This window comes from Haliotis asinina, chromosome 14 (assembly GCF_037392515.1).
Source record: "Haliotis asinina isolate JCU_RB_2024 chromosome 14, JCU_Hal_asi_v2, whole genome shotgun sequence".
Taxonomy (NCBI): Eukaryota; Metazoa; Mollusca; class Gastropoda; order Lepetellida; family Haliotidae; genus Haliotis; species Haliotis asinina.
In genome coordinates this window covers 47,667,704-47,811,882 of record NC_090293.1, presented here as the reverse complement: position 1 = coordinate 47,811,882, position 144,179 = coordinate 47,667,704, and the positions used below count along the sequence as shown (strand labels likewise).

Below are 144,179 nucleotides of genomic sequence, written 5' to 3'. Positions count from 1 at the left end.
CATAGAGACTGGCAACAGGTGAGGTTTTAAAAGATCCAAGACAAAGTCTTAGACCTTGGTGATGGACAGACTCTAATAGTTTAAGGTTGCTTTTACAGGCTCCACCATATACAATGGAGCCATAATCAAGTTTAGATCGTACCAATGATCTGTATAAGTGACGGAGGGTAACATGATCCCCTCCCCACTTGGAATTTGAAACAACCTTTAACAAATCTAGTGCCTTCAGACATTTAGCTTTAAGGGATTTAATGTGTGGCAAGAAGGTTAAATGAGAATCGAAAATTAAACCCAAGAACTTGGCCTCCTTTACAACTTGGATGGGAGTGCCATTTAAAGATAGTTCAGGGTCTTTATGCGGTTTATATTTTCTACAAAAGTGTATACAATTAGTTTTGGACTTAGAAAATTTAAAACCGTTTTCAAGACACCATTTATTTATTTTATTTAAACACAACTGTAATTGCCGTTCAATAGTAGGCATATTTTTACCACGACAGGAAATATTAAAATCATCCACAAAAAGTGATCCATCAATTGAATCATTTAAAACCTTGGATAAACTGTTGCTTTTAATACTAAATAAAGTGACGGACAAAATACTGCCTTGAGGGACACCCTGATTCTGATTGTAATGATCAGACAGGGTTGAACCCACTCGTACTTGAAATTGACTGTGTTTTAAAAACTCTGATATAAATAGAGGCAAACGGCCTCTGAACCCCATATCATGTAAATCCTTCAAAATGCCATGCTTCCAGGTCGTATCATAAGCTTTCTCGAGATCAAAGAAAATCGATACAACGTGTTGTTTAATTACTATAGCATTTTTAACGAAGGATTCTAAACGTACCAAATGATCAATGGTACTACGATTTTTCCTGAAACCACACTGAATACTAGTATTTGTGATCAGGTTATTGGTTTCAAGATACCAAGTTAATGTATTATTTACCATACGTTCCATGGTTTTACAAACACAGCTGGTTAGAGATATCGGTCTGTAATTCGACGGATCTGTATGATCCCTGCCAGATTTTGGTATTGGGACTACAATGGCATTACGCCATGAAGGGGGAAATTCCCCCGACGTCCATATTTGATCACATATATCTAAAAGTGAAGTGCCATTATTCATGGTTCAGGTAAGTGTTTCAGTAGCTGCTGATGTATATTATCATCACCAGTTGCAGTGTCATGAGCTTGCTCAAGTGCAATATGTAGCTCATGTAATGAAAACACTTCATTGTAGTCTTCACCATTATTTGAAGCGAAATTAAGTTTTGTCTTTCCTGTTGTTTCTGGTATCTCTGAAACTCAGGAACATAATTTGTCGATGATGAATTTTTGGCAAGTGTTTCTCCAAGTTTATTTGCAATTTTAGGTGTGTCAGTAATTAAATTGTCATCATCTTTAAGATGGTGAACAGCAACTTTTGAACCTTTGCCTTTAATTCTTTGAACCATGTTCCATACCTTAGACATTGGCGTACGTGAGTTAATTTTGGAGACATAGTTCCTCCAAGATTGCCGTTTATTTTGTTTGAAAGTACGACGCGCCTTCGCATTGAGTATCTTAAATTTGTTTAAATTATGGACAGTTGGGTGACGCCGGAAATAATTTTCTGCCTTTTTCCTCGCTTTCCTGGCTTGTCTACAATCTGTATTAAACCATGGTTTCCGTACATGTGGAGTTGTAGAGGACTTTGGTATACATTCATCAGCAATTTTATTTAAAACATCAGAAAATAATTGAATAGGATCGGTTATATGACTGAAACATTCAGGTCTTAATTTAGGTGCACATAAAGTTTGAAACAAAGACCAGTCTGCCTTGGCAAAATTCCATCTGGTATATGATGGAGAGTCAGATGGAGTATTTTCTGATAACATAGTAGGAAAGTGGTCACTTCCGCAGAGGTCATTGTGGACTGACCAATCAAATTCATTAAGTAGCGTAGCGTAGAGTCTGCGAGAGACATATCTAGACAAGAGTAGGTGCCAGTTGCAGGATGCAGATAAGTGCTTGAATCATCATTGTATATACACAAGTCATTATTGGCTATAAAATCTTCCAGTAGTTTACCTTTAGTGTTAGTGTTTGTACCACCCCAAATTGGGTTATGGCCATTGAGATCACCCATTATGATGCAAGGTTTAGGAAGTTGGTCATAGAGACCTTGTAGATCAGACTGCTGGAGTGCTGAAGAAGGCGGAATATACAGAGAGCAAAGTGTGTAAAGTGTAAAGGTAACATGAAGAGTTGGTCTCACTGCAACAGCTTGGAGATTTGTTGAGTGCTACAGGACTATGGATAACATCCTGCTTTACAAGAATTGAAGACCCTGGCCCTGTCACCCGGAGGTGACAAATAATTATATGAAACGAACTGACGTAAATCAAAAGGATCTGTCTGCTTCAAATAGGTTTCCTGCAGACAGAAGGCCGATGTGCAAAATCCTGGATTAGTAGCCGTAACTCATTGAAATTGGTCCTTAACCCTCTACAATTCCACTGTACTATAGTTTTGGAATGGACTATCTTTTAGGAGCATTGATTGGGGATCTGCCCCGCACTTTTTAGGTGGGCGACAAGCTATGTGCCCTTTGATGGGTGTATTCGGACACTTCCATGTCCTCAAGCAAACCATATTTATTATAAAGTTGAACACGATTTTCTGATCCTTTGGAGACCCTGCCACTCTGAAGTTTTTTAGAAAGATCTGGCCTTGGTTTGGGTTTACTTTTAACAACCTGTTTGACATTTGCAGCAGTTGACTGAGATGGTGTTATCTCCTGTGGTGTAGATGTGTCATGATTACTCAAAGACTCAGATTGGATTTGGGCTGAAACTGATGTTTGGGTGGATTGTTCCGGTGAAAACCTCCCGGGAGTATTACATTTCACCCATGTCAAGTCTGTTTGACAGGTTATTGATGTAGTTTTGACTTTGGATTGTTTTAGGGTTGAATCTGATAGTGGTCTAGTTACTGATGCATACGTTTCAGTTAGTTCTGGAGATTGTACAAGTTTTTTAGCTTCTGCAAAACTGATGTTTCTAGTAAATTTAATTTTGTTAATCTCCATCTGCTTTTTCCACATCGGGCACTCCTTGGAGGACGACGAGTGTGCTCCAAAGCAGTTGGCACACTTTCTAAAACTGCTCTCACAATCTTCCGTCACATGCGTCTTCTCACTGCAGTGAGCGCCCGTGACAGACAACGTACAGGTGTTCACACCGTGGCCAAACTTCTGACATTTGAAACACCTGAGAGGGTTGGGAATGTATGTTTCAATCCTGATATTGCAGTAGCCAGCCTTTATGGATTGAGGAGCAGTTGGAGAAGAAAACGAAAAGAGATACGTATTTGTTTGATGGATTTCTGAGTTTTTACGGGTGGTAAATCGTTTGACAAACATGACGCCTTGGTCTTTCATTTCGGAGGCTATATCCAGTTCAGTCATGTCAGAGAACAATCGATCCCGATCTCTTACAATACCTTTACTTGTGTTTAGAGTTCGGTGTGCAGAAACGGACACAGGTGTACCAACAAATGATTCAATGGAAAGGAGGTTGGATGCTTGCTGTCGTTTGCTACATTCAATTAACAAAGCACCAGAACGCAAGCGTCTAATGTTTTTCACGTCTCCTGCAATGCCTTGAATGCCTTTAGAAACCGCAAAAGGATTTAATTTCAACGGTGTTTTATCAATAGTTTCAATCACTAGAAACCGTGGCCAGTAATCAATAGATTGTGAAGGTCGCTGTTCATCATCGTTGTCAAGTGGACGTTTAGTTTAGGTTTTTTTTAGGGAGTTTCGTAAGCCATGGTGAATAAGTCATTTTTCATCATCCGAGCTCCCCACCCACCACGGAGTATCACAAGGACAATGCTAAAAACAAGCGGATCTCCAGCTTGAAGCACCAAGGATACCCGGATGATATACTCCAGCAGAAAACTTAAAGAATTATTCCACCAGATTGGCCCATGAGCCACCGCCTTCTGGGTATAAGCATTAGACTCTAGGCAAAGTTCATGACATCAGTTTTCAAATCTAAAAATGTTTTGTTAGTGAAAAGCCAAGACCAAAATTGAAACAATACAAAATCAAATTTGTGCAATTACATGAATAATCCCCGCACAGGGCTTGGCATGACCAGCCGATTGGTCGAACAGGGCCCATTCGTCCACTCGTCTAGGCGAAGTCAAGGCCAAAGTGGTGTATTGAGCAACAGGAACACGATTGCGGGTCCCTATTGCCCGCAACCACCAGGATCCCCTTCTCCGCCGACACAGGGCCGCAGCCCACGGCAAACGGGTTGGTGGACCAAATATCCCCCCGGGTCCACTACGGGGGTGTCGGCGAGCTCTTAGCATTACCCAGCACCCAACACGAGGAGGTGGCTCGCCACGGGTGCCGTGTTTGCAAGACCATGGAACGCATGATAAATAATTGACTTGTTTGGTACTTGGAAACAAATAATCTCATAACAGATATACAATGTGGTTTCCGTAAAAATAGAGGTACTGTCGATCACTTAGTGCGTTTGGAATCATTTGTTATAAACGCACTGATTAATCAACAACATGTTGTGTCTATCTTTTTTGATCTAGAAAAAGCATATGACACAACCTGGAAATATGGCATTTTAAGAGATTTACATGATTTCGGTTTGCGAGGTCGTTTGCTGCAATTCATAGCCAACTTTTTAAATAACAGACAATTTCAAGTCCACGTAGTTTCTACCCTGTCTGATCATTACAATCAGGATCAGGGTGTTCCACAAGGCAGTATTTTGCCAGTCACTCTTTTTAGTATAAAGATAAATAGTTTATCAAAAGTTTTAAACGATTCAATTGATGGATCGTTATTTGTGGATGATTTTAATATTTCTTGTCGTTGGAAAAATATGCATACTATTGAACGGCAACTGCAGCTGTGTTTGAACAAAATAGATAAATGGTGTCTTGAAAATGGCTTCAAATTTTCTAAATCACAAACCAATTTATACACTTCTGCCGTAAATATAAACCTCATAAAGACCCAGAACTATTTCTAAGTAGCACCCCTATCAAAGTTGTCAAGGAGGCTAAGTTCTTGGGCCTTATTTTTTATTCACATTTGACCGTTTTGCCCCATATAAAATCTCTAAAAGCCAAATGCCTAAAGGCACTCGATTTATTAAAGGTTGTTTCTAATTCAATGTGGGAGGGGATCAAAATACCCTCCTTCACTTATTTAGATCACTCTTCCGCTCAAACCTTGACTATGGCTCCATCGTATATGGTGGACCCTGCAAAAGCAACATGAAACTATTGGATTCTGTCCATCACCAAGGTCTAAGACTTTGTCTTGGTTCTTTTAGAACTTCACATGTTGTAGTCTCTATGTTGAGGCTGATGAACCATCTCTTGAGCAGCGCCGTATTAAGTTAGCTTTACAGTGCATTACTAAATTATACTCTAATGAAACGAACCCTGCCTATGGAGGTGTCTCATACAAGTAACTATCGCAAATAAGATAAACGTCAAACGTCAATGGGTCAGAGCGCATGATCAACGGAAGACATTTTTCAAAACTAATATAAGAAACGGTTATTCAAAACAATTGATCCAAGGTTGAAAGATGATCTAAACGGCTACCTGAACTTCATTAGTGGTCGGTTTTTCGTAGTTAGTTCGGTGAACATGGTGTTTCTGTTAAAAGGATGCAATAGAATAGCAAATTGTGGAACCAAGCCTTACTTGTACCCAGTACTTGATTCACGTGGCACTGATTTGAATTAATAATAGCTATTAATCGTTCGGACAGAACCTGTGTCTTATGAACTAAAGAAATGCTTTAGCCTTGGGAGCAAATACCTTAAAAAAACCCAACATAAATCAATACATTGACGTTTAAAACTAATGTGAACGGTGTCCCTCTTGGGAGTCAACTACCAGCATCTTGCTCTCCGTTTTGTTTCATCGCCACACTATGCGCAGTGTCGTTATGGTGCACAGTGTCGTACTGGACCAGCCAGGATCGGTGCCAGACAAAATGTACCTCTCAGGATGCTAGAGAATGGGTGTGTCGCCGAGGTGGCATGTGCTATCATCATAGTTAAACTCCACACTGATGCATTCAAAACCAATCTCTGTCTTGCATGCTGCAATGCACGGTCTGCACTTTTGACGTTGCCAGGATGTTGTCGCTGCAGGTGGTTAATCCAGATTCGAGGTAAATAGTGCTCTCAGTGCCTGATGTGGTGCAACCTTTAAACCACAAACTTGTTGCCATGGAAACGCAAAATACATCTCATTCAGAAACGACAGTACACCATATATTCATCTATGTGTCAAGTGGTAACTCAACAAAGAACAAAATGTCTCCCGGTCCCTACAGCGGAGACGTAAATATCCAGAGGTTGATATTTGCAAGAAATGAAACATCTCAGTCGATCCCTAGCTTGTCAGCGGCGTCATTTTGAATCGAATGACGTGTCGGGTTTCCCTAAATAGAAACATACATGAGCGCTCTGGGTGCTACAAAAGTGGAATTGGTTTTGTTACCATGGAACCGCCAAAACTGTCTGCCAATTTCGGTGAAGAAACAATAAACGGTTTTAAAGTTCTGTTCCGGAAAAGAGCACAACTACCAATTTCAGTGTGTCAAACTGCTGCTATTGAAGTGCCAATAATATTGTATTCAAAATTTCTACCAAAACTACCAAAACATCCCCAGTACATCACCAGATGCATCTGTGTGCCAAGTTTGATGAAGAAATATTGAACGGTTTTCAAATTTTGCCACGGAAATGAGAAATGTGCACGGACACACCAATTTTTATAAGCAATCAACGCCTTTAACTTTGAGCATTAAAGACATTACAAAAAGCCAAGATTCTACTACCTTGTTGAGCTACAGGTTCACTCTTTTTTTAACCAAAACCGTTTAGGTGAGGTTATAGATTTACTTCCAAAATAATTACGTGAATAGTGATTCGTGAGACATCGACATCTGATGCCTTTTCTGTTTAGATTCATCCGACTAATTATTTGTTTCTAAACTCGACGGGATATTATCCTGGGGTTTGTTTAAAAAATACATTCTGGTTTCAACAAAAACGTTACGTTTGCCGTGCGTTGAAATGCCTCTCTCATCATAACTAACGCTCAAACAACCAATTGCCGTGGGAAAATGAGCTTTCAAGCAGTTAAGCCTTACCATCAACCTGGCGCAGATGTAGGTATAGGTATGTTGTTCTAATGCAGTTAGAATTGCAACCCAGCAACACACATTTGCTTTACGAGAAAATAGTTCACAGAATACACCGGTTGTACTGTCTACGTAAGCAGTTATATAATTACGTTGGTCGAGTTTTAATGACTATATTTTGTCTGGTTTGAGTGATTTGTCTTCTTTACAGACAACCTTAACTACCAATGCACATAGGACTGAAGAAACCATTACACAGCTCGGGTGACTAGACTACAGTAAGATGTCCCCTATGCATAATTAACGTTTTCACTTAATCATCTGGATAGGTAAACAGATACGTCGCTCTGTGCACACGAACTTCTTGAATGAACATCAAACAATTGGTATGCGCATAAATATTAATGTAGACGCACATAGGAACGCGGATGTCGGCGTTCCTCCAATCAACACCAACAAACACCTGATTTCTTGGACGTATGGCATGGTGAACCGCAGTCACTTTGTCGAATGCCTTAATTCTAATACGGCATGGACTGATTCTTGTATTATCAATGTGCTGCTACCTGTTACACAGCTCTCTTCCGAGCAGTTGTTTAATGACGCAAAGTTGCATCAAAATTTAAGGTGTCTTAGACCTATTGCTCGTCGTTAGAAACTCCCTTTCAAAATGGTAAAACCAAGTACTTTAGAATTGGACAGTCACCAGTCATGATGACGTTGGATCCACAAACGCCGTTTTCGCATTCTGAGTCACTCCCGTGACGTCACGCAGTTCATCCCTATCTTCAAGAACAGTGTGTAATATTTCAGCCAAAACTATGTGCAAGAATATTATAAAGAGTAGATTTCATGCCAGTATGAAATCCAACGGATATACCTGTATATAGGTTATCACGAGAGTGTATTTTGGGATGGTTAATATCCTGCACTGGGAATAAACATTGTATTTAGCGAGCCTATTTACAATGTCATTCTTACTTTAAAATTTCAAAAAATGTGATTTCATTTGCCACAGATCATGAAACTAAACTTCCTGAGATGAGCCCGCATATATATGACTTTACAAATATGTGACGTCGTAGTACGTGATGTCACAAGCTCGATGACGCTGATCACTCATTTGACTGCATTACGTCATGTAGTTCCCACTACGTTTTTATGTTAAAGCAGAATCGGTTGTCAAGAAATTTCAGCTTATGTTTCAAAAATAACCCCAAACTCGAGTGGAACTTCAGAATCCTTCGAGCAACACTTTGAACAGCAGATACAATTTAATTGTTTGTTCACCTGGATTCCTGTGCCGTTCTCTCGCTAACACTGACATTCGGACGGGGAGCTGATGTTGGTTCCCCGTCCAACATCTTCGAGAATCCAATGGATTTCTATCTTCGCTTTGTAATCTACTCCATCTATCATGACCAGGCATGACTTTTCTGAGATCCAAGCACTGGCAGTGCCGCCGTCTCTCGGCGCCGTGTTTGTTTACACTGTGAAAGTAGTCCCTAAAATTTGCATATGACCTCCCTAATTTGCATAGCATATCCGTAATCGGAAATGAACTTATGAGGCATATTTTATTGTAAAATTCGATTAAGTGCCATTTAGTCAACATATCTGTGACAAAAATGATATTTTAACTTTGATAGTGTTTCAGCGAAAGCCATTAGACGAACAGACCCGATTAACATTTACCAAAGGAGAGAATTCCATCCTATCGAGGTAAGCAATAAAATTCACTCCCAAGGAGATAAAGATAGCTCATGACATCACTTCCTGTAGATGACGCAGTTCACAAGAAGTGCGAAGTGTCAAATATGAAAGGTAAATATTATAGCAGGTATTTCATGGATGGGGGTCAGAGTTCAAATGTTAATACTTCTGCTGGACAAAAGGTACGGGGATTCGATACATCCTGCCGGTCTTAAACAGGTAAACAAGCCTCTGACGTTAGGCTGTCTATGTACATACACAATCACATCTGAGAAGCGTGCCCAGCGCGTAAAACAAACCGGAAGTACCGGTTTGAATACAATGAATGCCGCGATACAACGATGTACGAGTTTAAACGGGAATGAGTCCGATTAAATCTGCGAGTTGAAAGCAACAGACACCCAATCTGAGTGTTAGAAAATCAACTGTTCAGTTTTGGAGTGACAGTAAAATAGAAAATGAATGATTCCGGAAATAACGATAGTTTGTTATAGTCCCCATTAACGACAAGAATGGCGATTATGTGAGTGAGAGATTGAGCACGGTTTTACACCGTTTTTAGCAATATTCAAGCAACAACACGTCGGGGGACACCACAAATGGGCTTCACACACGGTGCCCATTTAGGGAATTGCACCGGGTCTTCAGTGTGACAAGGGAACACCTTAACCACTAGACTAACCAACCACTCTTTAAAATGGCCAGGTAAATGTACCAAATACGACTTTCCCAACATATATGTCTACACTAATTGTTTGATCGCCATTCTATCAGTTAGTGTGTCAATAATGCAGCGACGCCATAACAATTTCTTTTTCATTCTTCTTAAAGAGACATTTCTTCTGGTTTCGTCTCTAGATGATTAAGTGACAACTCATTATTTTTCTAGTTTCTCGAAGCTGCAATGATTCCCTTTGTACAATGTGGGCTGGTAGTTGTGGGGACTCAAACCAAACGTCTTACACAGACAGCAGGGAGCCACACAACCTGGTGTATTCGGTGAACTATTTCCTCGTACAACAAACTTGTGTTGCTGGGTAGCGACTTTTACCGCGTCTCAAGCGACCTAAGTGTGTATGTAAAACTGAAACAATTGGTAAAGAAAGCCCATTTGACTTATATTTCCTCAGGGACGCTCAGTGGTTGAGACGTTAATATGAATGAGCGTGGCATTCATCACTCACTGAAACGCTTTTCCATTTCCTGGAAACCATTACATAGAAAAAGCGTATTATACAGCTTTGAAACAAATGAATAAATGAATGCAGTTTAAGTGCAGTGCAGACGTTCGAAGTCTCTTTAGTCAATATTCCCGTTTTTCATCAGGAGCAATATTAAACATAGCTAAACATCAGGCTTGGTCAAACAGGCGTGAACACATCAGTCGAAAAGATTGCTTGAAGTTACTCGGTGTTCAAGAACGTGGAATGATATAATATGTGTTCAGTAGTAGAATACGTTATTACAGTCATGTCTTTAATGCTCAATTCCATGGGTCTTGATTGTTTATGCATTGAATGCAATGATTATCGTCTCTTTGATTTCGACGGGAAGGCCGTTACAGATTTCCAACTCGCTACGTTCCTTCATGTGGAGATGCCTGGGTTATGCACCCAAAGGTGTGTACAAGACCACAGGTGTAGGTCTTATCGGTACAACACCAAGACTGAGACGTGTTCTACCTACGGCCGTAGCTTCTTCCTGTCGAGGACGCTGAATGCCGTGACTGAAGAGCAAGGATCAAGATTATATGCGTTCTGTGGACGTAAGTATAGTAAAGAAAACTATACATAAACTATAAAATCTGTTACGATCATGTATTATTACAATATTCATAGACACCCGAGGCAGCTATATGCCAGCAACGTCATAAATGTTCATTTGGAAATCAGTATTTCTGCAGCCTGCTTCCGGGTTCTTCATGGCACTATCCTCGATAGTCTGGCGGAGTATACTTCACCAGAATACCTAGTATTGCTTTTACTGCACGAAACTGAAAGGTTATTTAAACAGCTTAGAGGCACGAATATCGACAGGAAAGTTACATGGGCAAAATGTAAACAATCGTGGAAATCGTCATTTTGGTGGTATGTTTAACCAAGTTGTCTGGGGCACACATGTATCGAAAGTTCGAATTCCGGGTCGCCTTGCTCATGTCAGCCTAATAAAACAACATTTTTTACAACACGTTTCCTTCTCAGAAAAATTCAACACCTTACTTAGTAATTGGTCTCAAACTAAACGATTGTTTTCTCAACACCATTCATACGTCGCTATGTATCTCTACGAGCAAGAGAAGGCGTGTGACAAATAAAATATAGAAATATATAAAAGATTTTTACAGTAATAGATTTGTTTGTTTAAAACATTTTTGAAAGTGAAAATTTAGATCACTTGATAATATACTTGGAATTAATTTATTATTAGGTTGAATTGCTATTTCAGATTTTTTTAACAATTGGTATTTTATTGTTCATTTAGACTTGACATCAAGGCATACCTTTCCAGTTGCAGGATAAATTGGGATACCCAAACATTTCATTGCAGGTAACAAAGTTCATAACGAGCTTTTTCTTTGATATTGTCTGCTGTGGGTTTTTTCTTCGGTTTTGTCCGCTGTGGTTTTTTACCACGTTTAAGCAAAACCCTCTGATTTTCCGTGTAATGCGTGAATTTACAAATAGTAAGTCATGCAGCCAAACCCTATTTCAGACTGGTCCAGTGGTGTTGAACTACATTTTCTGAATCATAATCTCGCGGAATGCAACGTATACTGGTTGGGAACATGTCCGTTTTTGAGTGGAAAAATACAACAACAAAATTTGGCTTATAGGCATTGTCTTTTATGTATACAGGCATGAGAATTTTCCTCGACCTCGCGGACTTCTGTGTTTTTGGTTTCATTTTGACCATTTCTGAGATCGATGTAAATTTGCACACAAAAAAAATAAGAGAGGGGGGGATGAGGTATTCTCTCCTCACAGAGGTTACTTGACATATCTTCGTACGAACCTCTGTTCTAATACGACCATATTTGCTGGTTCTCATAAATCCCATAGCGGCAAATAATCGCAACTCGAATTGTCTCCCTTATTTCTATCCAATCAGAACGCGTGACACAACGACTTACATCCAGCTTGACTAACCTAAGCAAGTTGGCGACTTGTGTAGATGTGACACACAAGTTTAATGTCTAGCTTGTCTGTTGTCAACGCGGACGACCGAGAGGCCATGGAATCGCCATTTCACGGATGTGCTCTGTCTAGCAGAGACATTTGCGCCTAGTGTTGGGGAAGAGGTTCTAGTTTTCCCGATGCATACGGAAATTACCGAGGCCTTACGAATGATTACTTTTGAAAGAACGTCGCTGACTGCACAACTAAATCAGATGGCAACCAATCACGAATCTTGCACACTCGCACCATGAAAGAGCCGTATTAGAACAGAGGTTTGTAGGAAGATATTATATGACAAGTAACCTCTGTGGGAACGTTGCGTTTTCATTATGCTCTTTATATATCTCTCTATCTTGAATTATTCACAAGACCCATCTTCAAACTGTGTATGACCAACTACCGAAACTATGTATTATCATCGGAGACTTTAATGGGCACAGCCAACACCAGAGGCAGGCTACTGGAGGAGTTTTTTTTCAGATAATGATTTATGTATTTGTAATGATGGTTCCAGCACATATTTACACCCTTGTACAGAAACCTATTCTTCTCTCGACAAGTCGGTCACCAATTCAGAACTGCTAAATGAATTTGAATGGTCAATCCACGATCCCCTCTGTGGAAGTGACCATTTCCCTACTATACTAATCCCTGTAACTCCATCTGACGTTCCTCCATCACCAAGATTCGAATGAAATACTGTGTGCTGCAAAACCTGAATTATTTATTGACGTTCCAGATGCTATTAAATGGGGTTTTTTTTGGTTTTGGTTTTATTTATTTTTTTTTTATTTTTATTTATTTATTTATTTTTTTTGATGAACTGAATTCCATAAATGATGAATGTATACCAAAGTCCTCTGCAGTTCCACATATCCGGAAACCATGATTCAGCTATGAATGCAAACAAGCTAGCAAGGCAGGTTTAAAAGCAGAACATTATTTCCGTCGCCATCCTATGGTGCATAATTTAAGTAAAATAAAAAATGTAAATGCTAAAGCGTTACGTACCTTTAAAAGTAAAGAAAATTAAAAGTAAAGTGTTCATCATCTCAAATATGGAGAATAAATACTTACTGATAAATCAGATATTGCTAATAAACTGGGTGAAACCCTCGCTAAACACTCTTCCTCTTCTACTTGTGTGCCTAAATTCCAACAACATCAAAAACAAGACGAAAAGAAAACTATTAATTTCAATTCTGAGAAAGGGGAAGACTGTAATGAACTATTTTCTATTCATGAGCTCCACACCGCTGTGGACCTGACCCATGATATTGCTACAGGGGCTGATAACATACATTATCAGTTCGTAAAGCACTTACCAGAATCCTGTCTAGAAACTCTTTGAAGTATTTTTGGTGTGATGGTGTGACGCTATGGTAGCACCAATACCTAACCTGGATGTGATCATACGGATCCGTGAAATTATCGACCAATTTCACTTACTACTAAGTCTTGTGTTTGCAAGAGCATGGAACGCATGATAAATAATCTACTTGTTTGGTAGAAACAACCTTACACCAGATATACACTGTGGTTTCCGTAAAAACAGAGTACTGTGGATCACTTAGTGCGTTTGGAATCATTTGTTATAAACGCACTAATTAATAAACAACATGCTGTGTCTATCTTTTTGGTCTTGAAAAGGGATATGATAAAACATGGAAATAAAGCATTTAAAGAGATTTACATGACTTCGGTTTGCGAGGACGTTTGCCTCAATTTATAGCCAAAACAGAAGTACTGTGGATCACTTAATGCATTTGGAATCATTTGTTGAAAACGCTCTAATTAATAAACAACATGCTAAGTCTGCGTTTTGGTCTTGAAAGGTCATAAGATACTCCTTGGAAATTGGCACCCGTGGCGAGCCACCTCCTCGTGGTGGGTGCTGGGTAACGCGAAGAGCTTGCCGACACCCCCGTTGTGGACCCGGGGGGATATTTGGTCCACCAACCCGTTTGCCGTGGGTTGCGGCCCTGTGTCGGCGGAGGAGGGGATCCTGGTGGTTGAGGGCAATAGGGACCTGCAATCGTGTTCCTGTTGCTCAATACACCACTTTGGCCCTGACTTCGCCTAGACGGGTGGTCGAATGGGCCCGGTTCGACCAATCGGCTGGTCATGCCTAGCCCTGTGCGGGGATTATTCATGTAATTGCACAAATTTGATTTTGTGTTTGTTTCAATTTCGGTCTTGGCTTTTCACTAACAAATCATTTTAGATTTGAAAACTGATGTTATGAACTTTGCCTAGAGTCTAATGCTTATACCCAGAAGGCGGTGGCTCATGGGCCAATCTGGTGGAATAATTCTTTAATTTTTCTGCTGGAGTATATCATCGGGGTATCCTTGGTGCTTCAAGCTGGAGATCCGCTTGTTTTTAGCATTGTCCTTGTGATACTCCGTGGTGGGTGGGGAGCTCGGATGATGAAAAATGACTTATTCACCATGGCTTACGAAACTCCCTCAAAAAAAACTAAACGTCCACTTGACAATGATGATGAACAGCGACCTTCACAATCTATTGATTACTGGCCACGGTTTCTAGTGATTGAAACTATTGATAAAACGCCATTGAAATTAAATCCTTTTGCGGTTTCTAAAGGCATTCAAGGCATTGCAGCAGACGTGAAAAACATTAGACGCTTGCGTTCTGGTGCTTTGTTAATTGAATGTAGCAAACGACAGCAAGCATCCAACCTCCTTTCCATTGAATCATTTGTTGGTACACCTGTGTCCGTTTCTGCACACCGAACTCTAAACACAAGTAAAGGTATTGTAAGAGATCGGGATCGATTGTTCTCTGACATGACTGAACTGGATATAGCCACCGAAATGAAAGACCAAGGCGTCATGTTTGTCAAACGATTTACCACCCGTAAAAACTCAGAAATCCATCAAACAAATACGTATCTCTTTTCGTTTTCTTCTCCAACTGCTCCTCAATCCATAAAGGCTGGCTACTGCAATATCAGGGTTGAAACATACATTCCCAACCCTCTCAGGTGTTTCAAATGTCAGAAGTTTGGCCACGGTGTGAACACCTGTACGTTGTCTGTCACGTGCGCTCACTGCAGTGAGAAGACGCATGTGACGGAAGATTGTGAGAGCAGTTTTAGAAAGTGTGCCAACTGCTTTGGAGCACACTCGTCGTCCTCCACGGAGTGCCCGATGTGGAAAAAGCAGATGGAGATTAACAAAATTAAATTTACTAGAAACATCAGTCTTGCAGAAGCTAAAAAACTTGTACAATCTCCAGAACTAACTGAAACGTATGCATCAGTAACTAGACCACTATCAGATTCAACCCTAAAACAATCCAAAGTCAAAAGTACATCAATAACCTGTCAAACAGACTTGACATGGGTGAAAACTAATACTCCGGAGAGGTTTTCACCGGAACAATCCACCCAAACATCAGTTTCAGCCCAAATCCTACCTGAGTCTTTGAGTAATTATGACACATCTACACCACAGGAGATAGCACCATCTCAGTCCAGTGCAAATGTCAAACAGGTTGTTAAAAGTAAACCCAAACCAAGGCCAGATCTTTCTAAAACACTTCAGAGTGGCAGAGTCTCCAAAGGATCAGAAAATCGTGTTCAACTTTATAATAAATATGGTTCGCTTGAGGACATGGAAGTGTCCGAACACACCCATCAAAGGGCACATAGCTTGTCGCCCACCAAAAAAGTGCGGGGCAGATCCCCAATCAATGCCCCTAAAAGATAGTCCATTCCAAAACTATAGTACAGTGGAATTGTAGAGGGTTAAGGACCAATTTCAAAGAGTTACAGCTACTAATCCAGGATTTTGCACCATCGGCCTTCTGTCTGCAGGAAACCTATTTGAAGCAGACAGATACTTTTGATTTACGTCAGTTCGTTTCATATAATTATTTGTCACCTTCGGGTGACAGGGCCACAGGAGGGTCTTCAATCCTTGTAAAGCAGGATGTTAAAAAGAAAAGTCCTGCAGCACTCACAACAAATCTCCAAGCTGTTGCAGTGAGACTAACTCTTCATGTTACCTTTACACTATGCTCTTCAGCACTCCAGCAGTCTGATCTACAAGGTCTCTATGACCAACTTCCTAAACCTTGCATCATAATGGGTGATCTCAATGGCCATAACCCAATTTGGGGTGGTACAAACACAAACACTAAAGGTAAACTACTGGAAGATTTTATAGCCAATAATGACTTGTGTATATACAATGATGATTCAAGCACTTATCTGCATCCTGCAACTGGCACCTACTCTTGTCTAGATTTGTCTCTCGCAGACTCTACTCTACTTAATGAATTTGATTGGTCAGTCCGCAATGACCTCTGTGGAAGTGACCATTTTCCAACTATATTATCAGAAAATACTCCATCTGACTCTCCATCATATACCAGATGGAATTTTGCCAAGGCAGACTGGTCGTTATTTCAAACTTTATGTGCATCTAAATTAAGACCCGAATGTTTCAGTCATATAACCGATCCTATTCAATTATTTTCTGATGTTTTAAATAAAATTGCTGATGAATGTATACCAAAGTCCTCTACAACTCCACATGTACGGAAACCATGGTTTAATACAGATTGTAGGCAAGCCAGGAAAGCGAGGAAAAAGGCAGAAAATTATTTCCGTCGTCACCCAACTGTCCATAATTTAAACACATTTTAGATACTCAATGCGAAGGCGCGTCGTACTTTCAAACAAAATAAACGGCAATCTTGGAGGAACTATGTCTCCAAAATTAACTCACGTACGCCAATGTCTAAGGTATGGAACATGGTTCAAAGAATTAAAGGCAAAGGTTCAAAAGTTGCTGTTCACCATCTTAAAGATGGTGACAATTTAATTACTGACACACCTAAAATTGCAAATAAACTTGGAGAAACACTTGCCAAAAATTCATCATCGACAAATTATGTTCCTGAGTTTCAGAGATACCAGAAACAACAGGAAAAGACAAAACTTAATTTCGCTTCAAATACTGGTGAAGACTACAATGAAGTGTTTTCTTTACATGAGCTACATATTGCACTTGAGCAAGCTCATGACACTGCAACTGGTGATGATAATATACATTATCAGCTACTGAAACACTTACCTGAACCATGTCTGATGGCACTTTTAGATATATTTGATCAAATATGGACGTCGGGGGAATTCCCCCCTTCATGGCGTAATGCCATTGTAGTCCCAATACCAAAACCTGGCAGGGATCATACAGATCCGTCGAATTACAGACCGATATCTCTAACCAGCTGTGTTTGTAAAACCATGGAACGTATGGTAAATAATAGATTAACTTGGTATCTTGAAACCAATAACCTGATCACAAATATTCAGTGTGGTTTCAGGAAAAATCGTAGTACCATTGATCATTTGGTACGTTTAGAATCCTTCGTTAAAAATGCTATAGTAAATAAACAACACGCTGTATCGATTTTCTTTGATCTCGAGAAAGCTTATGATATGACCTGGAAGCATGGCATTTTGAAGGATTTACATGATTTTGGGTTCAGAGGCCGTTTGCCTCTTTTTATATCAGAGTTTTTAAAAGACAGGCAATTTCAAGTACCAGTGGGGTCAACCCTGTCTGATCATTACAATCAGGATCAGGGTGTCCCTCAAGGCAGTATTTTGTCCGTCGCTTTATTTAGTATTAAAATCAACAGTTTATCCAAGGTTTTAAATGATTCAATTGATGGATCACTTTTTGTGGATGATTTTAACATTTCTAGTCGTGGTAAAAATGTGCGTACTATTGAACGGCAACTACAACTTTGTTTAAATAAAATAAATAAATGGTGCCTTGAAAACGGCTTTAAATTTTCTAAATCCAAAACTATTTGCATACATTTTTGTAGGAAATATAAGCCGCATAGGGACCCTGAACTATCTTTAAATGGTTCTCCCATCAAGGTTGTAAAGGAGGCCAAGTTCCTGGGTTTAATTTTCGATTCTCATTTAACCTTCTTGCCACACATTAAATCCCTTAAAGCTAAATGTCTGAAGGCACTCGATTTGTTAAAGGTTGTTTCAAATTCCAAGTGGGGAGGGGATCAAGTTACCCTCCTTCACTTATACAGATCATTGGTACGATCTAAACTTGTGCTCCATTGTATATGGTGGAGCCTGTAAAAGCAACCTTAAACTATTAGATTCTGTCCACCACCAAGGTCTAAGACTTTGTCTTGGATCTTTTAGAACCTCACCTGTTGCCAGTCTCTATGTTGAGGCTGATGAACCATCTCTTACACAACGCCGTCTAAAACTGTCTTTACAATACATTACTAAATTATATTCTAATAAATCTAACCCTGCCTATAAATGTGTGTTCAATACGCTTTATGGGAATTTGTACGACAAGAGGTCTTCTCTTGTTCCACCTCTAGGACACAGAATTAAACCCTTTCTTTCTTCGGCCGGCATTGAGCTGGAAAACATAGCTCCCTCCCGTCTTCTTGCTTCTCCTCCTTGGCAGTTGGTTAGGCCACAAGTTGACCTAACATTAACTTCATTTGAAAAAATCAGAAACTAATGAATTACAATACAAACAAGAATATAATCAATTAAAAACTAAATATAGCAATTATAAATCCTTATATACAGATGGTACCAAGAACGGTGGTGCAGTAGCTTGCGCCACTGTCATTGGATCCAGAACAATATCTTCTAGAATTCCAGATAACAGCTCTATTTTTACTGCAGAAGCTAACGCCATATTAACTGCTCTTAAATATATTCAAAGACATCTTAAACATAAATAGTACATAATCTATTCAGACTCTCTTTATTGCCTTCAGGCTATTAAAAACTTAGCATGTAAACATCCACTTTTAATAGAAATTATTGAACTTTATAACTGTCTTGCGACTGGCCAATACGACATCGTCTTCTGTTGGTTACCCAGCCACGTTGGAATCTCTGGTAATACATTGGCTGACCTTGCTGCTAAGGCAGCGCTAAACAAATCTGTGACACCACTTCATATTCCCTATACTGATTATAAAGCTACCATTAGATCTTACATCCGTGATCTGATGCAGAAGAAGTGGGAAACCCAGGTAGGTATCAATAAATTACATGCAATAAAACCATTTGTTGGTTACACCTACTTGGGTTGTCAATCCAGATTTGAAGAGGTCATTATACGACGATGTCGTATTTGCCACACTAGGTATACACATGAATATCTTTTGAAAGGTGAGGATCCTCCGTTCTGCATCCCTTGTGATGAAATCATCTCGGTCAAGCATATCTTGCTTGACTGTTGAATATTCCATCACAAGGGACAATTATTTTAAATCAAGAACTATGAAGGACCTTTTTAGTAACGTACGTTCTCATTTAATTATTGCATTTTTAAAAGAATTGAATTTATTGACTGACATGTAAATAAATAAGTATTTTATGATTGGAAGTTGAATTAGCAGCTAAGATTGTTAGTGGCTGTATCCTCGAAGGGGGTTGAAGTACCGTAAAATTATTGTCCTCCTGAGAGGGTACGTAAGTCCCAAAACGGTTTAAGTCAGATTTAATCTTCCACTTCTTTAATCGTAGAATATGTGTCATTTTAATTTGTGGCTAATCTTGCATACAGTCGCCAACAGCTGAGGGGATGGTGTAAATCCAGCCAGGGACCATGCAGGTAGCAGAGGTACTGTAAGTCCCCATGGTCCCTGGTATGGTGATCTACCCTCTGTTGTTGGCGATCTATAGCCTGTTTTTATGTTGTACTGTCCAAATAGTGATACTATCATTTTTTAAAGTTTCTACGCTAGTTTTAATACTAACTGTGATAGTCTATTGGTTTTACTGTCCTTCGTAGACAGGGTCTTCATAATATCGATATATATTCTTTTTTGTCATGTATGTTCTCGTCACGATATGGCTGCAATATTGCCTATGTGACGTCAAATATTAACTCACTCACTCACTCACTCCTTGGAAATTGGGTATTTAAAGAGATTTCCATTACTTCGGTTTGCGAGGCCGTTTGCCGCAATTTATAGCTAGCTTTTTAAATGATAATTTCAAGTGCGCGTGTGTTCTACCCTGTCTGATCATAACAAGGCTAATTAGTATGAAGATCAACAGTTTATCAAAAGTTTTAATCGATTCAATAAATGGATCGTTATTTGTGGCTGATTTTAGTATTTCCAGTAGTGGTAAAAATGTGCGTACTCTTGAATGACAGCTGCAGTTGTGTTTAAACAGAAGAATATAAGAATACAATCAGTTAAACAGTAATTATAATTCTTACAAAGCCTTATTTACAGATGGGTCCAAGGACGGTGGCGCAGTGGCTTGTATCATTACCGCTGGATCCAGGTCAATATCATCTAGAATACCAAATAACAGCTCTATTTGGCTGCAGAAGTGAACGCCAAAAAACGGCTGTTAGATATATTCCAACACATCCTATACGTAAACATATGTAATCTATTCAGATTCTTTTTCGTGCCTTCTCATATATAAATTGAGCTATAATCGATGAAACGTTAAATATTAACCCACTCACTCAGTTGGTCAACTATTACCATATAAGGGCACTTGTGAAAATGAGTATTAATACACTACTCATGGATGTAGAGCGAACTGGAGTTAAAATGGCGCACTTATTACTTATAAAACAGAATACAAATGAAAAAAACGAGGTGTCGGTTTCTCAAATACATAATCCTCGACCAGGGTTAACTGACTGCTATATTATTAACATGTCTGACCTCATACGTTACGATGCACCTTACCAACACAGTTTGGAGATACTTCCGGTTTGAAAACCTTCTTTTTATTATTCTAATTAAATATGAGATTTGCATAAGGCATCTAGGGCATTCAAAGATGCTTAGCTAAAATATCAAATGGGCCGACAGTTTGATATCTTGCGATAAAGTGCAGTTTCTTTGCACTACGTCACACTGTAATGACGTCACTACGCCATTCTCGTCTGCTCCCTCGTAATCAAACGTATCCTTAGTAACCAACGTCAGCTGTCATCGATTCGTAAAATCTCCTTCAGAAAACAAATCCGTCGATCCCCGTTTCGTGCAGTTGCGTCACTCGCCTGACATCACATTATGTTTAAAATTTTTATTCGAGCCATACAGCGATCAAAACAACTTACCTAAATGACCCTATCGGATGTCGTATCTTTCTGATGTCTTCATGACATGCTTGAATATTCCTTTCCAGGAGGTGCGTCGTTCGGGATGAAGTGCGTGACGTCATCAAATTGCCCCTTCGGAAACTCTGCATGCGTGGACGGTGTCTGTGGATGCGTGACGGGAACCAGTTATGACGTCACGACTGGTGACTGCTTGATTCGTGAGTATTTGGTATTAGCTGGGTCACTTAGGTGTTGTGCTGAAATAGAGCACTACGAGGTCGAAGGCACCATAAACTCTGAAACAACGTTGTGTCCCTGAGCAATTTCTCGGACGAACAGGCTGTGGAAAGAGTCTCTGTGCCACGTTACGATATGCCTATGGCTGTGTGGATGTGTCTAGGTCCTGGAAAAACAATTGTTAGGCGTCACTAGGAGTGTTTGTTTTTCACCTCGCCTGATCCATTTGATCCATTTGTCTGTTAAGACCAACAGTGAGGGCCAATTATTATCTGCTTTGAGATTCAAGGTATTGACCTCGCTGATGCTGTCACTGACAAAATCATTATACACCTTCAACACCACTTTTTTGAAAGCAAAAGATCGTCTGCAACTTCGTGTCCCTAAGCAACTCATTGGAGGAGCGGGTCTGTTTGCCATGTCAAGATATGCCGATGGCACTGTTATGTGTTTAATCCTGAGCAAACATTTGGTTGGCAGTCTTTGGGAGTGGTCGGTGTTCCTGCGCCTGGTCACTTCACATACTCATTCACTTCGACAGCTTAGTGACAGTCAGTATCTGGAATTCCTGCTTTGAGACTACATGCATATGTATCATTAATCTTCGTCAATGCTGTCAATGACAGGTCGCGCAATGTAATTCTTAAAGGTCAACACCAAGGAATAACTGATCTTCATTCCACAGGGCTTTAAAAAGGGAACATGTGATGAAGGAAACGTGACTGAAGTAAGTGATGACACCAGGTGTTCGCAAAAAGGGTACTTCTTCGAACATCGTGAATCAATCAACTTCTTGAGATATATTTTCTCTGAAAGCCTTTTGTCCACATTGGTGGTATCTGAAATCTACCCACTCAAATATGTTTGTCTACAAGTGTACATGTGTTGCACTTTAACACCAGTGAATTGAATCCACTGTTCTCAAATTCCAGAACAGCAATAGAGCTTTAGTCGCTGAAGATCTCAACTTAAACCACACAAATATGGCCATTGGAACGTGTACATGTGTCGAAGTAAGTAAAATTTAATTTGCGAGCAAGTCAAATTATCCTGCTATGATTTACCAATCCTGTTGCTATAAGGCTGAGATAACACTGGTGTCAGGATCAATTTGAGCTCACCCGCGCACTGACACGCTTACACTTGAAAGTCCTTGATTAGTTTAGTTTATAAATAATACAAGGCGGGAATATAACTGTCGTCATGCAATCACGAACTTGATTAAATATTACTACATGCGATTTTGAATGTCTGTGGTAGACGCCACTGGTGGGGTAGGATACGATCACTTTTTCGCGAACACCTGGTCTCATCTCTATATCATAGTGATTCATTAACGCAAGCTCCTTCATCTTATCGCATGGTGATGGTCCATGATCACTGGAATGTTTTCAGACTCGCTTTGTTTAAGAACAACATCGTACACATGTAATACTTCTGAAACCAAAATATGATTATGAAATAGTCACGATTTTTCAACTGAGTGTGCCTTTCAGAAGAGATTTCTTAGGCTAAATAAAAATAATGACATGTTTCTAGGGCATTGGCGCGTAACGTGTATTTGTGCGCGTAACAATTGTTCATGGCCATTTTTAAAAATAGTTTTGACTTTGCCGCGTCCCGATCATCCATTTGTCCACTATAAGAGTGAGTGTCTGTAAGAACGAGTGTGGCTGAATCTACAACTCATTAACACGTCTAAACTTTCCAAACTGTATTTCTGAGAGAAAAGAGTACATATGTGTTCCTCCCTCGCAGCCTTAAAATGCATCTGGAAACGGTTTTGTCGCCTCTGTTAATGTTTGTATGGTTGTTTTTTAGGTTGCGCCACTTACGGCAGTGAAATCAGTACTTACCCCGAATCAGGAATAACTGATTGCAACACCAACACCCTGACAACGTCAACAATGCAGGCGTGCATTGCCGCATGCAAGGCAGAGACTGGTTTTGTCTGTATCACTGCGGAGTTTTATCACAACGGTGGAACATGTTACCTCTGTGATACACCCGCTCTGGAGCTTCCCGTCGGACATGTTTTGTTTGGTACCGATCCTGGTTGGTCCCTGGCAGTACGACACTGTGCAGACTAACGGTACCGAGCATACTGTGTTAATAAATCAGAATGGACAGCAAGATACTTTACAGCGACTCATGGAGACGAGACTATTCCCGTGGATGTAGATAATAAATAATAGTATTGGTTTCCATGTCATGGGGCAAGGGTTTTGTGACTTGATATTACAAGGGTCACGTTGTAACAATTAGTAACAACGTAACTACTATTATTTCAGTCAATACAAAAGCAATTATCAGGGACTGGTTAAGAACGGTCTGTAGCGCTTGCTGTTTTGTTGCAGTTCTTATGACTGGGGTAACATAACACCATACAAAATAAACTAAGGAGAACTGTACAGGCGTGCATTTTATGCACCCGTTTCCATTGCCCTCCAATATTACATGTGTTTTCCATAATATTTGCTTTCAAACCAATGCATCATAGGCATTAACAACATGGTCGCCAACTGTTGACCACATGCTGACCCATTGGCGCTGGTTTAATGTTTGACTGTATATATTTACCTTGGTAACAAAACACACCCATTTATGGGTGCTTGGTCCTGATTCTTTTATGACAAGGGATGCAAAATGGGAATCTTCACCTTATAAGAAATATCCATGAGCACAACATACATGGCCGTCTCATGACCGAAGTCCAAGCAGGAAGCATAGCTACTGTAAGTCCCCGTGATCCCTTGAGCTACTGTTGATCTATAGCAGGTTGTATGTTGTACTGTCCAAATAGTGCTATTAGTTTTAACTTTCAATGCTAGTTTTGATTCTAATTACGATGTACTAAGAGTCGACAGTTTTCGGTTTGTTTTTTTCTTTTTTTGTATGGCACACATATATTCTTTTCTATGTCAAGAATGTTCTCGTCACAACATGGCTGCAATATTGCCGATGTGATGTTAAATATTAAGTGACTCACTATTCAAATCTGGACTGACTACCAAAGCAATATTGGGTTTTATTGTATATAATGTATGAATACCAACTTGAGTGTCCTACGTCTTCTGCATTAGAGCACGGATGTAGGTTCTAATTACGTCTTTGCGTCTATTTTTACTTGAATAAATTCTGGTTTACATGTAACTGATTAGTTTTTAAAACAAAATCTAGTTATTGTTAGGTCAACGTGAGATCTAACCAAACTGCCAAGGAGGAGAGGAAAGGAAAGAAGAGGAGATATATTTTCCTGTTCAATGCCGGCATCAGAATTGAATTCTTAGCCCAAGAGGCGGAATAAGAAAAGATTTCTTGTTGTTTAAATCCTGATAGAGGAGCTAGAAAACACTGCTATATCAGGAAGATTTGTTACAGAATAATACTTTGTAAAGATAACTTTTGTACGGCGTTGTTGTAAAGATGACTCATAGGCCTCGACGTCATGATCACAACTGTAAATTGGATAGATTCTGAGAGACCCAAGGCAAAGTCTTAGACCTTGGTGGTGGACCGAATCAAGAATTTGAACGTAGCATTTTCAGGCTCCGACATATACCATAGAATCACGTTTTAAACAGATCAGTGATGTGTACAGCTGGATGTGTGTCTTCTGGTTGCCTCCAATCTTCGAGTTGGAAACCACTCTCACTGTTTCTATCGCCAAACGGTCAAATGTTGATAACGACCATACCCAGGAAATTGGCATCTTTTACAATTTTAAACTTTAACTTCCTGGTTCTTGTGGAGTTCATACAATTTGTTTTTGATTTTGAAAATATAAAACCTTTTTCTACTCCATTTATTGATGTTATTTATATTTGCCTTTCTATGGTATGAATATTTGTGCCATGACAAGAAACATTAAAAGCATCAACAAATAATGATCCATCAATTGAATCGTTTTAAACCTTTGATAAACTTTTTCTCTTCATAATGAACAATTGATGTGGCAGACAAAATACTCCATTGTGGAGCACCCTGTTCCTGGCTGTAGTGAGGAGACCGGCTCGATCCGATGCCAGCTTGAAACTGCCTGTCAGTTGAATATAACTTGAAGCTAACAGCCTTTCAATCAAAAATCTCTTAAAATATCAAGTTTCCATATGGTGTCATTTGCTTGTTTTCTAAATCGGAAAGGATTGGTAGCTATATATAATACTGTTGTTGAATAATGGCATTGTTACAAAGGAGTCTAAACGCACTTAATGATTGATGGTACTTCTGTTTATACGGACACCACATTGAATATCTGTTATAAGGTTATTATTTTCCAAGTACAACACACGCTGATCATTTGGGATGCGTTCCACGTTCTTGAAAACGGAGCTACTTAGTGAGATGGGTCGACGATTCGAAGGATCTATTTGATTACGTCCAGGTTTAGGAAGGAAATTCTCCAGACATCAAAATGTTTAAGACGATCTCTAAACATGATTCCGGCAAGTGCTGCAGGAGCATATTATCAGCCCTCGTTGTCGTATTGTGAGTTTGATCAACAGCCAAATGAAACGCATGAATAGAAAATAATTCATCATAATCTTTCCCATTATCTGATTTAATATCAATAGTTTTCTTTTTGTTAGTATTTTATATTTTGGAATTGAGGTACATAATTCGACGAGGAGGAATGTTGGTCAAAGTTTTTCCAAGTTCGTTTGCTGTATCAGATTTTCTAGTTAATTAGTCATTTCCGTCTTTGAGACGCTTGATGCTAGATTGACAGCCCTTACCGTTTGTTTTCTGTATCATGTTCCATACCTTTGACATGGTTTTTCATGAATATATATTTGACACATAATTTGATTTTTATTGACCGATTTATTTATTTTTTTAAAAGAGTAATTTTAGTAATGATATTATATGATAAAGAGGTTATTAACCTCATGTATTTCCATATCATAATAATCTCTATGTAGCGATGAAACATAATTAAGGATATCTGACAGTGCCTACAAGCATTGCATCCCTTTTGTGGAAGGGTACATGTCACCACTTGCTCCTTTCCGTAAAGGTCACTCGTCTCCATCTTAATGATTGTTTTGTACAAAAAAAACCCCAAACAATTATGTTCACACTATCAAGATCAATCGTTGACTGATCGTTGTGATCCAGTCAAATGTTATCAGATCTTGAGATCAGCCGTGGCAATCGTGTTGATCATGGAGAACATTTGAATGGTTCAAACATATTCTACGATCAACACTATTGTCAGTCGTGGTCGTCGCATCAGATCGTAGTACACCGTAAGAAAGCGCAACATATCGCATCTAATTGTTGTCGGGGTCAATCGTAACACCACGCACTATTGAGATCTCCCGGGGTCCGTTACGATCTGTGACGCTCTGTCGGGTCCCATTACTCAACACCTGACACAAGTGACTCACAAACAGATACGAACAAATACGAGTAGATACGGGTCTTGATGCTTTTTCATGGACACTCACGATCTGTTATGAGTTCTTGCGCCCATATACGTACCAGAAATTGACACGAAATGTATGGCGGTCTTGTACAGCCTTGTTATTTTATCAGTAACGTTGTGCCTGATACAAATACATTTAATAAGCTAGAAACATATGAGGTGTAACCAGTGATCCAGATTAACTGTGAATCATTGTACAAACTTTTCTAAGAAGGGCAGTCTGTTACGTATCGGTTAACGACATGCTACCTAAACATCGACACAAAATACAGAAATACGTTTATATTCAACATTAAAATCAAGATTACTTTGCAAATAGCATTTTCTTTGTAATGGGGAATTCAGGGCAACCATAGCTAGTTGTTTCTAGTGAAACCAATATAGCAGTTAGCCTGCGACCGATTAAATGAAATTTAATCAACACATCTGTGACAAAATTAATATTTTAACTTCCATTGTGTTTCAGCGAAAGCCGTGAGACGAACAGAGCCGATTATCATTTACTAAAGGAGAGAACTCCATCGTATTGCGGTAAACAATAGAATGCATTCCCCAGGAGATAAATATAGTTCATTCCCTCCGCTATATTTTTAGCAACAAGGACATGCAGACGACGTAGTTCAGATGAAGTTGGAAGCGTCAAACATGAAACGTAAATATTATAGCAGGTGTTACCAGTGTGTATTTTCTGTATATTTTGTTAACTGAGTAATAATTATTATTGGGTCGCAGCTTTTAGTGTTTTGAATAATAATTATAGATGGTCGGCATTTTAAAGATTTTGGTACCAGGCTGTCCGGAAGTTATCTGTTAGATTTCTATTTGCTGACTTCCGGGACACTGTTCCAGCGCATTCTACAGTTTTGGCGATGGTCGTATGTGCCCGAATGTTCGGGAAAAGACTGAATATATGTGTATATAGAGGCTAGACTGAGACGCATTACTGGAGTAATATCTATCTGTATCTGTCAACTTTTGTCAGACCACTCGCCGTGTCACATTCTGCATGACTGCTTCTCTCTCGCACTATGACTTTGGTGAGTTTGCTATATTATATTTTGTCTTTGTTCTGTTTTGCTGGTTCACAGGGAGTTTCTTACATTGTTTGTCACGGCAAATTCTTAACCGTAGCACAGGTATTTCATGGATGGGGGGTCTGACAGATTCCAGAGTTCAATGTTAATAATTCTGTCGGACCGAACTTACGGGGATTCGATACATCCTGCCGGTTTTAAAAAAGTAAACGAGCCACTGACGTTTGGCTGTCTATGTACATACAAAATCACATCTGAGAAGCGTGTCTGGCGCGTAAAACCGGAAATGACTATTTGCCGCGATATTATGAATGCCGCGATACAACGATATCCGAGTTTAAACGGGAATGAGTCCGATCAAGCCTCTGAGTTGAAAGCAACACACACCCAAGCAGCTGAGTGTGACAAAATCAACAATTACGTTTTAGAGTGACAGTAAAATGAAAAATAAATGATTCCGGAAATAACGATAGATTGTTATATTCCCCATTAACCACAACAATGGCGATTATGTGAGTGAGTGATTGAGCACGGTTTTACGGCGTTTTTAGCAATATTCAAGCAACAACACGTCGGGGGACACCACAAATGGGCTTCACACACTGTGCCCATTTGGGGAATTGAACCGGGTCTTCAGCGTGACGAGCGAACACTTTAACCACTAGACTAACCCATTACTCTATGAAATGGTAAAGTAAATCTACCACATACGTCTTTCCCAACAGATACATCTACACTAATTGTTTGATCGGCATTCTATCAGTTGGTGTGTCAATAACGCAGCGACGTCATAACAATTTCTTTTTTATGCTTCATAAAGAGACATTTCTTCTGGTTTCGTCTCTAAATGATGAAGTGACACTCACTGCTATTCTATTTTCTTGAAGCTGCAGTGATTCCCTTTGTACAATGTGGGCTGGTAGTTGTGGCGAGACAAACACTCAAACTAAACAAGTTACTAAACCTCCATCAACGACAAAACTTTATAGCTTACACAGACAACAGGTAGCCACACAACGAATAGTATTCTGTTTTCTCCTACATAAGTTTGTGTTGTTAAGAAGCAATTTTAACCGCGTCCCAAGTGACCTAAGCCTGTATGTAAAACTGAAACAACTGGAAAAGAAAGCCCATTTGACTTAAATATCCTCAGGGACTCACGCACAAAAACCCTTACTGACAATATCGTCATAGACGAGTTTATTGCAGGTAATACTATCGATGGTGAAGTTATTCACGCTCACTTACAAAAAACTTTAAAGGATTTTGCTGTGCCGTTAAAAAGAGCCTCCATGGATACGATTGCGAACTCTCATGGATATAAGCTGTTGGATTACACAGAATTATATACTGAACTACAAAAGAAACGTCGCACTTTTCAAAGTCATTTTACTCACACCTGATGTGGAATTTGATAGGTTGACTCACAGTTTATGCTATTGTAACATTACAAATATGACATTGACCATTCATAACACATCATTTTAAAGAAATGAGATTTCTGAGTAGGATTCAAACTCATACCCTTTCCGTGAACATGGTAATGCTCTCGAACGCAACTTTCTGAAAAGCATGATGCACGTGCAAATCCATGGTCTAGTGGGTATAAAAAGGACCCCAAACCATCATCCTGTCATTCGATTCCTGATCACTGTCACCATGCCACGTTTGACTCGAAATCAGAGGGAACAAGCCATCGGACGTCTTCACGCTGGTCAACGTCCACGGGTCATTGCCAACGACTTCAACTGTAGTGTTCGGACAGTCGAGAGACTGCTGGAGCGGTACAATGCAATCAACAGCACTAACGATCGTCAGCGCAGTGGCCATCTCAGGGTAACAACAGCACGTCAAGATCGTCATCTTCATCGGGAGCACTTGCAGGATCGCTTCCGCACAGCGACAGAATCGGCTCGAGCGACTGTTTGAACCCACAACAGACCCATTTCTGCAGCAACAGTTCGTCGTCGGCTGAGAACTTTCAACCTGGCCTGTCGACGTGGCAGATGGCAGAGCTAGAGTTTGGAGAAGGAGGGGTGAACGGTACATTGATGCATGTCTTATGGAGAGGGACTCGTGGGGAGGACCAAGCATCATGGTTTGGGGTGGCATTGGACTGAACCACAAACTTGGACCCCAGGTCTTGCAGAATATTGGTCCAGGTCGAGGAAATGGAGTGACTGCTGTCCGTTACATGGATCAAGTGTTAAGACCGCACGTTGTGCCACATTTCGCCCGTCATCCAAACCACGTGTTTCAAGAGGATAATGCACGTGCTCACACAGCCAGGATAACGAGGGACTTCTTCCAACAGCACAACATCAGCACATTGCCCTGACCTGCTCTAAGTCCAGATCTAAACCCAATTGAGCACCTATGGGATGAAATTCAGAGAAGGATGAATGACCTTCGACCAAGGCCGACAACTGCTGAAGAACCCACGGCAGGTTTTCTCAGAGTGTGGAATGCTATCCCCATGGCCTTCATCAACCACTTGATACACTCCATGTATAGGCGTTGCATGGCAGTTATCAACGCAAATGGTGGCCACACACGCTACTGACTTCAACCCTGAATGTCAAGGACATGACCTCAGCATGTGGCACCATGTGTTGTCAGACTTGTTTCTGGAGTACTTGTTAATCAACAGGACAAAACAGTTCCTTCAATTTCAACCTTAAATAGGAAATATGTTTCCACATAAATAAAACAGTTTGCAATACATACATGTACGACGTTTCTTTTGTAGTTCAGTGTACATAGTCAATGGGCGAATGGGATCTGACCGATAAAGGGGGAAATTCACTAGTAAAAGTTCAACTGTGGTTGACTATTGTTCAGCAACATCAGAACTGTTTACTATATTCGTTGGTTTCACATTAATCTAAGACTGGCTGTGCGCATGCGCAGTGCGTGTAAAAATATCTAATAGCTAACTTCCGCTTTGATCGTACGTTTACCGATAGGGTAAACACACTCTATGGAAAACGAAAAATCAAAACAAATGCATAGCTTTATGTCTATTGCAACTCATTTTTATACTTGTATGCACCAAAGACCGGGAGTAGTGAAATAAATAGTTTAATATATGTCAATAAGTTCTTGTATAAACACATCTCACCACCACCGTTCTTCAGGCACATCCCCTTTTCACAACTAACAAAACACACATTTCTGATGCACTTGCAACCAAAGTAGGACATCAATAGCTGAAAAGCATGTGGAAATTGATATATTTAGTCAGCTATGAACAGTTGTCATCCGTAAATAATTATCATTTAATTATTTTGTTTTGAGTGTATTTACACTATCGGTAAGCATACGACCAAACCGAAAGTTAGCCAGTAGATATTTTTACACGCTCTGCGCATACGCACAGCGAGTCTGATATTAATGTTAAACCAACGATTTAGATACGTTCTCTATAGCTGAATGTGATCAAAAATTCTCTGCTATTCACTGTGCCTTGGAGTTTACTTTTTGTCTGAAAAGCAATGAGAACGAAGCACGGAAACCAGAGAGTGATAGTGGTATGAACTATGTACATTTTCCCACTAGAATTAACAGATGGAAGAACGACAAATGCACTGAATTTTCCAATCACATTGATTCTAAATGTATAGAATTACTATGCCTTGAAATTGACAACGCACAAGCCGACAACATACAAGAATACATTACTCACGTCACCAATTCAATATGCGAAAAATTAATTAACTGCCACAAAAGCAACGTTTGGATGTAAAAAGATGAAACAGGAAACAATCGAAACAGTGGTTCCATCAAAACTGTAAAACGGCAAGAAAACAGTATCATAAAACTAAGCGCACCTTTGGCAAAAATAGATCAGATATAAACCACAAAATGTTTATTAAGGCCCTTTAAATACTATAAGAGAACCCCAAAACAGGCACATCAAGCCTACAAAAGCCAATGTGTGTGAAAATTACGATCGACACAAAAATCCAATCCAAAAACGTTTTGGAATATTTTAAAATCTTTCTAAAAAAGCGTGATAATAATGTCACTGGTGTGTTGGTGAAGCTTTTTAACCATTATAAAAGAATCAATAAAATCAGTAAACATCGACATGAGTGAACTGAGTGAATGTGATATGTTAGATAATCCATTTAGCGAAATCGAAATAACTTGCGCAGTGAAGGCGCTCAACAGCAACAATGCTTGTGATATTGACGGTGTACACAATGAATATATAAAAGCAACGCTTGATGTTCTCATGCCTGTATATGTCAGACTGTTCAATTGTGTGTTTTAACAATGCAGTTGTACCCGAATCATGGTCAGTCGGTTACATCAGACCAATCTATAAGAATAAATGGTGTCCATCCAATCCTAATATTTACAGAGGTATAACAACTGTTAGCTGCTTGGGCAAAGTTCTTACTTCCAGACTATCGGAGAGATTACAAAACTTTTAAGATTCCATTGAACTCATTCCTAAGTACAGCACAACATTCCGATTCTGTGGACCTGATGTTACAACCTTACCATACAACATTCATCATTTCAGTGTGTTGTGTCACCAATAACTGAACAAAAGCTTATGCTTGATATTTGGATGAGATAATTACAACCTCTACCCTTAATCTATTGACAAAATAGATTAAAGCTATCGTTCCACAAAGTGCGTTCTTGTGTAATTGGTTCGAAATTTATGATATTTGATTGAGACCCTAACTGTCGTAAGTAAATGAATATCAACTATATTTCATTGGTATTGCTCATCATTTAATATAGCCTCTTCCTACGTAAGAATGACAATGCTATCGTCGAAAAAGCAGTTACAGTGGAGACTACGAAGTGGGTTATCTGTCTAGTTACACCAAGAACCAAACCATTGTGCACGTGCTTAAATTTTGCCTAGCATCAATGAATAGAAATCATGTCCATATCGACACCTTTTATAACTTCAGACAATAGAAGATTGTCTGCACAGACCCTTTTTTGTGTGTTTACTTCACGATCAATTTCAGTTTCACGTGTTAATCATGCATGCGGCCGGTGTTATCGTTTTTGCTGCATCTCTTATCAATGATCGGAATACTGAACAATTGAACACGAGAGCTTTACTCATTCGATAAGCACATACACAACTAATTAATCCTTTATTATGGTGACTTGTGAGGTCGCCGCGCTGTTGTCTGCTTTCACATATATGTATAACTATTCGAACTCACAGCCAGCATGCATACGCCAAACCACGTGGTTTAGATCTCGTGGCCTCTTATTGTTGTTCTTATTGTTGTGATCACGCAACTGCTGTTAGAGTTCATCTTGACCGACTTGCTATGATACATACATTATAATATATGCTTATATATGTTCTAAATTTACCTAGTTATTTGTCTAGCTACACTAAGAATCACACCATTGTGGACCTGTTTAAACTTTGTTTAACATCAATTAATAGAAAGTACGTTCACCTCAACACGCTTCTTTTATTAGCGTTTTGATGAACTATGGTGTTAACGTTATGCTGGTCATAGCCATTGTACTACAAAGTGCGCCACTGTGTAATTGATTCCCAATGTGATGATGCTATATTGACATTCCTTTTGTCGTGGGTAAAATAATATCAACCGAGATTCATTGCTGTTACTTTGTCATGTAACACTGCATCATCCTCGGCAAGCGGATTGCATTCACAAATTTTAGTTGTCAAAATGACAGTAGTAGCAAATAACGAAGTGAACCATTTGTCTTGTCGCACCGACTCACATTATGTGTGTTCCTAAACTTTGTTTAGCATCAGACAATAGAAGACCCCTTTTTGTGTTTACGTCACGTGCAAATTATGCAACCTGCCGGTGTTATTGTCTTTGCTGCATCTCTTATTAATGATCAGAATATTGAACAACTGAACATGAGGGTCCTACTCACTCGATATATATATATATACAGGAAGTCATTACTCATGGTAGGTGCCCTGTGAAGTCTTCGCACTGTTATCTGTTTTTCACACTCATTGTATATCCATAAATATTTGAACTCACAGCCGGCAGGTATCCCCAAACCATGCGTCCTAGATCTCGTGCCCTCAGCGCACGAGTGATGTAATGCAATGTCGTGAACATGCAATTGCCGTGAGAGTTCATCTTGACTGACTTGCTTTGATATCTCAACATTATAATATATGCTTATGTATGTTTTTCATATGCCTTATTATTATTGTTGCATCTAGATATGTATATATGTGTTTGTGTGTATACATATGTGTGTATGTGCATGAATTTGTATGCATATATATATGTATACATGTGTGTAAGTGTATGTATGGTTATGTGTATGTGTATATGTATGCATGAGTGTGTGTGTATGTATATATGCATGTATGTGATATTGTTATTTACTTGATTATTATTATTCAATTTATGGTTAATATTAAAGCTAAATATACACATTTGTTTCTGCTGTACGTCAGTATATATCTCCCCTATTGATTGTAGACACAACTACTATTTATCAGTAACATAAAGACCTACCACAGATAATTTTATTACCCACTACTGCTTTTTATGGCATCAGTACGTTAATAGCACTTTCTCTCTCTTCTGTACAAATTACTTCACGAGTAGCCCAGTTTAATTATTCATACTGTTTCCACCTTGCTTTTTCCCCCATATCATCGAAATGATGCTGTGGACTTCTTCATTCCTCTTATTTACGTGTCTTTTTTCTTTTTTCAAATTATGGAATATCACTTTCTTCGACTTTACGGAATGCTTTCGTGCTTCCTCAATTGATTTTGATATCTATTTGCAAACTGATATTCTGAAAGAAATGACATTTAATGTTCATTTGAAACAGGTACATAATTGTTTTGGTATACATCTATCCACAGCCTGCAATGTAGTATCTGAATGTAGAGATGCTGGCTGATATCTGTCAGTACAGACAGGCAGCGGGGACATTTGTAGTCGGGCTTCATTCATATGCAACTTGTAAGCTAAATGTTTTTATTTTTCTATTCCGACATCTTTGCGTTTTCAGCAAATGTGTTAGTATTATCGCATCTCTTCTAATACTCTGTTGTGGAGACGTACACCCTAACCCTGGCCCAGTATTGACAACTTTTAAAATAGTCCACTAACATGTTTGCAGTCTCAAAGTCAAACTGGATGTAATTAAGGTTGAATTTGATTCTTTTGATGTTATTTGTATAACTGAAACGTGGTTGCATAAAGACATTCCGAACGACGATATTCACATACCGAGATATCAACCTCCGTTCCGTAAAAATCGAGGGAGTCGCGGGGGTGGTGGGGCTATCTATGTTAAGGGCAATTTGTATGCGGAGCATATGCACCAACTGGACGTTGTTGGACTTGAAGCTATATGGGTTTGCATTAAATGTAAACATCGCAACTACCTCATAAGTACCTTCTACAGGGCTGACCGAAGCAATGCGTACTGGAAACTAATTGATCAGTCAATTGGAAATGCTGTTGATGTTAGCTTATTTACCGTTATTACTGACGACTTTAACGAAGATACTTTAAATGAAAGTAAACGTAAAATTCAGTCTTTGGAATCCCTATACAGATTAACTCAAATTATTGATAAACCGACTTGAATCACCCCGCATTCCAATACTTTAACTGATCTCATATCTATATCCTGTTACCAGTTGGGCTCGATTCAGACAAAGTAGACATAGAGTAATCTCAGCTGTGATCCACTGCAGACAAGTGTTGGTGGAAGTTAGTTAATAATTACGTGAAAAGAAATAATAACAATTCTAATTTTCCCCGCTGATGTAACAAGATATAACTAATTCTTTAAATGATTACTTCACTCGTCAATCGCTAGTAGAAAATCCGGAGTGAGTAACCCCCGCTATCAGTATGAAGACAATCAATAGTTTATCTGAAATTAATCTCACTAATAATGAAGTATATGACATCTTAATGAATGTTATCATTACGAAAACAACCGGCCTTGGCGGAATTGGAAATGAAATTCCGAAAGTAATCGCGGTCAGTACTGCACCCCTTTTAACGAGGCTTTTTAATCTGTCACTTCCAAAACACGTATTCCCGGCAGTCTGGAAAGAAGCAAGCGTCATACCGATCCATAAAAAGGGAAGCGTTAACGATTGTACAAATTACAGACCAGTAGCCTTAACTAGTTGTGTATCAAAAGTATTTGGGCGATGTATATTTAAACATGTTTTCAATTATCTTAGAGACAATAACATTTTATCTAGTTTACAGCCAGGTGTTATCGCAAGGGACTCTTGCGTGAATCAGCTGACATATTTCTTTAATTTCATCGCCGAGGCAATGGACGAAGGCAAAGAAATACGCGCAGTATTTTGCGATATCAGTAAAGATTTTGACAGAGTGTGGCACAGGGGTCTGGTACATAAGTTAAAGTCTTGTGGAATTGATGGTTCACTATTTCAGTGGTTTGAAAGTTATCTGGAACATCGATCCCAGCGTGTAGTCATAAATGGCTATAGGTCAAATAGTAAACCAGTAAAAGCTGGCGTCCCACAGGGTCCTGTTCTGGGACCTTTTTTGTTTATGGTCTACTTAAATGACATTGTTGAATGCATTGACAGTAATATACGATTATTTGCTGATGATACTTCTATTTATGTAATAATTGATGATCCTCACGTAGCAGCGCTTCATTTGAATAATGTTCTACTTAAAATAGCAAACTGGGCAAAAACCTGGAAAGTCGATTTCAACGCTTCAAAACCTAAAAGTCTTATTCAGTAGGAAATCAAAATCAAATCAGCATCCAAGCTTATTCTTTAACGACGTTCAAGTAGAGGAAACTTTGAGCCGTAAATATTTAGGTATAACTTTTTTAAAACGATTGTACATGGGATATTCATATAAACAATGTTGTTAAGAGAGTCAGCAGTATGATAAACTGTTTAAGAAGCTTTAAATATCGACTAACGAGAAACACACTGAATCGTATGTACAGATCGTTTGTACTTCCGATCTTTGATTACTGTAGCCATATTTATGACAGTTGTACTAATACACAGGCAACAACTTTGGAAAATCTGCACTTAGACGCGTTACGTACGATATGTGGAGCTGTTCGCGGCACCAGTCACGATAAAATCTACGCCGAAACATCATCTGTTTCACTCTGCGAAAGAAGAATAGCTAAACTAGTCATTTTTTTCAAAAAGTATCACAGCAGGTTACCCCTGACCTCGTCCCTCCCTTTGTCTCTCAAGGCAGTACCTATCTGTTACGCAATGCATCACACTTGCAAGCTATTGCTTGCCTACTGCTCTGTATCATAATTCATTTTTACCGGACGCTGTGAGTTTATGTAACGCTTTACCGCAAAATATTAAATCTCTAACAGATGTCAATGAATTCAAATCTGCCTTTAGTCCCAGAGCTAAAGTTAACCATTTCGATCCAAACATAGGTACAAGAGTTTGCCAAATCCTCCACTGTCGCTTAAGGTTAGGATGTAGCGATCTCAATGCCGATAAACACAACAGACATATATCAGAGAGAGCAGATTGTCACTGTGGTCACCCTACTGAAGATGCACGTGCACGTCATTATTTCTTTGTATGTCCCAGATTTGATACTATAAGAGTAAATAAATTTTATTATATTAATGGCGTTTCATTAGAAACAGTCTTATACGGAACGTCCTCTTTGAATCCACAAACTCAATCAAATGTATTGCAATCAGTCCATCTATTTTCAATTGAAACTAGGCGATTTAGCTGAGCAAACCATATACTATAACAAGCCTTAGTGTCATGAATCCCGACTGCGAGCGACATAACTGTATAAAACCATCATGGTGTTAATTTTCTGACTGCATGCTGTAACATCAATTTTCATTAGATATCATTTTTCTCTTACGATACTATTCCACATATATATGTACATTGGAGCGGCCTTCATATAAGTTATATTGAGCTTGTTCACCAATCCAGTTCATGAAAATTCTGTCCTTGGCTTTTTTTCATGAAATAAATATATTTAAACCACATGTGTCCACCTGTATCGACATTCAATTTGATATTTTAAATATGGTAAAAAACATACTTCAAAATGTTGGATTATCATACATATGGCAGTCCCAAAGTTTTACCTCCGCGGCCTGGCTGAAACATTCTGCTAAGTTTCCTCCAAAACTCATCAAAAGGTAAATATAAGGACTCCTTAGATAAGAATACGCTCCACCTAGAACCTTATTTAACCAGCCTCCCATTGCAACAACGTGTTTGGCTAACAAAATTGAGAACGCGTAATCACAGATTACCGATTGAAACCGGCAGATGGTGTACTTTTAACACAGAAAATAAACTATGTACCATCTGAAACCACAACGCTATATGTGACGAATTTCATATAATCCTATCATCCAGAGCTCTAAATGATGATAAAAAACGTATTCTCCCTAGCTATTTTTGCAATAATCCCCATATTGATAAATATATTTCCCTTATGAAATCTGACTATAATACTTTAGTTAAAGAATTGTCATATTTAACTAAAATTTGTATTATCCCTGTTTTAGTTGCACATCTGTATTATATTCATAGGCATAGTAGCCATAATTGCACATTGTATCCATCTAAAAACGTATGTTCTCTATATCATTTTGTATGATTTATGAGAATATAAAATCCTGAATCCTGAATCCTGAATCTTGAATCCGGGACGCTAAGTGGTAGAGACGTTAATAATGATGAGTATGGCATTCATCTCTCACTATTTTTAAAAAGCCCCAGGCGAGATTGGAAACAATGAATAAATGAGTTGTTTAAAGGCAGTATTTGCGTTCGATATCTCTCTGGTCAATATTCCCGTTTTTCATCAGAAGCAATACTAAACATCAGACTTGGTCATACAGGCGTGAACCCATCAGTCGAAAAGATTGCTTGAAGTTACTCGGTGTTCAAGAACTTAGAATGATGTAATATGTGTTCAGTAGTAGAATACGTTATTACAGCCATGTATATACTGCTCAATTCCATAGGTCTTGATTGTTTATGCCTTGAATGCAATGACTATCGTCTCTTGGATTTCGAAGGGAAAGCCGCTACAGATTTCCAACTCGCTACGTTCCTTCATGTGGAGATGCCTGGGTTATGCACCCAAAGTTGTGTACAGGACCACAGATGTAGGTCCTACCGGTACAACACCAAGACGAGGGCTTGCTCTACCTACGGCTGTAGTTTCTCCATTCCTTCGAAGACGCTGAATGCCGTGACTGAAGAGGATGGATCAAGATTATATGCGTTCTGTGGACGTAAGTATAGTAAAGAAATCGATGTGTTACGTTCATGTATTATTATAGTGTTTATATTCCAGTAACGTCATCAATGTTCCTTTGGAAATCATTACCTTTGCAGCCTGTTGTTTTATTTTTCAACTAGGCTTGACATCAAGGCATGACTTTCCAGTTGCAGTATGAATTGAGATTGTTACCTGTAATGAAATGTTTACTGAATTGTTACCTGAAATGAAATGTATTGGGTAACGGTAAGAGCCAACCACCTGTTGTGGACCCGGGGGCATATTTGGTCCACCAACCCGTCTGCCGTGGGTTGCGGTACTGGGTCGGAGGAGGAATGGATCCTGGTGGTTGAGGGATTGGAACCGTGTTGCTATTGCCCAACACACCACTTTGGCCCAGACGTCACCTAGACAGGTGTTTGAACTGGCCCGGTTCAACCACTCGGCTGGCAATGCCAAGCCCTGTGTATGAATTATAAACATATTTATCATTGCACAAATATGATTAGGAATTGTTTTACTTTCGGTCTTAGCTTTAATGTCTAAAATCCTTTATTGACTTTGAAATATGATCTTCTGAACTTTGCCTTGAATCTTATGCCCAGTAGGTTGAGTCTTATGGGATTAATTATTCAAAATTCTCAAAATTCAATCAGAAAACATTGCCTGTTCATGCCGTATGTTCTCAGTCGTCAACCAGGCCTCAAAGCAGTAAAACAGAAAGTAAAAAGACGGTTTATGTGAAAAAGCTAAGCGGAAGAGCACCAAAAATTTCAGACAATACTATTCAAGTTTTCAACACATGTATCACTCGAAAACGTTTGCTCTAGGGCACACAGCTTGTCGCCCATCAAAACACTGCAGGGCAGATCACCAATTAGTCCCCCCAAAAGACAGCCTGTGAGGTTACCAGATATTATTATATAGTAGAATCGCGTGGGACTAAGGACTAATTTCAATGAATGGCAGCTTTTAGTCCAGGATTTATCACCGTAAGCGTTCTGTCTGCAGGAGACCTATTTAAAACAGACAGATGTTTTCGTAGTGCGTTCTAATCTGCTGGCAGTACGAATTACTTTACGCGTTGCATTTGCATTATGCTCTTTATATATCTGCCTATCTTCAATGTTTCACAAGACCCATCTTCAAGGTCTGTATGACCAGCTACCGAAACCATGTATTTATCATCGGAGATTTAAACGGGCACAGTCAACTCTGGGATGGTGCGACTACATACACCAGAGGCGGGCTACTGGAGTTTTGTTTACTTAATGTTTTATGTATTCGTAGTTATGGTTCCAGCACATATTTACACCTTGTACAGGAACCCATTCTTCTCTCGACTTGTCAGTCACAAATTCAGAACTACTAAATGAATTTGAAAGGTCGGTCTACGATGACCTCTGTGGAAGTGACCATTTTCCTACTGTACTAATCCCTGTAACTCCATCTGATGTTCCTCCATCACAAAGGTAGAATTTTAAAAAGGCTAAATGGACTGTATAAAACACTTTGTGCTGCAAAACGTAAATCTAAATTATTTATTGACGTTCCTGATGCTATTATTTTTTTTTCTGATGAACTGAATTCCATAGCTGATGAGTATATACCATAGCTGATGAGAGTATACCAAAGTCCTCTGCAGTTCCACACATCCGGAAACCATGGTTCAACGATGAATGCAAACTATTTCCGCCGCCATCCTATGGTGCATAATTTGTAAATAAATTCAACATTATAAATGTTAATACGCGGCGTACCTTTAAATAGAATAAACGCATCCAAAATATATTCTCGGACACCCATGTCTAAGGTGTGGAACATGGTCCAGAAAAGTAAAGCTACTAAATCTATTGTCCATCATCTCAAATACGGGTATCAAATAATTACCGATAAATCAAATATTGCGAATAAACCCTCGCTAAACACTCTTTCTCTTTTACTTATGTGCCTAAATTCCAACAATATCAAAAACAGCAAGAAAAGAAAACTATTAAGGAGAGACGCATATGTGCGGCAAATGAATTAGCTTTTCACAGCGAGATCCGTGTATGGGCGGTAAATAAAAAACATCTCTTATTTAGCGAGAGCCGCACATGTTCTCGTCAGCAGAAAGTACCTCTCATTCAGTGAGAGATCACATGTGCGTTTTACGTTTTAAATTTGTACTGTACCAATTATTTCAAACAATTTAGTAGTACTGATCAAAGATTAGCTTTTCCTACGAGAGAGGTTACTTTTTGTGTTAATCAGAAGAAGGATTAAAGTGTTTTGATAACAATTGCTAGCAATGTCATGGCCTTATACAGGTGAATGAACACATGTCTGCGAGAAAGGGAATTATGAGATGTTGTTACAGGAGGTAAGTGTTTGTTGCTCGTCATTCGAAGTGATTACTAAAATACTATTTTTGCACATTGGTTACAAGACCTTCTTCTAAATGCAAATACTACCTAATAAATATAAAACAAGATGCGAAATAACAAGAACATACAAAGCATTCATTATTGATTTTTCATAATTCTAAGCTCCATTATATATGGTGAGGCCTGCAAAGGCAACCCAAAACGTTTAGATTCTGTTCACCATCAAGGTCTCAGACTTGGCCTTGGCTCCTTTCGAACATCACCCGTCGATAGCCTCTATGTCGAGGCTGATGAACCATCTCTTAATCAACGCCGCATAAAATTAACCTTACAGTATGTAACAAAATTGTGTTCCAACAAATCAAACCCTGCATATAACTGTGTCTATAATCCTTTGAATGGGAATTTGTATAATAAGAAGTCTTCTCTTGTTCCGCCTCTTGGCATAAGAGTGAAACCTTTCATTTCTGCTGCTGGCATTTAGCTAGAAAATATAGCTCCTTCCCGTTTACTTTCTTCTCCTCCTTGGCAATTGGTGAGGCCACAAGTTGACCTTACACTGACAACATTTAAAAATCAGAGACTAAATGAATTACAATTTAAACAAGAATTTAATCAATTAAAGTGTAAATACAATACATGTAAATCCTTATTAATAGATGGATTCAAGGATGATGGTGTAGTGGCTCGTGCCACAGTCATTGGGTCAGCACACGCCATATTAACAGCTCTTAAATATATTGAAAGACACACTACACATAAAGAGTATGTAATCTATTCAGACTCTCTTTCTTGCCTTCAGACTATTAAAAATATTTCTTGTAAACATCTACTTTTAATCGAAATTATTGAACTGTATAATAATCTTGCTACTGGCCGATACGACATCGTCTTCTGTTGGTTACCAAGCCACGTAGGCATTTCTGGTAACGCAATGGCCGATCTTGGTGCCAAGGCAGCACTCAACAAATCCGTGACACCACTTCTTATTCCATACACTGATTATAAAGCTAACATTAGATCTTATATCCGTGATCTGATGCAGAAGAAATGGGACACCCAGGTAGGCATCCATAAATTACATGAAATAAAACCATATATTGGTTATTCCTACTCCTGTCGTCAGTCCAGATTTGAAGAGGTCATTATAAGACGATGTCGTATTGGTCACACCAGATATACTCATAAATACCTTTTGAAAGGTAAGGATCCTCCATTTTGTATCCCTTGTGATGAAAGAATCACGGGCAAGCATGTCTTGCTTGATTGCGTTGAATATTCCATCACAAGGGATACCTAATTTAAATCACGTAGTATGAAGGATCTTTTTACTAATATCAGTTCTCATTTAATCATTGCATTTTTAAAAGAATTAGATTTATTAAATGAATTGTAAATAGATAAATATTGTATCATTGGAAGTTTAAATTTGTAGCTGTGCTTGTTAGTGGCTGTATCCTCAAAGGGGGTTGAAGTACCGTAAAACTATTGTCCTCCTGAGAGGGTACGTAAGTCCACAAACATTCTAAGTAAATTCATACTTTCCATGTTTTTAATCGTAGAATAGTGTCCATTTACTGAAAGGCTAGATTTCCCGAACTGCTGACGGCAGAGGGGATGATGTAAATCCAGCTAGGGTCAGTGCAGGTAGCAAAGGTACTGTATGTCCCCATGGTCCCTAGTATGGTGATCTGCCTTCAGTTGTTAGCAATCTATAGCCCATTTGTATCTTGTATCGTCCTCTATAGATACATTGTTTTAGGTATAGTTACTAATTTTATATTCTACTCTGTGATATTCTAGTTGTTTTACTGTCCTTCGTTGACATGTTTTATAATAGACATATATTTCATTTCAGTATTAAATGTTCTCTTGCCGATGTGACGTTAAATATTAACTCACTCACTCATAATTCTAAAGCTGATAAAGTTACATAATCGAACATGAAGTGATAATTCTTGAATCGACTCACATTATAAAATACCCATAAAGCATAAAAATTATGATCAAGCTGTTGAAAGTTTCATGTTGATTTGATATGTAATCTTTCAGTGCCATTTACATGAGTATTGTGTTTGTGTTTGATGTCTTTAATTATCTGATCCAGTGTAATTATCAAGTCTCCATTGATCCATCGTCAATAAAAGCAGGATAATACATCAGTTAGGGAAGTGATACTCATGCGTATAATCATTCAATCAGACAACAGTAATGAGATATTTGAACAGCCTCTGGCGAATACATGTCCAGTTTCGCCCTTGAAAGTTTTGTCCCGTGACAAGTGTAAAACAAGCTGATGCGCTGTTATATTATCGGACAACCTGTTTTATGGAGTCACGACCATTATCAATCTTCTGAACCTCGTTTGCATTCAAAATAATTACAGGGATGCCCATCTTCATAAGTATTCGGAGGGATTCAACTGCAAGTGTATACATTATATACATTATTCGGTATCGTGTCACTTTTTGAAATCTATAATACATGTATTTACATTAGGATATTCATTCGTTACAAAGTGCAAATTATATTTAAATGTTCAGCAAGCCATTATGTTTGATGTACTACTAGTGTGCTCTAAATACTATTATCAACTCAATGGTTGGATTGGGTTATGGGTAATAATAATCGTATTGTAGCGAGCGTTAAGGAAAATTAAACTCGCCAAAGTGCTTGTTGATCCTTTTATGTATATTTCGTGCATCCTCACGATTATGTATGTTCAGGATACACAAATTTTTCATGACAGCTAGAGTTGGGAAAGCCAAATTCCAGTAATTGGTCAACGATTTAGGGAATAATCAATCTGTATCCAAGCTGTCTATTGACCAATCGTGCCCCTTTAGAAATTTAGCCCACGCCCCATCACCTGTCGTTTCCTCCGTGTCAGGCATCTCTCTCAACATTCATAGTGCGTAATTGGTTGGATTTGTGCATCAAACAATTTAAAGAATATTTTCGGGGTTAAAATTCCAAAGTTCTGGGAGACTGACATAGCATTAATAAGAGCCTTCTTAGCGCGAGATTTTAGATCTATAACACTTTTTTGTAAAGTTCATGCTATGGGAAACTAAGATAGGTGTACTGATTAACAATGGACACATTTTTGCCAGTTAAAAGCCATTTTTCTTTACGGGCGACAGCCCCACCTCTTCTACAGATAACTATGTTTGCTTTGTCAAAATTAACAAATAATTTCCATTCATTTGTATAACGTTCCTAGACATTCAGTTGGTTGTGTAGGCCAGCAATAGTATCTGACACTAAAACATATATTATCGGCAAAAAGGAGGACAAAGATTTCAATAATGTCTAGGAACATTTGCACCCCATGTTTACCGGAATAAGAAATATCATAATACTGTTTTCTTATGAAGAAAGAAAACAATATAGGGCTTAAAATACACCCATGTCGAACTCCCATGGGACTGTCGAAAAATCGGTGACATCATCACCAAAAGGAGCACATGATTTAATATTCAAATACATACACTATATAATAGCATACATTTTCCCTTGCAAACCAGACTTCTGTTAGCACTAACATAATTTCCAACGATCCACAGAGTCAAAAGCTTTCTTAAAGTCAGCAAATGCTAGATAAAGTTTATCTTCATTACGCAACAGACACTTTTGTATGATCGCATATAGTGTAAAGATATAGTCAGTAGCTGAATAATCTTTTCTAAAAAGTCGCCTGGCATCAAGGAATTAGGTTTGACCAGTTTGTGATTCTATTATTTAAAACAGTTGTAAATATTTTCCCCAAAACACTTATTAAATATATGCCTCTATAATTATCTGGATTGTCTTGAGCTCCCTTTTTATGTATAGGGACGATGATTGAGCGAGTCCAGCTGTCTGGAAATAAACCAGTCTCGAATACAGCTTTAAAACACTTGTGGATAAAGGGCATTAATTCGGCTTGAGCATATTTAACCATTTCCATTATAACATTGTCGGGACCACCTGCTTTTCCGCTCTTTAAACCGTTGACAGTTTTCTTGATGTCATCTACTGAAATTTGTGTATCCAAAATCATTTGATCAACAGTGTCATAATCATTCGAAGAGACAATATCATCATCGCTGGAATAACTATCACTTGGAAAAACAGCATCATTAGAAAAGAACTGTCTTTATATGTGTTATCCATTCATTTTCTGAAATATTACTATTGGGATTTGGTCTTTTTCTAAATGAACAAATTCGTTTGAAGAACATAGGATTGTGGATAGAATCAATCTGTTCAATCTTTCATTACGTGGGTTACATTTGAAATGTCTGCATGAAGCTTTGGATTTGTTTCTCATTTTACAAAAGAATTTTCTGTTGTTCTCCGAGGGTCTACACCGTATACTTCTAAGTGCTTTCCGCGCCTCTTGTCGTGCAGTTTTACACTCGTCACTTAAGTGTGTTTCATAGCTTTGCTTAAAGGGCTTAGTCGTTTTCTTTATAGAACCGGATCTAAAGCTCTGTTTAGATCGAATTCAAGTTGTGAGACGGAGACGGTAATTATAAAATTAAATCTTGCTTTTCAAATTATCTAAAACTATTTTGCAGAGGGCGTCGTTCCAAACAATCTTTTGTTTATAATCATCAGTACGTTTTTTATCACACGTGTTGTTCATAATCGGAAATTCAAGTCAGGTCAGTTCTAATGGTAAATGATCGGAAAGGCTGCTGCACAAATCCTAAAAGTGTTGACCATCTATTATACGAAACACAGAAAGTTTCGCAGAACTTTTCTGTTACAATCATACCAGTAATAACATGACATAATATGAGTAATATGAGAAACGTCTTGCAGAACTACTATGACAAGATGCAGGTACATACATACATACATACATACATACATACATACATACATACATACATACATACATACATACATACATACATACATACATACATACATACATACATACATACATACATACATACATACATACATACATACATACAACTCATTAGTCTTTGATTCTTGTTCTTCTTTTTGTGAAGAAAAGTCAAGGGATTGTGATCAGTAAAAACTTCAATTGGCAAAGTGGTGATACCAAGGTACACTTCAAAATGCTGTAAAGCTAACAAGGGACCTAATGTCTCTTTCTCAGTGGTAGAATAATTTCTTTGGAGCTTGTCAAATTTCTTTGAAAAATAACAAACTGGACGTTCAATTCCTCAATCATCCTCTTGATTCAGGACAACACCTGCACCATGATCACTTGCATCAATTGGCACCCGTGGCGAGCCACCTCCTTGTGGTAGGTGCTGGGTAATGCCAAGAGCTCGCCAACACCCCCGTTGTGGACCCGGGGGGGATATTTGTTCCACCAACCCGTTTGCCGGGGGTTGCCGCCCTGTGTCGGTGGAGGAGGGGATCCTGGTGGTTGAGGGCATGGGAGCAGGACCAGTCTTCCTAATGCTCAACACACCACTTTGGCCCTGAATTCACCTAGACGGGAGGTTGAATGGGCCCGGTTCAACCAATCGGCTGGTCATGCCAGGCCCTGTCCATGGATTATTTGATTTGGAATTGTTTAAACTTTAGTCTTGGCACCCTTTGTTCAGAATAATATTTGACTTGAATCTTGTTTACATGAATTCTGCCTAGAGTCTTATGCCCAGAAGGCGGTGGCTCATGGGCCAATGTGGTGGAAGAATTAATCTTGTGAGACCCGCTTGTGTTTAGCGTTGTTCTTTGTGATACTCCGTGGTGGGTGTCGAGCTCGGATGATGAAACATATATACTACCTATGGAATACCAACACACACACACCCCAACCCCCCCCCCCCCCCCACCCACCCACCCCCGCAAAAAAACGCAATAAACGTCAACTTGACAACGATGTTGATGACCAACGACCTTCCAACTGCATCGACTATTGGCCACGATTTTTAGTAATAGAAACTGTAGAGAAGGCACCACTGAACCTTAACCATTTTGCCATTTCCAAGGGTATACATGGCATTGCTGGTGAGGTTAAAAACAGTAGACGCTTGCGTTCAGGCTTTCTGTGGGTTGAATGCAGCAGAAACAGCAAGCAACGAAGCTGATGTCAACAGAAGTATTTGTATCACTGCCCACAGGACTCTAAATACCAGTAAAGGCATAATCAGAGACAGAGATGGATTGTTTGCTGATATTGCTTCTGAGATGAAAGATCAGGGAGTGATTTATGTTAAAAGATTCACGATCCGCAGAAACAATGAAACGGTCCAAACAAATACTTATCTCTTCTCCTTCTCATCTCAGGTTACTGTACTATTTCAGATGAAGTGTACATCCCAAATCCTTTGAGATGTTTTAGATGTCAAAGGTATGGGAACGGTGTTACCACTGGTAGCAAGCCCATAACATGCACCCACTGTAGTGAGAATACTCATGTCACAGAAGACTGTAACAGTGACCATAAAAAGTGTACAAATTGTTCGGGAAATCATTCGTCTTTCGCCAAAGACTGTCCAGTCTGAATAACAACAAACAAATGGAAATCAATAAAATTATTAAATTCACCCAGAACGTCAGATTTTCTGACGCCAAAAAACGTGTGGAATCTGCAGCACATACTGAATCATTTGCATCAGTTGTCAGATCCCCTGAATATACTTCAAAAGTAACTACCTCGTCGATACATTGCCAGACAGATTTGACGTGGGTTAAAACAAATAATGCTCAGTTTGTTGCACCCGAACAGTCTACGCAAACCTTGACATCTTCTGCCAACACTCAGGTGCTATCTAAAGCCGGGTCACAGTCCTGTAGTCAGACTTCAACTGTATCTGGACAACATTCTTTGTCTCAGCCAACACACAAATCACGATCAAAACCAAACTCGAAGAAAATTGTTCAAAGTAAAACTGACTTGAGAACAGAATATTAAAAAAAAAAAGAGTGGCAGACCCGAGAAGGGTTCAGAAAATCCTGTAAAATTATTCAATAAATACGGATCGCTTGAGGCCATGGAAGTGTCAGAAAACTTCCATCCCAGGGCACATACCTTGTCGCCATCGAGAAAGGTGAGGGGTAGATCCCTTTTTAACCCACCAAAAAAACAGTTTATTCCACAAACATTGTGCAGTGGAACTGTAGAGGTCTACGGACTAACTTCAATGAGGTACAGCTATTAGTCCAGGATTTAAGACCATCAGCATTCTGTTTGCAGGAAACAGTTTTACATTACGTCAGTTCAAAGGCTATCATTGTTTTTCTCCCCCAGGTGATCGGGCCACAGTCCTGTTACACTCAAAACTAATCTTCAAGCTGCAGCAGTTCGACTCACTCTTAGTGTTGCATTTACGTTATGCTCTCTCTATATTCCACCTGTGTCAGCACTTGAGCAAACTGATCTACAGTCCCTCTATGATCGGCTACCGCAGCCCTGTGTTATCATGGGTGACAGCCACAACCCACTGGGGAGGTATACACACCAATGGTAAAAGTAAAATACTTGAGGGGTTTATCTCTAACAACGACCTGTGCATATTTAATGACGATTCAAGCACTTACCTGCATCCAGCCACTGGCACATATCCTTCTTTAGATCTGTCGGTTTCAGATTGTAACCTATTTAATGAATTTGAATGGAAAGTTCACAATGATCTTTGCGGAAGTGACCACTTCCCAACGATACTTTCAGAAACATCTCCGTCTGATTCTCCATCATTTACAAGACATACTTTCTCGAAGGCTAATTGGTCCTTGTATCAAACTATGTGTAACTCGAGAATGTTTCAGTGATGTACCTGATTCCATTCAGAGATTTTCTGACATTCTAAATGAAATTGCTGATGAGTGTATACCTACGTCCTCTACGACTCCACATGTTAGAAAACCATGGTTTAATACAGATTGTAGACAAGCCAGGAAAGCGACGAAAAAGGCAGAAAATTATTTCCGTCACCATCCAACTGTCCACAACTTGAATATATTTAAAATATTAAAAGCGAAGGCACGTCGTACCTTCAAACAAAATAAACGTCTTTCTTGGAAGAACTATGTCTCCATACTTAACTCCCGCACACCTATATCCCAATTGTGGAATATGGCTCAGAAAATGAAAGGCAAAGGTTCAAAATCAGCTGTTCACCATCTTAAAGATGGAGATGATTTATTAACTGACAAAACTCAAATTGCAAATAAAATTGGCGAAACTCTTCCCCAAAATTCATCATCAGCGAATTATGTCCCAGAGTTTCAGAAATACCAGAAAGCTTACAATACCACGTGGAATTATGGCATTTTGAAGGATTTATAGTCTGGTTCATAATTATTGAGAATTTTTCTTCTTACTTTGAGCTATCCTAACACCTCAACTGATTCACTGATACTTAAAACTAAGTAATGGTATAAGGGAGGTAACTCATCTTGGCCTACTGAGTATAGTACAATTAGAGTTACCTCCCCTGAATTTGTAGTAGACGTCATTTTCCTCAGCACTGTCAACAATGTCTGCTGAAGATAAAAGAAGGTTGATTTTTGAGTTGTGTAATCAAGGAATTGATGATGTAAATACATTGGCAGAGAGAACAGGAACTCCTCTTTCTACTGTGTATAGGATTAGGAAGAATTTTAAAGAGGGAAAGGATTTTGGGCACCAGAAAGGAGAAGGGAGACCCAGAAAATTGGACTTCTCAGATCGCGTCCGGCTGGGAATTTTAGCGTCTAAAAAGCAAGCAAGCAAGCAAAAAGGGCAAGCATCTCAAACATCAGGTATGAAATGATAGAAAGGGGATCAACAGTTGTATCAAAATCTACAGTTAGAAGAAATTTGATTGATCTTGGATGGGAGAAAAAGACTGGAATTCCTTCTCCTCTCATGAAACAAGAACATAAAGACAGGCGTGTTGAGTGGTTTTTTGCACATGAAAACTTTGACTGGGAAAATGTGATTTTTACTCATGAAAGCTCAATATGGGTATATCCCAATAATGTGAAAATATGGACAAAGTCTGCGTCAGCACCGTTGTATCGACGACCTAAATACAGCCCAAAGTTCCATGTATGGGGAGGGATATCCTTATTAGGAACGACCCCGCTGTGTGTGTTTGAGGGAAATCTGACAAGTCAACGCTACACTAACATATTAGATAATTTTCTCCTTCCAAGTGCACATGTGTTTTATGGAAATGACTGGATTTTGCAGCAAAATAATGATCCTTAACACACCGCAAAACATGCCAAGCAGTGGTTTCAGGAGAAAAATGTGACTGCATTACCATTTCCTGCATATAGTCCTGACTTAAATCCCAATGAGAACATTTGGGGGATGATGAAGGAATGTGTGAATCAAAAGGGGTTGACAAAAATTGAAGACATGAAGAGAGAAGTGGTCCGATACTGGGACAGCATAACTCACGAGACACTAACCTCTCTGACAGGAAGTATGCCTACCCGTCTTAGACTGTGCCGTGAAGCTCAAGGAGACTTGATAAAATATTAAATTGTTACCTACACAACATGAAAAGTTCAGTTCACTTTCACAATACATTCAATTTTATCTGATTTGTTCTCGTTTAATAATATGAAATACTTTAGCTATTCTCAATAATTTTGAACCATACTGTACATGACTTCGCTTTAAGGGGTCGTTTACCTCTTTTTATATCACAATTTTTATAGGACGGGCAATTTCAAGTCGGAGTGGGTTCTACCCTGTCTGATCATTATAATCAGGATCAGGGTGTTCGGCTTTAAATTTTCTAAATCAAACAGCAATTGTATACATTTCTGTAGAAAATACAAACCGCATAAGGGCCCAGAATTGCTTTTAGATAGCACTCCCATCAAAGTCGTTAAGGAGGCAAAGTTCTTGGGTCTAATTTTCGACTCACATTTAACTGTTCTTCCCCATATCAAGTCCCTAAAAATAAATGCCTGAAGGCACTGGATTTCTATTTCAAAGTGGGGAGGGGATCAAGCTACCCTGAAAACTTGACTATGGTTCCATCGTATATGGTGGAGCCTGCAAAAGCAACCTAAAACTATTAGATTCTGTCCATCACCAAGGTCTAAGACTTTGTCTTGGCTCCTTTAGCACCTCTCCTGTTGACAGTCTATATGTTGAAGCCGATGAACCATCTCTTACACAACGCCGTACAAAATTATCTTTACAATATATAACAAAAAGTCTTCTCTTCTCCCGGGCACAGAATTAAACCCTTTCTTTCTTCGGCCAGCGTTGAGCTGGAAAACATAGCTCCTTCCAGTCTTCTTTCTTCTCCTCCTTGGCAGTTGGTTAGGCCACAAGTTGACCTAACATTAACTACATTTACAAAATCTGAAACGAATGAATTACAGCGAAAACAAGAATATAATCAATTGAAACATATATATATATATATATATATATATATATATATATATATATATATATATATATATATATATATATATATATATATATAGCAATTATAAATCCTTATTTACAGATGGGTCCAAGGACGGTGGCGCAGTGGCTTGTGCAACTGTCACTGGGTCCAGAACAATATACTGATAGAAACGAATAAGGGAACGCTGAAATGTATAGGGATATATGTATTTACTGCCAGTGTAATTAAAGCGCGATTTTACAAATACAAGACATTGTGGATCAAAAGTCAGTATCTGGTGTGTCCCCCATGTCTGCGGATAACAGACTGGCATCAGCGGGGTACACTCTGGATTAAGTTCCGGATTACCGCCCTTGGAACAGCACGCCACTCTTCTTGGAGAGCAATGAACAAAGCGTCCAGTGTTTGTGGCTGGACGTCCCTACCCCTGACTCGACGGCCTATGACATCCCAAAGATGCTCGATTGGACTAAGGTCCGGACTCTTGGCCGGCCAGGGAAGCACTGTGACGTTGTGGTGTTGAAGGAACTCCATCGAAACTCGGGCTGTATGTGGGCGAGCATTGTCTTGTTGGAACTCGAAGTTTCGACCAACTCGACGTTGAAAGGGAACAACTATCGGCCTCAATACCTCATCACGGTAACGAACACCTGTGAGGCGTCCATCTACACGAAGAAGTTCAGTCCTACCGTCGTAGGTGATCCCTCCCCACACCATAACAGATCCCCACCGTAACGATCATGTTGTCTGACAGTACACGGAAGAAATCGCTCATTTCGACGTCTCCAGACACGAATTCGACCATCTGCAAAGTCTAAGTTAAAGCGTGATTCGTCACTGAACATTGTATACCTCCAGTGACGTAACTGACGGACGCCATGACGTCTAGCCCATGCCAGTCGTAGACGCTTGTGTTGGCGTGTCATGTTGACTCCGAATACGGGACGTCGTGCTTGTAACCCTGCTGATTTCAGCCGATTCCTTACAGTTCGGTCGCTTATTCTTACATGAGTGATAGCCCTGAAGTCAATGTTGATTTAGGAAGAGAATTTAAAGCGATGCAAGGAGCCGTAGGTGTCGATCTTCACGAGCAGTTGTTTTTGGACTTGGGCCACGACCAGGTCTCATTTTCACGTCACCAGTTTGACGGAACAAGTTCCACAAACGTGAAATAACGCTTTTTGACTTTTGCATGTCCCTAGCAGTTTGTATTTTCCCGATCGCTTGCCATTTCTGCTGGTTGGTTAGGTACTGTCTTGGCATTGTTGTAGACCTTTCTGTAACCTTTACTCTTCCTTAAGTGAAGGATGCTACCAAGCTTCAAGATCTTTATACCCACTTTAGCATGTTTTGCACGTGCAAATGGCACTGTATGGCTGTGTTTTTGAGCATTGTTTTTAAGAAGTATTTGGTCAAGAGGTCTGAGACTTCATGATAACATGTCTTATTTCTCTAAATAAATCTAAGCGTTCCCTTATTCTTTTCCATCAGTATATATCTTCTAGATTACCAGACAATAGTTCTATTTTTACAGCTGAAGCTAACGCCATATTAACAGCTCTTAAATATACAAAGACACCCTACACATAAACAATACATAATCTTTTCTGACTCTCTTTCATGCCTTTAGGCTATTAAAAACCTATCATGTAAACGTCCACTTTTAATAGAACTTATTGAACTTTATAATTATCTTGCTACTGGCCAATACGACATCGTAAATAAATTACATGCAATAAAACCATGTGGTGGTTACACCTACTTGGGTTGTCGGTCCAGATTTGAAGAGGTCATTATATGACGATGTTGTATTGGCCACACCAGGTATACGTATGAATATCTTTTGAAAGGTGAGGATCCTGTGTTCTGCATCCCTTGTGATGGAATAATCACCGTCAAGCATTTCTTGCTTGACTGTGTTGAATATTCCATCACAAGGGACAATTATTCCAAATCAAGAACTATGAAGGACCTTTTTAGTAACGTAATTTCTCATTTAATTATTGCATTTTCAAAAGAATTAAATTTATTGAATGACATGTAAATAAATAAGTATTTTATGATTGGAAGATGAATTAGTAACCGAGATTGTTAGTGGCTGTATCCTCGAGGGGGGTTGAAGTACCGTGAAATGATTGTCCTCCTGAGAGGGTACGTAAGTCCTAAAACATTTGAAGTCAAATTTAGTCTTCCATTTTTTGTAGCCGTGGTATTTCTGTCATCTTAATTTGTGGCTAATCTTGCATACAATCGCCAGCAGCTAAAGGGATGGTGTAAATCCAGCTATGAACCATGCAGTTAGCAAAGGTACTGTAAGTACCCATGGTCCCTAGTATGGTGATCTACCTTCAGTTGTTGGTGATCTGCAGCCCGTATTTTATATTGTATCTTTTGTTTACAACGACTAGGCATCAGGACGACATAGTCTGTGTCGCTAACCTTTTTGTCAACATCATATGGACCTTGATATCTTGCTCTCAGTGGCTGACCAGGAATGGGAAGCAAAACTAACACTTTCTCACCACAAGTAAAATTTCTCTCTTTTGACTTTCTGCCATAGTTTAGCTTCATTTTTTCTTGTGAAACTTACACTTTTTTTCTGGCCAATTCACTTGCTTTGAATAGTCTGTCCCTAAATGTAGACAAATAGTCTAAGAGATTGATCTCAGGTCTGTCATTGAGCCATTGTTCTTTTTAAGTGTTTTAGTGGCCCACGCACACTGTGACCAAATACAATTTCAAAGGGGTTATACCCTGAACTTTCCTGAACTGACGCTCTGGCAGCAAACAACAACAAACGCACACCCTCATCCCAATCTTTCTCTGTCTCAAAACAATAAGTCCTGATCATGATTTTCAAAGCTTGATGAAACCTTTCTAAAGCTCTCAGTGACTCTGGATGATAAGCACTAGACTTAACTTGCTTAATACCTAACTGGTACGTAGCTTGTTGAAACACTTTAGACATAAAATTTGAGCCCTGATCAGACTGAACAACATCTGGCAAGCCAACTAAGGTGAAAACTTGATCAAAACCTTGACAATCACAGAAGAAAAATCCTATGAAGCGGAATTGCTTCAGGAAATCACACATAATGGTGCATCACACATAATAGTGAGTAAATACTGATTACCAGACTTAGTCTTAGGTAGTGGACCAACACAATCAATAATAATTCTACTGAAAGGTTCCCCAAAAGTCGCTATTGGTTTCAAGGAAGCAGAAGTAATTTTCTGATTTGGTTTTTCAACAATTTGGCATGCATGATAAGTCCTGCGAAATTCAGCCACATCTTGTCTCAAACTGGGCCAAAAGAAATGTGCCAAAATTTTCCCACAAGTCTTGTTTACACTCAAATGACCTGCCATGGGACTTTCAAGTGCATGTTTTCGAAATAATTTCGGTACCACAATTTGATGGTACAATTTTGCATTTATCCTTCGCAGGAACATCCAGCGACATACATTTCCTCATCAGAAAACCATCCTTGTAGTATTAACAAACTGGAACTCCTCAAAAGAAACAGTCTTACTAGCCAACTTCTGCACCTCAACACCCTCATGCTGTGGACTAATAAGCTGCTCTCTGGAAAGAATGTGTTCACCATCTGACAAACTATCTGACTTATCATACAGTCCTGAAGAACTACTACTCTTTGAAGATAAGTCATCTATCTCTACCTCACACAAAGAATGATGCATGAATGTACCAGACAAATCATACATGGTATCATTCTGCAAAGAAGTCTTGGGTAAAATGCCTTTCAACATTGAAGGAGTCACTGCACAAGAGGGAAAAATACCCGGAAATTCATCCTCCAACTTTTCTGTACTAACTGAACTCTCCAGCAAAACAGTGACAATTGGATCAGTGCCAACTTTGGCCCCCATAAAATCATTACCGATCAACAAATCGACACCCGGAAATCTGAAATGTCCTCATTGCAGGTTTGGCATCAAGTTTGAGATGTGAAGACCTTGGCAATAAACCTGATTTCCTCAAATGACTGACTGTCTCAGAGTCAGGGGACAATACAAACTTCTAAAGTTCAAACACCATTTTGCTGGTTCCACAATTAACTTCTTGCAAAATTGCAGAAATGTGAAATAAATTTCACAAATGGTCTCAAATGTCAACTGAATTCTATTCCGGACGAGCCCCCAATTTTGTTACAGTTAACAATTTGCCATCACAAAAGGTGTAAGAAATCCCCCGTGAACCAGCAAAACAGAACAAAGACAAGTTTAAAACAGACAAATTTTGCATTAAGGCAAAGAGAGCAAGTTATACAAAGTCCCAAGTCAATTCAACAATACCGATTTCTAATACAATACAAATGAGACAAAATCCAAGGCAAAGGGTCACAAAATATAATGCAGCAAACTCATTAAAGTCTTAGTGCGAGAGAGAAACAGTTATGCAGAATGTAGCACAGAGAGCAGTCTGACGGCGGCTATGTAGATTCAGGCATTGACGGATTTGTTGATGTATACTCCAGTGAATGTGTCTGTGTCCCTCACAACACAACAAGCCTTTATATATATATATATATTCAGTAATGTCCTGAAAGTTTGAGATCATGTGACCATCGCCACTCACGTGGAATGCCCTCGAATAATCTCCCGGTAGTATGCAATAGAAAGTCAAGGGCAGATAACTCCAACATCCAAAATCCTAAAAGTGTTGACCATCTACTATATGAAATGTGACCATCATAATTATTATTCAAAACACTAAACGTTGTGACCCAATAATAATTATTACTTAATTACTAACAACATATACAGAAAATACACACACTTAGCACATTCAGCAAAGTCATGGAGGTTCGCTAGTCGATATTGCTCCAAATGTTCAATATTACATTTGTGATTCGTATGTTAATAGTACGTTGAACCAACAGGGGGGATATAAGTACACATCAAATTAATAACTGTATCAAGTGAAAAACATTCCTTTGAGAATTTTATACAAATAAAATTATCAATATTAGATGCTAGTTGTCTATACATGTCTCTAAGAGAATAGTGGATACAAACGCACACACCACCTGAGAGTCTACCGTGATCTGTCAATTTGACAGCAGGGCTATAAATCACGTAACAGCCATGTATGCAACTGTAGGAGATGTTAATTACAAATGTCTCAATCAAACATGTAATGTGAAATTTGCAAATATAACCAATACAACTGATATCACCAATCTTATCAGCCAACCCATTTACTTTCCAGCACAAAAGGCACCCGTGGCGAGCCACCTCCTCGTAGTGGGTGCTGGGTAATGCTAAGAGCTCGCCGACACCCCCGTTGTGGACCCGGGGTGATATTTGGTCCACCAACCCATTTGCCGTGGGTTGCGGCCCTGTGTCGGTGGAGGACGGGAGTCTGGGGGTGGAGGGCACTGGGGGCCTGTAATCGTGTTCCCTTTGCTCAACACACCCCTTCGACCCTTACTTCACCTAGACGGGAGGTTGAATGGGTCCGGTTCAACCAATCCGCTGGTCATGCCAAGCCCTGTGCATAGACTATAAATTTATTTATCATTGCACAAGTATGATTTGGAACTGATTTTGATTGATTTTGGTCTTGGCTTTAATGTCTAAAACATGTTTGATGTTGAATTATGTTGCTTTGAACTTTGCCTAGAGTCTTATGCCAGAAGGCGATGGCTCATGATCCAATCTGGTAGACTAATTATTTCTAATTCTTCTACTGGAGTATATCATCCGGGTATCCTTGGTGCTGCAAGCTGGAGGCCCACTTGCTTTAGCACTGTCCTTGTGATACTCCGTGGTGGGTGGGGAGCTCGGATGATGAACCATATGACACCAATCATGGCTTATGAAATACCCTCCCAAAAAACAAAACGTCCCCTTGAAATTGATCTTGTTGATACTGACCACAGCCAGTCTCTATCGATTGAGTATTGGCCACGTTTCCTTGTTGTTGAGACTCATGACAAGACACCACTAAAGCTGAACCCTTTTGCAGTATCTAAGGGTATTCAAGGTATCGCAGGAGATGTTAAGAACATTAGACGCTTACGTTCGGGTGCCTTACTAATTGAGTGCAGCAAGAAACAACAAGCAACCAACTTGATGAGTATTGAATCTTTTGTGGGTATTCCGGTCACGGTCTCTGCTCACAAGACCTTGAACACGAGTAAAGGTATCATCAGAGATCGGGATTGATTGTTTGCTGACATGACCGAACTTGATATAGCATGTGAAATGAAAGATCAAGGTGTGCTGTATGTGAAGCGCTTTTCAACCCGAAAAAACAATGAAACATTCCAAACGAATACCTATCTGTTTTCTTTTTCATCGCCAAATGCTCCCAAATCAGTGAGGGCAGGTTACTGCAATATCCAAGTTGAAACGTACATCCTCAACCCACTGAGGTGTTTTAAATGCCAAAAATATGGACACGGTATAAATACCTGCACATTGTCTGTTGTGTGTGCTCACCGTGGTGAGAAGACACACACAACAGAAGACTGTGACAGTGATTTTAAAAAAGGCACCAACTGCTCAGGCGACCATTCTTCTTCTTCAAAACAGTGTCCAATCTGGAAAGAGCAAATGGCAATAAACAGACTAAAGTTTACCCAAAACATCTCTTTTTCTGAGGCAAAAAACTGGTGAAGAGATCTGACCTTACAGAAAGTTATGCTACAGTAGCAAACACATCATCTGTGCGCAGCTCTAAAATAACAAAATCATCTACAAGCTGCCAAACTACCTTGACTTGGGTCAACAGTGACTCTCCACAACTTCTATACCCAGCTATGTCATCCCAGACTGAGGAATCACTTCCTGGAACATCAAAGTCGTCTTCTGATCATAAATCATCTTCGCAGTCAGGCACTGAATCTCAATCTACAACTGATAAGCAACAAACTGCTAAAGGTAAATCTAAGCCTAAGTCTGATGCTTCAAAACAACAAAGTGGCAGAGCTCCTAAAGGGTCACAAAATAAAATTCAATTGCTCAATAAATATGGGTCTCTTGAAGACAAGGACGTTTCTGAAAATGTCCATTCTAGGGCACATAGCTTGTCGCCCTCCAAAAGAGTGCGGGGTAGATCCCCAATAAATCCCCCCAAAAGATAGTTTATTCCAATAATGTTGTACAGTGGAACTGCAGAGGATTGAGGACTAATTTACACGAATTACAGCTATTAGTCCAAGATTTTACACCTTCAGCGATATGTCTCCAAGAGACATATTTAAAACAAACAGATACATTTGACTTCGTCATTTTAATGCATATCATTCTTTTTCACCTCTGGGTGATAGAGTCACTGGCGGGTCATCCGTTCTAGTCAGACAAAACGTTATTCAAAGCCCTTTTTCACTTAATATTAATATGCAGACTGTTGCCGTGAGAATTACTTTACATGTAGCGTTTACGCTATGCTCTCTCTATATTTCGGCATCTTCGACGTTTGCCAAAACTGATCTTCAAGCCCTGTATGACCAACTCCCGAAGCCCTGTATTATAATGGGAGATGTAAATGGGCACAACCCACTCTGGGGTAGTGTAACTACAAACACTAAAGGCAAATTGTTGGAGGACTTTTGTTCTGACAATGATTTATGTATTTACACCCTGGTACAGGGACCTATTCTGCTCTTGACTTGTCATTGACAAATTCCGAACTACTAAATGAATTTGAATGGTCAGTCCACGATGACCTCTGTGGAAGTGACCATTTTCCTACTGTATTAAAATGTGTAACTCCATCCGATGTTCCTCCATCATCAAGACGAAATTTTAAAAAGGCTAACTGGGCTTTATATGAAACACTGTGTGCTGAAAAGCTTAAACCTGAACGTTTTATTGACGTTCCTGATGCTATTAAATGCTTTTCTGATCAACTGAACTCCATAGCTGATGAGTGTATACCAAAGTCCTCTGTAGTTCCACACATAAGAAAACCATGGTTCAACGATGAGTGCAAACAAGCTAGGAAGGCAAGGAAAAAAGCAGAACATTATTTCCGTCGCCATCCTATGGTGCATAATCTAAATAAATTTAAGATTTTAAATGCTAAAGCACGGCGTACTTTTAAACAGAACAAACGCCTGTTATGTATAAATTCTCGGACACCTATGTCCAAGGTATGGAACATGGTCCAGAAAATCAAAGGTAAAGGTACTAAATCTACTGTCTATCATCTTAAACATGGAGATCAATTGCTTACTGATAAATCAGATATTGCTAATAAACTGGCTGAAACTCTCGCTAAACATTCGTCCTCATCTAATTATGTGTCTAAATTCCAACAATATCAATAACAACAAAAAAAGAAAAGTATTAATTTTAGCTCAGATAATGGGGAAGATTATAATGAAACGTTTTCTATTCATGAACTCCATACTGCACTTGATCAAGCTCATGATACTGCTACAGGAGCTGATAACATACATTATCAACTCCTGAAACATTTACCAGAATCCTGTCTGGAAACTCTCCTAAATATTTTTGATGGTATTTGGACATCGGGTAACTTTCCTCCTTCATGGCGTGACGCCATAGTTGTAAAAATACCTCAACCTGAACGTGATCATACGGATCCATCCAATTATCGTCCGATTTCATTAACTAGCTGTGTTTGCAAGACCATGGAACGCATGATAAATAATCGACTTGTTTGGTACTTGGAAATAAATAATCTTATCACAGATATACAGTGTGATTTCCGTAAAAACAGAAGTACTGTCGATCACTTAGTGCGACTGGAATCATTTGTTAAAAACGCACAAATTAATAAACAACATGCTGTGTCTATCTTTTTTTATCTTGAAAAAGCATATTACACAACCTGGAAATATGGCATTTTGAGGGATTTACATGACTTTGGCTTGCGAGGTCGTTTACCTCAATTTATAGCCAACTTTTTAAATGATAGACAGTTTCAAGTTCGAGTGGGTTCTACCCTGTCTGATAATTACAATCAGGATCAGGGTGTTCCACAAGGCAGTATTTTGTCTGTTACACTTTTTAGCATAACGATAAATAGTTTATCCAAAGTTTTAAACGATTCAATTGATGGATCGTTATTTGTGGATGATTTTAATATTTCTTGTCGTGGTAAAAATATGCATACCATTGAACGGCAATTGCAGTTGTGTTTAAACAAAATAGATAAATGGTGTCTTGAAAACGGCTTTAAATTTTCTAAATCGAAAAAAAACTGCATACATTTTTGTCGTAAATACAAACCCCATGAAGACCCTGAACTATCTCTAGATGGCACTTCCATTAAAGTTGTGAAGGAAGCCAAGTTCTTGGGTCTAATCTTTGATTTACATTTGACGTTTTTACCACATATTAAATCACTTAAAACTAAATGCCTGAAAGCACTTGACTTGTTGAAAGTTGTTTCCAACTCAAAGTGGGGAGGGGATCAAGTAACCCTCTTACACCTGTATCGATCACTCATACGTTCGAAACCTGATTATGGCTCCATCGTATATGGTGGAGCCTGCAAAGGCAACCTTAAACTTCTTGAATCTGTCCACCATCAAGGCTTAAGACTTTGTCTTGGGTCTTCCAGAACTTCACCTATTGATAGTCTCTACGTTGAGGCCGATGAACCATCTCTTACTCAACGTTGTATAAAATTGTCTTTACAATACATTACTAAATTATATTCTAATGAATCTAACCCTGCCTATAACGGTGTCTTCAATCCGCTTTATGAGGATTTGTATAACAAAAAGTCTTCTTTTGTTCCACCTCTTGTGCACAGAATTAAACCATTTATTTCTTCTGCCGGTATAGACCTGGAAAGTATATCGCCTTCCCGTCTTCTTTCTTCTCTTCCTTGGCAATTGGTTAGGCCACAAGTTGACCTAACATTAACGACATTTAAAAAATCAGAAACGAATGAATTACAGTATAAACAGGAATATAATCAATTGAAACATAAATAAAGCAATTATAAATCCTTATTTACAGATGGGTCCAAGGACGGTGGCGCAGTTGCTTGTGCTACTGTCATTGGATCCAGGACAATATCTTCTAGATTACCAGACAATAGTTCTATTTTTACAGCAGAAGCTAACGCCATATTAACAGCTCTTAAATATATTCAAAGACACTCGAAACGTAAACAGTATATAATATATTCCGACTCTCTTTCTTGCCTTCAGGCTATTAAAAACATTTCTTGTAAACATCCACTTTTAATAGAAATTATTGAATTGTACAATAATCTTGCTACTGGCCAGTGCGACATCGTCCTTTGTTGGTTACCTAGTCACGTAGGCATTTCTGGTAACACAATGGCCGATCTTGCTGCTAAGGCGGCACTCAACAAATCTGTGACACCACTTCTTATTCCATACTCAGATTATAAAGCTACAATAAGATCATATAGCCGTGATCTGATGCAGAAGAAGTGGGACACCCAGGTAGCTATAAATAAATTACATGAAATAAAACCTTATATCGGTTATACTTACTTGGGTTGTCAGTCCAGATTTGAAGAGGTCATTATGCGACGATGTCGCATTGGCCATACGAGGTTTACTCACGAGTATCTATTAAAAGGTGAAGATCCTCCGTTTTGTATCCCTTGTGATGAAAGAATCACAGTCAAACATGTCCTGCTTGACTGTGTTGAATATTCCATCACAAGGGATAAATAGTTTAATTCAAAAACTTTGAAGGATCCTTTTAATAATGTTAGTTCTCATTTAATTATTTCATTTTTAAAAGAGTTAGATTTGCTAAATGAATTGTAAATATATAAATATTTTATGCTTGGAATTTCCAATTAGGAACTTAGAGTGTTAGTGGCTGTATCATCGAGGCGGGTTAAAGCACTGTAAAATTATTGTCCTCCTGAGAGGGTACGTAAGTCCCAAAACATTTGAAGTCAAATTTGATCTTCCTGTTTTTTAGTCGTAATATTTCTGTCATTTTAATTTGTGGCTAATCTTGCATACAGTCACCAGCAGCTGAGAGGATAGTGTAAATGCAGCTAGGAACCATGCAGGTAGCAGAAGTACTGTAAGTCCCCATGGCCCCTAGTATGGTGATCTACTTTCAGTTGTTGGTGATCTATATAGCCTGTTTTTATATTGTGTTGTCTGAATAGGGATATTAGTTTTAACTTTTCACGCTAGTTTTATTTCTCATTGTGATATTCTAGTTGTTTTACTGTCCTTCGTCGACAGGTTTTTATCACATGCATAGATTCCATTTTTAAGAATGCTCTCGTCACAATATGGCTGCAATACTGCCGATGTGACGTTAAATATTAATTCACTCACTCCAGCACAAAAAGTCGCTTTTCTCACTGTCAGTTGCAATTCGAGTAAGCTAATGACGATTGTCACCGGTGTCATTGCTAAGAGTACCCTGTGGTATTATGTCCGGGCCTTGGCTGCCGTCCTATTCAGATATATGCTTGCAAGTGGTTGACGGTCGTCACGCTCTGTACGTGGCTGGCGTCTACGTTGTGTAGTCCTCATATGGGGACGATGCTGAGTGTGCGCGCGTTCACTCACCCTTCTTAAAGTAACCGAACTGGCCAGTTTCTTTCAGATCGTGACGTTAGGTCAGATCGCATTTTCCTTCAGCACAGCCCTAGCTTTCAGTGTCCTAACTTTGTCGTCTGACATCAGTATCTTGACAATTATCGGGCGTGGCTTTGTTGAATCCGCACACTTACGCCCAAGGCGATGGGCTCTGATAACGACACTTGGTTGCCACGTTTTGAACGTTAGGGAAAAGGTTGAGAATGGTTTCCTTGCACGCTATTGATTTCTCCCCTACGGCTTCCGATAAACCATGTATGATGACGTTGTCTCGAGAGGTAAACGATTCCAACTTATCTAGCTCAGCGTCTATCATGGTCAATCGTTCATCAAATCCTTTAACCCTTTCATCCATGGCGTCAAGGTCAGTGTACATGATATCGTACTCGAGTTTGGAGGCGGCGATATCTGATTTGATATCTGTCACTGCCTTCTCTAGCTGATCACAGCTCGATCCGATTGATATGATTTCTGATGTTAAAGTGGCAAGGTCTGATTTGACATTACGTATTTCACCTATTAAGCAATCTCTCACTTCCTCCAAAGTGAGAGGACCGTGGATGGTTTCAGTAACATTTGTACACATGAGAATGTGTTTGACAACACCCACGGGCGACACCTTACAACCAAGAAAGCACACCCCACTTGCAACTGGAGTATGATACATAGCCAGAACAGCAATGAGACGTACAAATTATCAGCCTAAAGTTGATATCTGTCCCTGACACAAACGGTGAGTACTCACTTGTCGTGTTCCCTATGGATGAGTGGAACTGCCGATTCTGGCTCGATAAACAACAATCGAAACCATCACGTTCTCCATATGTGTAAACTACACCTTATACCACTTTACCACTCAATGACAGATTCTTCGAGAGCCCTCTTTATCCATATTTTAAAGACAAAAACCTCTGTCGATGGAAAACATGTTATCACCAGAAAGGGAGCAGTGAAGTGGCTCTCGGGCTTAATGAGTTCATTTCAATTCCGAGAAAGGGGAAGATTATAATGAACTATTTTCTATTCATGAGCTCCATACCGTCCTAGATACTGCTACAGGCGCTGATAACATACATTATCAGCTGCTAAAGCACTTACCAGAATCCTGTCTAGAAACTTTGTTAAATATTTTCGATGATATTTGGATAATATGTAACTTTCATTCCTCATGATGTGACGCTATGGTAGCACCAATATTTAAACCTGGATATGATCATACGGATCCGGGAAATTATCAACCAATTTCACTAACTAGCTGTGTTTGCAAGACCATGGAACGCATGATAAATAATCGACTTGTTTGGTACTTGGAAACAAACAACCTTATACCAGATATACAATGTGGTTTCCGTAAAAAACAGAAGTGCTGTGAATTACTTAATGCGTTTGGAATCATTTGTTGAAAACGCTCTGATTAATAAACAACATGCTGTGTCTGGTCAGCATTCAAGTTTGGTCTTGAAAGGTCATAATATACTCCTTAGAAATTGGGCATTTAAAGAGATTTACTTGACTTCGGTTTGCGAGGCCGTTTGCCTCAATTTACAGCCAGCTTTTTAAATGGCAATTTCAAGTACCCTGTCTGATCATTACAAAGCAGTGTTTTGCCATTCTCGCTAATTAGTATCAAGATCAACAGTTTATCAAAAGTTTTAAACGATTCAATAAATGGGTCGTTATATGTGGATGATTTTAATATTTCCAGTAGTGGTAAAAATGTGCGTACTACTGAATGGTGTCTTGAAAACAGCTCTAAATTTTCCAAATCGAAAACTGATTGCATACATTTTTGCCGTAAATAAACAACCACATAAAGACCCTGAACTATCTCTTGATGGCACTCCAGTCAAAGTTTGTAAAGGAGGCCAAGGTCTTTGGACATTACTGCCACATATTATATCCATTAAAACTAAATACGTAAAGGTACTCGATGTGTTAAGGTTAAGCTCTACTCTAACAAATCTAACCCTGCATATAACTATCTCTTCAATCCACTCTATGGGGATTTCTATAGCAAAACGTTTTCGCTTGTTCCGCCTCTTGGGCTCAGAATTAAGCCATCTTTTGCTGCCACTGGCATTGACCTGGTAAATATAGCTCCTTCCAGACTTCGTTATTCTCCTCCTTGGCAATTGGCCACAGGCTGACCTAACATTAACTACATTTAAAATGTCAGAAGTTAATGAATTACAATACAAACAAGAATATAATCAGTTAAAAATGTAAACATGATTCTTACAAAGCCTTATTTACAGATGGCTCCAAGGAAGGTGACCCTGTGGCCTGTGCCACTAAATCCAGGACAATATCTTCTAGAATACTAAATAACAGTTCTATTTTACTGCAGAAGTGAACGCCATATTAACGGCTCTTAAATATATTCAAAGGCATGCTATACATGAGAAATATATAATCTACTCAGATTCTCTTTCGAGCCTTCAGGCAATCAAATTCTTATCGTGTAAACATCCACTTTTAACAAAACTTATTGAATTCAATAATGATCTTGCTACTGGCCAATACGTGGTCTTTTGTTGGTTACCCAGCCAAGTAGGCATTTCTGGTAGGAGAAAGCATACCCTGTTAAAAGGTGAGTATTCTCCATTTTGTATCCCTTGTGATGAAAGAGTCACGATCAAGAGGATCCTGCTTGACTGTGTTTAATTGTCCAGCATAAGGGATAAATATTGTACTGTAAGAAAGTTAAGGATCGTTTTAACACAGTTCTCATTTAATTATTGGTTTTTGAAAGGAAATTGATTTCATTGTTGAATTTTGAGTAATATTTTCTGGAGATATATGTCTTTTAATGCTTAGTAGTGTAGATTAGTAACTAGAATTGTTAGTAGCAGTACCCTGAAAGGGGTTTGAAATATTGTAAAATATTTGTCCTCCTGAGCGGGTACGTAAGTCCCAAACATTCTGTGTAAAGTTAAGTCTACCTAGTTTTTAATCGTAGTATCACATAATTCCAGTTCGGGTCCATGCAGGTAGCAAAGGTAGTGTAAGTCTCCATGGTCCCTAGTCTGGTCCCCATGGTCCCTAGTCTAGATGTACCTTTAGTTGTTGGCGATCTCTAAGCCCATGTTTTATGTTGTATTGTCTGCTAGTTTTATATCTGTATATGTGATACCTTAGTATATTTACTGTCCATTTTGACAGGTTATATTCTTCAAAATGTTTTCATGTTTCTCATATAAATTGTTTTCGTCACGATATTGCACAGATATTGTCGATGTGACGTTAAATATTAACTGACATACTGTATATTATTGTATGAGGGCACTTGTAAAAGCGAATGTTCATACACTACACATGGAAGTAGAGCGAACTGGAGTTAAAATGGCACACTTATTATAAAGAATATAAAGAATACAAACGAAAACGGTTTCTCAAATAAATAATCCTCGACCAGGGCTAACTGACGTGCTATATCATTGACGTGTCTGTCCTCCTACGGCGCACCTTACCAACACAGCTTGAAGATAGTTTCGGTTTGAAAACCTTCTCTTTATTATTCTCATTAAATATCAGATTTGCAAAAGGCATTTGGAGCGTTTAAACATGCTTTGCTAAAATATCAAATGGGCCGACAGTTCGTTATATGGCGATAAAGTGCAGTTTCTTTGCACTACGTCAGACTGTAATGACGTTACTACGCCATTCGCGTCTGCTACCTCGTAATCAAACGTAGTACTACCCTTAGTAACCAATGTCAGCTGTCATCGATTCGTAAAATCTCCTGCAGAGAACAAATCCGTAGATCCCCGTTTCGTGCAGTTGCTTCACTCGCCTAGCATCACATTATGTTTAACACATTTATTGCAGCCATACAGCGATCAAAACCAATTATCTAAATGACCCTATCGGATGTCGTATGTTTATGATGACTTTATGACATTCTTAATATAGGGTTTGCTTACCTTTCCAGGAGGTGCGTCCTTCGGGATGAAGTGCGTGACGTCATCAAATTGCCCCTTCGGAAACTCTGCATGCGTGGACGGTGTCTGTGGATGCGTGACGGGAACCAGTTATGACGTCACGACTGGTGACTGCTTGATTCGTGAGTATTTGGCATTAGCTGGGTGATTTAGGGGTTGTGCTGAAATAGAGCACTACGAGATCGAAGGCACCATAACCTCTGAAACAACGTTGTGTCCCTGAGCAATTCCTCGGAGGAACAGGCTGTCAAAAGAGTCTCTGTGCCATGTTAGGATATGCCTATGACTGTGTGGATGTGTTTAGGTCCTGGAGAAACAATTGATTGGCGTCATTGGGAGTGTTTGTTTTTCACCTCGTGTGATCACCACATACATCCATTTGACTGTTAAGACCATCAGTGAGGGACAATTATTATCTGCTTTGAGATTCAAGGTATTGACCCTTGTCGATGGTGTCACTGACAAAATAATCATACTCCTTCAACACCACTTGGCGTTTAAGGCAAAAAATCGTCTGCAACTTTGTGTCCCTAAGCAACTCATTGGAGGAGAGGGTTCTGAAACGAGTCTTTTTGCCATGTCAGGAAATGTCGATGGCACTGTTATGTGTTTAATCCTGAGCAAACATTTGCTTGGCAGAGTTTCGGAGTGGTTGGTGTTCCTGTGCCTGATCACTTCACATACTCATTCACTTAGACAGCTTAATGACAATTAGTATATGTGGAATTCCTGCTTTGAGACCACATGTATATGTATTGACCCTCGCCAACGCTGTCAATGACAGGTCGCGCAATGTAATTCTTAAAGGTCAACACCAAGGAATAACTGATCTTCATTCCACAGGTCTTTAAAGGCAACATGTGATGAAAGAAACGTGACTGAAGTAAGTGATGACACCAGGTGTTCGCAAAAAGGGTACTAGTTTGAACGTCGTGAATCAATCAACTTCTTGAGATATATTTTCTCTGAAAGCCTTTTGTCCATATTGGTGGTATCTAAACTCTACTCATTGAAATATGTTTGTCTACAAGAGTACATGTGTTGAACTTTAACACCGACAAATTGACTCCACTGTTCTCAAAATCCAGAACTGCACTGGAACTTTTAGTCGCTGAAAATCGAAACTCTAACCACACAAAAATGGCCATTTGAACGTTTACATGTGCACTGGCTCACTTACACTTGAAAATCCTTGATCAGTTTAGTTTATAAATAACACAAGGCGAAAATATAACTGTCGCCACGTAATCAGGAACTTGATTAAATATGTACTACATGAGACTTTGCATTTGTCTGTGGTAGACGCCACTGGTGGGGCAGGACACGGTCACATTTTCGCGAACACCTGGTCTCATCGATAGTGATTCATTAACACAAACTATTTCATCTGATCGCATGGTGATGGCCCATGATCACTGGAGTGTTTTCAGACTCGCTTTGTTTAAAAACAACATCGTACACCTGTAATACTGCTGAAGCAAAAATATGATTATGGAATAGTCACGATTGTTCAACTGAGTGTGCTTTCACCAGAGATTTCTTAGGCTAAATAAAAATAGTGAAATGTTTTGTAGGGCATCGGCGCGTCACGTTTATTTGTGCGCTTAGCAATTTTTCATGGCCTTTTTCAAAAATATTTCTTACTTTGCCGCGTCCCGATCATCCATTTGCCCACTATAAGAGTGAGTGTCTGTAAGAGCGAGTGTGACTGAATCTACAACTCATTAACACACGCCAAACTTTCCAAACAGTATTTCAGAGAAAAAAAAAGAATAAAAATCTGTTCCTCCCTCGTCAGTCGCAGCCTTATGAATAAGGAAACGGCTTTGTTGCCTCTATTAATGCTTGTATGGTTGTTTTTCAGGTTGCACCACCTACGGCAGTGAAATCAGTACTTACCCCGAATCAGGAATAACCGGTTGCAACACCAACGCCGTGACAACGTCTACAATGCAGGCGTGCATTGCCGCATGCAAGGCAGAGACTGGTTTTGTCTGTATCACTGCGGAGTTTCGCCACAATGATGGCACATGTTACCTCTGTGACACGCCCGCTCTGGAGCTACCTGTCGGGCATGTTTTGTTTGGTACCGACCCTGGTTGGTCCCTGGCAGTACGACACTGTGCAGACTAATGGTACCGCGCATACTGTGTTAATATATCAGAATAGACAGCAAGATACTTTACAGCGACTCATGGAGACGAGGCTATTCACAATGATGTATCAAACATCAGAGTCTCTTGGGTAATAATATGAGTTCCCAAGTAATAGGGAAAGCGTTTTGTGACTTGCTATTTCAGAACAGAACAGAACAGAACTTTATTACGCTCAGGCCGATATCCTCGGCATATGAGGTACAAATGGCAGTAAAATGTCAACATAGCGGAATAGTGGTTAGAGTTTTTACAGTTTGCATGATACATTTGCAGAATTTGCTTAGGTTTCTCAGGACAGATATCTTTTTACACGTAAATAGTGATCTACATTTTAACATGTTTGGTCTTTTTACAAAGTTACTGGGTATATACATTGATCTTTCTTTTCTATAATGTATACATTTAAAAATATAATGAACTTCATCACCAACGTCATTTAAACAACATAATTTACATTTTCTCTCATCTCTTGGTATCCTATTCCATCTTCCTTTTTCAACTGGTAAATGGTGGCAGGAACTACGAAAGTGAAGTAAGGGAATAGCTTTATTAAAGGGTAGGGACGTTAGGTATCTTTCAAATTCAAACTGGGGTTTCATGAGGGAATATGTTTGACCTTTGGGGGAACTGTCCACCTCTGAGCTCCAAAGTTGAATAGCATTGTCAATTAAGATTGAGTGAGCTGTATTTTTAATCCAGGAAGTTGAAATAGGAGACTGTGATAACCATACATACCTCAGACCAATATTATTAAGAATAATCTCTATACACGGTACGCAGCTACAACCATGCGTGCCTTCATTGTGGAGATTATACACTATAGAATACAGGATTGAAGACAACTTAGGAGAATTCTTTGTACATAGTTTAGACCAAAACGTTACCATGCGGGTTTTAACATCAACAGAGAGTGGGGCTCTACCGAGTTCACCATAAAGCATGGAAAGTGGAGTACTTTTTTTAACAGGTAGTAGTTTTCTCAACGGTCACGTTGTAACAATTAGTAGCAAAGTGTCTACCATTATTTCAGTCAGTACAAAAGCAATTTTAGGGACGGACTGTAGCTCTTATGACTGGGGTAATATAACACCATACACAATAAACTAAAGAGAACTGAACAGGCGTGCACTTTAGGCAACCGTTTTCATTGCCCTTCAATATTACACGTGCTGCTTGGAGTCGACGTTGTCTATAATATTTCATGTCAATGCATCATAGGCATTAAGAACATGGTCGCCAACTGTTGACCACATGCTGATCCACTGGCGCTGGGGATCTTCACCTTATAAGGAATATCCATGTTGCTGTATCAGATTTTCTACTAAATAATTCATCTCTTTAATAATTCACCTCATCGTCTTTGAGATGCTTGATGCTATATTGAGAGCCCGTTTACCGTTTGTTTTTTGCATCACGTTCCATACTTTCGATATGGGTGTTTTTGAACATATGTTTGACACATAATTCGATTTTTGTTGACCTTTACTTTGATTGAAGACATGCCTCAGCGTTTCATATTTTAAATGTATTCAAATTATGAACTATAGGATGGCGGCGTAAGTAATGCTCGGCCTTCCTCCGTGCCTTCATAGTCTGTTTCACTCATTGCTGAACCATGGGTTTCCACTGTGTGGAATTGCGGAACATTTTCAAATATACTCGTCATCTATATCATTGAGTTCATCAGAAAATTCCTTTATGGCTCAGGAACATCTATGAAATGTTCAGATTTAAACCACAGAGTATATAATGCAGAGTTATTTTTTTAAATACCATCTTGAGGATGGAGCAGTATCAGATCGGCTCAAAGGCTGTAATATTCTAAACTATAAAAGAAACATCTTGAGGCAGAGATGTAAATTAACCCAACCTAGACTGAAGTATTTGAGTAACCTTCCAAGTTTGTTGGGCTGATGTCGATCTGTTGAACTCTGCCTGAAAACCTGTCGTAATTAAATTGGAAAAGTATGGATAAGTCAGAAAGGAACTCTGTAACACTGTCACCCACAAAACCCCCAAAACGTATGGTATCCAAAGTTTGGCTTTGTGTAGCTAATACTATATGGATGGTTTGCCTTCTTATTCTCATTTGAATGCTTCGTAATCAGTGTATTGTTCTTAATCCGAAACCGAAATACTTTATCCGAAACCGAGACTACAGTGTCAGTGAGAAGTTGACACGTAGTAATCCAGTGACAAGCAACGTCTCATACCTTTTCGAATGGTCTCGTGGATGTCGGTTGACAGTAACGAACCGAAACTCCTTGCAGGAAAAACAAACTTTCGATCTAACCATCCTCAATGTAAGATGTGAGAGATCCCAGCGGCACCTAAACGCATGAACCAGATAGTTTTAAAGCTAGCAATACAACTTCCTGTTGTAATGAGTGGCAAAAAGCTGGCAATTCAACTTCCTTATGTAATGAGTGGCAAACACTATCTCCTGGTACCCTAGGATACTGTCAGTGTTGTTTATGAAAATGAATTTGATCAGTTATCATCACAAGACCATTCAATGAGGCCAATTCAGTTTAGTGAAAATGAACACGTGGTAAATACACAATAGATTGTCAAGGTAACCACCGCAGGTGTTATTGTCAAGATAACCACCGCAGGTGTTATTGTCAAGATAACCACTGCAGGTGTTATTGTCAAGATAACCACTGCAGGTGTTATTGTCAAGATAACCACTGCAGGTGTTATTGTCAAGATAACCACTGCAAGTGTTATCGAACACGCAGGACTGTGTGTAGGTCAGTGTATGTCAACTTTCATAGACGAAGGGGAGGAAACAATGCTAAATAATAAAGTAAACAAGGCGAAATTCAAAATAGACACAATAAAGACGAAGACGCATTACATACGGCGTCGCAGCATAAAGATTACAAGCAATTCATGAGGCTTTGGTGGAATGCCCACCTTTTCTTAATACAAAAGCTTGGGCAATGGATAAACTATATCCAAGAATAGTTTTCAAAGTGTTGAAAGTACCGTTCGCAGAATTGCACAAACAAGTCCACTCGATGTCAGGATCTGTTGATGATACTGATGATAGTATTCTTGAAGGGGATAATTATTCCTTGTGTCAATCAACTCACTAAAGGTACAGTACAACTTTTTTACTCTCTTAGTTGATCTAATCCAACCTTCTATTCAGGCACGTTATAGCATACTGAATGTTCTGAATTCCCGAGCTACGATAGTCAGTTTGACTGAAGAGAACCGGACAAAAAGGGAAATACCCTGTATGGAACTGATTCAGAAGAACACTGATTGGAGAATTGGCCTCTTTGGTTGGTAAATTCGTTGCCTCGGTACCTGGTTGTCTGAGCTCCATTGTAAAAGTTAGAAACAGAATAGAACATGTTATAGTCGCCGAGCAAGATAGATTTCCATGCTGTCCTGAAGGTACCTATTGTCTTTCTGCTTGACTTCCGCTGCTTGATAGAAAACTTACGTAAATGCATAAACCCGTGTTCACTCTCACTCAGGACCTCGTGCTCACATCAGATGCTTCCGTAACAGAGTCTTAAGGTTTGTGACCCTTGAAGGTCCGAGCTAGAATAGGCCTTCAGCAACCCATGCTTGTGATAACAGGCGACTATGCTTGTCGTAAGAGGCGACTAACGGGATCAGGTGGTCAGATTCGCTGACTTGGTTGACACATGTCATCGGATTCCAATTGTGCAGATAGATGCTCATGCTGTTGACCACTGGATTGACTTGTCGATTAATTACAGACCGCCGCTATTTAGCTGGAATATTGCTGAGTGCAGCGTAAAACGTACCTCACTCACTCACTTAAACTTTGTTGAAATATGTTGAAATATGTCTTGTCAATCCCAGTGACATTCGCCAATAACCACTTCAATAACAGTCAGATGCAGCCTAGGACGCCACACGTCGCGAGCTGAGGGCCTCAGCAAACCTCACTACAGACATATCAAAAAGTAAACACACTGCATCAAAACAGTGGTTCCTCTACGGGATAGTCGGTATGTAGTCATGGTGTTCTTCTTAGTTCATTAACACAGTTATTTCTGCGGAATGGCTGCCTCTAATAGGTACAAGACTCCTGATGCGACGTGAAACACTAGTCAATCTGCCACTCTTTAGAAACAAGAGTCGTGAAGTTATACAGGGCAACTACTAAAGGTGTGCTGAAATAGCCGTGTTAGCAGGTGTTTGCGAAAACACGATCAAAGACTGCCTAATCCACAGGTATTTGCTACAAACGTATGGTTCACACAAAAAATAAGAGGGGAGATCATGATACAAGTAAACTTAGGTATCTCACTTCGCTACATCTTGCTTTTCATTTGTAATTCAGCAGTGTTGTGAGAGTTGTAGACTATGCTGTAATTCATCTTGTCAGTCATATTGACATTCACCAATTATCACGAATCTTCAAAACAAAATAACTTTTAGTGTTATTTTACTTTTATGGTGTGTTTTGTTCAGGGTTTATGTTTTGGGAGGATTAATTTTTATGTAAGCACTAGTTGGTTATACAGGGTCATATCCGACCTGTTTTGTTGTTCCTTAGAATGATTAGGAGTGTTTGTAGTGTCAGGTGTGTGTTCTCCGTAACATGTATTTATGATAACTGCATGATATATTTTCTCAGATCCATTGTCGGAAACTGGCAACAGTGCAGAGAATTGTGCGGGGACATTGTATCTTGCTATTCTATAATCTTTCATAAAACCGATTCTCAAATTTTCCATATTGTTTGGTATTCTCTTCTATTCGTGGAACGAAACAATGTTTCCCCTTTTTGAAGTTCTTGCTTGATCACTAAGGAATTACAATATCGAAAGGGACTTGAGTGTAATTCCATGAACCTTACTTAAGGGTTAAACAATAATTAAGAATTGGAATGTTTTATGTAATTTACTGACTCTCGAAAGACTGTTCATGGAATTGCACTCAAATTTCAGATACTTTAAGAGCTGAAACATACGATGTTTTGATGGCATATGACAACACTGCTAATAACGGCGTAAAACCATACTCATTCACCCGTTCACAAAGCCAATGAAAAACAATATTAAACAAACAGCAGCAGCTAGTGATCTCCGAGGCAGTGAAAACAATATTCACCCAGCAGCAAAGTGACTGCAAATTCAGTGGAAACTATATTCAACCAACAACAGCCAGTGATCTTCGAGACTGTGAAAAAATATTCACCAAGCAGCGCAGGTGACCGTAAATTCAATGAAAACAATATTCAACCAAGAACAGCTGGTGATCTTCGGGACAGTGATAACAATATTCATCCAGCAGAAAAGATGACCGTAAATTCAGTGAAAACAATATTCAGTCAACAGCAACAAATAGTGATCTTCGAGGCAATGAAAACAATATTCACTCACGGCTGCCGTGTTAGCGGCATCAATATTTATCTAATGGAGACCTATCAATGGAGACTGTAAAGTCGGTGAAAACAACATGCTGTAGTATGATTAAAAATAATTAATTGAGGGACTTAAAATGTTGGTAAATACTACAACGAGGTATAATGAACCTGCAGTTTACATTTCACCATGAAAGGGCACTCCTAAATCCTTCGCTCTCGCTTTGATAAATATAAGTCCAATAGATAATGTGACTTTAAACAATCAAAGGGACGCAACTCGTCAGTTCAGAACAGCCAAACAAGTCGCTCCACGGTAAGTAAGATTTGTATTTATGTATTCAAGCAAGTTGTGACATGTACTTGCAGGGGAGCAATTCAAACATACTGCACTATTAGTTTCAGTTAAACGAGCAGCAGAGGGTGATAGCATGATACAATGTTTTCTATACCAGTGTTCAGCTGATCAGTCGTAGATCGTGTCTCTTGACACGACGTCATGTGATTTCCCACCTCACGCCCCACTCATACAGTGTCATGCAAACCCAGTCTGACAATCATGACTACATATGACTGAAACTACTACTAAATGTCTGGAGTAACTGGGATCGGTTGCATCGATTGTCAGTGGAAATATAACCAGTACGATATATACGATATCTCCATACTACCACAATGGAGGTAACTCTAATCCGGTTACCCGAGATGAGTCACACTGCCCACAATCGTATTTATGGGAGCGTAGCAGCTAATGCACTATTCATGCCAGCTTTGTTGTATTTACTTCAGAATATTACCGAATGATGATCAGCGAAATAAATGATGTGCCTGTTTGACACAGCCTGTTCTGCTTGGGTCAGGTTGCCCCGCATTCCGAACGAGGTCAGACTAAACCGGCACTGTACCAAAACCGCTCCAAACTTTTGTTCTGAACGGTTTGCGTTATAGGCTGTGTGCGAAACAGAAGGAACAGCCTTAATCCCGAATACAGTCACATGTCCTTTCTCGTTCGTATTCTTACAACTATAGACGCTATCCTTATGTAATATTTTCTCATTTAATTCAGTAACATTGATTAATTGAAGATCCAGGCTATTGATCTCCATCAGTCTATCCTTATTAGCAACTAACATCAACGGGTTGTCAGGCCCGCTGACTTGGATTATACCTATCATCGTATCCCAAATGTATGGATTGATGTAGATGGTGTTATCACCGGATTGTCTGGTGCAGGCTTCACAGAAACTGTCATTTGGCTGGAATTTGTGTGGCGAACGGCACTAAACACTCGGTTGTAAATAACTGACGCCATGCTTAAAATACTTGTTTTCCGTGTTGATTTCCTTACTTAAACAGTAATTTGAATTTATGGCTAGATTATCAAATACTTCTAACATCTGCAGATAATATGGTGATCTACTTTAGGTAGCTGGCGATATGTAGCATGATATTGTATTCGTCTTAATTTGAAATCGAGTTTTAGAGATAGATACTTGTTTTATTTTATGTGTCCATGATATTCCACTTGGTTTTAATTATCGCCCTTCGCTGACAGGCTTTTAGAGACTTACATGTATTTATGGTGACGTTAAAAACTTGTATTATTCACGATATTACTGAATTTTTGCCGATGTGAGTTTAAATTTTGGACGCTTTCAATCACTCTAACACTTTGTATATAAAGTTATGTCATGATACACTAAATCTGTTGAGTTAGTAGAGCAATGCACAAACATGAACGAGTGTTATTATCATCCTCACAGTAATGCTTGCAGACAAAACTTCACACGGAATATAAACTGATTTTAGAGTCAGAAGTTTGTCCAAAAACCCTGAATGTACATCAATACACCTTCTTTAGACTTGTCCAGCCGGCAACAATGGCGGCAGACGGGGGAGTCTTGTCCACAAAGACGTTGGGAAACTTTGTACAGTGCCCGGTGTGCAGGACCAGGTAGGACTATTTGATGGACACATGGTGTTCAAATCGGCAACAACTCATCTATTTTCTTCGGTTCACCCCGACTGCTTTTAGGCGTTACTTTGTCAAGCAAACTTGCAAACGTCTGTCCGTATCTGTTCGGTCTTTCTTCCTACTTAAAGTTGAAACACCATATGTGTGAGTTGTGTGTCATCTGTAGGAGCGTTTAACCCAACTTTTTCACAAACTCATTCTTTCTTTAAGCTCATTCATTATTCATTGTTTGCAGTCAGACAATGTGCGTCAGTTAAAAATTTCTCAAATAACCAGAAACTGTCCTCACTGACTTGGGAGTTTTTAAAGGAACTCTATTCGATTCTATTTGTGCATTTATCTTGTCAAAATGGCGAGAAACTTTGAGTGTCATCATTACAGCCACCTCCCCACGAGAGGGATACTTCAAGATGGTGTGTATGCGTCCACGTGTGAAAACTGTGGCCACTTCTTCAAGTTCAAAGCCACAGGTCCTCTGAAGTCTACTGTCTCCTTCACCGTCAATGGGACTCCTCATACAGGTAAATACACATATGCAGCTAGCGTTTCAACGATGTTTTACATCCCGTCGCTGGCTTCGCACTCTCACCAGCCAACCAGCCAACCAGCCAACCAGTCAACCAGTCAACCAGCTAAAACGCCGTTACAACCGAGATTGCGGTCGCAATCTGCGAAGGTTTGTTCGCAGTGCGCTCACATTCTGAGTAAGTCGTAGAGACAAATTGATAGACCCGAAACTTTAAAAAAAAACGTAAGCGAAAACTCCTTCTACCTCTTTCAGAGAACATTTGCAATGACTTGTGTTGCCACGTTTAATCAATTAGATAATTTAAAAAGCGGAAGTGGGTTGTGATTGGTTCGCTCAACTTCGCAGCGTGAACACCTGAATGGATAAAATTCTTCCAATCGAGGTAATACATATATCGGACTGAGCAGTAGATACATACGGTGTAAATCGAGGATGCTGCCCCAAAGTTTTAGCTGTAATTTGGTGTGGGACCCTTGTTAGTTTAAAGTGTTATCCGTAGCTGTGTATTAATTCCACAATGGAACTAGAACTTTTATCAGATTTAAAATGTGGTCAGCTTGCACGTGGATACCACGTTGTTCGTGACATTCGTAACTACGCTCCTCTTTCCGTAACTTACAAATCAAACCGTACCCGCATCGTACCCGTATCGCCATTAATGCCAAGAATCGTGGGAAAGGTATTAAATTGCTTGTAGAAAGTCGCATTTGCAAGCATGAAAATGGCAGCGCCGTTGAACTTTATAGCTAAGGGATTCGCAACTTCCAACACTGAACCATATCCACAAATGGAATGACTGGACAGTTGTTTTGCACACTCAGCTATTTTCATGTACGTGCCCGTTTGCGCTTAGACAGGGTCCAGTCGTAAACAGCAGGGTAGGTAACACCATCCAGCTTGACGGAATGACACGATCGTTGCTCATGCTTCTGTCTATAGCCATTCTAAACATGGCAGTTTTGTACCTTCTGTGTTACAGCTTACAACAACCTAAACCGCACTTGTCCAACCAAAATTTAATTTCTAAATATGTTTCTTTTGCTAAGTCTGATCACATTTCTCTCAGTTGATATTTAAGAGCACAAGGTAGCCAAATAACATAGACATTTGTATCCTTTGAAATACCTGCCCTGATATTGTTGGAATATTGCTAAAAGTGACGTAAAACTAAACTCACTCACTCTCTTGACATAACCGTCTGCAGCTCTCATCACGACAATCACATTTGCTCGTGACATCAACTAATGTGGTGCAAGAGAGCAGCAATGACCATAATTTCACATTCTTTAACTTTGTCCTAATGTTAGAGAGTTATTTTCAAATCCAGTTGGTAACCAGTATGCCGCAGCTCTCTCCCTGAACGAGTTCATGAGGTCCCAGGGTGTATCCTATGGCACCAAGGTGATGTGTATGGAGGGAGGATGTGGTGTGTGCCTCGTCACTACCACACTGTACGATCCTATCACAAAGGCCACGCAGACCTACACTGTCAACTCGGTAGGAACTCAATGCATCAACTGTGATACGAATATCATCAATTGAAAAGGCATAGCAAGAAGACATTGATCGTATTTATTAATGTTTCACGACATCATCACTGGTTCTAGTAAACTGATTAAATATTTTGACATCTACTCTAACACTTAGTTCAATAATAACTGTTCAATAAGTAAACTTAGCCTCAGTACTTTTCGTTTCACTCCACTACTGAGTCTAACACCAAAACCTTCTGGAAGGTCGAGTTAGGTAACCTTTGAGATTGACCAATCAGAACACAGCTTACCAAATCACGAAAGTGGACATTCGCACATACATTTTGAACTTTTTTTCTCGAAAAGGTTCGTACCCGATCGATTCCAAATGCTATTTAGCGTGCGATCTAGTCCGGATGATGCACACGGCACACTTTACAACCATGACAACAGTGGGTAAACAGTAGCTGAAAATAGTGTTTTGCCAGTTTTATATGCGGATTTTTGCTTGAGGAGAGATCCTTGTCAGTGACCTGAAAATTTTGTAAGTCCCTCCTTTCCCTAAGTAGTAGCCGTTGTCCGATTGGTTAAACCTAATTAACCTTGGCGCTATTGACTGAGCGGTCATAGGTTGCTCAAAGGTCACCAGACGCGACCTTCTACTAGGGTTTGTTGGACTCAGTGGTGGAGTGTAACGAGTAACACCGAGACTAAGTTTACTCAGACTGATAATAACAGATTTGACATTGACTACAACCATCCAGTAGGATTCTTGGCTAGTCGATGCTTCTCGATTTGTACTGTATGTATGTTGTGGCTCTTTGCGTGCATGGTTTACGCATGTCCTGTTATATGATGTGTCAAATATCACATGTTCTTTCACAAGATAGAGAACATGTGTTTGGAAAAATTGAACATGAAATGAACGTCCAATGCCTATTAATTAATGAACAATGTTGTCCCCTCAGTGTCTGGTTCCTCTCTACGCGTGTGACGGCATGCAAGTGACAACCATCGAGGGTCTGGGCAACCCCAGGGATGGCCTGCACCCGATACAAGACCGTCTGGCACAGTACAATGGCTCCCAGTGTGGGTTCTGTAGCCCCGCCCAGGTCATGAATATGTATGGGTAAGACATTCAAGATATGTATGTCCCATTACCTAAAAGAATTATATATTTGTACAGGAAGATGCCATTCCTCACGTCCCCGCCGTGATCTCGATAGAATAATCTTAAAAACCAAACTTTTTAGTTGTCTAAAATGTGATGTTCATCCTTGCTGCCATTCCACGTCCAACGTCGTTCCTGTTCCAGACTGCTGAAGAGAACACCAGACCCGACCATGCAACACATTGAAGATGCGTATGATGCGTCTATCTGCAGATGCACTGGTCAGTGTGTAAATTACGTAAGATCTACCGATTGCCTTAAAATGACGCCCTCCAAAACCAGTTTCGTGATTATGCTTGGTTATCATTCATCATAGCCACGTGGGAAATACTAGACCGAGTACTAGACCGAGGAGCAATTTACAGATGGCAAAAAGCAGTGACAAAATACAGACCTCTCATTTGTTGAATTTAGTGTGACTTTAAAGACGTGCTTGAACATTCGAAAGCATATTCGAAAACATATTCCATACATTGTATAAATGGTATGCACAAATGGCACTTTGCCGTGCCATTCAGACAAAAAAACAAATTTGCTTCACAATTTGCAGGATCCTTCAATTCCAAGGAAATAAGTATGCAGTAAAGTAATTGATGGAGGTGCTTGCTATTCTTACGTGACTATATTTTCCACATCCTCTTGCCGAATGTGTGGTAAGCTGACCAATTGGACAGGAAGCACAAAAAATGTTATATCATTCTACCAAACTGAAATGGGGCTATAAAATGTAAATCGTAACTTACAGTAAACCTTCCAGACATTGTATAATTTTGCTTATGTCACACCCTGAATATACTGATAGGGTTGAACATCACTTCGTTACAGGCTACAGATCAATATTGGATGCCATGAAGTCATTCGCCTCTGATGCTTCACCCAACTTTGTGGGAGGTCCAATTGATATTGAGGTAATTTTCCTATTGTAAATGTATCGATGTAAAAGTAATATTTCCATTGGCATTTTTTGTGAAGCCGCTAATTAAGCTTGTATTTGTTCAATGAAGTCATCTTGATTGTTTGTTGAATCCCAGCACAGTGGCGATGGTTTTTTTTATCACAAAACACCCAAAAACAAACTACGCCCCCCCTCCCCCCAAAACAAAAACCAAAAAACAAAAACAAAACAAAACAAAAAAACCCAAACAAACAAGTGTTATTTTCCAGGAATTTGACAAGAAGATGTGCAGCAAAACCGGAAAGACGTGCACAGGACGCTGTTCATCTGAGAGGCAGACTGACCCGAAGCAGGTCCCCCTCCACATTGTGCTGCAGGGGTCACAGTGGTACAAACCCACCACCAGGCAGCAGCTCTACACCCTTCTCGGACAACACCAGGGAGACAACTACAGACTCGTGTTCGGAAATTCAGGATTTGGTATTTATCACATTGTACATAAAGTAATCACGACACCGTTTGCTCCTACCGAAACATGTACCAAATGCTACTTTGCATTGCATTATGAAACCTTTAGCTACGCTGAGATGAGTACACCAGATATATTTTGCTAATCTCGGTTGAGTACAACAGAAACCTTTGGCTATGTAGAATTGAGTACACAGGAAACCATTAGTTTTTCAGTGATGAGTGCGTCAGAAACATTCAGCTAATCAGAGTTGAATACACCAGAAACCTCTAGCTATGCGGAGTTGCTTGTCAAAGCTTAGGATACCAGTGTGATTTTTCAACACCTTACACTTACTCGTATTTTCAAGATAAATCCCTTTTCACGTAAGAAGCTGAAACGCGCAATGTAAGTGAGAAGCTGGTCAAAGCAGCCTTGAACTTAACCGTCATTCATATTTCCAACTAGCTGCAGGACCGCTCAGATAAAGATCTTCAGTATTGTAAACCAAAGGTCACCCTGTTCTTTAATCTGATTGGTTGAAAAAAATAATCGATTGTACTCTATTTCCGGAAATTGCAAGACAATTCATTGCTTATTGACACGTACGAATATCACATATTTTGATGTAAAGTCGGAATGACGTCACAGATGAGCAGTTCACATGCTACCATGGAATCCAGCTCAAACGGCCAACTGATGCCACTGCCCTGCTGTACCCGTACTCGATGTCAGTGGGTGCAGACATGCTGGCCTTTTGATTTACTCTTGTCTTTGCAAAGTCGATAAGCACCATGTTTTGGTCAACTGACTTATTGTCCATATGAAGCAAGGGAATATTTTATTTGAAACTTGCAGCTAACACAGTCGGTTCCAAATAAATTCCCTCTCTACAAATACCCAATAACACCAGAAAATTGGCTAACACGCGATGTTTACCTCGTAAAAGCAAATAAATAAATAAATAAATAAATAAATAAATAAATAAATAAATAAATAAATAAATAAATAAATAAATAAATAAATAAATAAATAGCAACCTCTCGTATGTTTGTATATGATACATACACGCCAATACTATTTTTACCTTTAGTGTTCCTTGCAGGTGTCTATAAAGAGATCGGCCCATGGATGTATGATGTCCTTATTGACCTGCGTGGCATCCAGGAGTTCTATGACATTTCTGTAGGTTGATACATCAGCTCTTTTGTGAATATTTAATGGAGTGTAATTCAGTACCATTTATGCATGAAGCCACAATGTGTGTATGTCCTTTTGAACAGATTGGCTCCTCCAAAGTGATGTTTGGATCAAACATCACTCTGACCAACATGATGGAGGTGTGTAGGACAAACAGCACCAACCCTGCACTGCCCTACTTTCGGGACTTCGCCAGTCGCGTGGGTCTTATTGCCAACACTGGAGTCAGGAACGTGAGTAGCCCATATTCAGCCTACAAAATCAACAGACCCTACCACCCATAATCACTTAGTAGAGGCATCAGAGGTAAGGCTTTATTATTGATGTCGGCATCACCAAACACAATGAAACCTTTTCCATTCGCTTTTCTTTTGTAATAGGAATACACCGTACAACTGTAATTCTGCTCAAACAAATGTCTGTCACAAGTGTATATGTTTCTTTTGTATATGGAAAGGGGTTCTTCGCTTCTGTTGACAAATCGTCTAAGATCTACAACTCGTCGGACTGTCTTCAAACTCTAGACTAGCTATAATTTTGATAGTATTGCAGAGGTGAATTGTCTCCAAATCGTTCACTGACTGTGAATTGTCTTGACTATGCATATTTTGTGATGTGAGTATTTAATCATGCCATATGTAACTTCCATATGAGACGATAAGGGGCCTTATCATTTCAGTTGGGCAGCTGGGCGGGGAACCTGATGCTGAAGAACCTCCATACTGAGTTCCCGTCTGATGTCTTCACCATGTTCGAGACAGTCGGAGCGACGCTCTCTATCGGTACAGTTACCCAGATCACGACCGACTAATCCGTGAAGATCCGGGTTAGAACTGGTCACGAAACTCCCTCCATGCGCTATAGAGTTGTCTTCTCATTATCTGTTGTCCTAATGTCTTCATAACAATGTGAATAGACATATCCCATCCCTGTTATAACTAAAACAAATAATATTCTTTATTTGCCTTGTAAATGTTCCTTAAAGGATCGGGTGATGGCACCGAGACGTCACACAGTCTCATGGACTTCCTGAACCTAGACATGAAGGGCAAGGTCATCCTGTCTGTCACACTTCCAACATTCCCATCTGGAGACGTCTTCGTGAAGACCTACAAGGTTACCCCCAGACATCAGGTACAGTATCTGCTGTGCATGTACCCGTGTCCACCTGCCGTATGATACCCCAATAAGAGAAGACGAAGAAAACGTGCAAACGCCATCAGGCAGCTGCACACACGCACAACGTACACATACACACATACGTATACGTACACACACACACACGACGTATATCCCAATACCAAACCACGTTATGTTTTCATGTTTCCTTAATCTGTGTGACTGCTGTGTTGAGAATTATAAACTCGAAGAGTGTGTACGTTTGTTTGTTGTATTGTCATCGTTTCTCTCAACTTCAAGAACGCCCACGCCTATGTGACAGCAGGCTTCAGGATGCAGCTGGACAGGAGCAACAACTTCACCGTCAAGACAAAACCATCCGTGGTGTATGGCGGCATCAACAAGACACTGGTGAGTCAGTCAAGCAAAGAAGTCACAAGACTTAATGTACAAGGGTCGCAATGTGTCAGTCAGGAACAAGGTTGGCCCAAGCCGCCTTAGGCACCATATAACACAATGCATGTATTTCATACTATTACTAGGTTTGCAAGAAATCCAAGATTCAGTCTTTCTTTATCAGCACTACTGTTATGTCTGCTTTAGGATGTAGTATCGAAGACAGTCATTTCATCGTGTTTACCTTCCACACAAAGCTTTTAATCAAACCAAACCCGCTGGACACCAGATTAAACTGGGTTGAATTGCTATGGATGCCAGATCACCCTTGCTGCATACGGATAACACGATCAATCCTTGAAAGTATTCTGAATTGAATGCAACTGCAAAACATTGTCAGAACAATTTAGTTCCAGGCCGTGTTTTTCATTTATTTTGTAACAGAGGTTGTAAATTTTGAAGGTCCACGCCAGTAACACGGAGTCGTTCCTTCAGGGCAAACAGTTGGGTGACTCTGCAGTGCTCGCAGGTAAGTTCCGCTTCAAAATTGATTGTTTGCTCTCCAAGCATATGACAAAACTTCACGAATGAGTTTTACTCATCTGCACTTGTAACCGTCGAAGGTATACTCACGCCACGATGCACGCACAGTCTGTTGCCATTGGTTGTTTTGATTGTTGATATACGCGAAATATTCCAGCCTAATGGCGGTGGCCTGTAAATAATCGAGTCTGGGCCACAGAATCCAGTGATCGTGCAAGCATCGATCGACGCGACTGGGATACGATGACACAAACAAGTCTGACCAAACGATCCCGTTAGTCGCCTCATACGACAAGCACAGGTTGGTGAAGACCAGTTCTAACCTGGATTTTCACTGGTAACCATTACCACTGGATTGTTATTGCACGTTGATACATGACATGTGATTTTCACTGGTTACCATTACCATTGGATTGTTATTGCACGTTGGTACATGACGTGATTTTCACTGGTAACCATTATCACTGGATTGTTATTTCACATTGATACATGACACGTGATTTTCAGTGATTTGTTCATAAACTTTGGACAACCACAGTACTGACTGACTTTTCTCTGGAGTTGACAGTTTATTACATACTTATTGTTCTAACGATTCTAACATATGGCACCTCCCAATTTATTATTTCTATTAAACACTATAACCTGTAACATGGCGTATATCAAGTTTTTGTTGGTGACACTGTACCGAATATCTGGCCTATATCTATACGTAGAGTAGTGCACTTCAAATATCCGTAATATTAACTGATTTTGGACTGTTTGAGCAATGGCACAAGGAAACCGATGCTCATTATGTTAATCACTGGAGTAGTCTGCGCTGAATTAAGCACAGACGTTAATGATTGAGTATTTGTGCTCGGAAATGGGCTTCACGCGTTTTACCAACGTGATGAATCGAACCGGGTTTTCAGCATGACTTCAGTGCTCTACTAGGATACCCATCTGAGGATGAGAGTACACATATCGAACAGGGTCATCCTCTACTAGGATACCCATCTGAGGATGAGAGTACAGATATATTATGTACGATGAACAGGTGCTATAAAGTCTCTGTCGGCCGAGCTGGTTCCTGACACCACCCCTGACCTGTCAAGCACAACCTACAGAAAGAACCTGGCCATCTCTCTGTTCTATAAGGTCAGTCATTGTTTGTTTCAAAAACGAACCGTCAGAAATATGTTAGAAATCTGTGCCCGTCAGAAAATAGAACAGTTCAAAAGAGAATACTGTATAAAGACAAGAGGTGGCGAAACTTCATTGGGACACAGTATGAAAACGGTTGTGTAACGTGCATATGGAGGAAATGCGTGAAACATATAGGCTTCTACTTAAATATTCTTTGTTACTTTATGCAACTTTCTATCATCTTATAGGAGAGGATGTACAACGGTCAAATTTCTCAACTGCATTTCAGTATGTTCTCGGCATGTGTGGTGAGAAAGCAGCGGCAAGATTCCAGAGCGGTGGCACCAACTTGATACGTCCTGTGTCTTCAGGCACTCAGACATATGACAGTCGTAAAGATGAATACCCTTTGACTGAACCCATGACCAAGGTGGATGCAACCCTACAGGTAGACAAATACCATTCTTATAACATTTTTAAATCCCCGTTGTACTAGCCTGACGATATTATAAAGCTACGGCACTATAGTTAGCAAAACTAGAAACGTTTCTTGCCCATTGGTGACATCCGTCAGAAACAAGGCAAAGGGTTGTCCAGTGTTTACCAGGCCCAACACATGGAACATGGAAGAATGACAAACAGCGAATTACGTCCGATTTAACTTGAGTCCCTCATAGGGCAAGTGTGGAAACATTCTCCATAAATAAAACATGAAACCTTCAGAAATTTATACTTCAGCATTTTTTTATTTGAAGCAGGTTGGTATACTGGTTTGTTGTTTGACATCAAACTAAGCAATATCACAGCCATATAGAGATGGTCTGTCAATAATCGAGTCTGGACAAGACAATCCGGTGATCAACATCATGATCATCTATCAAAGCAATTGGGATGCGTGTTAATAAAGTCAGTGTGAATGACTACCCGATCCCGTTAGTCGGCTCTTACAACAAACATGGGTTCCTGGAGACCAGTTCTAACCCTCATTTTGATTGGTCTTTTAAACAGGAACTATGTGGTGCTTTATGTGTGGCATGCACATACACGGTTCCAAAACGGTTCTTCTTGAGACCAAACTCATGAAGAGTTCATGGTGTTTGGTGATGATTACAGAAGGGCAACGGCATATAAAGACATCGCTGAGTTTCTGTAATACCCACATGAGCCATAACTAGGAAAGTGTAACGTAACTGAGGAACATGTTTTTTTGATTCAGACATCAGGAATGATCAAGTACGTCAACGACACAGAGCCGCTTCGTGAAGAAACCTTTGCCGCCTTCGTCGTTAGCAGCGTCGGCAACGCCGAGATCGACACCGTTGACACATCCGTAGCTCTGGTGAGTTTGCTATACTTAAAAACAGAAAATGCCAAATATGAAAATTTCCAACAAATGCAACCTCTCATTTTCCAAAATATTGTATATGTCAACTTGTTGGCAACGTATTGCCTGCTATATTATTGCATGCTCATGTTTAGTTAAAATGTGTAATTACCTGTGACAATCTGGCTGTTTCACTGTCCTTTGATTTTACAGATTATGAAAACATTTACTTTCAATCATATATACTTTACACACTTTGCTTAAGAATCAAATCATGTATTCAGCAGAAAACTAGGGTCAAATTTGGTTTAAATATCTAAGCTTATTGTAAGCATGGATCCTAGGTTTCAGTGTGTCAAATCATCTTGTGAAACCCATATCGGTTTTGACAGATGCTGTGTACTTGTCAATGACTCGTTCCATGATTTGCAAACTGGTTGATTGGTGCCATGAAAACCATTATCCGCATGAAGTTAGACCAGGGTGACTGTTTGACTAAACAGGTGTTACCATATGATTATTTTTTCAGTTTTAACTGGATACAATTTCAGTTATATATCTACGTTTAAGTGAAGTCGTGAATTATTGTGACCCGTAGCAACGTGTGAGCAGTATAAATGTTTGATGTGATGTATTCACTACATGGCTGAAATATTGCCAATGTGACTTACAACCCTAACTCATTCGTGATATAGCTGATTTCTACTGTTCAGTTATAAAGAATGGGGAATGTTGCTACTGACTGACACACTGTCTGTTACTTTGTTCTAACAGGAATATCCAGGCGCTTTGAAATATATATCTGCAGCTGATATTCCTAAAGGAGGTAGCAACAATTTCAGGGAACCAGAAGTGGAGGCCGAGGAGGTATATTAACTACACGTTCACACACAACCGTGCGTGTGAATATTTTTCACAATCTCTATTATCACTGTCCCAAACTCATGTGTGTGTGTCTGTGCGTGTGCGTCTGATCGTGTGCGTGTGCGCGTGCGTGCATGTGTGTGTGTGGCGATGCTCTGTGCCTTGAACGTAGAGGTGGTGAAGTTAACAATGCTTCTGTCGAATTAATTTGTGTGTTAAGTCTTTTTGCAATGTTTTTCAAAAATATTATTTAATGTTTTGATCATTAGAGCTGACCAATTATGCATCGATTCTGTAAAGTTATTTACTTCTAGTGAGGTTGATCCAGTGATTTACTGACTTTGGATATATGAATCCTTGGCGAATACCATATGTCCAAGGTCTATAAATCATTGGATCAATAAAGTCAATAATGGTATTATTATATGACAACAATACTGACACAGTCAGGAGTCTTTATGGTGTCGCGTCAGCTCAGCCAAGTTAGTCACTGGGACGAATGCGATGGGCGATGCCTATCTCTTTCTTATCTAGTGTGGCGCACGCAGTGGAGAGTCTCCCTCGGGAGGTGCTTGGATTGTTATATCAACCTCTCTCGACGTGACGCGATTCACATCACTTAGTGTCAAAGCTGTCATGTGAACACGTCAGCCATTCAGACAAGCGGAAATCAACCCTTCATGTGATAAGATACTTTGTATATGTCGTGTTTTGGGGTTGTATAACATGTCATGTGCATGTAACCTTGGGGGCAGGCATTCGTATTGTAATTATTTTGTCTTAACCAAGTTCCTGAAAAGAGTATACAAACCTGTGCAAACATCGTTTTGCGCGTACCTGTCTATTGTTAATGTCATCCAAACGGCATTGATATATTTATTATAAATCTTATAGTGGCGTAAGATCAAAATGACGTCAAGGTAAAAGGACATTGTACTTAACAAAAATTATTGTTGTCAGATCATTCGTATGAATGGGGGCTGACAAGGATTGAAAAATTATAATAATTAAGGAAATGACGCTCCTTTTTGACATCTCACCTTTGATCTATTGACAGCTGTTCTGCAGTGGGAAAGTTGTCTACAGTGGCCAACCTATTGGAATCATCGTTGCATGTAGGTCTCCTCTGGGGTTCAATGGTTCCACCCGTGAAGATGCGGGGTAGAACAGATCTTCAGCAACCTATGCTTGCCATAAAAGGCGACTCAGCTTGTCGTAAGAGACGACTGACGGGATCGGGTGGTCAGGCTCGCTGACTTGGTTGACACATGTCATCGGTTCCGAATTGCGCAGACCATGCTCATGTTGTTGATCACTGGATTGTCTGGTCAAGACTCGATTATTTACACATCGCCGCCATATAGCGGGAATATTGCTGAGTGTGGCGTAAAACTAAACTCACGCACTCTACTCTGGGCTTCCATGACAACATCCTTGATTTGTGATCATACTTTAAGGCCAGCTATTTTCCTGAACTTCAGAGAAAAAACACTACTAAAACAGCCAAGAGACTCTGCGTATCATTAACAGTATTATGTTCTTTTTGAAGCAGAACAATTTTCATTTCAATCATATACAACCGAGAATATGAAATATGCAATGTGAAGGATGGGATCAGGCTGTGCGATAGATTAACGTATGTTATTTCATTCTAGTGGACCAACTCACAGCAGACACTGCAGCCAGCATGGTGAAGGTCACCTACAAGAACGTCCAGCCCCCCATCATTACAATGGAAGATGCTATCCAGAAGAAATCTATATTTCCAAATGTTGCCCAGGAGATAAAAGTTGGCGATGCTGCAGGTAGGATCTTGTGCATGGTCATAAGTCAGGAACATGTTGAAGGTTTTCATTTCCCCTGGCTAAGACACATTTATCATCTACATGGACGATATTTGATCTTCGTATATACAAGACTTGCACCTACGTAGAAGATTATTAATTCCTTCATCTACAGAAAGGATACTTATGTTTAGTTGAATGATGCATTCAATCTGTATAATAGTTTGTACCATGTGAAAACTGGAATAATAATGGCAACGGCATAAAACAACATATATCCGCTCATCGAAGTTAATTTCAACTAGATTTGAGATCACATATCTATTAGAGGTTGAAATGAATTGTTTGTTGAATGAATGTTTCTTTTTCAGCTGCAATAGCTAGCTCAGACAAACAGATCACCGGTCGAATCAAAGTCGGGCACCAGTACCATTTCCACCTGGAAACGCAGGTTAGCCCTCTATATTCTCTGATGTGTATTCAGATAAAGTGGGACTCTTTCATCTGCATACCTGTAAATGATTCCAAAGAGCCTATTCCTGGGTCAGCGTCATTACAAGAAATTATTTGTTGTTACCCTTGTCGTTAATGGGGCAAACCAAGATGCAATCAGAACGAAGTCCGCAAATATTTGCGTCTAAGGAATATATGTTCTGTGCCGCATGGTACCCAAGGAACCTGAAGGAAATGGTAACGTGATGCAAAATGGGTTTATGAGTATAGGCGACTCTTTGAGTTATTAGCACGGCTATTATTTGGACAATGTGTTTGCAGGAAGACTGTATCTACTGCAGTCCAGGTACCTATATTGTGATACATATTGCAGTGTGCTTGCACATTCAGATCGAATTTCCTACAGTGGCCCTAATATATAAATGATACAGCTGTTCTGACAACAGCTATTTCAAAATTAGGGATATTGTTCGTAGTTATGCCATTTTGCCCTTTGTCTTTAATTGCTGTTTATTTATCACGACGAGAAACATCAATTTTGAACGAAAGTCTAGGTCGAGTTTTACTTTAATCTTAAAGGTATGGCTTTTACCAGTACGAAGAAAATACTATTAGCGCATTGTTTGGAAAGCGTTTTGCGGTATATCGATATACCTACAGACCTGTGACGTCCTAAAGGTTACCATGGTGACAATATCTCAGTATATCCGCCGCATGTAATATATGCATATGTTTATCCGATTGGGAAAATGTTCATAATATCAGTCACGAGTTTGCCAGGTTTCGATTCGATTATTTCATGTGGAATGTCGTCATGTGAATGAAATATTACAGCTTTAAACAAATTTAAAAGAACTTCAGCAACAGACATGTACAGAAAGTCTTCGCTCAAAGTGTGTGGTGTCCAAGCGCATCAGCCATCGCAAAAAAATACCAAATATATAGGTTAACATGTCCATACCCTTCACAGGTGAGCATCTGCTATCCTGCAGAGGATGGGGTAGGCGTGACGCTTCTCTCGTCAACGCAGTGGGCGGATATGGAACAGTGGATCGTAGCAAGGGTCCTGAACATTCCAGAAAGCAGGTAGGGTTGAGATTTTCGTAAAACGACAGACCATTTGGCGCAGAAACGGACCGATGCATCGCAGTCTAACCTTAACTCGAACTAAGAAACATACTACTTAATGAAACGCTGATCGTAATCAAAACATCAGACCAACTCTGTGATGTTTTGTTTGTTTGGGGGGATATTTTGTTCATAAAATAGAAACAATGCGAGAGAGAAACATGAGTGTTCAGAGTGTTGAGTGTTCAGTTTATCAATCATTGGTTTATCCCGACAGGGTTCGATTCTTAGCACCATCTGTTTCAAAATTTAGGGATCACCACGTCTGTCTTTTTCCAGTTTCATGGAGGATATCATTAGAACTGTTGAATATTCTTGATAACTATCACCACTGCAAAGATCAATGCTATTTCATTCTGGAAACACTGAACAGCTTTATCCTTTCTTTGAAAGAATAGTGAGTGAGTTGATTTGGACTCAAGTCGCTTTTAGCAATATTGTATCAATACCACGGCGGGGACACCAGAAATAGGTTTCACACGTTGTACCCACGTGGGGAATCACGCCACGAGCGAACGCTTTAAGCACTAGGCTACACCCACCTCCCTCCAATGAACAGAAGCTATATCATATATCAACCAAAGTTAGGTATAAGTAGTTATATAATTAAGCAGTTTATACGCCCTCAGCAGGTTGCTGTATTTGCGAGATCGGCTTACAACATCACAAAAAAAACCTCACATCACATTATCTTGTTTCAGGGTTAACGTCACAGCCAAACGCATGGGAGGATCATTCGGGTCCAAGATAACACGTGCACATCAAACAGCGGCAGCAGTTGCCCTGGCGACGTATGTCATGAGGAGGTTGGTGAAATGATGTCGCGTATCCGGACCTCACACAACCTCACTATATAAAGTGCCATATGGTATTCTTGTGTAGACACGTACCATCATGCATGTTTTGCAGAATTATGTTTATCTTTTGATCTTAAAAACAAAAGGGAAGTAAGAACCACTCCTTTTATATCAGATTACTTATCTGTAAGTAAAGAGTAGAATTTCCTTTCTTGTAATATTTGATCAATGGATATTTAAGTGTAATGACCCATCTGATCATGAGTATCGGGCGTTACGTTTTGTACAATATCAATGTTCGCATCTGTTCTTTTTCCTGGTAAGCCAATTCAAACGCAAGAAACTGATTTCAAGACACGCCTTTTTAGTGTGGAATATGACCATTTTATGCGTGATGTCATTGCCACGAACATCACTTGAGTTCTATTCAGATTGTAACCATGTAACTGAGAAGGAAAGATATCAAGGATTCTGTTGACGTGTTCCAGGCCAGTTCGACTGACTATGAACTTCCATACCAACATGCAGACAGTGGGAAAACGTTTTCCGTTTCTAGCGGATTACAAGGTTAGTTCAGCCGTTTAAACGCATCGATTTTCATCCTGTGAATAATATGACGCTTGTCCAACACCGGGGTCGTGATTTTCAAGTAAAGAGACTTTACACAGTTATACACTGTGGCTACATATTATTGAGGTAAGTGTAATGATGTCCGAAGCAACTACACATGTGCATCTGTGGCTGATAGATCCGTGATGTGCATATATCTTTGACTGACAGGTATGTAATGTGTATGTATATCTGTGACTGACAGGTCCGTGATGTGCATGTATATCTGTGACTGACAGGTCCGCGATGTGCATGTATATCTATGACTGACAGGTCCGTGATGTGCATGTATATCTGTGACTGACAGGTCCGTGATGTGCATGTATATCTGTGACTGACAGGTCCGTGATGTGCATGTATATCTGTGACTGACAGGTCCGTGATGTGCATGTATATCTGTGACTGACAGGTCCGTGATGTGCATGTATATCTGTGACTGACAGGTCCGTGATGTGCATGTATATCTGTGACTGACAGGTCCGTGAAGTGCATGTATATCTATGACTGACAGGTCCGTGATGTGCACGTATATCTGTGACTGACAGGTCCGTGATGTGCATGTATATCTATGACTGACAGGTCCGTGATGTGCACGTATATCTGTGACTGACAGGTCCGTGGTGTGTATGTATATATGACTGACAAGTATGTAATGTGCATGTATATCTGTGACTGATAGGTCCGTTATGTCCCTATATATTTTGACTGACAGCTGCTTGATGTTCGTGTTTTAGTGACGGACAGGTTCGCCATGTGCATATATATCAGTGACTGACAGGTCCGTGATGTGCATGTATATTTGTGAGACTAGCATAATGATATGCATGAATTATTGTATCTGACAGTCTGTTATTTGACCATTGTAAGCACGTACGTTATTGTGCGTTTGGATAACGCGTTTTTTTCACTGTCAGATTGGCGTAAACGTGGACGGGAAACTTAATGGGATCCAGATGACAATCAACGCTGACTGTGGCGTATCCCCTAACGACAACATGATAAGTGATGTTCCAATGTGGTTGGACAATGGTAACAGTACACTGCCCTGTCGTCGCTGTTCAAACCGTGAAGATTCGGTTAGATTTGATGTTCAGTAACCCATGCTTGTCGTAAGAGGCCACTAACGGGTTCGGGTGATCAGACTCGCTGACTTCCTTGACACATGTCATCGTATCCCATTTGCGTACATCGACATTCACGCTGTGGTCCAAACCGATTATTTACAGGCAGCTAGAATATTGCTTAAAACTAAACCTACTCACTCACTATTCAGAATATATCGCTTCTTCTTTTTTAGCCTTAACTTAGTTAGATTATGCACAAGTTGTATGTTCATTGTTTTCTCACGTATCCCCAATTTCCACTGCACTATCACGATAATTCTCTCGTATGACCTTGCGGATTCAGCAGCCCATGCTTGTCGACGGAGGCAACGACAGGGACCAGCTGGTCAGACTCGCTGACTTGGCTGATCCCACCGTATCTCATTTGCTCGATTGATGCTCATATCAACCACTGGGTTGTCTGATCCAGATTTTTCTCATTCCAAAGTTAGACAATAAACATAGCAAAGCAAAAAGACACATTTACACAATTCTTTAAGGGCGCTTATTTAAGGGCTGTTTTAGACAAAGGCAACATAAAATGAAGTCTGGTTGATGATAGTTATGTTCACCTTTCAGCCTACTACTGTCCTGCGTGGGACTACAAGCCTGTTGCTCTGAAGACGAACCTTCCAGCCAACACCTACTGCCGGTCGCCAGGTAAGGACTACAGCTATGACATTGTAAGACCAACGTTAATGTCGACAAAACCGCCCAAGTGGTCCAGCATATAAAACATCCTCCTGGAAAGTAGAGGATTGGCGATCAGCTGATGAGCCCAACGGTATTACAATTTAATTGAATAATTTGGGGCTAACTCTTCTGACTTTAGCGAATTATGTTTAGGACAATTTTGGTGCTGGTCACACCCTGGAGTGGCCGTATGGTCTCACCTCACACCTAAATCTTGTTTTCTGATTGACTGAGCGCTCTTCTATTATTTTCAATGTACCACGCTGACACGCGCGTAACATTTTTATGTACCTCACTGGGAATGCCAAACGCATTTTGTACGTCTTGGTAGTAATCCTCTATCTTTCGAATAACAATGAGTCACGCATGATGTACGGAAAATACCGATTTTTTGTGAATGCAAGTCATAAAACCATACACACTCGCTCAGATGTCATACCCGTCAATTTACCAGGACCCCGTTCCTCAATGCGGTCGTAGCGCTACGACAGTCGTAAGTCTATGTCAAGGTGTGGGAGTTACGATCACCTTAACGCTACGACAGTCGTAAGTCTATGTCAAGGTGTGGGAGTTGCGATCAACTTAGCGTTACGACAGTCGTAGGTCTATGTGAAGGTGTGGGAGTTACGATCAACTTAGCGCTACGACAGTCGTAAGTCTATGTCAAGGTGTGGGAGTTACGATCAACTTAGCGCTACGACAGTGGTAGGTCTATGTCAAGGTGTGGGAGTTACGATCAACTTAGCGTTACGACAGTCGTAGGTCTATGTCAAGGTGTGGGAGTTACGATCAACTTAGCGCTACGACAGTCGTAAGTCTATGTCAAAGTGTGGGAGTTACGATCACCTTAGAGCTACGATCGCGTTGATGAACAAGTCCCTAGATTGTTCTGGAAGTTTGAAAAGACGGGCTTTGAACAAAGTTCGTAAGCGAAATTGATAATTTGCGACAACCAAGCGGGTTACGGACACATGCTTGACGTTTCGACAGGGTCATGCCCAGGAATCTTCATAATGGAAGCCATCATGGATCATGCTGCTAAGGCTTTGAGCCAAGACCCTCTGGAATTCAGGAAGATAAATCTGTTCAAGAAAGGCCAGGTATGTAAACGCTCATCATGTAATGCTATACTCACTCAAGGGACAAGTACTGATATAATTACATTAGACTAAGGAATAATAACAGTAATTAGTCCATTTATGCTGCACAAAATCCACACCGACAGCATGCCCATAGCGCAGTATAATTATTACCTCTGATAACCCAAGGTGTCTGTGGGGCACTAGAAGGTTAATATTCACATGTCTTATCCCACTGGGTGCCCACTGGGTGCGTTAAAGTGTATGTATGGGTTCGAATCCTGAATGGGACTGCGATCGCGATAAGTACTTAATCTTCATATATATTATATGTTTGGTTTTAAATTCATGTATATGGATTATGTGCGTACGTGTGTATATGTATAATTATGTATATGTATATGTATATGTATATACTGACGCATTTAAAGAATATACAGTTTTGTCCGATCGTTTCATAAATATGACGGTAACAGATTGAAAACATGCTGCTTTGCTTCATTTTCAGACTTCTCTCAGCGGAATGGTTCTTAAGTACTGCAACATCAGTGAAATGGTGGCTCAGCTGGAGAAGTCCGCCGATGTCCAGACAAGGAAACAACAGGCTACGGCTTTCAACCAGGTACGATGGCTTTTGTTATGAACTGTTGTTAATGTACTGAAGGTATAATTTAAATAGAGCAGAATTCCAATTGGTACTAGCGATTTTGTAAAGGTAACGAGTTATTGTTAAGGTACTAAATATATATTCTAAATTAGGGATTATTCCAAATGGTAGGAGGACTTTAGTAAAGGTAATGAGTTGCTGTTAATTTACTAAATTCTTAATTTGGCACGGGTTTTCTTGTAAAGATAATGAATTGTTAAGGTACTAAAGCTATACCTTAAATTCAGGATAATTCCAAATGGTACGATGGCTTTAGTGAATGTAATGAATTGTTTTTAATTTACTAAAGGTATACTTTAAATCGGGATAATCTCAAAGGGTACGAGGGCGTTTGTAATGAATTGTTGTCAAGGTACTTAAGGTATATTTTAAACTGGGGAGAATTCCATATGATACAAGGGGTTTAGTAAAGGTAATAAATTGCTGTTTGGGTACTAACGCTGTACCTTAAATTGGGGATAATTCCAGATGGCTCGAGAGCTTTTATGAAAGTAATGAAATGTTAGGGTATTAAAGGTATATTTCAAATTGGCGATCATTCCAAATGGTGTGATGGTTTTCGTCATGAAAAGGAATACTCTAAACTGTGAATAATTGCAAAGTATAGGTGTGTTTTAGCAAAGGTAATGAAGGTAAGGCACATTTTAAATTGAGGATAATTCCAAAAAGTAACCTTTGACGACTCTGTCGCCAACGCCTGTGACATACTCTGTTGAACTGGGCGACGTTGATGATTCTCGAAACCCGGATGAAACTCAACCCAACGAAAGTACTAGAATCTGTACTAGATAGTGAAATCCCAAATATAGTGTATGTTTGAATCACACTCTGTGCATGTCTTGGAGACATTCCACCAGTATCTGCCCAATTCTCACCTAGGCCAACAGATGGAAGAAGAAAGGCATCTCGGTGATGCCTCTCCGGTGGGACTTGTACTTCACAGATATCAACTTCAACGTGTACATGGCTGTCTACCACGGTGACGGCTCCGTCGCTATATCCATTGGCGGCGTGGAGAACGGACAGGGAATCAATACCAAGGTTGGTAGATTGTGTTTTAGATAACGTTTTATCATCGTTATGTCGAATGTGATGTCCTTTCACTTTTGCCTATAACTGTTTGTGAAGATCCGGATTAGTGTGTAGCCGTGATCACGTGCAATGTGTGGCCGTGATCACGTGCAGTGTGATGCCACGATCACGTGCAATGTGTGGCCGTGATCACGTGTAATGGGAAACTATGATCATTTGTAGTGTAAAGCACGATCGCGTGGAATGTGTAGCCGTGATCATGTGTAGTGTGTAGTCGTGACCACATGTAGTGTATAACTGTGATCACATGTACTGTGACACCCGTGAAAGTCCCGGGGTAGAATAGACCTTCAGCAACCCATGCTTGCCATAAGAGGCGGCTCAGCTTGTCGTAAGAGGCCACTAACGGCATCGGGTGGTCAGGTTCGGTGACTTGGTTGACACATGTCATCGGTTCCCAATTGCGCAGGTCGATGCTCATGTTGTTGATCACTGGATTGTCTGGTCCAGACTCGATTATTTACAGACCGCCGCCATATAACTGGAATATTGCTGAGTGCGGCGTAAAACTAAACTCACTCACTCACTCACTCACATGTACTGTGAAACGTGTAGTGTGAAACTATGACCATGTTCTGTGTGGAGCCAGGATCACATGTAGTTTAAAGCCAGGATCACATGAAGTTTAAAGCCAGGATCGCATGTAGTTTAGAGCCAGGATCGCATGTAGTTTAAAGCCAGGATCGCATGTAGTTTAAAACCAAGATCACATGTAGTTTAAAGCCACGATCACATGTAGCTTAAAGCCACGATCACATGTAGTTTATAGCCACGATCACGGGCAGTTTGAATGTGGAATAATGGTGCATAGGTATCGCTGTTAAGCTATATGCATAACGTGTCGCAGTGATGACGTATAGTGTATAAACGTTTTCACCTGGAGTGTGTAGAAGTGATCATGCGTTCTGATGGGGAAGCGGGATTACATAGGTAAAGTAGGGTCGGTAGTCTATTTGGGTGATCACATGGGTTGAGTACGGTCAATAACCTGTTTGGGTAACGTGAAACCCGTGATAAAATTGTGACCATTCATCGAGAACACCAGGAATTTATCAAAACATTTTCTCCCACGTCATGAATGTGGACTGAAGACTTTGAATCATGACTTTGAATTGACAGATGATGCAAGTATGCGCCTTTGAGCTAGGAATTCCCATGGACACTATCACCGTCAAGCCGATGACCACCCTGTCCAATTCCAACTCCTACTGCACAGGAGGCAGTGTCACCAGCGAAGTCAATGCACTCGTAAGATTTACTGCCGAGTATCATATCCCTTCTTTGGGTAGACTATTGGGTAACGCGTTTGCTAGTTATGCCGAAGATCTGGATTCGATTTCCGAGAAGGGTGCAGTCTCCACCCGTCTGTATGCTGGAATGTTTCTAAAAACGGCTATGAACCATAATCAGTTAGTTACGTCTATAACAGATGAACCTGGAGGTAGCTACTTTCTCTGAACTTCAACGCGACAAATAATTAGTATATCCTTCCAGCCAGTCAGTGGTTATTGTTCAAGGCACGAACCACATATCGAAATATGTATTTAGTCTACAAAATGTAATTTCTTAGCTGTCTTATATAACAGCCTGTTTGGTATGTCGTAATATATAAACCGTACCTGCCTATCTGACAATTTCCACAGCATTTCGTGGGAACGAAATGTTCGTTTTCTTCTCAACATTTATGCGAGAAGTTCCAGTGTCAGAATTGATTTTCTTGTCGTAAGAGCCGACTAGGGGGATCGAGCGGTCAGGCTGGGAAAGGGTGATTGGCAACCTTGACTTGCTTGACACGTTTTGTGTCCCAGCAGCGAAGATGTATGCTCATTACATTGATCACTGTCTGGTCACTGCTCCATTACTTACAGACCGGCGCTAATTGCTGGAACACTGTTGAGTGCGACGTAAAAACTCAGTCGCTCACTTCAGGTCATTTCGTTCCAGTGCATACATACAGTTAACATGCATCTCAAAGAAGACGTACTTCATGTTAATTTCTTGGTAATGTATTTCTTAAAGGGAGTCATTCAGTGCTGTCAACAGTTAAAGAACAGGATGGCACCAGTCAAAGCCAAGATGGTCAACCCCACCTGGCAGCAGCTGGTCACCAAATGTTTCAGTGAAGGAATGGACCTGTCAGCGAAAAGCTTGTACGTGTTGGAGAATCAACAAGCTACTTTTCGTCAGCTCACCTACAAAGTCTAACGTGTGTGTCACTGGCATGTGTGACGCACACTATATCGACACGTGTACTTTTTAAGTTGAAGAATATGATTTTTTTCGATTTGTTTCGAAAGCGAAAAGGGTGACATCATATCAGCCCTAACTTTTGTATTTTAGAAGCAACAGGGGCGATAGTCAATATTGTCCGATATCGATATAAATAGGAAAGTATGGCTCATACACTGGGCAAAACTAGTTGTATGCAAATTTTGGACCATGATCCATCAATTCATTGACACAATCAATCATATCAATCTTATAACTCATGTCAATCATAAACATACCAGTATCAATAACTTTTTTCTCCAGTGTTGGACTAGGGTATTACGCAATGACCTTCTACATTGTGGGTCGGTGAGGTAGCTTAATGATTAAAGCGTTCATCACGAGGAAGCTCTGGGTTCGATTGTTCTCTTTGATAGAATGTATGAAGTCCATTGCTGGTGTCTCCGACCGTGATGTTTATCGAATATTGCTAAAAGCGGCGTGAAAATAAACTTATTTACTCTAAATTATTATTTGAGGCATACATAAAATGTGGTTTGGTAAAACACCTTGAAAGCCAGATGTATTTCTTCTTTTTAACGTCTATGCATTCATATATGGAGAGACAATCTGAAGCTAAATCCCTCGTGGGAACGGGTATTTGAAGTGGGACAGCGTGACAAACCCACAGGCAAATGTATAATGTCCCTGCAGTAGTATTGCAGTGGAAGCTGTCTAAGTCGGCATTCACCAGGACTAAAGAAATACTCCAGTTTAGACAAGGTGCCGGATTGTAGAGCTGATGGTAAATGTACAAGCCACAGATGGGACTGAGATTTTACGCCAGTTTTGACGACATGCCGGATTGGACAGATGCCAATGCTGACAGCTTCCACTGTGCTGGAATATGGCTACAAGTGCTAAGTAACTCTCTCTTGTGATCTGTGTGAAGAAGTCAATGGTGTTTGTATTGACATTTTCAGCACCAACCCAAAAGGAGATTATACTGACTACAACATCTACGGTGTAACGTGCACAGAAGTCGAGGTGGACGTTCTGACAGGGGAGAACCAGATCAACAGAGTGGACATTCTGTATGACTGTGGCGAGAGGTAAGACCAACAGAGTGGGCCTACGGTATGACTGTAGAAAAAAGTAAGACCAACAGTGTGTAACTACTGTATGACTATAAAGAGATTAAAGACGGACAAAGTGGACATACTGTATGACTCTGGACAGCGGTAAGACCAACAAGGGAACAAACTGTGTGAGCGTGAAGGCAGGTAAGGCCAGCAGAGTGGACGTGCTGTTTGATTGTGGAGAGAGGTGAGGCCAACAGAGATGACTTCTCGTAAGACTGTGGAGAGAGGAAAGACCAACAGAGAGGACACTCTGTATGACTGTGGGGAGAGGAAAGACCAACAGAGTGGACACCCTGTATGACTGTGGAGAGAGGAAAGACCAACAGAGTGGACACCCTGTATGACTGTGCTGAGAGGTAAGACCATCAAGAGAGGTAGAAAGTTAAGCAATTTGACCAATCTTATCTCCATTACTGACTGAACAGATCGAGGCTGTCTCTGTCTCAACAAACTCACTTGTCTAGAAAGAGGCAACAAGTGTCACGTGTACTTTTCTATGGGACAGGCCTGACGTCCTATTGCTTCCAGGAATCACGCAACCGTTGTTCCTTAAATATATGGATATATACTCGTCTGACTATGTACAAGGTATGTTTTTTCTTGGATCCAATAGCATGAACCCTGAGATTGACGTTGGACAAGCAGAGGGTGGGTTTGTGATGGGCTTGGGCTACTGGATGACCGAACAAATGATCTATGACCCCACGACTGGCGCCGCCGTGACGGATGGAACTTGGGTAAGTAGGAAAAAATCGTTGGTTTCAAGGTAACACCACTGTACATCACAGCATGAGTGACCTGTAGTAATTGTTAATATTTTGATAAGAAATCGGTCGCTACCACAATAGGCAGTTTATTGGTTTGCGAGTATATCATAGTCCACGTGTATGTTACAAACGATAATGTTGCAGATTAAGGGTCAAAGAACAATTTTGCACAAATACTGAACTTGTCAAAATACGTCATATCCATTTCGTCTTCTCGATTGAAAATTGTTTGCTAACACAATATAAACTTACTGCTTCTTACCTTGCCACATCCTGCCATATTTTAACTAAATATTGGGATTGATGTTTTATGGTGTTTTACACTTGCACAGGACTACAAACCTCCACTGGGGAAGGATATTCCTATAGACTTCCGGATCCAGTTCCTGAAGAATGCACCTAACCCACGTGGAGTTCTGAGATCCAAAGGTAATTTGGCAACCACTGATGGACTTTCAGTTTTCATGTCCTTAGGAGACACTCAACACAGTTATCTTTTTTGCCAGTTTTGTGGTGAGGTATATCAGTACGGAAGGGTATGCGTACCTTTTCACCTGTGTAATTACTGATTTAGAGTTTATTCATCTATGTCCCACCGCTAAGTGCCTTTTACGGCCATTTTCAATAGAGCAGATTGGTCTAATGCTTTTCCGAACTGCTAGGGGGCACTACGATAACGAGGATGCTCAGCACGTCTTCTGTTTGCACCTACTCGTAGACAATACTGATGAACCCCTTTCAACTTCATATCTCGTAGAGGCTAGACCGTTATAGATTACCAACTGACATTAACCCATGAAACTAGATCTTAAATACAAATGCTCACAGATAATTTAGTAAAGTGTGTCTCCCATGTCCTGCTACAGACGTAATATCCCTTTGTATGACTGTATCAGCGTTGTACTCTTTGAAACACGCCATCGAGGCTGCCAGAGAGGCAAGATCACAGGGCGCACTCTTCCTGTTGGTATGACACTGATGTATTTACGTATATATAAAATATATGTCATCTTACAGCCGTTGGTGAGCCGCCCCTGTGTATGTCTGCATCTGCGCTGTTTGCTATCAAACACGCCATCGAGGCTGCCAGAAGCGAAATATCAAAGGACGTCTACTTTGCTCTCGGTATGACATGTTGCACTTCTAGTCCTTTATTGCGAACCAACTGTCATGTTGTAGGCATTCACATAAAAACAGTATTGGATATAGGGTTGAATTACCAAACTGGCATAGACACATTAAAGAGGGTGTACCTGCCTCATTACTGGATGGACATTGTTTCTTATTAATGTTATGACGTGCAAAAGAGTTCATGATTCATGAAGACGTTTTACTGGTAAGTGACTACATCTGCATATATTAACACATAACCACATGTTTGGCGTTGTGTTGAGTATTCATTATTTCATGCCCAGAATAATGGAGAGGGGACAGACGATACACCTTTATCATGGTACGGTACACGTTGCTATACTGGGCCATCGGTTTGGTTCGTTTCAGTTCGGTATATGGGACATGATCATAACGAAAAAAACCCACAAGCGCCAACCTGTTATTGTTCAGTGACATGGAAAATATTAACGATAATCTCTGTTATTGTGAATGAAGAAACAATTGTTAGTTTGAACGAAGAAAAAAATGTTGTCTTGGATGAAGAAAACTGTCATTTTGAGACTAGATAGAAATGGCTGAACGAATACCGAAAATATCGATTGTTTTATTGTATTACCATATGCCTAACCGAAGGGAAAATACCGCGATTCTGCTAATACCGCGATATTCCGTTTCACCCTTAATAATCGAGACTGCTTATTCTGCTAATATAATTGATATCAATTGATATACTGCCACATATTTCCCATGTGTGTATTTCAGACCCCCCTGCTTCAGTGGAAGTGATCCAGACAGCTTGTCAAGTTGACAGTACACAGCTGACATATGGAACATAGCCGGCTTGTCTAAGGCATTACAACACATGAGTTTATGTGACATCGGTACACAGATTTAGGAGTCATTCTTAAACAAAATGTATTTGAAAACACAGCATGTGTTTGTTTAATCACATACCCTCCTCGCATGGTTAGTGGTAAAAATTCAAAAGGACATCGAAGGGTCCATGTCGTATTTCTTATCTCAATGCTGCGTTATTTGGTACTTTTTTCTCCATGTATTGTGGAAGGGTCCATATTGTAGTTCTTATCTCAATACTGTGTTTTGGGGTTTTTTTCACTTCATGGAAGTGTTTTTTTTTGCTTTTTCGTCCGGAAATCGTCTGAAACAGGAAGCAGCCGACACAGTCAATCACGTGACTATCACTTGATGAAAGAAAGCATGGTGACAGGCGTCCAACATTTGGTAGCAAACGACCTCGATATGAAACGGCATAATACGTTACAAGCGTTACATTTTAGATCTAAGCATTTTCCACTCATGTATGTAATAGAATAACCACTGGCTGGTTTATAAGTCTTGCCAGCAGTGAGGTTCCCTAAACATTTCTATTCCTGGTGAAACAAATACTGCTCAGAGTTGCAGGGCATGTGGCGGAGGTAATGTGATAGAGGTGGAGGGACTCTAATCGCTGTGTTTTTCTGTGAAATGTAATTCTGGGTTATGTTAGAGAACCTATAAGGCTAATTGAGTTTAAGCAAGAAAAATATTGTTGGGGAAAATTCTGTTAATCAGAGAGTGAGAAACGTGCTTTATTACGTAGATATAATCGCTCAACTAATTCAACATATTCTTTTGAGGAAGTTTACATATCTTGCTATTACATTTTTTCCTGTTTATTGTGAATCTTGAGCAATATATATGAGTTACTGGTGTTAAATCATTACAGCAACCACACTGGTGAATCGTTACATCATATGCTTAAACCACGAGGAAATTCTTCCGGTAATACCATTAAAACTAATACTGATAATAATCTATTCACCAAGCCTGAGACATCAATACACCATTTTTAAATTTCGGTTTAATGTAAAATGCAATTTTTAAAATATTGATCAATACCTCCAAATTTAATAAAGTGATGGTTAATACTCACAACGCATTGACTATTAAGTATTATATGTACATTGGTATAATTTGTTGTGGCATCATTTCGTATAGTTATTCAGACATACATGCGGGGCAACGTACATTTGTAACTTTGTAGCAGCCTGCATTTCTGTTAAGCAGTTCTTTTTTGTTTGGCGTCTTGTTTCTGCATTCTTTTCTGTGACGTTATTGATGTTGACGACTGATAACGTGATGACGTGTTTGGTTTTTTTATTTTGTTAATTTGAGCATAAACCGCGATTTCTATTCATTGTTGCTATTAAGGTCTAACTTTATATTTCTGATCAATGTAACTGGCAGAAACTCTCTGTCTATTCAACTGCTCTTTTTTGTTTGACTTTTAATGACATATCCCGAGCTTCTGCAAATGACAACGGCTTGGGAAAAAAAATAAGATTACTTCTAATTCTTTTCTCATTTGGTTATGTGAAAGCCGTATCTGGAGCAGTACCAAATAAGTAACAATCTCAAAGTGTCAGTCAAAAAAGCATTGAAAAAAAAATACTAATTAACATAAAAAATATGTGTGTCCATTTTAACTTCTTCCATGTTTCCTTTTTAACAGTCGCTTTATCTACAGCGTAGTGGTATTGTTTGTTTTAAAATAAGTTTCTGGTTCGAGATGATTTGAAACACAGCCATATTCCGTTGCGTCGACGTTGAAGGGTTCAGGTTCGGTACGTAAAAACGTAGGTAACAGGGCATACTCAGGGATCGATGTGTCACTTCATCGAATGTGCGATACATCAGAGTTCGATACAAATTAACTATCAGCATACATCTTTGCAAATACCACTCGTTGCTTTAATAGGACTTGTGCCAAATGTTTCTGGAATGTGATATCTTTGAATTTTCTGAAAAACGATAATACAAATTAAGAATGAAAATTTTATGGATATCAACTTCTTTATATGAGAACACAACGTTTCGGAGTTAATGCTTACTCCTTCATCAGGTGAAGGAGTAAGCATTGACTCCGAAACGTTGTGTTCTCATATAAAGAAGTTGATATCCATAAAATCTTCATTCTTATGCATTTCACTTCTAAATGCCCTTCAAAGATAATACAAATTATCTGAAATAAACGAAATAATGAAATACAAGTATTGGTTTATGTGTTTGTCTCATAGGAGTTCAAGGAAAGGTCTGCTGGTCCGAAAGATGAAATCAAAACTTCTTTCTCGGTTGTTAAATTTGGGGTTGCCTCCCTTATATGGGAAAAGGATCCGCTTTGAAGATAACCTATGCAGTCCCAAAGTAGCCCTTATTTCGTTTCATGGTTTATAAGCACCCTACAATCGTTCATGGTTTTCACCAATGAGGCCTGCATCAAAAACCGAGAAGACATAATACAACCAAAAGAGTAGGATTACTCACACATGTGACATTGTTTAGTCAATATATCTGCTGTAAAGGAATAAATAAATAGTATCCACGCCAATGCAGTGAAAAACGTTCCACGCGTCACAAAATTTATAAAAGTGAAACTATTTTGACTGAATCAGTGATAACACCGGGTGTTATCGGACAGGATCAGAACAGCCATGCCCTGGATCGATAAGTTGGTGATGGACTAGACGAAGCAGGAACACCATAGCGCTTCTGTTTACACCTTTGAGACTGTAAACGGTAAGTACGTCTGTCGTCTTCATGACGATTTACAGGTTCATACATCCGTCAACACCCATACAACAAAAGACTCGTCAGCTCCGAACATATCCGTCAAGTACTCTATGGGCAGGCGAACAGACAGACTGTTCATCATGCACCTCTACCTGTTCCTTACATGTACCTCTTTGCCATAAAAGGCGACTCAGCTTGTCGTAAGAGGCGACTAACGGGATCGGGTGGTCAGGCTCGCTGACTTGGTTGACGCATGTCATCGGTTCCCAATTGCGCAGATCGATGCTCATGTTGTTGATAACTGGATTGTCTGGTCCAGACTCGATTATTTAGAGACCGCCGCCATATAGCTGGAATATTGCTGAGTGCGGCGTAAAACTAAACTCACTCACTCACTCACTACATGTACCTCTATAACAACGAAAACACCCATGAAACCTATCAAATGGTTCGACTGGTACCTGGAACTGTCTTGTTAACTCCACACTCAGACGTATTCTGACTATATGGCATCGATCTGGAAATAATCGATTACGGACCCGACAGCCCAGTGGACAACAGCATGAGCATCGACCGACACAACTGTGATACGATGACATGTGTCAACCAAGACATCGAGTCCGTCCAACTGATCTTGTCAGTCGCCTATCACGACTAGCATGGGGTGCTGAAGATCAATCGTATCCCAGATCTTCAGGGTCTGTCCTGCAACATAGTTTAAAGGTATCAGGCCTAACAATATAGATATGAAACAACATCAGCATCAACTACATCGAAATGACAGTGACCGTCAACATCAATTATCATCAGCGTGATTCATCAGAATTACTTTATCACTTTATCTGTGGCAATACAGAATAGTACGGCTGTCACATGAAACCCACGTGACGATCGCCACAGATGCTTCCCATGTAGTCGGCGTCAGTAGCAGTCGTAGTCGTCAAAATGCCGACAAAGTCGCTCGGAGACTTTGTACAGTGTCCTGTATGTAGGACCAGGTAGGGTATTTTCTCTGTTACATACACTCTGGGACAGATAAATTGTACAACTTTCTCTAGTGCCGTGATTTCACGGATTTGGTTGTTTTACTTTAGCCTGTATTCTACAATGAGGGGCGGTGATATAGTCATGTACATTGGTGCAATGTGTGAAGCTCAGTTCTGGTGTCCCCGGTCTTGATATTGCTGGAATATTGATAAAAAGCGGCGTAAAACTACATTCACGAACGCGATCAGTTTCAAATGCAATATGCATATGGTAGGATAAACAGAGACTGAACAGCAAATATGGTTGCAGACCTCGACCACAGTACATGATGCTAAAAGTATGCCATGCTGCGCCAGAGATCTGTGGTGAGACCCCTGGTATCATCAATTCTTTTGGACAAAAAAGGAAAATCGTATTTCGGGTGAAGAACACAATTCTTATATGCAGGATGACCATGATATATTTTGGTTTTGCTGAGCATTTACATGTCCCACACATCAAACTTTTTAAATGTATATATAATGAAGTATTGCGACAGACAATGATTTTTACTGTAAGCAATTTTCCACTCTCATAACGCCATTCCTGCTCAGGTGTGTTCAACGTCAGGACACCGTGAAGCTTCCTAAGGTCGACGTGACAAAAATGGACACATTTTCAGAAATATATCGTTATGTTGCAAGTGGCATGGGAATAAGACAATGTTTGCGAACTAAAGGACAATAACTGAGTATCGTAGATCTACCAAAGGTCAAACTGATAACAAGAGTCTTACATATTCAGGACCGGTATATCCTATTGTACCGCCAGATAGTGTTCAACAGATATCGTGTTAATACATATATTTCTAAATATGTCCATATAGATTATCAACTCTCATCAAGTCACATGTAGATAGATAATGCATACAAACGGTGGCATACAAGGGATATTGCTATTCCTTTCCATATTCAGCTTTATCAGAATCGATCAGCCCTTGTCAATCAAAGGTGTGTAATTCTGTCTGTAAAATGTATCTAACGTTCAGAATAACAACGTTCATGCTACATTATTAAGAGATTATGGCGATTATGGTCAGATCCGAATTGCGCAGATTGATGCTCATATTGTTGATCACTGGATTGTCTGCTCCAGACCATTACTTACAAACCGCTGTCATGTAGCTGGAATGTTGCTGAGTGCGGCGTAAAACTCAACTCACCGTCGCTGTCACTGTAGATGACTAAACTTCTCACTGTATATCCAATATATCAGTTTATCTTCACTACATTGCACTATACATTAAACCATTACATGTTAGTAAAGCTGTTACTCTGGGAAACACAGGCGAGATTGTATGATAAATGGAACAGTGAGTGAGGGAGTTAAGATGTAAAGTCACGTCGGCAATATTTCTCGTTCTCAAACGTGACTTTAACAAATTACTTATTCGTGATAATGCAATCAAGCAATGAAATAACCTGTCGTTGAAGGACAGCACAATAACTTGATTATCATAAATAGAGATTTAAAACTAGAATAAAAGTGTAAAATTAGAAACAACAAACTTTAATGAAAAATAAAATATATTCAAAACGATTGGAAATCACCAAAAAGATCACCATAATACGAAACATGGGGACTTACAGTACCTTAGCTACCTGCATGGACCCTAGCTGGATTTACACCATTCCTTCTAGTCTCTGGTAATTGGAGACAAATGCAGTCATAAATTAGAAACACACATATTCTAAGATTAAAAAGTGGTAAGTTTAGATTTACTTTGAATGTATTGGGACTTACGTACGCTCTCTTTTATGATACTTCAGCCCCCTTTGAGGATACAGCAACTAACAATTTCAGTTACAAAGTCAAACATAAATAATACTTATATGTACAAAACATACCAATCAAAATGTTATAATTAATTTCAAGACAATAATAAGTATTAAATAGATAGTTGGATCAAGGGGTACTTTAACGATATTAAATTGATCCATCAACAATGCATCTTATTGTATTTTAGATTTTTATACCGCTGTGAATAGCACAGTAATTTTAAATGATATTTTAAGTGTGTGCGATTGTATGCAAGTGTACTAGCTCTATTGTTATAAAATCACCGTGCTTTCGCGTACACTGACCACGTTCAAAGATACCCCTGCTAAGCAAGTGCTTACCCGACCCTACACTTAATGAATTTAGAAGAAGTCACTGATGTATTCAAATATTCACATGAATTGAAAGCTTTTGTACGTTAATCTGGATGAACAGACATATAGCGGATGATTGATGGACAAGTCATTGTTTTATATCTATGACTGGAATACAGTTAGTGTTGTGTGATGCCAAGGAAAACTAGCTGCTGGCTACTTGCTTCTCAGATTAACAGATGGGGCTTTCGAAAAAAACACCAAACTTCCTCTGAGGCATTCTTTTAATTCAACAATTCATTTTCGTTGTCTTTTTCTTGAAATGTGTTTTATATTGTTTTGTTTGTTTTTTAACGCCACATTCAGCAGATTCCATCTATCGGGAGGTGGTCTATGAATGATCGAGTCTGGACCAGACAATTCAATGATCAATCTACGCAAATGGGTTAGAACTGGGTTGTCAAAAACCCAAATAATTCTAACACGGATTCTAACACGCTGTAAATGTGTTTTGTTTAAATCTTTGACAGTCTATATATTTCTACAGTCACGCCCCGACCAACGGAGCACTGAAGGATGGCGTGTATGCTTCTACCTGTGAAAACTGTGGCCACTTCTTCAAGTTCAAGGCCACGGGTCACCTCAAATCCTCTGTCACCTTCACCATAAACAACAAGTCCTTCACAGGTACGAATGAGCATGCAGTTAGCAGTTTTCAAGCATCTGTAAAAAGCTGCGTTTTCTTTCGTAATTCTACAAAAAGATTTCTAATTTGAATTGCTTAATCTTTTCATTACGTAACATGTTTGAGTTACGTGGGCGTTTTGACGTCATTCAAATCGGAGTCCAATATCCAAGATGGGGGAACATTATTATTTCAGATAAACCGCCTCGACAGATCCTGAGATGTAGGGTCAATGTTTCATACCTGTGGGTTTGTTTAGGAAAACAGTCGTCCGTAGCACCTGAAAAATCACATCAGAGATTACATTGTGTCACGTTATCAGTGTATGTCGGGTTCACATTGCATGTCACACACAGCGACTGTGATGTTTCCAGCGGCTGTAGAGTCGGCCATGTTGAAACTTCTGTACCTTGTACACTTCACGCAATGTTCATGTCTGTACCTTTCACAAAGTGTTATATTCTCCACTTTCATCATGTGCAATTAGGCATTTTACGAACGCTCGCAATGTCTTGCATGTACGGCAATATCCCCGCTGTTCGCACGATGAGTCCGAAAGCTGCACTTAAACGAGAAAGTGTAATCCCAAATATAAAATATGCTACATATGACCACTTTGTAAATGGCGTTTGGTATTCTAAGTTTGGAGATTCCAAGTAACTATAGGTGCCCCCAAACAAACGCTTGTTGTACGAGGGTGGTTGTTTGGTTGTTTGGTTGGCAGTTGAACACTGCAATCAGCAACATTCCAGCTATATGGCGGCGGTCTGGAAACATTCGAATCTGGACCAGCCAAACCAGTGATCAACTACATGAGCATCGAACTATGCAATTGGGATACGATGACACATGTGTCAGCCAAGTTAGTAATACGATAAGCATGGGTCAGTCTACCCTGGATCGGTTTGAACTCAAGGTGACACCATCTGTGATGGACATTCCTGATTTAGACTGACAAGCAGCACTATTCTAGCATGATCACGACTCGGGACACCAGCAATGGTTGGAATGTTTTGCCCGTGTTATTGATAAACAGCTCTATATTCTTTTCAGAGATAGGGTTTGTTCAGATGGGTCAGTGCAGTTAATAAATGTGGTCAGTATATGCAATAGACCCGTGAAAATCCGGGGTAGAATAGGCCTTCAGCAACCCATGCTTGCCATAAAAGGTGACTATGCTTGTCGTAAGAGGCGACTAACGGGATCGGGTGGTCAGACTAGCTGACTTGGTTGACACAATTCATCGGTTCCCCATTGCGCAGATCGATGCTCATGTTGTTGATAACTGGATTGTCTGGTCCAGACTCGATTATTTACAGACCGTCGCCATATAGCTGGAATATTGCTAAGTGCGACGTAAAACTAAACTCACTCACTCACTCACTCACTCATTGAAACCACAGTCATTTAATGTCTTTCTTGCAAATTCAGTCCAGGGAAATACATTGATTTCAGGACTAACTTGCAGCATTAAAGAATATACATTTATAAACAAGCACATCACCAACATGCTTGCCATGAAAGGCAACTATGTTTGTCGTTAGAGGCGATTAACGGGATCGGGGGGTCAGGCATGCTGACTTGGTTGACACATGTCATCGGTTCCCCATTGCGCAGGTCGATGCTCATGCTGTTGATCACTGGATTGTCTGGTCCAGACTCGATTATTTACAGACCGTCGCCATATAGTTGGAATATTGCTGAGTGCGGCGTAAAACTAAACTCACTCACTCACTCACTATATGCAATAAAAACCCAACTGTGGAAGGACAAACATCAGTTTTGAAACATCGTGGAAAGAATATAAAGAAGTTAACATGCTATGCATTTATGTTTGTCAAGCTTTAACTGTCTTACGAAAACTACAGAAATGCTTTGAATTTATGTATCTATATTGATTTCAGTTGGCAACGAGTATGCCGCAGCTCTCTCCCTGAACGAGTTCATGAGGTCCCAGGGTGTGTCCTATGGCACCAAGGTGATGTGTATGGAGGGAGGATGTGGTGTGTGCCTCGTCACTACCACACTGTACGATCCCATCACAAAGGCCACGCAGACCTACACAGTCAACTCGGTAGGCACAAACAAAAGAAGTAATTTCTGAATAATAGGACTGAGACGGGTAACCCGGGTGCCTAGGACGGGTGGGTAAAGAGATGCATACGGTTACCCGTCTCAATACCCGGACCAGTTATGATCATGTGATTACATATTAAACAATGTAATGTGATTTTTTTTTCATCATTAAAAGGTTGAATTGCTGTGGAGATTATACATAATTTAAAGTCACAATTTTTTAATATAATACATGGTTAAGTTGTTGAAAATCTGGAAGTTTAAACCTCTGCTAAAGAATATATTGCCATATCTTGCAAATTTAATGTCATGAATTAACACAACGGGTATCCGGGTAGGATAGGGTAATAAGAGGTTGGGTACCCTGGTAATAAAAATTTAGACCCGTCCCTGCCCAAATAAATTATCTGAAGGAATAAAACAATTTACACATAATATGTAACTAAATAATCTTTTTTATATAAACTATAGCTACAGTCTGTGTGAATACATATTGGAGGAAAATATTCTTACAGTCTGCTCTATTAGACATATGCTCTGTGAGGAGATGCATGCACACCATGTTGCCTGTTTTAGTGTCTGGTTCCTCTGTACACATGTGACGGTATGCAAGTGACCACCATTGAGGGTTTGGGCAACCCCAGGGATGGCCTACACCCGATACAAGACCGTCTGGCACAGTACAATGGCTCTCAGTGTGGCTTCTGTAGCCCCGCCCAAGTCATGAATATGTATGGGTAAGACATTCATCCATGGAAGCTCACAATGACTGTTGGATCATCTTATCATCATGAATATGTATGGTTGTCTTCAAAAAACCTATATGATATGGATACATTATGCAAAGCTCACCAGATATTGTTAGATTGATACTAACGGCGTAAAACTGCATTCACTCACTACTAATCCCCACCGTACAATATTCCTGTTTCAGGCTGCTGAAGCGGACCCCCAAACCCACCATGCAGGAGGTGGAAAACGCCTATGACACGACTGTCTGCCGTTGTACAGGTCGGTTGGATTTGTTTTTTCAAGTAAAACTAAACAAAACAAGGTGTAGATGTTGAAAAAAAAAGTTGAATGTAATGTGGAACAAGTCTTGCATGTGCAACTACCCAAACACAGACTGCCCATAAAACATTATTGTCGATTTCTCCGGATACACGCGACGTGGAAATTTCTCTGAGAATTCATCATCTTCGGTGGGCGAACTTGCTAAAGCGCCAGGCTAGTGATCCAGCGAGGTTGAGGTGTCGGGATCGAGCCCACGTGTGACCGGGTTTAAAACCTTGGAGTCAACTTTGGTGCAGACTCTTTCCATGTTGTCGCAACCGCTAGTGAACAGTACACAATCCTGTGCACCTAAATAAACCCACGAATCCGTGGGTAAGTGATAAGATGGTGGCCACATGAACACGTGCATACACCTAGTTGCGGGTACAGCAACGTGCAGTAAACTTGGACAAAGTTCTGTCACTATGTGCCCCAGTCCACCCAGCTGTGAATGGGTGTCTCGACAGGATGAGACAGCGACAAATACCTCGGTGCGCAGCAATTGTTGTATACTCCCCACTGAGTTGACACTGGTAATATGATGGGCAGATGATATTGACATCCAGTGATCGAAGGAAATATATATGTCAGCGCCTTGAGCAAGCACTGGTTGTCTGGATATGTACGCCATATACATATTCCTATAATAAAAATAATAATTTATTACACTGATCTGACGAATCAGTTTTGCGAATGCAAGTCGATAGAAGGGAGATAACTCTAAATTTGTTTTTCTTACGTTATTTGCAGAATCTAGCAATGGCTACGAAACGTTTTGCTCAAATGTAGTCCATGAGAATGTTGAAAGGGGAATAACACCGCCGGAATTACACAATATAATACCTACGGGGAAGACGGCAACATGGAAAATTCGAATCGTTTGATCCACACAGGTTGGCTAAAGTGTACGATCCGATACCCTAGTTTCAAACAGTTCAGAATTAATATGGAGGTGTTCGGTGAGATAAAATGTTGTTCACTGGTCCCTCACCTTTCGGGCTCAGGGAACATAAAAAAACACCAAAGGAACATCAACCCATGCTCCTTCATGACCAGTGAAAAAACTGATAAAATATTTTGCTTTTGGCAAAGAACTTGATGAATGTGGAAATATACTGAACATCATTAGAAACGCACCACCCATATAATACGAAAATTACCCCCTCAGTCTGAAAAGTACACATCATTTAAATGGATGGTTTGATAGCTTGGAGATTTCAACAACAAAGGACAAATTATTTTTTCGAAAATATATTTACTGACAGAGCATGACACGTATAGAGGCACCTGGGATTAGTTAGATGTAAACACTGTCAGTAGCAGGTGAGTCCACCACTGGCGCTGATTACTGCAACACAGCGTTGTGTATCACCGTTCTGGTTACTCGCTGTTGTATCTGTTGCCGTACACGTTGCAGGTTAACCTCCAATTGACGGGTATTGACAGGTGGTTCGATCATTAGACGCCCGCCCATATCATCACAGATGCACCAGTCCAAACCATCATATATGTTTTCCATCATTATGGCTCATACATTCATTCTTATCTACGTTTTTACACTTTATTCAGTGCCTTTTAGCCTGGGACGTTTCTTATGTTGTTCAGTATATTTTTAGACTTTCATTACCAGTATTTAATTTAAAAATTGACAGAGCGACGGTTTCACAGGTTGAAGTGAAGCAGTGAGACAGTAATAGGACTGCTTAATCATGTTTTGTTTCAGACTACAGATTTCACTGCTGTAGATTCCTGCACCATCGGTACATGATGAACTATTGTGCCGCCTTAAAACTTTGGAAACACATGCCGATATAACTTCCAATGACCAATAGCACTCAAAGATCTGACAGTTCTACACTCACACATGATTAATTACTGTGAAGAACGCATGTTTTTTTTTATATTTTACGCTAGAGTTCAGGAGCTTATAATGACGACGGTATGTGTGCAGTTATAAATGACGCGAGTGATTGTAGATTATAAATTCCACGATCAGACATGGAAACCTTAAAAGCCTTACCAAACTTAGAGGTTTCTCATTGAAACAGTTATTTCTTTAACTCATCCAGAAACAGTGTAGGTACTTGATCTCTTCACGCCAATATAATATACCATATAACAGATGTTATTGGTGTTGTGTCGTTGAAACAGATGATCTGCACATATGGAACTATTGCGCTAGCCAAAACACTTCCTAAAATGCCGTTCTCTTTACCAAGGACAGATAGTGATTCATATGCACAGGAACTCATAAATACAAATACCCAAACCTGATAACTCTCGAGACGGGTAAGAAGCACAATGTACGACACTTGTTACCCTTATTCATGATCATGACATAAAAACCCACCATGACTAGACAGTTTCACATTGCGAAAGGCTATATCTTCACCTGGTCTGTAAACAATCAAGGTATAAAGTATCTTCACATCATGTGAGTACAGGTTATCACGCCATTTTAGAACCTGACAGGTGCTGTTGTCACCGCTGTGTGGTTGAAAAGATAAAGGGAGTTAATGTCGTACATGCTGGTGTTCATTCATCACGTATACAAACACGTACTCGCTGACACTGAAGATCCAAATGACCCCTGGAGGTTTTATCAATACTGCTGAGTCAGCAAAGACAAAACTGATAAACTGGGGTCATGTTAATAAAAACACTGTAGTGTATCTGAACCATTGTTTTCAGTGACGTTTCTGAGAAGGGAATTGCAATTATGTGTGGTGTAGACACCCAGAACCCAGTGGACCCATAGGCTTTTCTCTCCCCTAAGGTTGGAAGCTCTGCCATTGTATGGCTGAGCAAACATTGTTCTTCAACGTTTTTCCTTTTCGCTCTAAGCAAGCATCATAATCTCCATACTTGTACGCACCGAAATTTAAAGCAGCAGAATTAACACATTGTCGCGTGCACGTAACTGTCATTAACGGTAAAATATGTTTGTTTAAATTAATGGTCCCCGGGGCGGAAATAAAACACGGTTCCCTGCCCCAAGGCATCTTGGGATGGTCTGTGCTGGCCGAAACAGCATGCTAATGGTTCCAGTCAATAAATCCGATGAACCGTCACCATCTCCAAGCCTTTCAACCCCAGTAAACCACAAAAATCACTTTAGTTTCAACAGCATAAGTACGCACGTAAGATTGGATTTACATACAGTCATGGAATCGCAGTATGGTCGTGTAGTTTAGCCACAAACAAATACTGTTTTTGCAAATTAACCTAGGACAGGACATACTTACCTCTGGTCTAACACTTGGTGTCATCAGTGATATTCACTGTCCCATAGTTTCAGCCCTTATTTTGCCTTTTACGTTCAATATTTGTCATCGGCTAAAAGAGACTGGTTATTGTATTATTTATTATTTGGTGGCTTATGTTACATAGTATTATTGTTATTATTATTATCTATTTTCGAGACTAATTACATTTTTCTATAAGCTATGATTAACGTCGTTTTGTGGTTAATGATGACCCAATCAGCAATAAATATACAAAGAAGGTTTGTACGTACTTAACACACCATGAATAAGGCAATGCAATGATTGATATTGTGAGTACAATACGATGTTCCAGTCCTTGACTGAGTCAGTGGGTTTTGTTTTACGCCGCTTTTAGCGAAATTCCAGGATTGTCACTGCGGGGGACATAAATAGACACAACTAGACTTCGTAGAACATCTTTCGCAGAACAACATGTGAGTGTTTCTACTAAAAAATGAAGTAACATTTTACATTAATATCCAAACCGGTTCAATGGGCGAGCGGAGTAAGGATTTGCCAAAAAGAATGATTAGATTATGAGTTGACGTTCTAGTATGGCATAGATTATTCTTGCATATGACGACCTCTATTTGACCTTCATATTACTTACGACTTCTGCTAAAGCCCTACAACTAATAATAATGTTTGTTTTATATCATGTTTTAACATTTTCAAACACAAGTCAGGAGTGAGATTCTACTCAGCACACACATGGACAATGACGCAGGAACGTTTTGCACCCCAAGACACCCACAATAATATTTGACAAGCTTGGTAAAAATCCTGTAATTTCATAGAAAAGTGAAACCTGGTATTTTATTGCCTACACCACTTCATCACTTTACAGAGCCCAACAGGAAGAATACTGTTTGAACCCTTGAGAGTAAACGTTTAGGTCCCCTTGACCCATATGTCACGTTGAGCCATCGTACATGTAATTGCAGGTTACAGACCTATTCTGGACGCCATGAAATCCTTTGCTGCTGATGCTACACCAAATCTTCCAGGAGGCACCATTGACATAGAGGTAAAAGAGTGTTTAGTCTAATCAACTGTCCTTATAATGTATGGTCCACAGTGAATGAGCGCTAAAGCATGCACTGCCTGTTTCCTCCGATATTAACTTAAACTAGATTTTCTAACATGGTATTCCTGCAGCAAATGGTCATTTTTTTTCTCAAACTGGAACTATAACCCACTGCCAGTTGCTACTTCCAGGAGCTGGACAAGAAGATATGCAAGAAGACCGGGACGGCTTGTACAGGACGATGCTCATCTGAGAGACAGGCTGAAAAGGAGCAGGTCCCCCTCCACATTGTGCTGCAGGGGTCACAGTGGTACAAACCCACCACCAAGCAGCAACTCTACGACCTCCTCGGCCAACACCAGGGAGACAACTACAGACTCGTGTTCGGAAATTCAGGATTCGGTATGCATTGAGAACTTATTAGTTCCAGCCCAATCATGCACCAATCGCATGTTCTGTTGCAAATACTTTCCTGAAAGTGAAAATTCCAAAAACATACATGATGCACAAAACAGTTTCAAACTGACGATACGTTGAAGACATCTTTGTGGACATTTATAGAACATAAAGGTATTTGAAAATAATGTGTCAAAAGGCAGGCCATGCGATTTTCTGCAAAGCATGAACTAACATGCACATGATCCTATTCGAAATATTTATCCAGGATTTTTTTCAGAGAACGCATTAAATCCATAACGGAAAAATCTTCGTAGCACTCATCTATGACCATACAAGTATTGTGTTTTATCGTGTTGTCTATCCATAACTACTCACACCATTAAATCCCCACGCTTTTACGCTGTTTTGAGTGGGATTTGAATTGTGTCACAAAGTAATAATCACACTGCACATTGGTTGAACGACATTTTGAACTAAATTACTGATGAAACAAGTAGCGGACGCCGTTCATGAAAGTAAGCTGTTATAGAGACTGGATTCATGTTACTTTACATAATGAAACAAGATTATTTGATCATGTATATCATCAGAAAGGGGATTCGTGAAGAGCCAGGACTAAAACTGGCCTTCATGCTTGTCGTAACCCATGCGACCGTCGGGTCGTCAGGCTCTCGGACTTGGCTGACACGTTTTCGTATCTTCGTATCTCAGTTACGTAGTTCGATGCTCTCACTGTTGATCATTAGATTGTCTGGTTCAGGCACGATTATTTACAGACCGCCGGCATAGAGTTGTTACTGATTGCGTTGTAAAACTTAACTCACTCATTCACTATCAATAAGGTTGATGGTCATGTCTAATTGACTCATTATAAATTGGCGATTATTCCAGGAGCGTATAAAGAGATCGGCCCTTGGATGTATGATGTTCTCATTGATCTGCATGGCATCCAGGACTTCTATGACATATCAGTAAGTTATAAAATGTGATAAAATGGGACTGTGAGCAGTGTCTGTATAGATCCACAATTTCTTTTGTGCTAGGCTACAGTCTGACCTTGGCCAGAGCGTCTATGTGTCTTGCCCCAAGACGTGGGAAGCTACTTGAATTTATACACAAAAATGTCTTACAAGAAGAGGAAATATCGCTGGCTAAGGAGAAAAACTACACGTGTGACAACTTTGTTCATGGAAACATGTCGATCTGCAATGGGTTTTGTAGATTGACATATTATATATTTTTGTACATTTTCGAACATGGACCAATGTGAAACTCTGGATTTCTGCACGAAGACATAAAAAATAAATATATTTCAAATGAAGTAAAACAAAACACTTTTATCCTTGAGTATACGATACCGGGACACTATAACTTCTAACTCTTCCCGTTGCACTCCTGGTTTGTGATACATTTTACAGGCATCGAATATTGTTTACCCTTCCTGAAAACGAATTGTTTTTCAAACATACATTCTCGCATATGTTGTTATTTCCGTACACCAGGTGGACGCCTCGAAGGTGACACTTGGCTCCAGCATCACCCTAACCAACATGATGGAAGTCTTCAAGGAACATCGCACCAATCCTGGCTTGTCTTACTTCAGAGACTTCGCCAACAGGGTTTCTGTCATCGCTAATTCTGGAGTCAGAAATGTAAGTGGTGAAAGTTTTGAATATCTCACATACACCAATGCTTTCTCTGAACACTGTCTTATGTGCAGTTATTTGATCAGCTTCACTTTGAATACTCACACAAACGTTCGAAATATAACACGTTTCTTGGAAGAATCACCAAGGCAACCCAGCGCACAATCTGAAAACACTAAAATCCAAAATTCTCCCGTCACATGACTGATCTTGAAAATTGGTTAAGAAATACTCACACAAACGTAATGAATATAACACGTTTCTTAGAGAAATCACCAAGGCAACCTAGCGCACAATGTAAAAACACAAAAATCCCAAAAATCTTCCGTCACATGCCTGATCTTGAAAATGGGTTAATAAATATCTTGAAAAATTGAATGTGGTTCTGTAATGAGATGTTGTAAGATAGTTATTTTCCTATGTTACAGTTGGGCAGTTGGGCCGGGAACCTGATGCTGAAGAACCTCCATACAGAGTTCCCGTCAGATGTCTTCACCATGTTCGAAACTGTCGGGGCTACGCTGAACATTGGTGGGTTGTGATGGTATTCGTGACAATTTACGAATGGCACAAATTCTTATAAAATATTATTCCTTCACGTGTAACAGATGGGTTGAGTCTCATCATTGATTCGAACCCAAACAATCACTCTTAGGAACCTAATCTCAAGCACACGAAGTCACCCATCCAACTGCGCGTTGAATATGTGTGTATGTCCCTGGTGAGAGACATGCATCATGTCATTATACACATATATCTGTCTTAATATGCTATTAAATCTACTATAAATCGACAGTGATACTGTGTGACATATTGAATTTACACAATTAAGAAGTAGACATGTTGATATTATGTTTTGTTGTCATTTAATACTTAGCCGGGTTAATGATTCAGTGTTCGTTCACAGTTGCGTACCTTCACGTTTTGCGATTATACAGGATCAAGTGATGGCTCAGAAAAGTCATACAGTCTCATGGAGTTCCTGACCTTAGACATGAAGGGGAAAGTCATATTGTCTGTCCTGCTTCCAACATTTCCATCTGGAGATGTGTTTGTCAAGACATTCAAGGTTTCCCAAAGACTACAGGTACATAGCTGAAACAATGCATGTAGGTACGCCGTATGATTGTGCAGTAACTCTGTAGACATTGAATTGTCCGTTCTCTTCTTGAAGGTTGTGTGGCATACAAGCCATCTTAACGCTAATGTGACCGTAACTTCCATACAATCACACAGACTTTAGGTAGTTGTAGGCTTAAGTGCAACAGGACCGACGTACGGGACATGCAATTCAAACTCCGATGGTGTCAATTGTGAATTGTCACCATGTCATGAATCATCTTGTGTATTTGACTGTGAAAGAAGATCGATCAGTTCAGGAATCGTTCTAAAGGAATTTAAACGGGTATGGCAAAAGCCCCAAAGACAGTAGGTAGAGAATATACTTCTAAAGCTCTGATGGAATCACTCGTCACTAATTCACAAAGGTTAACTGAAACCGGTTACATCACTGACATATCCACTCACGTCTTCCAGGATTCCCAGGCCTATGTGACAGCAGGCTTCAGGATGCAGCTGGACAGAAGCAACAACTTCTTGGTCAAGACCAAACCATCCCTGGTGTACGGTGGTGTCAACAAGACTTTGGTAGGTCCTACATCTTCAAATTGTAAATATCAAGTGATATAACACAGACGTCGAGCAAGGACTGTAAACATATCACGGAATAGGTAATGCCATGCCAGTTGGACGTCTGTTAAGTTGTATGTGGAGGGACAAAACATTTTTGCACATAATGTGTATTAAACCATATATATGACCTGTATGTGAAAGGATGATATGATGTCCCTAAGGTAATATGATGTCCTTAACGTAATGTGATGTCCTTAACGTAAGATGATCTCCTTAAGGTCCACGCCAGCAACACAGAGACGTTTCTACAAGGAAAACAACTGGGTGACTCATCGGTCCTCAAAAGTAAGTGACTGAGAGAGAGAGAGTGGTTGAGACAATACTCATTCTTAACACTTGTGCTCATTATCACTTTTCTTTCATGATTGTTGGATCATTTAGTGTAAAGATGGTTTAGTGACCGTTGAATTCTTTACCAAAACGGGATGTCGTCCACGTTTGGAAATTGTCAAGACTGAGGCCCACAAGAGAACCTGCTGGACCTGTTAGGACGCTGAGTACATTGTTCATTGTTCATCGCGTCCTTTGTAGGTGCTGTAGCCACTCTGTCGGCCGAGCTGGTTCCGGACACCACCCCTGACCTGTCCAGTACAACCTATAGGAAGAGCCTGGCCATGTCCCTATTCTACAAGGTCAGTATCAGTCATCGCTGACTGAGGGGAACTCTGTAATACAAGGCTTCACAGTGTTACCAACTGTTCGCTGTAATTCTGGCATCGGAAATGTTAGATTGTCTGGGTCCGCTATCTTCTGATATCTACCCCCATACGTTTCCAGGGTTCTATGTAATCGTTGATGTCTTCCTTCTGCCAAGTCGTTGGCACGCGACTATGGTGACATTACTTGATTTTTTCAGACAAGATTAATACACGTTAGTTGGTGATGTGCTTGTTTATAAGTATGCAATATATATTCTTTCATGCTGTAAGTTAGTCCTGAAATCAATGTATTTCCCTGGATTGAATTTGCCAGAAAGACATTAAATGACTGAGGTTTCAATGAAATATTTTATAACCTATTTCTCTGTACTAAGTTTCTCTCTTTAAGATCAAACATATCCTCAACGACCAGAAATGACATACCTCCATGATACAGAGCTCCAAATCTTGTTTTTATCTCTTTCCGCAAATACATATCTCTTTCCTGATTTTAAGATTCGGAACAAGTAATCACCACCTCCCGGTAGAAGTTGGCCGTTGGGCAAATGTTTCTAGAGAATATCGTCTGTGTACATTATGTAACACTCATGCGGTGGGAGATGAGTTCCATCATCTGTTCAAATGCGATGCTTTATTATTGTATACCAACACATTTAGCTACTCACCTAAAATCAGTAACCACGTGGAAAGTCGCCAAATTGTTCTAGTCCAAGCAAACAATATTAAATATCTTGATAGGTACGTCAATCTAATAATCAAGTCTACAAAGATACAGCAACTTGGGTGTTTAACGCTTTAAACTGCCATCTTAAGATGTATGTATTTATATGACTTCAGTAATACTGTATTTTCATGTACAACCGTTGCTACTGTTTTGAGAAGTAATTTGAAATGAATTGTTGATGTAGCTCTTCAAGTAATCAATCTAGTTCCTACAGGGTCATGAAAAGTTACCCTTGTTGACAATGGTTTGTAGTGCCACTTTATATTACATAAACACATTTCAGTGCGTACTCGGCATGTGTGGTGAGAAAGCAGCGGCCAGATTCCAGAGTGGTGGCACCAACTTGATACGTCCTGTGTCTTCAGGCACTCAGACATATGACAGTCGTAAAGATGAATACCCTTTGACTGAACCCATGACCAAGGCGGATGCAACCCTACAGGTAAATGACCTCTAATGTGTTTGGTCGTTTGTTCTTTAACACCGCACTCAGCAATAAATATCGAGTCTGGACCAGACAATCCAGTGTTTGTCAGCATAAGCATCGATCTACGCAATTGGGATACGATGACATTTGTCAACCAAGTCAGCGAGCCTGCTACGACTAGCATGGGCTACTGAAGATCAATTCTAATTCGGGTTAGAAAATGACATTTTGCCTTAATACGTATTTAAGAATTGCTTCAGAGTAGGATAATGGTGTTAAGGGTGAAAGGGCATTCGATCAGTATGTATGTGTGCTTCAGACATCCGGAAGGGTCAGGTTCATCAACGACATCTCTCCTGTGCCAGAGGAACTGTGCGCCTCATTCGTCATCAGCAGCGTTGGCAACGCCGATATCGACAAAGTGGACACATCTGTTGCCCTGGTAACTATCCAATACCTGTCAGTATCAAACATTACCCCCCTCCCCACTTCCTTCACGGATATCGTGAAATGTAAGGATGAAACATTCTGCTGCATTTTATGCCAAACAGTATGGAATCATAGGTCATTGTGTTGTTAAGCTCTCTTGTAAATTAATACCTTAACATGTTTTTTATATTTTTAAGTAATTCATAAAGGTAGGAGGGTAACATATATTTCGGCTTTTAGTGTATGCATCGAATAAACGCCGAAGACATTTTTTTCGTTTTTTTCTGGTAAACACAGGCATTAATTACTTAAGTAAATAGTATTTTGGAAACGCATACGGGAATTCATTGGAGAGGGATAATTGCCTCAGCATGACCAAGGATAGTATAAATGACACATCCTTACCTTTTCTTGGCAAGTAATGTTGAAACATCCTGAATCGACGTACATTTACATAAGAAGTGGTCGGGCACTTTTATCACCCTTTCATTTGTTTCCACAGAGTTTCCCTGGAGTCATCCGCTACATCTCTGCTGCAGACATACCAAAAGGTGGCAGCAATAACTACGGTACCTCAACGAAATATGTCGAGGAGGTACTGACAGTAAAACATAAGTATTGTTGTAGAGTTCAAACGGGCAACGCAGGAGCAACAGGTGGTCACATCGGCCATTGAATGCATTGCATTACCTTAGAGGTCATAAATTCCTGTATCTGTCTTCTTGTGCAATCTAGGCTGGTCTTGAATTATTTTTCGTACCTTAATTGTGCAACCTATGCTGGATATAAAGTATTACATGTACCATGCTGTGGAACCTAGAATGGTCAGCATGTCATTCGTATCCCAAAGGAGTAATTTATGTTGGTCAGTAGTTACAATTTAAATCTGTTGTGCAAACTAGGATGGCCATACATTGCTCATAATATGAAAGTCTTAACCTGGTGGTTTGACATATGCTAGTCTTCAATTACTGACTTTGCTTTCTTGTTGCTAGTAATACAGATTACCCTTATCTTAGTGGTGCAATCTATGCTCATGAACGACTGTTTTGTTATGCCTTTACGTTGCATCCTGCAAACAAGTATTTTCTGAATGTTGATGGTGCTACATGAGCTGGTTTGGGCGTCTGAGTGGACCCTCTGGTCTCATCCATTAGCTGGGTTTATGGAATGTGAGAGTAACCCGACTGTGCGGATGGTATTCACAATATCAACCATAGTTTTGTTTTACTGAAAGCATCAGGTATACATAGACCTTAGTCATATCGTTGGAAACCGTTAATCACACACACACACACACACACACACACACACACACACACACACACACACACACACACACACACACACACACACACATACATTCTGATATTTGGCAATGCCGCTGTACGATGTGTGCTTATTTAGTATACATATAATATTCATTAAAGGTGCTTAAACAAAGTCAGTGTGCATCCATGCGAGTGCTAATGGTTTAACTATTATATCGTTATCTGTTGACAGTTGTTCTCCAGTGGAAAGATTGTCTACAGTGGTCAGCCCATTGGACTCATCGTTGCAGGTAGGGCTCCACTGACTTAAAAACTTGGTGAGTTTCGGTAGGTGAGACCTGCTGATATAGTCATCCATATTTTGAATTATCCAGCCACAAGTGTTACGTTACGTTCTTTTACCTAACATATCTGTGAATCTAGTAAACGCATGTTCACAGTGTCAATCACTGGATTATCTGCTCGTGCCTCGAATATCAAGAAATGCTGGTTATGTCGTCTAGTGCCATATTACGAAAGTCATGCACTTGGACGTTATGCCGCAGTATATTGACTCCAGTTTACATGACATTCAGCATTTCTTTATTCCAATGCAACGAGCCTAACCAAAGGAATAAACACGGTAGTAGTAAAGTATGTCTTTACTGGCATCATTAATGACTGTTATTGTGCTCTAGTGGACAAGATCACAGCAGACACTGCAGCCAGCATGGTGAAGGTCACCTACAAGAACGTCCAGCCCCCCATCATTACAATGGAAGATGCAATTCAGAAGAATTCCATATTTCCAAATGTTGCCAAGGAGTTTAAAGTTGGTGATGCTGCAGGTAAACATCCGTTCCACGTTTGTCGCGAACGCCAAATCGGTACTAAATCTTTATTTAGAAAACAATATAGCACAATTAACTGGTATCAAACTGATAGACTCTAATGCACTGTTCAAAACAAGAAACGCATAACGGATTGAGATTATAGGATTACTATAACTATTCCTATAACTATTCCTATAACTATTCCTATAACTATTCCTATAACTATAACTATTCCTATAACTATTCCTATAACTATTCCTATAACGAAAAGAATACAAATATAATATTTCTTTGCAACCCGTCATCTTTAAGGGATCGTAAACAGTTTCAGTGACAAAGCGCGACAATTACAACTATTTCCTTTGTTTAAGATGAGTTTGAACCAATATTGGCCAAAACGTCACCAAGAAAACATGCAAAGCAAAATATACGTGCAAGTTAAGAGAAAAGCATGTGGTATCACTCGCTATAAAAAATGGAAAGGTTGTGCTTAATTTTCAAAATTGTCTTTCGTTTTTGACTGGAAAAGAGGAATTCATGATAGCACGACATTCTCTTCCCACATAGGTTACTTGTCATATCTTCCTACGAACTTCTGTTCTAATACGGCCCTTTCATGGTGTGAGTGTTCAAGATTCGTGATTGGTTGCCATCTGATTTAGTTGTGCAATCAGAGACGTTCTTTCAAAAGTAATCATTCGTAAGGCCTCGATAATTGTCTTATGTATTGTGAAAACCAGAACCTCTTCCCCAACATGAGGCGCAAATGTTTCTTCCATAAAGAGCACATCCATGAAATGGCGATTCAATGGCGTCTCCATCGCCCTCGTTGATAACAGACAAGCTAACTATATACTACCGACAAGAAATAAGGGAACTAATGAAATAATCGCGAATTTGAAACTGCTTTAAATGTCCACTAAATCAATTTTAGTCGTCAAGTTCAATATCTGGTGTGTCCACCATGTTGGGCAACACATTCACGGCACCTTGATGGTATGCTGTTAATCAATTTCCGGATGGTTGCCCGTGGTATTGCCCGCCATTCCTCTTGGAGAGCTGCACCAAGCTTGGCCAGGTTGGCGGGTCCTGGGTCCCTGGCGTACACCCTTCGACCAAGAACGTCCCAGAGATGTTCAATTGGGACTTAGAGGGCCAGTCCAATGTCTGGATACCTTCTTGTCGGAGATAAGCGGAGACAATTCGGGCCCGATGTGGTCTGGCATTATCATCTTGGAATACGAAATTTCGGCCGATAACTCTAGCCAATGGAGCCACAACAGGACGCAATATTTGGTCAACGTATCGCTGACCAGTCATGGCTCCGTTACTGATGACCAAATCTGATCGTCTGTCATGTGTAATTCCACTCCACACCATGACAATACCACCTCCATATCGATCATGGTCAAGAATTGCTGCTCTGGCATATCGCTCCCCGCTCCGACGCCAACAACGTTTTCTGCCATCTGTGAATCGCAGGCAAAACCCTGACTCATCAGAGAGCATGGTGTAACGCCAGTGGCGCATAGCCCGTCCCTGATGCTGCCTAGCCCATGCCAATCTTTGGCGCTTATGGTGAGCTGAAAGGGTGACACCCTTAAAAGGCCGCCTTGCTTTCAGACGAGCTTGATAGAGTCGGTTTTTAACGGTTGAGGTTGAAAGTGAGTCTTCCAGTGAGTGTGCGGAATTTTCTATTGATGGCAGGGGCCGATTTAAACCTATCGCGTAGAGCAATTAACGTAATGAGACGATCCTGTCGTGGTGTCGTTGATTTTGGTCTACCACGCCCAGGTCTCGTTGCAACCCCACCCGTTTGACGGTACTTATCCCACAGGCGTGAAATTACACTTTTTGATTTACCCATCTGCCGGGCAACTTCACATAATGATGTCCCCCCTCTATCATCCCCACAATTCTCCATTTTGTTGCTTCACCAAGATACTGCCTCGGCGGCATTTCTGTCAGTAACTGTCAATCTCTATTGCATTAGTGATTGCGACTTCTCCAGCACATGTACAGGAGTTAACTTCTGTATGCACGTGTCGCACGTGATGGGCAATCATTATGCGAAATTCCATTGTCATTGGATGTTGCGTTTGGGAGATACGCCACGATAACGGACCCTGTCACAGTCAAAGTCATCTACATTCAATTTCTTGGTTCCCTTATTTTCTGTCGGTAGTATAATATTAAACTTGTGTGCCACATCAACACAAGTCGTCAACTTGGTTAGGTTAGTCAAGCTGGATGTAAGCCGATGTATCACGCGTTCTGATTAGATAGAAAGAAGAGAGATACTTCGAGTTGCGATTTTATGAGAACCAGCAAATATGGCCGTATTAGAACAGAGGTTCGTAGGAAGATAAGACAAGTAACCTCTGTGGGAAGAGAATACTTGTACAGTTGATGACAGTCACAGCCAAGGGGGGTGACCAATAAAGGCCACAAATGTCATATACGGTAATTGTTGGGAGTGACAAAGACGAACAGGGTAGCTGATAAAACAATGTATCCTGAGGTAATGACAAAGATTAAGACTGAGATTGAAGATTGAAGATTAAAGATTGAATAATAATAAGTAAATATCATATGGCGTGGCTACATAGTTTTTGGTCTTTAGAAATATTTGGACATGGGTGTCCTGAAGCAGACACTATAACACCTGCATGAATGTTTTCCCATGGAAATTGCATGAATTAATTGCTCCTGTACAAACGCAATAAATACTTCTAATTTATTTTCCGTTTCTTTTTGAAGACTGTAAATAGGATTAAAACGGGTTTTATTTCTTACTGGCTGTTTTAAATCACAAAATGTTTACTCATAGTGCACATGCGTTCAATTGTCTGTTTCTTCTTTCAGCTGCAATTGCTAGCGCTGACAAAAAGATTTCCGGTCGAATTAAATTGGGATACCAGTATCATTTCCATTTGGAGACTCAGGTCAGTGAGCATTCGGAATAACCTAAATCGCCTTGACATCTCATATTTGCTCCCGTCTCACAGTGTCAGGTGGACTGAGTAGCCCATAGTGTCAAAAAGCCCTCCAGTGAGTGAGTGAGTATGGTTCTACGCAGCCTTTATTAATATACCAACAATATCACAGCGATGTACACCAGAAATTGGCATCTGACATTGTGCCCATGTGTTGAAGCGAACCCGAGCCTTCGAGATGACGAACGAACAATTTGACCACTACGCCACTCCCTACCGCCCCAAGAGGCTCTCTTGAATTCACCTGTTTGCACAGCATGAATTAAATCATGTGATGCATGTAATGGATGATGTGCTTGTTCGCAGAACAATATACAACTGGAAAAAATCACAATACGTTGCTACTTAGAGCAGTAATATATTCATATTGAATGATTGTGGCGAACTTAGATGTGTTGACAGTACGGTTATCCCGAAGCTTGATTCATATTCCTTAACAGCATGATTTTCGACTCTGTCTAACCAGTATTTTCGTAGACTCCTTCAAAGTGGTCGACATTACAACATGCACAAATGAAAAGCGCATTTTCAGTAATAAATGATGACAGAGATTGAATGGCATGGACATCTTACAAAAATTGCAAAAAATAAAGAATCTGTTTCTCATAGCTTCTTTACTCTCACAAAGTGCATCGTCTTCACCAACCCTAACGTCAGAGGCGACAAGTGGGATAGCATTATCTAACTTGGTTGACAAATATCATGTTCTGTAGATCGATGCCCGTACCGCTCATCACTGGATGGTGCATAATGTTTTGTCTTGCTTGTACATGGGACAAATATCCGAACTTCTGTCTACAGATTAGCATCTGCTATCCCGACGAAGATGGTGTAGGCGTGAGTCTTCTCTCCTCTACACAGTGGGCAGATCGTGAACAGCTGCTCGTGTCCAAAGTGCTCAACATACCAGAGAGCAGGTAACAACCATTTTCTGTTTGTTAACTTACACGAAAATATGTCCGTTCCTTGTGTTCCAATATGCCTAAGTGCTTATGTTTTCTTTTTGAGAAATGGAGTGTCGCATATGCATGTGTTTTACAGAATTTTCCCACATGGTTTCTTTACTTGCACGATGTGTTGTGGAACTCTACACATTACCTTTCCCATGAGATCCTTCACTGCGACCCAGCTTTTTAACTCGCTACATAATTCTTTAACCATATGCTTGGTTCTCCATTCAGATAAAAACATTTTGGTCTGTACACTTCTTGTTCATGTCATCTACGATATATGAAGATCGAATGCCTATCAGAACAGTGAACATTGCAGAGACAATTCCCATGGTGATAGCAACTGTAGTGAACATTGAGCTTGAAATATTTGAATTTCGATTTGTGTTAATTCACTTTCTCTCGTGTCTTGAGAAGATTTGCTTTTCATTTCAGTATAAACGTGACCGTAAAGCGCCTTGGGGGATCCTTTGGAGCCAAGATATCACGTGGATTTCTACCTGCATGTGCTGCCGCCGTTGCCACATACGTCACGAGGAGGTTTGTACCGGTAGACAGTACAGTCTTGACACATATAGTCATCAAACAATACCATATACAATACACTGTTGCCGAATGCACCGCAATATGTTTTGTTTTTAATCAATGTGTCAATTCCGTAAATGGTTAGCTCGCTCTGACATTTCTTGTATATTTCTTCCATAGTGCTTAAACGGAAAGGCCTGTAAGTCTCGTGTGAGGCGCTACTTCCTGTAATAACCTGGTTCCTGTATCCCGGTACCAGATTGCCGGTGCCAAACGTGTATTCAAGAACCAGTTCTCGTTCCCAACTGCACGACAGCCAAACATAATTTTACCAGACCGACTAAATCTAACAACAATGCATGGATATTTGATAATCAACATAGTTGGCTAAATTTGAGATGGTTTTGATTAGAGATCTGTGACAACCACGAAATCACCTAGCACATGTTACTTTTTTAGCACGTGTTCCAGTGTTCTGTTGTGGTATAGAAATTAAACGTAGTCAGACTTACAAATAAACTCGGTAAACCCTCGTTTGTTATTCGGTGTATGTTGAATGTCTACGTTTTGCTTACATGTTTCAGGCCTGTCCGCCTGGCGATGAACTTTCACACCAATATTAAGACTGTTGGTAAACGTTATCCCTACCTGGCGGATTACACAGTGAGAACGATATCTTTTCATTCTCCGAATACTATCTGACAATTTAATATCTGAATAGATGAGAACTGCCAATAAAAATGTAATTATTGTTCAGGGGAAAAAATCACCATTTTGACCAATCATTGTCTTCCGTTGCCAAGATCAGTTGTCCTAATAGTGATATCTTCAAAATCACGGTGTAAGCAGTGATCCAATTTATTTTCGATTTCTCTACAGGAACTGCAGGGTATAAGGCAATATTTATTGTTTAACCGACGGACTGTTATTTTACCCAGCTACTTTCGGGGTACCTAGCATTGTTCTCATAGCAGTTTGATTGTAGGGTCTGTTAGTTTAGTGAACTACATGTGTACCTCCGGATTTCAGGACAAAATTCTCACAACAACTCATTGTCGGAACTGTTAATTTAGTCCGCGATCCGTAGTTGAGTGAGTCCGGTTTATAAAGCAAGCTTAATGATAAATTTAGAACAATTTTTGCTGGGGCTAAGTGTGGAGTCCGGATTGTGGACAAAACCGCATTGCACAGAGTCCGGATTTGACAGACTCCACTGTATTTTCTGTAACGAGTAAATAACGTTATTAACATTGTTATAACAGTATTATTATACTTGAATGCATTTGTTGACGTGTGCATAATGATTTCCGTGGATTTCTCTTACTTACACAATCTTTGTTCTAATCACGTATCTCTGTCAGGTCGGCGTGTCCAACGATGGAATACTGAAGGGAATTGAGACGACAGTCTACGCAGACTGCGGATCGACCCCAACTGACAATGATTTCGCAGGGTTCATTGGATGGATGGATAGCGGTAATTTCACTCACTCACTCATCTCTATTATTGTCCAATAAAGGAATACAGAAGGACATCCAGACGAACGTATAGGGGCACTGCTTTATATAGCTTATGTAAGATTAAATCAACTGACACATTACTATACGGGTATTATATGACATCATGGTGTTATTAGTGTTTTTGGTGTAGAATACACACCCGTGAAGGTCCCGTGAAGGCCTACAGCATCCCATGCTTGCCATAAAAAGCGACTATGCTTGTCGTAACAGGCGATTAACGGGATCAGGTGGTCAGACTCGCTGACTTGGTTGACACGTCATCGGTTCCCAACTGCGTTGATCGATGCTCATGTTGTTGATCACTGCATTGTCTGCTCCAGACTCGATTATTTACAGACCACCGCCATACAGCTGGAATATTGCTGAAGGTGCGGCCTAAAACTAAACTCACTCACTCACTCTAGAATGTTTCGTGTTTGTAGCAGCAATCAACTGATGACGTCATGCAAATCGATGTCAACGAAGTAACTATGCATCGATATTAAAGTTTAAGGGAAAGTTGTTCTTATTCCCTCTTTGGCCTGCAATACAGGACATTTACTGTTTGCATCAGATATTCTGTAATCATTAACATATTAACGATTTAAGGTCTCATTTGCAACGTTTAGAAGAACAGATGAGTTGTTTTGGTTTATGTATGTCGTAAACGTAGGAATTTACGATTTTCGAAAGCTGATGCACCGATGCATTGTTCTGACATGTCGTAAAGGATCTCCGGTTTACGATAGTTGGCGTTGTGATGCAATGTTTGAGATAAGGTCCGATTTATGGCTGTTGGTGTTGCTCATTTGACAATAGCAGATATCCTATATTAAACTATTCCATTCTGCAGCTTACTACTGCCCTGCGTGGGATTTCAAGCCTGTCGCCCTGAAGACTAATGTCGCGTCCAATACAGCCTGTCGAGGTCCAGGTATAGAACCTTTCTAATAGTAGCGGCCGTAAAATATCGGAGTCCCCACTTATCAGAGAAAGGGTAATCTATTTTTTAAATGGCATTATACTCATAGCATTCAGAGCCAATTTATCCTTGTTAGAAAGGTACACTAAGTCCATGGTCGAGACTACCAGTTGCCCGGCTTACGTGTCAGTGGAAGTCGTGGTGGCTGAGTGGGTTAGATGGCTGACCGTGCTCTTCAGATTAGATGCCCGAATCTCAACCCAACAAAAGTACAAAGGTCTATACGTAACAGACAAATTGTAATTCCAAATATAACATGCATTTCAGTACTCCATGCTCGTCGTAAGATGCGACTAAAGAGATCGGGTAAACCGCATCGCTGACTTCGTTGGCACATGTCATAGTACCCCATTCGATAGATCGGTACTCATGATGCTGATCACCGGATTGTATGTTTCAGACCGCTAATATATAGCTGGAATGTAATTGTGTGCGTCTTCAAAAATTGCACTTCCAGAAACAGAGTAGTTTTGTGTGTCAAATAGACACTTACACATGTGGAAGAGGTGACCAACTTGATCTACAATGGGAAAGGAACAATTATTAACGATTATCGATATGAACATTGTGTTATCGATAGTATCGTCCATTAACTTTTGTGATGGAAACATCTTCTAATTTTTTCACCCAGGATACAAATTTCTGACTTCATTCAGGGTTTGCTTCCTTGCCAAAGATCTTGCTTCTAAATGAAATATGTATCCACGCAAAGACATGACAACACTCTCCCGTGAAGTGATTCATTCTTTGAGATATTTTGGCAATTATGTTTCCGATAATTATCGACATTAAGTCGATATTTAGTTGACGATTATCGATCTTTATTATCTATACCGATAGAACAGACCACACTCTTCGTTTTCAAAAATACCGGGTGTCAGCACTGATTCAGTCAAATAAATGCCATCATTATGTTTCCTAAATCGTCGAGGGGCGATTGGAAGCATAGAGGTTAAAGCGTTCTATCGTCACGCCAAAGAACCGGGTTCGATTTCCACAGGGGTACAATGTGTAAAGCCCATTTCTGGTATTCCTTGCCGTGATTTTGCTGGAATAGTGCTAAAACGGCGTTAAACCACACTCACTCACTGTTTCCTAAGTCCTCTATTGGGTAGAATAGAGGTTAAAGCGTTCTATCGTCACGTCAAAGAACCGGATTCGAAGCCCATTTCTGGTGTTCCCTGTCATGATATTGCTGGAGGATAGCTGGAGCGACGTAAAACCATACTCATTCACTCACCCTTTGTCGCTGAAAGGAGTTTGTAACGGCAAGGTAATAGATACTGGGAATTCTCTGTTGATGATATTTTGAACTTGCTGACCACAGGATCGTGCCCATCCATGTTCATCACTGAGTCAGTTATGGAAAACGTTGCCAAAGTCTTGAACAAAGATCCCCTGGAGTTCAGAAAACAAAACCAAGAGAGTGGTGGTACCAACAGAGTGGACATCCTGTATGACTGGAGAGAGGTGCGACGAACAGAGTGGACATTCTGTATGACTGGAGAGAGTTGAGACCAACAGCGTGGACATCCCGTATGACTGGAGAGAGGTAAGACCAACAGAGTGGACATTCTGTATGACTGTGGAGAGAGGTAACACCAACAGAGTGGACATCCTGTATGACTGGAGAGAGTTGAGACCAACAACGTGGACATCCTGTATGACTGGAGAGAGGGGAGACCAACAGAGTGGACATCCTGTATGACCGGAGGGAGGTGAGACCAACAGAGTGGACGTCCTGTATGACTGGAGGGAGGTGAGACCAACAGAGTGGATGTCCTGTATGACGTGGGAGCATGAACCTAGGTGGAAGGAATGGTATACGAGCGTATTGCATGTACTCGAAAAAGAGTTGTGGAGACAAGTAAGTATCTGGAAGAACTTAATATGGATAGAAGTTACATCCAAAGCCAAAGAGTAAAAGATTACGATTCAGACCGAACCATTAACACCTGTATTGTTCAAGCGAATAATTGATATACTGACTGTCATCGTTGACATGTCCTTAATTGAACTGCAAGTAATTTTAACGATTGCTCTATATATATCTTGGAGGAACCATGTCATTTATTGGACCAATAATCTGAAACTGGTTCTCTAATTAACAAGCTTGATTTGGATGTCACATGCTGAGTATGCACAATGTTTATAGTGTACAGGAATCATACACGTTTGCAGGTATTAAATATTGTTTCTTCACCTTGGTTCAGCATGAATCCTGAGATCGATATCGGACAAGCTGAGGGTGGGTTTGTAATGGGCTTGGGATACTGGCTGACTGAGCAGATGATCTTCGACCCCACGACTGGCACCGCCCTGACTGATGGAACTTGGGTAAGACATCTCTTCTTTGTGATCGCAACTATCGCAAATATCGCACAGTCCAACTGCTCACAGTTTGATTATTTCATGTAGCTCAACTTCAATTTCATCCCGTAAATACAACTGGAGTTGAATTGTAGCAAATATTGTGGGTTTTCTTGTTGTGTTTTTATGGCTCATATGAGGTTTTCTTGTGTGCAGAATTACAAGCCACCTTTAGCGAAGGACATTCCTATAGACTTCCGTATCCAGTTCCTGAAGAATGCACCCAACCCACGTGGTGTCCTGAGAGCCAAAGGTAAGTCATCACGGCGGGCACAGTATTTGGCAGTTCTGACTTCATCAGCTCAATTATATTTACTACGTGTGCTAACAACTACACATTAAATGCATGTCCTGCCATAAGCACAGTGATAACAACGCCTGTGTTCAGCGTGCATCCGCGCATTTATCTAATCATAAAGTCAAGGGTTCTTCTTGAGACATAAGAAATAAATCCCTTTCAGCAAGTACGAACCATCTCATAAAACGGACTAGAATCCTAACTTTGTATCACGAGCATGGCGTGCCAGATATTGCTAATATCAAGTGTACATATATTGTATCATACGAACCACATGGAACGGCACATAAATTGTCATCATGAAGATTCCTTGCTAACATATGATACTAGTGCAAATAGGGCCTTACGTCGATATGATTTTGTCATTGATGTGTCAGTTGTCCACAAAATGTCTCCTGAAACTAACATGAAAGAGTTTCTGTGGCCTTGCAGTCTTGATCAAGAGACCTTTGAGCACGACTGAAGCAGAATCTTGTGTTCAGATCACGGTGTTACTGCGAAAGAGATTGTTGACACGATAGCGTCCACACGGATAACGATGAGCAGGGAGATGTACTGATAACCAGCCAAAGGACAACTACCATGTAGCATCTATATGCTCCCTTGACAGCAACACTCCGTCACAAACTGATCAACCCGTTTATCTATTCATCTGTCTCTAGCACAACCATTGAAACCTGCCCCTTCTGTTTTTGTCCCCATACATTATGATGGTATTCTGTTTCAGCTGTAGGCGAACCCCCACTGTGTATGGCTGCGTCAGCGTTGTTTGCTGTGAAACACGCCATCGAGGCTGCCAGAAAAGAGATATCAAAGGACGTGTTCTTCCCACTGGGTATAAATCATTACATTTATCACACAGACATACAGTTTATTCAGTATTTTAGGCCAAACGACCCATAGCACAGTTACATGATGTTTTCATTTCATTTTGTTTCAAATTTGCATTCGTATCACGTTTAACGTCTAAAAATAAACACATTTTGCAGAAAACGTGCAACGGAAATAATAACATCTTCATTCTTAGAATTTAACAGATTTATCACAGAATGTTGATCCTTATACCCTGTACATAAGGGTGGAAGATATTTATTCCGCGGGTCTCGGCAGTGCTTGCATACAAATAACACATGATATTCATCCTCGACCTCATTGCTATTACATTTTACACATAAAATTTCATTTGGATTTACATTTTCACATTTATGTTCAGACTGTACACTGAAAGCATGCAAGGAGATTCTGAATTTACAGAAAGCTCTTCTCAAAGATTTGTCATGTAATACAGTTAAATATTTTTCTGGCTGTAGTAACGATTTTACAAAAGCATAATGGGAAAGATATTTAGATGAATGCACATAAGCATGCCAATCTTGGAAGAATATGTTTTTTCGACTTTGTTTGAAAATTAAATTAAACAGCTTTTTATCACCGACATCCTGTGATATCCAAACATACGAAAACCCACACTTAGAAAGAATATTTCAGCTGTTTTTATCTTTACCATCTCGTTGTTTTAACATGCGATAACATTGATATGGGTATCTATAAGCATCCATGCGCTTTAACTTTATCCAATAGTTAATTGTGTTGAAACAAAGATAGAATGTGTGCCTGTATCGCCAAGAATTGCTCTGTTGGAAGCATATTTACCGACATCTAAGTATTTCTTAAAATATGAAGTTTGTATTTTTTCTATTGAGTCATGGTATTTTAGACCCCAAATTTCAGAAGCATATGATAGAATGGGTGCAATCTTATTGTCAAAAATAGAAGAAGCCATATTAAATGATATCAAGTCATTTTTCTTGAACAAATTATGCACATGCATTATTGCTTTGGATGCTTGGAGTGCTAACTGCTTACATGCAAGAGACCATACTAATCTGGAAGATATCACCAATCCTAAGTACGTATAATATGAAACTACCTGCATAGATGTATTACAATATGTCCATTTTTTAGATCTTTTTACAACACCACCATTTTTTTAAAAAAATCATATTTGATTTATCTAAGTTCACCGCTAGGCTCCATTTGGTACAATAAGACTGTAATACATTTAATTGTTTCTGTAGGCCACTAACTGAAGAAGATAACAAAGCAATATCATCTGCAAAAAGAAGAAGCACTATATATATAATTTCCTGAGAAACAAATACGCCATGATCACATTCATTATACATTTCAGATACAAGTTCAATAATGAAAACTATAACTAACACTGGGCTAAGGACACATCCTTGTCTAACACCACTTGAAGTTGTAAAACAATCTGTAATACCTTTTTCTGTCCTGATACATGCTTTGACTGATGCATAGATATTCTTGAACACAATTGCTATTTTTCATTCTAAGCCTTTATGAATCAATAAAACATTTTCTTCCTATCCGCATAATCAAACGCCATTTTAAAATCAATGGGTGAGCAGTAGAAACGCCCCTTTAGTCTGCTTAGGTATTTAGTAGATAGAGCTTGAAGAACAAATATATTGTCTACTACTGAATAGTCAGGTCGAAATCCTGCCTGGGATTCTAATAATAAGTCATTTACATCAAGACATACCCTGATACGTTTTTCAAGTATAGCAGAAAATAGTTTACCGGTAACATTGAATAATGATATACCCTTATAATTGCTAGGTTCCAATTTTCTTCCAGACTTATAAAGAGAAATTATCATACCTATATTCCATGCATTTGGAAATACACCAGTATCCAGAATCTTATTAAACAGTAGTTTAAGATACGGAATTATAAACTGACTTATACTCTTCAGGAATCCATCCATACTAGGAGCTTTACCAACCTTAAGTTCATTCAGTGCTTGTTTAATCTCATGTTCACTGATTTCACCTGACAGGGGTTGATCCGTAAAAGTAAAGTCATTACAATCTAAGCACGAGTGAGAATCTAAATATTCGGATACTAATGTATCAAATTCAATCATCTTTTTTTGTTTCTGTTGGGTTTAGAAGACCCTGAAAGTATTTGTACCACACTTCGGGTGCTACATCATTTCCATTAGCATTGCCCCTCAAATAATTCTTTAGAGTTCTCCAGAAATATTTACAATCACCATATTTGGCAGGGTCATTTATTTCATTACTCATTTCCATCTTGTATACGTTTTGCTTTACAGAACATGTCTTCTTATATTCAGATTTTGCATTCAAGTATTTTTTTTTAGATTCTCACCTCATTTAAATGTTCTGAATTTGTTTAACAGGTAATACTTCTTAGTCTTTAATTGTAAACATTCTGTATCAAACCACAACGGTTGATTTTTTTCTATACCCCTTCTTGGACTTACGCATGATGCACATACCGTTTCTCCACAAGAAATAAGTACATCTGATAACTTTTCAATGGCAATATCCACATCAATTTGTAATGAAGAACAGAATTCAGTAAACATGTGTGTAGACGCCTTACTTGAAATGTGTCTTATATAATCAGGTATTCGCTCACTTGGCAAACGATATTTGGGACCAGTTGTAATTAAAATGGTAGTTTGTATCTCATGAACATGATTATCTCTCTGTACAGGAAACCAAAATATTTTCATTGAACATAACACTGGCAAATGGTCACTTTCTGTTCTACTTTGAACAGACAAATCAATAACATCAGCGAACAAATCAGAGGCGATGATAAAATAGTCAACAGTACTACACCCAGCGTGTGAAACGAACGTAAAATTACATTTACATTACATTCCAGTTACTATATGGACAGCTAACAATTTACACATATCCAACAGGGATCTATCAAAGTTACTACCGACTTTATCACGAGTTTCTACTCCAACAGAAGTTATCAGATCTGTAGTCTTGATCGACAGGTGAATATTTTGCTTCATCGTCAATAATATAATCAATTCATTACCTATCCACCACTGATAATGAAATTACATTAATCTCCAAAGTCATCCATGATTTGACCAAGTTGATCTTGCAACTTGTCTATACCATACGACTCCTCATTGTGGTAGACATGAGAGTGCTCAGGATGGATGCATATAAATACCAGGAACAGGTGGAAGGATAACTGCTCATTTGTGCATCTGAAAAATAAAGTATTTTCCCACTGGCAGTAAACTCTTTCAAGATAGGAATACATACTTTTGTTTATACAAACAGCAATACCACCGGAGAAACGTCCTTTGTTTCCAGAACGTTTAACATTGCTAACAAAGATATTATATTCATTAAAGGCAGTATGCAACTCATTTAATGAATCAGTGGACATTGTTTCAAGTAAACAAAATATATCAAACTGTTGACAAAAATCAATAAATTCAGTATGCGTAACTTTTGCTCTAAGGCCATGTATGTTCCATGCACATATTTTGATCATTTCATTTTTCGCTGTTTTGCTGCAGAGAGTAAGTAGGTCGGCTTCAGTATCCTGGGAGAATAATGTATCACCTCCTGAGGTAGAAACATGTACAGGTAACTGAGTAGAAATAGTTGCATGGTAATCCTGTTCTCTGGTGGTACAAGTATTTGCATTCTGAGAATCTTTTGGATATTCAAAACCTGTTTTGGATGAACTGGAGTCCTGGCCGGAATCCTATTTTGGAGAGATAGATTCTACGTCAGCTTTTGTGAGATGCGACTGATTTGCCTCTGGCCTACTTGTCTAATGTCGTTCGTCTCATCGTCGAACACATAGACAGCACCATCTATTACTAGTTTGTCATAGTTCATGTGCCACTTTACCATCATTTCGTGCAGCCTTCATGAAGGGGAACAGTTGGGATCTCGCTCCACGCACTCTCTGAGTAAAGTCTTCCGAGACTCTTTGTAACAGTCTTTGTTACCTTGAGATTATGCTTGGCACCATCTTTATAGAAAGTAAATCTGACAATGATAGGCCGACTTCCAAACTTTGAATAGAGCCTGTGAGCTCGCTCAATGGAAAGAGATGAAGCATTATCTAGATGGAGTGAAACTTCCATAAAATCTCTAACACACTGTTTACTCCCATCCCGCTTCTCTATCCTCGTTTATCAGGTAAACCATGGAATATTGAGTTTGACCTTCGAGACTGCGCCTCGAGTTTATCTTCCTTGGCTTCGAAATCAGAGAGTTTGGTTTTCAATGACATGTTTTCATCTTGGAGGACAGAGTATCATAGTCCTGGGCAAACTTGTCAAACTTGCCATTCAGCTGAGTGATCTGATGTTCTATTCAGGCCAGAGTTACTGCAAGGTCACTCAGTGTTGTTACATTTATCATCGTTATGCGACCTCTTAATGCATCCAGAAAAACGAACGGATAACAAATAGTGTTTCATGTTACGTTCGTTAACATAACTCGATCAAAATCAAAAGTCTGAAGAAATGTGATCACCCAAGGAATACATAGTAACTAGGAATTTATGATTGTAAAGGGAAACTCTCACAGATATAAGTCAAGAACATACATTTATTTCTTTCAACGCCCCACACAAATACGTTCCTCCTCAACCTTGTTACTGTAGTGGCCGAGAATTTAACGTAGTTGCTCATCACGTCCAGGGTTTGATTACCATCATGCAATCAGCTCGCCTGTTTCTTTTATCCGCCGCCGTAACACTGCTTGAACATTGATAAAGCCACACAAGAAATCACTGTTACACTTCATATTGTCATTGAACTGTTATCTTTGTAGATGGCCCAGCCACGGTGGAGGCTATTCAGACGGCTTGTCAAGTTGACGACTCACAGTTTGTGTATGGGACATAGTTACACATGCCCACCAACAGACAAAAGGGACGTAACCATCTGATGTAGGACACGCTCAAAAGGAGTGTGCAGTCACCAGGACCATATGGGCTTTCGTATCTAAACAAAATCAGAAACCAGGACGCCAATCAACGATGGATCTCGCATGAGCCAAGCACATGATACAGATCGGCCACATCAACTGTTTGCTCCATATTATATTTCATATTTCGTATGATTTGGAATAACATGCAAATCTCAAAGTAACTTTTAATTTCCTCATCAATTCAATTGATGACATAATCATTTCTCTAAACCAAAGTTATTCTATATCATGTTACGTTCAAACGTGTAAAACACTTCCAGCCATATATATATATATATATATATATATATATATATATATATATATATATATATATATATATATATATATATATATCACTTCTATTCTGCATGATTACTCACAAATCAAAGACGGAGTGATTTAACATAATATAGCAAAATATTTGTTAAAAATACACCCTATATAATAATATTTGCTTTCACATCATCACATACCATGACAAATTTCCATACCCGCAGCGAAAGTTATTCTGTGTCATCTACATGTTATGTTCAAAGCATAATAGACCGTACCGATGTATATCATTTCTGTGATGCATAATAACCAGCAAATCAGAGACGGCGTGATTTAGCATAAAAGCAGAAAACCATTTTTTAAAAATAATCTATAATCTAGTAAGATATCATTTGCATTCATTTCATACCAGAAGTATTAAATATTGTCTTAACTGAATCATGCGGTTTTGTCGATTGTGTAGGTGAAACGTCATGATTCACACATTTGTTCTATTTGCATTTGGGATTCTAATAAATATTCATTCCTTTGATATAGCTGTTGCAAATGTCATGAACCCTGGAAAGATGAAGAATTCTTTCATATTACTACAACTAAGGAGAAATTAATTTATCTAAAATCTGTTAATGTATTTTTCTTGTAATTTTCACTTGTTGCCATTCCAGTTAACTGATTATCTTTGCATGAATTTATTCATATTTCGATGAAAGGGAAGGAAACCTATGACAGCTATACTCCTCAACTATACTGATTATTGTGTCTTAAATGAACAAATAAATGTTGTGCCCAAGAACACCATTTTTGTCATGGTACGTATTTCCTGATTATCAATATTAACGATTAGACGTATTTCTTTTTGTTGTCCTGTGAAGACCTTCGTTGCTGCGCAGGTTGCGTTTGAGTAAGATCAAGTGCTACAAGAATCAATAGGTTCCGTTTTATGAGCTGAAAATATAACGCTGAATATAAACGACAAAATATGCATGACTATGTCAATCACAGGTAATTTCCTCTTCACACGCATGTAGTACTTATAGTTAAGGAATTTCGTCTTCACACCTTGAAGAATGAGAAAGAACGCAAAAGTTAAGTCTGACAATCAGATCCCGTGTGTCGCCTCTCTCAAGCATTTTTTATTGAAGACTAATTCCTATTCACATGAGTATATCATTTTGACCAATACAGAGCAATGTTTTAAGCATTTATTAAACAATTAAGTGAACACATTCATTCGCTTATTTACGTGACAGTTGGGTAAAGTGATGTACAAAATAAAATAAATAAAAAGCTGTCATCCATAACTCATTTTTAGACACAAACTTCTAGAATGCCGATCAAACAATTACATACTAACGTGTCAATTAGTTAAGAGTCATATGCACCGTTTATAATCTTACAGAGCAAACATGAACATCAAACATCATAATTAGTTGAAAACTTTCATTTTCTTAGTTGACAATCAGGTAAAATGTCATTTGCCCTGTTACTGCAGTTGTACTGTAGAAAAGAATTCTGAAAATAAAAGTCTTTTTCGTCTCAGTGTGTATTTAAGATCACATGCATTGCCCAATTGCGACAATACACAAAGAAGAGTGAGTGAGTTTATTTTTACGCCGCTTATCCCAGTCAGGATATGTCATTAGTGGACTTGGATGTCGAGGGTTTCAGGATGTCGAGGGTTTCAGGTTTCACTGGTCAGTGAGCACCTAGCTTCGCGTGTTTTCATCCGTTCCCTTTCTTGCTGTTTTGGTTTAAACATATTTTTTCGAACGAATCTGGACTCATAAAGCTTGCTGATTTAAATACCTCTCCAGGTAATTAAATGACACAAGGTAGTGCTAAACATAGTATACAGTCACAAAAAAGGAAAGTCAGTATTTTAGAGGCCGTAGTGCCTGAGGAAAAGTAAGATGATGCAGTTATCATTTCTATATGAATCTAAAATTGCTCAAATTTGTTGCTTTTGACGATAAAGTCTTGAACTAATTGAAGGAGTTGTCATGTTTATGGAACTGCTGACTGAACTATGCCCATTAAGTACTGATGTCAGGTCATGCCTGTATATAGAAAAGTACATAGTCTTTCTGATATTATCGCAGTATATTAAGACGAGTAAAGGAAAAGTGAATTTTATTACTCTCCCGTTGAAGATACTGCAGTGTAATATTTTCACTTCAATATTACACTAGTGTAATACCGCTTGACGTATGACGTCAACAGTTGTGACGTCGCAAAGCTAATGTTGATGTCGCGATTTTACTAGACCTTGCTTGACTTGAAAGCTGAGAGTCCTCACACTGTAGGCAATTTCACCGCAGTTTCTGTCAATTTATGTTGGCGAGTAATAAACAGAATACTAAACTCGCTTCCGTGAAAAACCGTTTTCATTAAACTCGTTAAAGATTTAGTATCAAACTCGCTTTCGCTCGTCTGATACCAAATCATTAACTCGTTTAATAAAAATGATATTACACGGAAGGTCGTTTAGTATCCTCTATGTATCCTCTGTCTGATACTCACAAGAGCAGTCTTCGGTTTCTGATACATGGCGCCTAAACCTATCGGCGGTCCTGTCGCTGTAGTCGCGTCTGAGGCGACACTGGAAATTGTGGCATCATCTGCAACCATAATTCAAGTGCAGGTTAATCGTAATTCTGTCGGAATGATTGCTTAAAGATATGAGCATGCATTTGTTTCTTCATCAGGTAGATTATTACTAAATTAGAATGATACACCTGAACATCTGTGTGGCGGTCCCGGGGAAGAATGGCCTTCAGCAACCCATGCTTGTCATAAAAGGTGACTACGCTTGTCGTAAGAGGCGACTAACGGCATCGGGTGGTCAGGCTCGCTGCCTTGGTTGACACATGTCATCGGTTCCCAGTTGCGCAGATCGATGCTCATGCTGCTGATCACTGGATTGTCTGGTCCAGACTGGATTATTTACAGACCACAGCCATATAGCTGAGTGCGACGTAAAAGGTGTCAAGGTGAAACTGAAGCTAATCGCAAACCAGTCCGTAAAAGGACACGGTGTGAAACCAGCACACAACGAAGTGACGGGATTCAGCT

General features: G+C 39.7%; 4 protein-coding genes across 4 annotated transcripts; all 4 read left to right on the top strand.

Annotated features, from left to right (window-relative positions):
* The first annotated feature begins 10,402 nt into the window (after positions 1-10,402).
* LOC137260853 (uncharacterized) lies at positions 10,403-23,527 on the top strand. The gene is made up of 3 exons (XM_067798409.1): positions 10,403-10,676; positions 21,290-21,418; positions 23,259-23,527. Exons 1-3 carry the CDS (start codon positions 10,403-10,405, stop codon positions 23,525-23,527), a joined length of 672 nt encoding a protein of 223 aa, XP_067654510.1.
* A 15,345-nt stretch (positions 23,528-38,872) lies between these two features.
* Positions 38,873-69,483, top strand: LOC137260851 (uncharacterized). Its single transcript, XM_067798408.1, has 3 exons — positions 38,873-39,170; positions 67,344-67,472; positions 69,215-69,483. The coding sequence occupies exons 1-3, from the start codon at positions 38,873-38,875 to the stop codon at positions 69,481-69,483; spliced, it is 696 nt and encodes a 231-aa protein (XP_067654509.1).
* A 5,648-nt stretch (positions 69,484-75,131) lies between these two features.
* Positions 75,132-105,854, top strand: LOC137262152 (uncharacterized). Its single transcript, XM_067799933.1, has 36 exons — positions 75,132-75,178; positions 76,724-76,816; positions 77,219-77,358; positions 78,694-78,863; positions 79,807-79,967; positions 80,154-80,230; positions 80,835-80,917; positions 81,174-81,384; positions 82,458-82,537; positions 82,636-82,785; positions 83,232-83,334; positions 83,538-83,686; positions 83,972-84,082; positions 84,530-84,596; positions 85,650-85,750; positions 86,028-86,186; positions 86,955-87,077; positions 87,837-87,929; positions 88,984-89,041; positions 89,582-89,731; positions 90,082-90,161; positions 91,134-91,249; positions 91,993-92,097; positions 92,577-92,655; positions 93,612-93,726; positions 94,380-94,460; positions 95,484-95,593; positions 96,081-96,194; positions 97,119-97,280; positions 98,451-98,579; positions 99,351-99,481; positions 100,523-100,651; positions 101,295-101,418; positions 101,781-101,877; positions 102,466-102,573; positions 103,324-105,854. The coding sequence occupies exons 2-36, from the start codon at positions 76,743-76,745 to the stop codon at positions 103,395-103,397; spliced, it is 4,014 nt and encodes a 1,337-aa protein (XP_067656034.1). The 5' UTR covers positions 75,132-75,178; positions 76,724-76,742; the 3' UTR covers positions 103,398-105,854.
* Positions 105,855-107,076: 1,222 nt separating this feature from the next.
* On the top strand, positions 107,077-140,767 carry LOC137260850 (uncharacterized). The gene is made up of 31 exons (XM_067798407.1): positions 107,077-107,129; positions 109,798-109,937; positions 111,840-112,009; positions 112,588-112,748; positions 112,946-113,022; positions 117,275-117,357; positions 117,549-117,759; positions 118,648-118,727; positions 119,259-119,408; positions 119,831-119,933; positions 120,341-120,489; positions 120,939-121,049; positions 121,313-121,379; positions 121,626-121,726; positions 122,761-122,919; positions 123,224-123,346; positions 123,836-123,928; positions 124,837-124,894; positions 125,282-125,431; positions 128,282-128,361; positions 129,214-129,329; positions 129,798-129,902; positions 130,472-130,550; positions 131,249-131,363; positions 132,240-132,320; positions 133,696-133,838; positions 133,917-133,963; positions 134,582-134,705; positions 134,895-134,991; positions 135,764-135,871; positions 140,694-140,767. The coding sequence occupies exons 1-31, from the start codon at positions 107,077-107,079 to the stop codon at positions 140,765-140,767; spliced, it is 3,408 nt and encodes a 1,135-aa protein (XP_067654508.1).
* Positions 140,768-144,179: the final 3,412 nt, after the last annotated feature.

Excerpts from the sequence above, each read along its gene's own strand:
- LOC137260853 (XM_067798409.1), top strand. The coding sequence starts at position 10,403 with ATGGGTCTTGATTGTTTATGCATTGAATGCAATGATTATCGTCTCTTT. Across the intron at positions 10,677-21,289 it reads ATTATATGCGTTCTGTGGAC|GTGCGTCGTTCGGGATGAAG; the intron begins GTAAGTATAGTA and ends CCTTTCCAGGAG. Across the intron at positions 21,419-23,258 it reads GACTGGTGACTGCTTGATTC|GTTGCGCCACTTACGGCAGT; the intron begins GTGAGTATTTGG and ends GTTGTTTTTTAG.
- LOC137260851 (XM_067798408.1), top strand. The coding sequence starts at position 38,873 with ATGTATATACTGCTCAATTCCATAGGTCTTGATTGTTTATGCCTTGAA. Across the intron at positions 39,171-67,343 it reads ATTATATGCGTTCTGTGGAC|GTGCGTCCTTCGGGATGAAG; the intron begins GTAAGTATAGTA and ends CCTTTCCAGGAG. Across the intron at positions 67,473-69,214 it reads GACTGGTGACTGCTTGATTC|GTTGCACCACCTACGGCAGT; the intron begins GTGAGTATTTGG and ends GTTGTTTTTCAG.
- LOC137262152 (XM_067799933.1), top strand. The coding sequence starts at position 76,743 with ATGGCGGCAGACGGGGGAGTCTTGTCCACAAAGACGTTGGGAAACTTT. Across the intron at positions 92,656-93,611 it reads CGTTTCTAGCGGATTACAAG|ATTGGCGTAAACGTGGACGG; the intron begins GTTAGTTCAGCC and ends TTTCACTGTCAG. Across the intron at positions 93,727-94,379 it reads TCCAATGTGGTTGGACAATG|CCTACTACTGTCCTGCGTGG; the intron begins GTAACAGTACAC and ends TTCACCTTTCAG.
- LOC137260850 (XM_067798407.1), top strand. The coding sequence starts at position 107,077 with ATGCCGACAAAGTCGCTCGGAGACTTTGTACAGTGTCCTGTATGTAGG. Across the intron at positions 130,551-131,248 it reads CCTACCTGGCGGATTACACA|GTCGGCGTGTCCAACGATGG; the intron begins GTGAGAACGATA and ends TATCTCTGTCAG. Across the intron at positions 131,364-132,239 it reads CATTGGATGGATGGATAGCG|CTTACTACTGCCCTGCGTGG; the intron begins GTAATTTCACTC and ends TCCATTCTGCAG.